The sequence below is a fragment of the Hemibagrus wyckioides genome, linkage group LG23 (genome assembly GCF_019097595.1).
Source record: "Hemibagrus wyckioides isolate EC202008001 linkage group LG23, SWU_Hwy_1.0, whole genome shotgun sequence".
Lineage (NCBI taxonomy): Eukaryota > Metazoa > Chordata > Actinopteri > Siluriformes > Bagridae > Hemibagrus > Hemibagrus wyckioides.
In genome coordinates, this window is record NC_080732.1 from 7,552,876 (window position 1) to 7,679,835 (window position 126,960).

The 126,960-nt window shown below is 38.5% G+C and overlaps 3 protein-coding genes and 1 non-coding gene across 5 annotated transcripts; 1 reads left to right on the forward strand and 3 right to left on the reverse strand.

Moving 5' to 3' along the window:
* Positions 1-62,325: 62,325 nt before the first annotated feature.
* mtrr (5-methyltetrahydrofolate-homocysteine methyltransferase reductase) lies at positions 62,326-100,395 on the reverse strand. 2 transcript variants are annotated; one of them, XM_058376395.1, is made up of 16 exons: positions 100,244-100,374; positions 99,923-100,021; positions 96,889-97,055; positions 96,437-96,590; positions 96,238-96,355; positions 95,112-95,469; positions 93,433-93,546; positions 92,996-93,149; positions 92,800-92,888; positions 91,907-92,087; positions 89,127-89,169; positions 87,273-87,462; positions 86,098-86,216; positions 72,579-72,671; positions 64,358-64,543; positions 62,326-63,154 (listed from the first exon to the last, which is right to left on the reverse strand). In XM_058376395.1, exons 3-16 carry the CDS (start codon positions 97,033-97,035, stop codon positions 63,010-63,012), a joined length of 2,091 nt encoding a protein of 696 aa, XP_058232378.1. In that variant the 5' UTR covers positions 97,036-97,055; positions 99,923-100,021; positions 100,244-100,374; the 3' UTR covers positions 62,326-63,009. The 2 variants fall into 2 exon arrangements, with proteins under 2 accessions (XP_058232378.1, XP_058232377.1); XM_058376394.1 differs by lacking the exon at positions 99,923-100,021 and having other exon boundaries at positions 100,244-100,395.
* Positions 100,396-100,699: 304 nt separating this feature from the next.
* Positions 100,700-107,707, forward strand: cct5 (chaperonin containing TCP1, subunit 5 (epsilon)). Its single transcript, XM_058376398.1, has 11 exons — positions 100,700-100,932; positions 101,576-101,636; positions 101,853-102,017; positions 103,770-103,968; positions 104,646-104,838; positions 105,398-105,547; positions 106,141-106,260; positions 106,377-106,562; positions 106,654-106,791; positions 106,912-107,092; positions 107,475-107,707. Exons 1-11 carry the CDS (start codon positions 100,828-100,830, stop codon positions 107,600-107,602), a joined length of 1,626 nt encoding a protein of 541 aa, XP_058232381.1. The 5' UTR covers positions 100,700-100,827; the 3' UTR covers positions 107,603-107,707.
* Positions 107,708-108,792: 1,085 nt separating this feature from the next.
* Positions 108,793-119,714, reverse strand: cmbl (carboxymethylenebutenolidase homolog (Pseudomonas)). The gene is made up of 6 exons (XM_058376399.1): positions 119,382-119,714; positions 114,099-114,313; positions 113,801-113,908; positions 113,255-113,397; positions 112,558-112,649; positions 108,793-112,463 (listed from the first exon to the last, which is right to left on the reverse strand). The coding sequence occupies exons 2-6, from the start codon at positions 114,311-114,313 to the stop codon at positions 112,284-112,286; spliced, it is 738 nt and encodes a 245-aa protein (XP_058232382.1). The 5' UTR covers positions 119,382-119,714; the 3' UTR covers positions 108,793-112,283.
* A 419-nt stretch (positions 119,715-120,133) lies between these two features.
* Positions 120,134-120,207, reverse strand: trnat-agu (transfer RNA threonine (anticodon AGU)). The gene has a single exon. It is a non-coding gene; the product is annotated as a tRNA-Thr (tRNA).
* Between the last annotated feature and the right edge of the window lie 6,753 nt (positions 120,208-126,960).

The following is a 126,960-nucleotide window of genomic DNA, read 5'->3' on the forward strand; positions in this document are numbered from 1 at the left end:
GAATAAAGGAAACAGGAGAGTATCTGAGCCAGGATGAGGATATTCATCCCCTCTCCAAAACATCTGGCTCTGCAGGTGCAAACCACCCCACAGGATTCAGCTGCAGGAAGTCTGAGCTGTGTGCCAATCTCCAATCAAGTCCTGACACGTTTAATTAGCAGCTGCGCTGTCCATTTTGCTTTCGTTTATTTAGCTCTGAATCAAAACAGTTGTGCTCTGCCTCGTCCAGTGCTTCAGCGCCAGCTCTCCACGTCTAAGACCTCTTTGAGGACTCCGAACTCCTGAAACATTGTCAATGAAAGGGTTGTTATAGAGCTTTCAGCTGCCATTCATAATTAGCACACACTAAACTGCACAAAGGCAGTCAGTGTGAGTGAAGATGATGAAAAGCCTGAATAGAATAAGAAATAGGTTTATTGTTGAAAGTCTTGCTCAAATGAGTTGATCATGACATCTGATAATAATTAGCGCGAATTGTTATTTAAATTGAATTCCAGTGGAACTGTTCTCCACATTTTCTGATAGATGCATCAAAAATTCAGTATAATTTTTCTGTAGCACTTCTAGGAATATTATACATACACGTTGTGTTACTTTCTAGTATAAAATATTATAATATCTATATAAAATACACAGCAACTTAACAACTTGATGGTTTTGCATACAGCATATCAACTTCACATTATCAAAAAGGATCCTATTAAAAGTTGTTTAAGATTATTTAACAGCTATTTCTTTGTTACTGTACAGTATTTGTATTTTCATTTAGCTCTGGTGTTAGCATAGCAGAACTTCTGTGATTTGTTCAAATGCAGTTTTGCAATATCCTTCCAGAGAAGAGACTTTTTCTTAGACAGCCATACTCGTTCAGTTGTTTTCTGATTGCTGTCACAAACATAAACATTTAATGTGCTTACAGAGACCTGTAGGTCATATGCAACTCTTGTTTTCTCTTTATACCTCTGAGCATTAAACGCTCTGACCTTGGACTGAATTTGCTGGGACGCCCACACCTGGGAAGACTGGCAACTGAAGGAAGGCTTTCCATTTGTAAACAATGTTTCTCCCTGAACGGTGAATTTTAAATTGTTTGGAGACGTGTTTATAACACTTCACAGATTGATGAGCAGTCTATAATTGCTTCTCTGAGGTCATGTCTGATGTCCATTCTTCTTGGTATGCAGCTGTAGACACACACCTGAGGGCTCCAGAACAACAAAATGCCAAAAGTTCTGCTTTTACAAAGCTAATCAATTTGATTCAATTTGTTTGTATAGCGCTTTTAACAATGGACATCGTCTCAAAGCAGCTTTACAGAAGTACAGGAACAGAAAAAAATATAAAGCTTAAAGTTAAGTTACTATTTAGTACTATCTAGTAACATTTATCCCTAATGAACAAGCCTGAGGCAACAGGATTTTGAATCCACATGTTGGCTTACTGTGTGGGAAAAATGACTACCGATTTTAATCTGGTGTGGGTTTTTTGTTGCCTGTTTATATAAGTTTGTAAGGAACACATAATTATTATTTATCCATCCATCCATTCTCTACTGGTTTATATGGAACCTGGAGCCTATCCAAGGAGAATCAAAGCACAAAGTAGGATACATACTAATGGACAAGGTAGGGTAAAGATGGAAATCAGCCTACAGTGCATATCTTGGACTGTGGAAGGAAACCAGAGTACCAGGAGGAAAACCTTGAGCCATGGGGAGCACATGTAAACTCCATACATATGGCAGAGGAAGGAATCAAACTCCCAACCCTGGACATGTGAGGCAAACATGCTAACACAAAGACTCTGTGCCCCTATAATGAAATCCAGAGTGAGAAAAATAAATAAAGCTTTACATCACAATAGTCATGTATACATATATGTAAAATATATTAAAATATATAAGAAATATATAAGTCTAATATATTTATATATAAAATATATAAGTCTTCATTTTGCTGATGGTGTAGACTTGAGAAACCCACAGCACCTAATTTACTACTTGGTAGCTAAATACAATGCTGATGCGCTGAATAAATGGCACTGGCACCAGATGGTGTAATCACGGTTGCTGTGGCAGATCCCTGGCACCATGTTTCTGTCAGTCATTGCATTGTGTGCATTAACATTTTCATCATAGAGACCATGCCCCTCTTGTGTCTTCATTAATGGATGCTTCTTCTCTTCTCTGCAACACGGGTCTGTGGAGCGATGTTATTACCAGGAATGTTTCAACGTAAATCCGTTTTTAAAACTGCTTTTTATTTTCCTTGGCTTATCGTAGAACGAACTGTTGAAAAATTCATACTGGTTTATCATTTAGCACAATATCCCTCCTAGCTCTGCTTCTGGCACATCATATTCTGACATTTCATTGAGCAGGGTTGTATTATTTTGTGCATATGTGGTGCTCTGAATTAGCTGTCACATAAGACTGACATCTTATCTGTAGTTTGACATTAACGGCTTATCAACTCCTCAAAAACTGACAAATTGTTCCATCTCAAGTGAAGAAAAATGAGGGATCACAAATTCAGCAGAAGAGACTTGAGTGTGTGCATTCAGATTTATATATATATATATATATATATATATATATATATATATATATATATATATGTATACAGAATATATAGATATATTCAAGTTTTGGTTGAGGCTCAGATTCATGTTCTTGGCTGACTGGTTAAAACACAATTAGGCCTTCTGTTGGTATTGTTTTGCCATTATTCAGTGGCGGGCTGTGCATTTCACACCTAGGCCTTCATTGGTGTCCTTCCTGAATTAATCCACCTCTATACCATCATTATGGCGCCATGGCAATAGATACTAATCAACTGTTAAATAGCAAAGTTTCACACCTCACAAGGAATAGTGAATTTTATTACAGTCCGCCTTGAAAATGCTTTTGTAAGGACGTCTGTGACCAAATCGATTTCTTCTCCTCTGTCAGTCATTGTGAGTTAAAATATATATATTTTATTTAGTTTGTGCGGGTCGCTGCCTCTGACCTCCAATTATCCAATCAAAGAACGGGAAATTGCTGACGTAATCGTGTGCCTGCTAGATGGCCCCAGTGACACCAAGTCGAAATCTGATTGGTTAATGTAACAAATCCATTGTCACTTATTTTAAGCTACAGCCGCCTGCACTATTCATTCTGAAGGCCTTAAGGTAGATTTCTTTCACCCTGGCAACACATGATGTCAGTCACTATCTGGATTATGATTGGATAAATACTCTTATCATAAATATAATAACACTTATCATAACACTACTGGAAGCAGTGCAACCAAGAGAAAAGCTATGAAATGTAGAGAATAGACTATTGGGAATGATTTAATACACATTCATGGAAAAATATATTAAATATGGTAATGTGCAAGTCAGTGATTCAGATCACTGCTGTTTAGGCCAGCAGAGAAGGCCTTGCTGGCCCTGACGGCCCACCACTGCCATTATTTATCTTCATGCACTGGTGAAACACACATCGATCATACACAGAAACACAATTCAACCAGTTAATCTAATCTTTTTTTGCAAAAGTCTTTCTAAACAACTACTAAGCATGGCCTTAGTAAAAGGGTAGCCATTAAAAGCTACCTGTTCACTCTCTAGCCGAAAAAAGCATAAACGCTCATGAACCTATAGTCAGTCCCTACTGCTACATTTGCTTCCACAATGCAGATTAAAGACCATAAAAATAGGTCAAAATTAAAAACAGCAAAGCAAAGCTCACAATGCACATACATTTGCATAATTTGAAGTTGAGCAATTTATACATTTCATGACTGTACAGTAATGCACAGCAATTAATTCTTTTTAAAACATTTATTTTTAAAAAAAAGCTTGGAAATCAAGTTATATTGTTAACAAAGTGCATCAACCTAACTGTGAAGTACATGCTCTGTGTGACTAGTTGTTGCTAAGCCTTGTTATCCTCTCACAGTCTCTCTGGTTTTGAGAGTTCATGTTTTCTTTATTCTAATTTTTATCTTTCCTAGTCTATGTTGTTTGCACAACGCCTTACCATTGCCTGTTTTGTCATGACTTTGTCTTTGCCTCATGTATTGACTCTTGAAAGTTGTTGTGTACCTGTAACTGTGTCCATATCCGCTGTTCAACAAGTTTAAAGGTCTGTACAGTATGAAGATATCTGTATGAACTGGCAGGACATTTAATTAAACATGCTCAGATTTGCAGCTATTTCAGTACCGCAAACTGGTTCCGGCTTGTAACATGTAGTTACCATTTGTTTAAAGACAGCAAATTGAGTAGCAAATAGCAATGCTATCTAGACTCACATAATGGCTTAAATGTATTTGTTTAATTAAAGTCGTTGTGAGATTAACACCCCTTCATTCACAGGAACACCAGTATTCAACCATTCCCTCTTTGGCTTCCGAAAAGAACTAAATGTACTTCTTTAATTACTTGAATTCAAATTCCATTTACAGTGATCAAGCACCACCTTACTAGCCAACCAAGATACCCGACAGCCAAGATTTATTAAAAACTCTTTTGGCTCTATGTATTGATAAATGCTCTTTCTTTTTTTTTTTGGAAGACCTTATTGGAGCAAATTTCCACTCTGAAAATTTCTATACAAAAACAGATTTGTGAAACATTTTTCTTTTCATAACAAGGTGATCCGAGACTTAAAAAGTCTGACGTGATATGGCCCTGCCGTGGTGTAGTTCACTGTCACTGTCACTTTCACTTCATTTACTTGCATAATTGATTACCATCCAAACATGGTGTGATAACACAAATGATACACAGACTGTTTTACTTGGAAGTACAGCAAAAAAAACTTTCCAATCATGGCACTCACAAGCCTGTGAGCCATCAATGAGTTCAAAAAGGATGCAGCTTTTCATTGCAGTCATCAGTCAATGGCAAATGCCAGCTGGGTTTTCTCATCAGTCTCAATGTCATTCCATAGTGGGGGCCAAATTTGAAATTAAACTAACGAGCAAGCTGTCTTAACATGGGTTAGCATCACCCTGATGCTGACCTCTCCATATGAAAGCTGACATAGAAAATCTGGATCACAGCCTTCATCAGTAATTCATTTTATGACTAACCAGATCAAGATCTCTAGAAGAATCCAAACAAACCAGTCATGACATTTACATCAAAGATCAGAAAGAGTGGAGAAAATAATTAATTAATTAATCATTTCTGTATAATAATTTCTCAGGAGGGTTGATGGTACATGTACCTTTGGCACATGAACCAATTTCAGCTTAAAACTGAGCAGTTTAAGCAGGATTAAAGCCTGGAATTTACTTGCTTTTAACTTTGCATATACAAGATACTACTTTATGTATCATGTGGTCATTTAGAGCATTGCTTGGTGCAATACCAACATAACGCTCACTTATGTATGCTTACACCGATCAGGCATAATATTATGACCACCTGCCTAATATTGTGTTGGTTCCCCATTTTCTACCAAAACAGCCCTGACCCATCATGCACTGTGTATTCTGACCCCTTTCTATCAGAACCAGCATTAACTTCTTTAGCAATTTGATCATCAGTAGCTCGCCTGTTGGATCGGATCACACGGGCCAGCCTTTGCTCCCCATGTGCAACAATGAGATTTGGCCGTCCATGACCACTGGTTCACCACTGTTCCTTCCTTGGACCACTTTTGATAGATACTGACCACTGCAGACCGGGAACACCCCACAAGAGCTGCAGTTTTGGAGATGCTCTGATCCAGTTGTCTAGCCATCACAATTTGACCCTTTGTCAAACTCACTCAAATCCTTACACTTGCCCATTTTTCCTACTTCTAACACATCAACTTTGAGGACAAAATGTTCACTTGCTGCCTAATATCCCACCCACTAACAGGTGCCATGATGAGGAGATAATCAGTGTTATTCACGTCACCTGTCATAATGTTATGCCTGATCGGTATGTTCTATTTTACACATTTGTATAAACATTTCTTGTTTTTCTATTGCAGTTAGGGTGTAATTTAAAAACAAAAACTCTAATGAAGCTAATTAATGGGTTTTCTAGATTAATAGGCAATTTTGAATCTGAGGTCATTTTTTTCTATTTTTTATTTTTTTATTTTCAGAAAGCCTGAATGCTTATCAGCCAATCACAATCCAAATGACTCCAAAGTATAATGTGGTTAGATGGCAAGTGGGAAATTCTGCCACATTTGGTAGAAATGATGAAGCTAAAATGAAAGCTTCATGATTTATGCACAAATCCAATCACCTCCACTCACTACATTAGACTAGTAAATTGAATGGAAGGAAATTTGCTCAAATGATGTCAAAGATGATGCCATAATTTGAAACAAGATTGATTTTTCTCAATAGGGTGAAAACCATGCAGTCTTGGTTTCAGTAAGAATTTTATCCTGATCAGGGACACAGAGCCAGATTCTTTCCTAGGAATACTGAGAATAAACTGGGCATGACAATGATCACAGTCACACACACACACACACACAAAGGGGTTCATCCTCCTCTGGGTGACACCAATTAAGTCATTACTCTTCCACAGCTGTATATTATATATATTATTTATTATAGTCATGCAGTGACTCTTGGGTATGGGCGTCAAGGTCATTTTTTTATATCGTATTTTATTAAAGTGCTAACTTAAAGTCTATAATATCAAAGAGAGGTTATTCACTGGTCAATCATTAAGACTTGAGCATGAACTATTTGTAGCCAGTGCCTCCTTTAGGCTATCCAAGTAAGAACATTGCCATCTAATGCTTTACCATGTAATAAAAATCAACAGGAATCTCATTGCAAACTTTAAGCCTAGCCATGTACAGCTATGCTCAGCAGCAGGTGATTCTTCTGTGTAAGAGACTCCAAGCAGAAGTAGAGCATCTGGATGACTCAGGCAATCCCCGAGGGCAGGCGTCTCATCAGGCAACAGGAGTAACATCTTTAGCTTGACAGAGAACGAGAGAGTAAGAGAGGAGGGAGCTTATTAGGTATGCACTTGTCCTGTAATGGCTTAAAAAGAAGTACATCGGGCACAGAGTGCAAGCTGTGACTCTGGCAAGACTAGCTATGACAGCATGAATAAAATAAACAGCCAGAAGGTAACATAGGTTATGTCTGAGTCTCAAGCACTAATTGGAAGGCTACCCTAGTAATATAATCTACATGAGCTTCAAATGAGAGGCTAGAGTTAATAATCACACTTACCCAGTAGTAGGTCATTTACCGCTTGTCTCATTTACCACACTGTCTCAGCAATGGATGTACGAATGAGGCCTAAATCCTGACTGAAAGGTTTTATGAATGTTACACTTAAGCTTAGCTGTTTTGCCAGAACCTATTAAAAAACCTTGGATATAAATGGGAGGTTTCAGAATATGAAATATTTGATAGTTAATACTACAGAAAATCATCATAAAATCAAGTCATTGTTTTTACATGTGGCTGTTTTTTGTGTTTCTAGTTAAATTTGCTACTGTATTATACAAGACTCTAGGATTATTTTTAGTATCTTCTAGTAAATTGGAGAAAAATGCTGACCTAGTAGCACTAAGAGTCTTTCTATAGCTCTCAAGATTCTCCTTCCATGCAATTTGGAGTACTACCAATTTAGCCATTCACATTCTAATTTGCAAGTCATCTGTTTTAAAGTGTACGTGTGGTTGTTATTCCAGATTGCTTGTTTTTTGTGTCTATTTTTGATGTCAAATTGGTGCAATTTCAGAATATGGCTCTAAGGGCTTGTAAATACTATTTAAAGCAAATGACTGTGGAGCCATTTTTTTTGTAGCTATGCATGTTATGGTAGTATAAAGAACATAGCAGTGACAGACTCTGTATCTGACACTCTGTAATTTAATAACACACCAGATATAAATGTTGATATTCCTGAAAGATTGGTCTTGTGTTTTTACAGCCTTTCCCGCTTCATGCTAGCTAGCTAAATCATTAGCTGCTCTTGTTAAAGACAGCAGTAGACTTACCATACAGAAACTCAAAATCAAATTATATCACTGAACTCCAAGAACTAAATGAAAATATTTACTAGAATTTGGTGGTCCAAACAACATTTTATGTTCTAATTCCATCTTCTTATCTTCATACTAAGTGTGTCTCTAACAAATATTAGCTCAAATATCTTAAAAGGAATGTCAACTAGTATTGAGCCAAGGTAATGGGGGGATGTCACAACTATCTTGTAGATATTAACTGATTATGAAATGATGAGACTTATCATGCCCATAATGAAATTAGTTAAACAATAACTATGCTTTCATGCATCGTAATCTGTTATTAACCTGACTAACAACTCAATTAATGGCTAGTACGTTTTTTTGAGATGAACAGCATTCAAAACACAAGCGAGGCTAGCACACTACGCAAATGTCAACTACTATTTTTACGCTAAAACTACTGGTTGTTGTGGAAACCACTCCTTTCCTGCATGTAGATTTGGTATGGATTAGAGGTGTAAACAGAGCTTCAGCAAATGGAGTAAGTCCATTGATATCTTTGTATGTAATGTCGAAGAATTACCATCACTCCTCGGATGATTAGATTAACAAAAAAAAACTATTTGCCTCAAGACATTCTAAGGTTAAGCCAAGGTTTGTGTATTAAGTCTATGTTTGATTAAATACAGCTTTAGCTCAGTAGTTTAGGTATTGTGCCAGTGACAGGAAGGTTAGAAATCCCTCTTGATAACAGATAACAAATCCCTCTTGACTGGGGTATCAGGAATGGGGTTTAATTAGTGTAGCATGTCAATCTCATAATTTCATTTCTGTTGATCCACACATCAGGTAGAAGGTTTTCAGTGTTCTTGACTGTTATGAAGGTGCTAGCGATAGTAGCTTAGCAGTTTAACATTCTGTATTAAAGAGCAGAATGTTTTATACAGGCTGTAAAAGCCCATGATGACCAGCGCACTCTGCACAGCCTTGTCTCAGCTTTAGTTTTAACTTTGGATAAAAGCTACTTGACATGATTAAAAACCTTTGTATCTGAATCTGCTTATGTAGTCCATTCTGTTGAAAGCATCAAAATATGACCACTATAAATTATTTCTTGTTGCACTTGAAAGCACTTTTGAGAAAGGCCATATAATCTGACTGTGTGATGTATTTACTGCAATGCTCTGAATTTAATTGAATTATACATACATAGGGTTCGTTCACATGGCCTTGGGGAAGAGTGTGAATGGCATTCCTGTAGATAGAAAAGTGAATCAGAAAGCTATTGGTGCACAAAACACAATGAAGCAAATAGGAAAGGTATCCCATTTCCAGGCAGAGTTTCGCTGAGCTCATTGTCATTGTGCGCTGATGCCAGTCATTTACTGATTCATTCATAGAGATAATTGGCTCTCTGGAAACTGAGATTTACCTGTCATGAAAACGTTACAGGGTGTTTTGCAGCCGCTGGCATGATCATGTCACAATATCAGTTCGCTCAGTGTGTCAAAGATCCTTTGTCTTTTTTCCAGACATGACTTAATTCAGTGCTGATTTTCATCACCTCAGGCTGTAGGGTATAGAACATACCAGCTCAGTGTGAAACATGAGGTGACATTATGTTGACAATGTGAGGACAACTAAGGCAAAATTGTTGTATATTACATTTTTTCAAACATGATTTGGTCTCCACAAGAATAATTACAAAGCAATGTGTACATTTTATTCAAATCTGTAGGGATGATAATATGATTGTTCTGACTCAAAATCAGATGTTAGTTCTAACAACCTTTTGTTATGACACTCAAACTTGATTATAAGTTAATGAAGTTAATTCGATTTGGAACGTCTTTGTCTAAATAAAGCCCAAAAGCATGGTAGAGTGAAAAAGCCATAGATAAGATAAGCCATGATATCACAGGAATGTTCTGTAAGACATCTAATACAGAAAGCCAAAGATTTCGTTTAGGGCACAAAGAAATGACTACAGTTTTAAGTACATAGTGGATTCCTATTATTTTTAAATGGATGTTCTGAATTATTCCTGTTCATCCTAAAGCTGTCCGCCCATCTAAACTGAGCAAACATGAAAAATGGAAGAAAAATTACCCAGAGAGTAAAGCTGACAGAATCGTAGAGATGAATATAGGAGAACCTGTCAGAAGGACAACCATCAGTGACAATAGTCATACCTCAGTAAAAGGCCAGTATGTGCCCAAAGTGCTCTAAAAGTGCTCTAAGGCCATCCAGATACTAGATGCTTTCGTTTATTTAAAAAAAAAAAAAAAAAAAGTGGCCTAATGAACCAATGAACCAAAGCCTGTTTTTAAGCAGCAGTAACCGGAAGGCTTGTCATGGTTGAGCAAAAGATAAATGGCTCAAAGTACAGAGACATGTCTTTTAGATAAAAACCTGCTCGGAAGCACTCAGGTCCTCAGATGTTGAGGTCCTGATGACTTTTCACATAACAATTACCCAAAACACAGCCAAATGAAAGCAAATTTTTAGGTTCATGTGTAATTGAGTTGAAGTAACCTGGATTTCAGCGCAGTTGAATATGAACCCGATGACAGGAGTACAGCAATCTTCATCAACCGGTGTGACAGATTTCGGTTCTCCATAAAGGAAAGGGTAAAATTTCCTCAATTCCAAGTACACCGAAATAATCTCTGACTTGTTCCATAATGGCAAAAATATGTATGTATATTGCTGTGGTTTTATATCAGCAAACTGGCAAAAAAATATTTCAAAATGGATTTTTTTGATCGCTACAAATATCCAGTATTAAATATATCAAATGAATAAGGAAAGCTTATTTATTTTTAATCTGACCTAGGCTAACCTCATGTTGAGTAAAAAACCCTGTGGTACTGGTATGAGTATGTTTAATGATGCCTTAAACTTTGCTAGCTGCTTTCATCACACAGTGAATATCATGCTTTGATCAAGTACATGTCATGGTGAAATAGACATTAGCGTGCTCAATCAAAGTTTGTTATCAAATACGAGCTGTCCGAATGTCTATGATGGATTGCGGGCAGATAGAGACAAAACACAAACATACTTCAGTTGAGGAAAGTCTGTAGATTTCCAAACTTCGTCTGCTACACAAATTGCAGCAGGAGGATTTAAAGGACTAAAATTTGTCACTTATGCATGATGAAGCCCTTTACTGATGATAAACCTTAAAAAAGAAATATGAAACATATAAAACATATGTGCTCAATTCATGTGCTCAATTTATAGGTTTAAAGACCCCCAGAAGGTTAAAAAATGTTTATTAATGGGTTTGGCACCAACTCCATCACTCTGATCTTGCTGAAAGTCTGTTACACTGTAATGTGTGATACTTCTGTTGTTGTTGTTGTTGTTGTTGTTGTTGTTTAAATCATTTGCAGTCAGCGAGCCTCCTTTACGCTTTGCCTTGATTAATGGTTGCACTCTGAATCTGGACGTATTACAGCAGGGACTGGCACTCACAGAGGAGCTTACCAATAACAGGAGAAAGATGGAGCTTAATGATCCAGCATCTGGCTCAACTCACGCTAGAAACACAATCCAAAAACTCATTATTGTGTAAGGTACATCTTAAAACTTTAATATTAATGCACTTGTTAATTGTTTCTGAGGAGGTTTCCTGTATTTGTTTTTGTTTGTATTTTTTGCAAGCTATCTTACAGCAAGCATACAGACTAAAGGAACAAAGCTGCCACATTACAGATCTATTCATTTTTGCAGATAAGATGATGACTAATAAAACAGACAGAATCAAATGTAAGCACAGAGCTGAGCACTTGAGCGTTAAGGGTCTTACACAAGCACCCAGCCCTGAATACATTTCACAGCATATAAAGCATGGGGCGTGTGATTTGAATTTCTATTTCTATGCGAAAAAGGAAAAAACTATTTTTATAATCAAAATTTCTTCAAGGACAGCTCAAGAATATTTAAATCTAATTTGTCTCAGTTACACGATTCAATCCACCCCAGCTCTAAGAGACATTTCAAACATCTGCCAAAATGTGATCCTTTTCAGGCTCCTTTTTTTTCCCCACTATGTCTTCTTCTTTTTCACTTGCATGTGAATGAAGCATAAACTCCATGGAAATCACACAGCTCCAGGGTCCCAGATTCAATCACGGGCTCGGATGTATCTGTGTATAGTGTCTCAAGTTTCCTCTGGGTTTACTAGTTTCCCCCCACATCCTAAAAACAGGCCAGAAGGTTATTTGACTACTCTAAAATGCTCCAAGGTGCGAATGTGTGTGCACACGTTATCCCGTTATCCTGTGAAACGGCGTTCCATCTAAAGTGTATAGCTGATTTGTCCACCCCAAAATTGATTAGGATAAAATGGTCACTGAGCACAGATTCTAAATTATCGTATATATTGCATCTGTTTCACATCCCTGGTTTACATAACAATGTGGAAATTTAAGGCTACAAAACTCTGACTGTGTGAACTGGTGCATTGTATCTGTGCACTAGGCAAAATCACTTAAAATCAACATTGTACCTTAGAAAAACAGATTAAACGGTGATATATTGTAACAGGAATAGCAGTAATTTCATTGAAACCGCTGTTGCGAACGTGAATAATTACAAAACATTTAGCTCTTGCTGGAAGTTTTGCCTGCTAAAATCAATTCTCATTTTCCACCACTTTCTTTCTGGGTAGATTATAAGATTAATCTAAACCCATATGCAAGACAGGAACTGATATGGATAAACGTTTCCTTTTTAACCTTCCATTATGTCTTTAATGAGATACCAGATGAGCTATTGATCTCCTGCAATCAAATGCTTTACTATAAATCTGCAAAACTAGGAAAGAAAACATCCTGATGTGTTTGGGCTATTTTGCCTATTTTTATCCATTAATCCTCCAACCGTTCGTAAATGAAGGTCAGAAGAATCCCTAGCCACATTGCTAATATTCTCCCATCAAACATCCTGTTTGACAAATGACTTCAATCTGCATTCATTAAAGCGCCATAAGATAGAAAAACTATAGGCTACGGCCTTGATATCATTAAGGGCATTCGAAAGGCCACTAAGCTTCTCTGCGTTCATTAATCATCATCATCATTAAGTGCGGCTTTGTCAACATGGTGGTTGGTGCTGGTAAACACAGTCTAACCTTAGAAAACTTTACAAGACATTTAAGCACACACATCTATCAGTAAGGATGATAATTAGTAGGAAATTGAAGGTCCTAGCTTGAGGCTGTGCAAGGGTGTGTGTGTGTGTGTTGTTAAAACGAACATTCACAGCAAGATTGATACTAATTATAAGCAAAATATGTTTATAGGACAACAATAATAATAATAATAATAATAATAATAATAATAATAATAATAATAATAATAATAATAATTGTTTTCATTTTTTCAGTCTTGGCTTTCTCACACAATTAGCTCTTGATATACTGGAGTATTTCACACATGCCTTATTGCTAAAGAAGTAGAATTCAGATGATGCATGATTGGAGAAGATATCTACCAATATCTACCGGAATAGCAATCTTGTTGCTTTGCCTTAAAAGCCTTGATAAAGCTATATCTTCCAATTACTTCATCAGTGGTTACAAAATGTCTGAGAAATAAAGAAATAAATGCTTTAATTTCAAACTAAACTGGAAGTGATACAGAGATATTAACTGTATATGTATGTTCCTGTGTTTCTATCTATCTCTAAAGATTCAGGTCTCCATCTGTACTCAGATTTAAAACAGAGGTGGATATGCCTCCAGAAACACTTTGGGGGTGGGCGGGGGGGATAGGGCTGCATATAAAATAAAAATAAGCTTTTTTTATTCATAAACTATAACAACAAATAACGATTTGCAGATTTTTTTTTTTCAACTGTATTGTTCCTCAACCTCAGCTCTCACCCAGTTTGCCCTGTTGAACTTTCTGCCAAGGTTTCTGTCTAATGTGACTCAATAAGCTAGGGAACAATCGTTCAAAGTTTCCCAAATCCTGAAAATCCCAGCACTGTCAAGCTGTAATGGATGGGCAAGATCTTTAACCTATAACTCAGCTGTATCCTGCATCAGCAAGATAAGCAAGTGTACTGGGTAATGTGCTATTTTGTAGAATATAAAGACATTCCTGCTATTTACTGTAAATATCTTTTACAGTTTTAATTGTCCATTTAGCAGCATTTTCCTGGTAAACCAAGTTTACCAAGTTTTGGTCAATTCTAAACTCACAACAGTGTACTTCAAACTGCTTTTAAGTTCAGAAAAATTCACTGGAGATTCAGCATGAAGCTGGGACATATTGTTTAAACTGGGGAGTGTTGCTGTGTGTCAAATGGGCTCTTTTAAGGACCATTTCATTCATGATGCCTGTCACTCAAGTGCCGGAATACATAAACCCCGGAACACGCTGCAGGGACCATACAAACATGGCCGCCAAGGACAACAATCTCCAGCACAATGCACAATACAGACTGCCAAAGTCGAATCACACGCCTGTTCCTAAATTTACCCACAACCAATATAAACACATTTAGACCCTTTCCATGTTGTAAAGTAATGCTCAGTGTGCCCTGATATGATGAGATGATAGAAGAGATCTGCTGCCCTGTGCATAAAATAAAATAAATTAAAATAGAATAAGCTAAAATAAAACAATTTCTTTCATCAATTTTAGGCCCGTTTGTATATAAATAAGGTTGTATTTTTCAGCCTAATGTTTATCATAGGCTACTAAAGAAAAACCAGTAATGAATTTTCTCCCTTTAAACAAGAGCCAACCTCACAAGACTTCCTTGTTGTGTCCAATGGGAACCCTTTGAACCTTTCTGGCAGGGTTTGTTAAAAAAAAGTACACAAAAAAGATTAGTGTGCCTCCTATTTCTATCTGTATTGTAGCTGTTTAGAACAAATTATCTGTTCAGTCCAAATGTTTTCAATCCAAATGTTTACATCCCTAGGAGCTATAAAACTACATCACTCGAGTTTATAATTGGTGTCCACTACAGATGTGTGTGGGTTGTTTTAATCTCGCTCATGCAGCTCTTATTTCTGTTTGTACCTGACCGGGCTATATTCAAACCAATTTAATTGGTCTATTTATTAAAATATAAACACATAAAATAAACATATAAATCAGCAGCCTAACTTCAACCACTGCGCTCTTGACTAGGCAGTTGTAATGACCCTGATCTTTCTTTGTTCCATGACTTGCTTATAAGAGGAACGAAAACTCACTCACTTATTTGTTAGACACCCATAGATTCTGATAATAGTGCTCTTTTTCATATCTCTGTTTGTATCTGTTCATATTCATACCTATAACACGGCATATACATCATCATACTTCATCATTTTTACGCCGGTGGAATGGAAATTCACTTTTTCAGTCAGTATAAACAAATAAATTATTTTATCACTGGAAGTCTGATATGAAACCCCTCGTAGGCTAGTTAAAAACAGAAATAGTACAAATTTCCAAGGGTCTACTTTCATTTAAGCCATTAAGCACTAATGTGGGGTGTGGCAATGCAAAGAAATTCAAGGTTGAACATCCTAAAACAGGCGGAAATTCCATTTTTTGGAATAAAAAGAGTTCATGTCTGAATTCATATCATTACTCTTAAATGAACAAGCATTTAAAGTCTCTGTTATTTTACAAAATCATTCCTTCTTTTATTCATTCATCTTCAGTGAGAAGCAGGAATATGCCTTGCGTGTCCAGAACATTCCTTTTACTAATTTAATCAATTAAAAATATGATTATATAACCTAGTTATTATATAGTCATTTTAAGTAACTTTATAAGATTTCGATAAGTACTGAAAATGTTTTTAATTTCTAATTATCTGTGCCAGTCCCATAAGTCAAGCGAAAACCTGAAGCAAGTCTTTTGACACCAAATATTTCCTGACAGATTCACTGAATTAGAACACTGACTATGGTTTATTTTCCATTATTAACCATCCTATTGACACTGATCTTTTTTTCGTTGATGCTTACAAGTTACACTATATTGCCAAAAGTATTCGCTCACCTGCCTTGACGCACATATGAACTTAAGTGACATCCCATTCCTAATCCATAGGGTTCAATATGACGTCGGTCCACCCTTTACAGCTATAACAGCTTCAACTCTTCTGGGAAGGCTGTCCACAAGGGTTAGGAGTGTGTTTATGGAAATTTTTGACCATTCTTCCAGAAGCGCATTTGTGAGGTCACACACTGATGTTGGACGAGAAGGCCTGGCTCTCAGTCTCCGCTCTAATTCATCCCAAAGGTGTTCTATCGGGTTGAGGTCAGGACTCTGTGCAGGCCAGTCAAGTTCATCCACACCAGACTCTGTCATCCATGTCTTTATGGACCTTGCTTTGTGCACTGGTGCACAGTCATGTTGGAAGAGGAAGGGGCCAGCTCCAAACTGTTCCCACAAAGTTGGGAGCATGGAATTGTCCAAAATGTCTTGGTATGCTGAAGCATTCAGAGTTCCTTACCATGATCCCCCCTCCACCAAACTTTACACTTGGCACAATGCAGTCAGACAAGTACCGTTCTCCTGGCAACCGCCAAACCCAGACTCGTCCATCAGATTGCCAGATGGAGAAGTGCGATTCGTCACTCCAGAGAATGCGTCTCCACTGCTCTAGAGTCCAGTGGCGGCGTGCTTTACACCACTGCATCCGACGCTTTGCATTGCACTTGGTGATGTATGGCTTGGATGCAGCTGCTCGGCCATGGAAACCCATTCCATGAGGCTCTCTGCGCACTGTTCTTGAGCTAATCTGAAGGCCACATGAAGTTTGGAGGTCTGTAGCGATTGACTCTGCAGAAAGTTGGCGACCTCTTCGCACTATGCGCCTCAGCATCCGCTGACCCCGCTCCGTCAGTTTACGTGGCCTACCACTTCGTGGCTGAGTTGCTGTCATTCCCAAACACTTCCACGTTCTTATAATACAGCTGACAGTTGACTGTGGAATATTTAGGAGCGAGGAAATTTCACGACTGGATTTGTTGCACAGGTGGCATCCTATCACAGTTCCACGCTGGAATTCACTGAGCTCCTGAGAGCGACCCATTCTTTCACAAATGTTTGTAAAAACAGTCTGCATGCCTAGGTGCTTGATTTTATACACCTGTGGCCATGGAAGTGATTGGAACACCTGATTCTGATTATTTGGATGGGTGAGCAAATACTTTTGGCAATATAGTGTATGAACTAACACCCTTCTGGTGACTAAAGCTAGTTTAACACTGCGTGACTTCAGCAGTCATTTGAGACTTTTACGTCACGCTGTAAGAGATGATCCAAATAAAATCACGGCCTGTTTGATAACCTCTGTTCTTTGTCAGATAAAGGATGATGATTGTCTACTAATAGACCTGCCATTAAACATAATTACTACCTTCTGCTTACATTATAATAAAAAGAAACAAGCCCTTGGTTTAATAGTAGCAATATTATGCCTCGACATTTAAAAAGGCAAAAGAGAAAAGGTTTGAAGATATTCATGGCTGGAAAAATGAGGACCAAACAGGGATCAGGGAAGTATGTAGACTGGAAACTCATGTTAAGCCTTATGAATTTAGTATATTTGTTAATCAAAAATATATTTCATGTTTCACCATGGACATTAATATGTTGTTGTTGTTGTTGTTGTTTTGGCTTGCTCTATGCCATCCTCCTATTGGTGGCTTTTAGTCTTGTGTGATGGCTGGGATTTTAAGATTTTAATCAAGATTTGGCATCTGCTATTTTTTGGCAGGAATGCCACTAAATCAGATGCAGAGAAATAATATAATACATTTCTGATGTTAATGTGTGAATGTAAACCATAACCTTTATTTACACTAGACGAATTTGGTAGAATTGGAATGGATTTAGGGTAATAAAGTGTGTGTTCCCAAATGGTTCAAGAGCGGAGAAATATTCCTTAACAATATATAAAACAGGGGACTCATTTTATTAGAAATTTGATTTAAAAATGGTAGGTAAGTACAAATATATAAAAGAAGCATTTGATAAAATACAGAATGTTTAACATTTTCAAGCCGCTTTATTACAAAAATATTCCTAGTGGGAATGGCAGTGTACTACAATAATGAATGCACATGAGTCCAGAGTGTTTAATAATAAAAGCCACAAAGTAGGGAACAGTGCAAAAAAATTGACAAACAAGGTAAATAGGAACAGGGAACAATCCAGAACTGGCAGGAAATAATTCAGAAAACAAACAAGCAAGAAAAATACAGGGAAAATCAGAGCAGTGATAAGCAATAGGCTTAATTGCTAACGCCACAGTCACAAGGAAACATATATTCCTCAACATGAGGAACTGAAATCAAGGTGCTTATATAGAATGCAAACCAAATAGACATAATCAAACACAGGTGAACATAATCAGCAGATGTGTGTGTGTGTGTGTGTGTGGGTGTGTGGGAGCTCTGGAGGTTGCTGGGAGTTGGAGTACGCCGTGGCGGCCATGCTTGTTGGCCTTGATGAAACAGTCTCAGACATTAGGTGATGTGGCAAAAATTTTACTGTTTTTTATTGTTGGAATACCTTTGTTGCCATAAAATCTATTTATTGTTTGTGTAAAATAAGTATATTGTGAACAGATTATTTAAATAAAAATAGCTTTAATTTTCTTGCTTTTTTTCTTTAGGTCACCCTTCTGCGTATTGGTCCAGTGCACTTAATTTTCAGTTTATTAAGTACGAATTAGGTTGGACCTAAGACCCAGGCATTGTATTGAAAGATAAATAATAGCTGTTTTAGGACCTGGCCAATCGAGCACTATGGGGAAAATGAACCTTTCAGGACCGCACTGATTTTCTAGCTCATGATGATGAACGGCTCAGGAGCCAATATCATCTTCCAGCTTCAATCTTCATTATGCTAAGCCTGGGTAAACAGCTAGCTGAAGTCTGGATAAGAGAACACACTGTTGTTATACTATACCTGGAGTTTCTGGCTACAGGAACATTCCTGCTATTGACCGCACTTCTGTTAAAAGAACATCGATTTCATTGGACTCACTGAAAATTCTCTCCTTTGTTGCCTTCGTTTGTCCTCTGTTGCTGGAAATACTGATATGTGAAGGACAGTCTGAGAGAAGAAACTGGTTCATGAAACTGGATCAAACCATTTCTCAGTAACATGAAAATGTCTTATTTTCAAATTTCATTCCACAGCTGAATACACCTGTCTTTATATATTATTTATACACATATGCTGAGAAGTTTCCCTAAGATCAAATTTAGACAGTAACAGTTACGTCAGGTTGGTATATGGGTCAGAGAGCATGTTTTTGTTTTTTTTTTTTTGTTTTTTGTTTCACTATGAATGTCTGAGATAAATGCATTATTGTGAAACTAAAATGGCATACGGTTAAATTCTTATATGTACACACAGCCAAACCTAAAATTGGCAACATTTTGCTTGACACAAAAGACTGAGAAGAAAATTGTACAGAGAACAGATTGTTAAATATTACTAGACGGAACTAGAAGCAGAATGAAAAGCATAATGTGACACAACTGTTTCGAAAGAAAGAAAGAAAGAAAGAAAGAAAGAAAGAAAGAAAGAAAGAAAGAAAGAAAGAAAGAAAGAAAGAAAGAAAGAAAAGGGTGGAGCATGGGAGAAGTTTAAAAGGAAAAACAATGAGCCTATGAGTGAGAAGAAATCAGTACTGAAAATAAGAGGTAAAATCTGTACATTGCCAATTAATCGTGTTAAACATGACCAATTTTTTTGGTGTAAAACATGTACAGAGCTGACTGCATTACACTTTAATGAGGAGACCTTTTACTTTTACAATTGTAAATTTGCCTAAACAACAATGTACATGTGAATTTTGGACCATTAAGGTCTATTCTAAAGACTGCTGTAATTATAAAGACTGTGCAGTGAACTTCCCAAGAGTCCTAGTCACAATGGGTCATATTGAGAGTTAGGAATAAAGAGTCGAAAAGATACATCAATATTAATGAGGGGAAATTTGTGCTTTTTTTAAGACTTGGGTCAGACAGTACAATTTCTTTACTGATGTCCTCTTCAGCACTGCAAAAATAAATATAAAATTTAAAATATAAAATTTTTATAAGACTATATATAGTATATTATATATAGTTATTAAAGCTAGACCTCATTTTAAGTTTGAAATTGTCCTCTATAGTTCTCTGTGCAGATATCTTTTCTCATTTTAAGCATTTATTTCTAGAAAGAATTCGAAATTGTCTGTCAGTAGAAAATAAAAATCTTAAAATATGCATCTAAAAACAAACATTAAACATTATAGTCTTAATCCACCACACCTACAATATAACCATTAACGAACATCAGAAAAAAACACTAGAGCCACTAAAGTTGTGGCTTTACTCATTAATGCTACCTATTACATTTAACACAAAAGTTTACAAAACAATACCTGACCTTTTAACTCACCTGAGATTTGGTGATTTTTTTTTTTGTTTTTTTAAAGATGAGTACGGTCATACTGAAGAGAAGCAAAAACCCACAAAGGTTGGCTTTTGAGAAATAAATCTACAAATATAACAAATAAAATCAATAAATAAAGAGAAATAAAGGCTGGCTTTGGCCCTGAGGCATCACAAGAATCAATACTGATAAAAAAAAAAGTCTCTGGAGTTACCTTCGAGATATTGTCTACAGCCTCAGATATGTAATGTTCAGCATCTAGATTCTGTCTGGGGAAACTTTTCTCTCGCAAGTTAACGCTAGCTGTAAAGAGTTGTAGCTCAGGGGAGCCATACACAAGAGGATGTAACCCTGTCTGTTCATATTAAATGGTACCTTTAGCCCTGGAGTCTGCATTCAACATTAGTGCAGACCAAGTTATCAAGGGTTCATGGGTAATAAGCTGAGCATTTGAGGGGAATAAAACATATGTCGTGTCATTGTACTTTTTATTTGTTTCCATTTAAAGCTGACTAAAGAGATATTATATATATATATATATATATATATATATATATATATATATATATATATATATATATATATATATACACTATATTGCCAAAAGTATTCGCTCACCCATCCAAATAATCAGAATCAGGTGTTCCAATCACTTCCATGGCCACAGGTGTATAAAATCAAGCACCTAGGCATGCAGACTGTTTTTACAAACATTTGTGAAAGAATGGGTCGCTCTCAGGAGCTCAGTGAATTCCAGCGTGGAACTGTGATAGGATGCCACCTGTGCAACAAATCCAGTCGTGAAATTTCCTCGCTCCTAAATATTCTAATTATAATTATATTATTCTAATAATAACTGTCAGCTGTATTATAAGAACGTGGAAGTGTTTGGGAATGACAGCAACTCAGCCACGAAGTGGTAGGCCACGTAAACTGACGGAGCGGCGTCAGCGGATGCTGAGGCGCATAGTGCGAAGAGGTCACCAACTTTCTACAGAGTCAATCGCTACAGACCTCCAAACTTCATGTGGCCTTCAGATTAGCTCAAGAACAGTGCGCAGAGAGCTTCATGGAATGAGTTTCCATGGCCGAGCAGCTGCATCCAAGCCGCACGTCACCAAGTGCAATGCAAAGCGTCGGATGCAGTGGTGTAAAGCACGCCGCCACTGGACTCTAGAGCAGTGGAGACGCGTTCTCTGGAGTGACGAATCGCACTTCTCCATCTGGCAATCTGATGGACAAGTCTGGGTTTGGTGGTTGCCAGGAGAACGGTACTTGTCTGACTGCATTGTGCCAAGTATAAAGTTTGGTGGAGGGGGGATTATGGTGTGGGGTTGTTTTTCAGGAGCTGGGCTTGGCCCCTTAGTTCCAGTGAAAGGAACTCTGAATGCTTCAGCATACCAAGACATTTTGGACAATTCCATGCTCCCCACTTTCTGGGAACAGTTTGGAACTGGCCCCTTCCTCTTCCAACATGACTGTGCACCAGTGCACAAAGCAAGGTCCATAAAGACATGGATGACAGAGTCTGGTGTGGATGAACTTGACTGGCCTGCACAGAGTCCTGACCTCAACCCGATAGAACACCTTTGGGATGAATTAGAGCGGAGACTGAGAGCCAGGCCTTCTCGTCCAACATCAGTGTGTGACCTCACAAATGCGCTTCTGGAAGAATGGTCAAAAATTCCCATAAACACACTCCTAAACCTTGTGGACAGCCTTCCCAGAAGAGTTGAAGCTGTTATAGCTGCAAAGGGTGGACCGACGTCATATTGAACCCTATGGATTAGGAATGGGATGTCACTTAAGTTCATATGCGAGTCAAGGCAGGTGAGCGAATACTTTTGGCAATATAGTGTATATGTTAGTGGGTTGATCGAGAGAGTTTAAAGTTACTTTTTTTTATCCCTAATGGTCAAGCCTGATATGACAGTGGCTAGAAAAAAACTCCCTGTGATGATATGAGGAAGAAACCTTGAGAGGAACCAGGCTCAGAAGGGAACCTCATCCTTATTTAGCTGACACTGGACTGTAAATAATGTAAATGTTGATAACGTCCTTTCTAAATGAATATTCATCTCTGTAATTTCTATATTAATGAATATTCATCTCTGTAATTTCTTTTCGATATAGAATATTCTGTATCTGTAATTTGTATTTGTTTGGGTACAATCCCTTTTTTTTGGAACACTATTAATTTTAAATAAAAACTATTAAAATTGTTAATTAATGATATCATTAAAATCTCTCTCTCTCTCTTCATTGCTCTATGATCAGTTTTAACAAATTTGATGTGGAACTATTTCTAGCTGACTGCTGTGCAGTGTATATTGATGCAACCTAAGATGCCTAAGGGTGTTTTAAGGGCTTACTGAACACCGAAATAGGAAATGGGGCAGAATATGCATTCAAAGGTGCACTATTTGGGACACATGATTGTTTACAATGGTGGTGAGTTGATACAAGATATCAGACAAGTTTATCATGTGATTGATCCATTCTAGGATTTAAGGACTTAAGTCTAGTCTCAAGATATTTTCTGTATTGACATGGACTTGTCTAAGACTTCTAAGCATTTGTACTTAGACTCGTCTCTGTCTTGAGCAGTGGTCTCGCTAAATAGGACGTTGAGCTCAATCAAAAGTTTGCAAAAATATTAGAAAATATATTTCTTTTTTTTATTTGCTTTTATTTCCTAAAATCTAGACAAATCTTTGGCACAATGCACAAACGAAGGCAAATAGTCAAAATAAAGACATGGCCTTTTTAAAAGGGTTTGATGGTTTTCTCTCTCAATCATTACTCAGTCTTGCTTAGATTAAGACTTGACCTTGACTAGGCCTTTATCCTCTTATGACTCAGTCTTGATGCTATCTTGACTAGTCCTGGTCTTGGAATTGACAATGGTTGACCTGACTACATCGTTATGATTAACTTAGTAACAATGAAAAAATTGAGCATAAAAAATGCAAGGCACCATAAGTATTAAAAACCCTAGAAACAACGTATATATTTTTTATATTTCCAATATATATCCAAGTTATATATTTTCTTTGTTGCTGAAAGTTAAATATGGTGTTGCATGCATTGTAATATCTTACCAAATATATAGTTTAGTGGTCTCATGAGGATTTATGCACATTATACACAAAGTTAAATGTGACATCCTCATGTGAGGGCTGGGTTTATAGTAACTAAATAAATTTAGAATAATTAGAAAGAAATTGGGGTAAAAAAAAAGAAAAAAGTCCAGGTGGCATAGGCAAGGCAGAGCTACAGCAAAAGCTGGAGAAAGCAAGCAGTAGATCGGGAAAGCAACGTCAATTATGAAATGAAATGATTAATTTAAGCAGTGACTTCATCGCACATTCTTGATTCATCAGCATTAGATGTATAGTCATCCATCCTGCTCATTTTTCAGCGCATATTTGTAGTGTAATGGTGAAAGAGCAGCATGCTATGATAAAACACCTTTCAAATAAGTGCATTTTCATAGCTGCTTCTGAAGAAAGCAAGAAAATTACCAGAAGGAATGAATAAGGCTGAGTCTAGCCATGTGTTACCAAATTGGTGGTAGAGGATTTTTTTATTTATTTTTTTTGCATGTAAACAGTGTTTTTTTTTTCCAGTCTCTCTCTTTTAGTTGCTAAATATTTGTCCTCATTTTCTTCACACTTGTCATTTGATACTTGGATGGCACTGAAGGGAAATACATCTTTTACAAAATAAAATGCCACCCAAATGAAAACAGATCGGGAGGCCAAACACGCACCACCTTGGGCCTTCATTACTAGGACGGCCAGCTGAAAACGGAAGATAGATGAGATCATTCATTTTCAATGCTGAACAGCAAACCAGCATAACTGGAGCATGCAGCAAAAAAAAAATAGCATGAATAACAGCACCCAAATAAGCTAGTTCATATGGTGTTTAGGACGTAAAAGAAATTTTAATCATTATGAATAGAGTGATTATGTTTATTAATTTGGCAGAAAGTGTTATCAAAAATACAGGCAGAATATAATTCACAACACACCTGTTAAATGTTCCCTTAACTGGTGGGATAGTTCATTTACTTTACATTTCTGAAGTGGATGAGATTAGCACTGATTCAAGGTGTGCACTAACTTGTCCCTGTCATTCCCTTAGAGCATTTTTATGTTAGAATTTGGACTGGAGAACCTAGGATTGACTGACTGACTTGTAATAAGCACAGGAATCCAGGCCAAATCGAATTCAAATGCATTTAGGCATACAGTATATAGCAGTTATGGGAATAGTCCAAATTTAAGCTGTGACCAATCTTGGAATCTGTATGAAAAATAGCACAAATGCAACCTGTATGGCTTTTTTTTTTAAGTTTTATTTTGTTTTTCTATACCATGAATGAGGTACATCTAATCTAGGTTGAGTTGAGTGTTTTCTAGTATGTTGATCTTGCAGTTTGTGGCCTGGATGAGATGGTAAATGAGGACCAATATTGGTTCATTACTCATGGATTCTGCGGGTAATTGTATAAGCAAATAGATTTACAGGGGCCTGTCATCAGCTGGGAGAACTGACTGAATGTCTGAATGAGTCTTGATCTAAACCTTCGCAACGCACAGGCGGAATGAAACAATCAATAAAAAAAAAAAAACAAGAAGCATCGTCCCAGACAAATTGATCCAAAAACAGCAGACTAGAGTAAGCTATGATGAAATATATGAAGTGGGATTTACAACATATTACATCAATTAACAATAATATTAAAAACACTGAAAGGTAAAGTGATTACCTGTCACTTGTCAATGGATGGGTTATATAAGGCAGCAAGAAAAATATTTAGTTCTCAAAGAATCTGAGCAGCTTTGTCAAACCCAACCTGTGATTATTAGATGACTGGGTCAGAACATCTGTAAAATGGCAGTTCTTATGTGGTTTTCCCAGTATGCAGTGGTTAGTACCCACCAAAAGTGGTGCAAGGAAGAACAATTAGTGAACCGGTGACAGGGTCATGGGCTGCCGAGGCTCAATTATATTTGTAGGGAGAAGGGTAGTCTGTCTGGTCTGATCCCACAGAAGAGCTACTGTACCACAAATTGCTGAAAAAAAGTGGTCTGGTCTCATGAATCACATTTTTTTTACATCATATGGATGGCAGGGTATGTGTGCATCAGGGCAACGGGATACACTATGGCAGGAGTGTCCAAGCTTATCCACAGTGCTGGTGGAGGTGCAAGTATAATCAAGCAGAAGCCACACCTGATTGCAGTGTTTATTCAATTGATTTTGGCTTTCAGTAGACTCAGTTATGGAATGGAAATGGGAACCCACATCTGACCTTTCTGGATAAGATTGGACACTGCTGTACTTGGGGAAGAAGTCAGTGTTGTCCTGGGAAACTTTGGGTCCTGGGATTCATGTGGATGTTACTTCGACATGTACCACCTATCTAAACATTGTTCCAGACCAAGTACACTCTTTCATGGCAACAGTATTCCCTAATTTCCTCCTTAAGCGGGATAATGCGCTCTGCAACACTGCAAAACCTGTTCAGAAACGGTTTGAGGAACACAATAAAATGTTTAAGGTGTTGCATCCAAATTCCCCAAATCTCAATCCAATTGAGCGTCAATTGAGGATGTACTGAACAAACAAGCCTGATCCATGGAGGCTCCAGCTTGCTATTTTACAGGACTGCTGCTATCACCTTTGTGCCAGATACCACAAGACCCCTCCAGAGGTCTTGTGGAGTCCATGCTTTGACAAGACAGAGCTGTTTCCACGGCACAAGCGGAACCTACGCAATACGAAGCAGGTGGTTTTAATATTATCGTAGGTCAGTGGAAGAAATAAGCACAAAGTAGTAATGATTATTAGCTCAGTGTAAATTGCACAGTATCAGGATTCTTATTAAAAACTGTAGATGTGATCAAGATGCACATCATTTGGAACAAATGAATAGAACAATGGAATAGACTAGATGTACAGACCCAAGTGACTTTTTTTTTACTCTAATAGTTAAGATGGATGAGGTGAAACTTGCAGAACAGAACACAAAGTTTCCTGAGAAACAGGATGTTTCAGATGGATGACCTTCATCAGCTGTGCCTTTTTCCTCAGAAGTGCTTTGCTTGCACAGCTAATGAATCATGTCCATCTCAAACCTGATGCTTCTCTGGAAACTTTGTATACTATTCTCTCTTTTTTCATGCATTACATACATTTATTATGGAACAATCTACAGCATTAGATGAATTAAAATAGAAATGTAATGCTAATGATTAAGATGTCTGCATGGTAAATGAACATCTCTTTCTAAAATGTGACCAAAAAACGGCGTATTTAATCCTGATAGCAAATGAGAAATGGCCAAGTGATGACCCACATTTTGCCATGGAATGACAGCAATGAACTCATGCAAATCTGCCAGAAACAGGCACAGTTCAGCCTTGATGGGATCATATGTTAACAGCTGGGCCACTTTCAACCCAAAATTGAAATTACCCACAAACATTTGTTGCATGTGGGCTCTTTTTGGCCACATTTTATAGTTTGTGACACTTAACTTTCATTTAAATAAACATTTTCCTTTCAATGATAGCTCTCACAATTGCTGCACCAGTTGATTATAGATATTACATGTTTTCGAACGTTTTCTTGCGATGTTGTCAGAATAAAAATATGATCACAAGAGAAAGAATTTCACAGAAAAGCTAAGTGTCACACTTTGGTAAGGACAACTTTTGGAGAATTAATATTATCACTCAGTGAAGTGTATTATTTTAAGTCTTTTGTACTACAAGTTACTACTGACAGTAACATCAGTAACAAGAGGCCTGAAATCATTTATTAGCAATGTGGCTCAGCAATCTACAATGGCAGGAGGTGGACTGACTGCTGGCAGCGTGAAGTGGACAAGGGAAGGACTGTGAAAAGGTTTTTGCACATCAGTGAAAAATATTAGAAAACTTTAGTTTGGGTTTTTTTCTTGGTTCTAATCCCAAAGAATATCCAAAGAACAGAGGGTGTGAGGCAGGAGTGCATGCTGCATGGAACACCAGTCCATTACAAGGCAATAAACACACATCTAGGAGTATTTTAGTGTAACTAATAAACCTATCCTCATGTTCTCCAAACTAGAGACCCCAGATGAAACCCATGCAGGTATAGACATTAACTAAAGCTCAGGTTTTGAACCAGGAACCTTGGATCTGTGAAGCAGCACTGGTTGTTTTGAAGCATTTTCTGACACAATGCCCCTCATGTCAAGTCAGGAAGATCTGTAGTCAGAATTGTGTATGGGAGTATGGGAAAATGTCTGATTAATGATGAAGTGGGTGTTTTATGTATATTCTCTCTACTGAACATTTATCACCATCTAAAGTGCTTACTATCAGTAATGTATGTCTTTAAGTCGGATTGTTTTTTTTACATTACATTTTATTTTCAGGTTGGCATAGACCGTGCTGCTTGGCTAAATCAAAAATTAGTATGTAATAGTGGTTAGAAGATTAGCAGCATCATCCTTATGGGTTATGGAGGAAAATTAATCTGAACATTAATTTCTCATCAAGGAAATATGTCTTGTCACTTTGACCACTGCGGCTCACTTAAGACGACACAGCTCTAATTTAAAATGATGTGAATGCACTATCACAATGCTCATGCCAGCTCGATTTGTTGTTACTGTTTTTAAGTTTTCATGCGTGATTCATTGCAGATGCGCTTTGGAAACAGATTGCTGTCAGATTAGATTTTGATAGCTTTAAAAAACCTATTATTCTCCCGATTGTCACGCCGCAGCTGCTTTTAGACGGTGAATATCCATCTCAAAGGCTTACACATTGATTTTTTTTTCCCCCCTCTCGTGAATGGATCGTTTGTGATATAGAGATGGGATGTGTACCCAAGTTTCAAATGACAGTTATGAAGAAAATGGGCCGTATTCAGGGCTGATAAAAAAGTGCACACAGTAAGGAGGTAATACCGAAATATTCTGCATGTTGGTCTCCAGATCTCAGACTTATAACTTTCAGACTTGGGTGCTGCTGGGACAGATTTGTGGGTGATATATTTGTGCAATACTGAGCTTGTTTTTCTCAGCAGGATGTGATTCCAAACAAGCAGTACTAAGTCCAGCACCACTTTCCAACATTTAGCTGTAACCCTGACTTACAACTGAGGACAATATTAAAGAAATACTAAGCTGAGTTCATTATTTTCCAATAACACGTATAATAGTTTGTCATTTGTATAATTATCTGTAAAATTATTATTTTAATTTCATTTCTAAATAACAGCACTTTTAAAATATATATATATATATATATATATATATATATATATATATATGTGTGTGTGTGTGTGTGTGTGTGTGTGTGTTTAAGTATAGGCTTAAATTATGTGGATCATCTAGTATATAACTATACCATACTATAGAACTGATAATTATTATTAGAGTATCATTAATATAAACTTGTGATTTGCCTATTGGACTCAACAGTGCTGTGGTATGATATGAATGAATTAATCACATCACAATCATCCTGTTCAGGCCGTAATGTTTTTTTTTATTTGATGCACTTTGATAGTTGGCATATTAAATAATCAGGGACAAAGTATTATATTATACATTGATTCTTATCATAATTTCAAGTTAAGCACCAGAGAACTCTGACTCTGAATACAGAGAATCTTTCCAATGTAATTTTTTTCCCCCTGATTAAGTCTTAGCCAGTTCCCACCCACCAGCCAGCTCTCCTCTATCATATGACAGGCACCAAGCCGAGAGGGAAAAGGCTAACGTGTGTTTCCTCCTCTTTTCTTTTCTAATTCTAACACCCTTGGAGGAAAATACTATCCGCCCTATTTCTGTAGGTACAGGTTCAGAGAGACACCCATGAATGGCTAGTGTTGCAGTGATTGATTGGGGAGAGACAGTATGCTACACCTCCCACCCAGAGATTGCAGCCAATTTTGCTTTCTTGGACTCCCAGCCATGGTTGACTGTGGCATCAGTGGGATTCAAACATGCAACCTTCGGATTTTTTGTTGCACCACTAATCAATACTGACATGACTTCTGAACTTAAATTGCCGAATTAAGTCTCTAACTCTGAAATGAACTGGGGGGGGGGGGGAATGGAAAGATCCAAAGCTATTAGCAGCACATGGCTGAGTGATGGTTCATTCATTTCTTCTAATCATTTGCTTGCTTTACATCCAAGCAAATGTACCAGAATTTATTCAATTTATCACGTCAAAGCCACTTGTTTTCTAAGCCTCATACATCATTTTTTATCTATTAGCTTTTCCTTTGGAACAATGACAAGACATGCATCACACTGAAATATACTATATAATAAATAACAGAACAGTAACAGTGTTAACTGAGTAACAGTTACTCAGAATAGTAACACAATGACTATATTAATTTGTTATTGCTTAGCCTTTTGACCATAGTATGCCACTCATCAGATGCAGTGCTTACAAACATTGTGGTCAACAGAGGATTTTCTATGTTTATAATCCAGTTTATTCATAATGTTATTCCTTCATCCCTTAACAGCAATAAAACCTTAATTTTATGGATGCTAGTTTAAGCATGTGCACTTTAGCAGCACCAATCAATGGCTCCCATCAATAAAAGAACGAGGCAGCAGACTGAAATAGACGTGCATGATTTATTTACAGCACTGAGGATCTCTGACGCTTGGTTAGGTAAGAGCAGTTGAAAATGGTTCTTGGATTAGCAAGTAAATCTACGTATTAAGTTCTTCATTTTAGCTATTCTCTTACTGTGTTAGCAAAGTGTCAGTAAATAATGCTGTGGAAGAAAGATCATTGAAATAAGGAACTTGCTTGAATATGTATATTTTAACCTGAATATGATCATGTTTGCAGTAATAACAAGGACAACAAGGAACAGCATGATGATACAGAGCATAATTGAATTAATAGGGTGCGTGTGTGTGTGCGGGTGTGTGTGTGTGTGTGTGTGTTATTAATAGTCACTCCGACACCTCCTAATAAACTAATGTAAATGTAAACTCCAGTGGGCCTGCTGTGTTTGTGCCGTAGAGACACTTCAATTAAAGGTTTATTAAAATCGAATAAAAACAAACATGATTTAATTTAGAAACTTTATGTGCAACATAATTATGCACCCTTAACTGGTAGGTTGACCTTGTTTTTGTCTTGTGTCTGACTTTGGTTTTGCCTTGTTCTAGTACAGCTTTTAACACACACTTATCAGTTCCTTTTGGTCGAATCTCCACCATTTGATTAAAAGCTGACCCATCGAGGGTTTATTTTCTCTTTATAGGGTTTTATTTGAGAGATCAAATCAGCATCAATACACAGACTTAAGGGGGAAAAATCTGTTCCAAACAATACTATCAAAATTCCATTGAAGCAGTTTCTACAGCTCTACAGAATTAGTGGTGAAGAGGGCTAAAAAGGTTATGAAAAGTAAATGAATGCATTCTGCTTACTACAATAATAATCAATTATTTAACAGGTTCAGGGATTTATTTTAGGCATGTAGGTTGGCGTCGAACAAAAGACTCTGGAAAAGCTATTTGAATTCCTGCAGGTTGTGTTAGACATATAAGAACAGAGGAAGACAGAGTTTGTGTGACCATGAAACATTAATGAAAGCACTATTTCATCACAGACAATCACGCAAAATGGGATTGTTGAGAGTTGAGAGTTTTCAGAAGAGGTCAGACTCCTTCCCAAGTACTGCATCAGTTAAATGCCCTCTACCGTATACACACACTGGCTGTTCCAAGTGAAACAAATAATGAGCATGTTGTTCATTACATTTTATCGGGCTCCTGTTTGGCTGACGAGCATCCACGGCTAATGTATCGGCAAAGCACCTCCCAAAGGTCACTGATGTAATTCAGGAGCCTAATCAGCCTGCCTTTCTTTCTAATTAGCGCCAGCTAGACTGCTTTCATCGGTCCAGTCAAACTGACCCCAGCTCACATACACCCACTGAGGTTCTACTTAGAGGTTACATGGCTATGTCCTAAAATAAAGAACTAATTTCAACAAATCATAAATGTTTGAGTTTGTGATTTATTAAAAAAATTAATGGTTTTAACCAAGCAACAGAGTTTCAAAATAGTCATTAATTTATGACTTTAATTACCCACAGGAGGCACGGTGGAGTGCGAATGTTCTTCCTGTGCCTCAAGGGTTTCCTCTGGGTACTGCAGTTTCCTCCCTCAGTTTAAACACATGCGTTGTAGGATTGGCATGTCTAAATTGTCTGTAGTGTGTGAATGGATTTGTGTGTGTGATTGTGGCATCGTGTCCACGGTGTACCCTGCCTTGTGCCCAGTGTCTCCTGGGATAAGCTTCATGTTCTCTGAGACCTAGTAGGAAAAGTGCTGTAGAGAATGGATGGATGAATGGATTAACAACTACCCAGTGCAAAATTAGCTGTAATTAAACATCGCAGTGAAAAATGTTGCCTGAATATTTTCGAAAAATATTCCATTTTGATTTATTTCTATCTTTCTAGAAAAATCTATAAACTTCGGTTAACATGTGAAAAGTTATAGCCCATGATTACCTGACTCATGGACATTGACAAGGATATATATATTGACAAGGATATATACAACACAAAGTATTTACCATTAATATAATGTAATACACTTTGCAGTAGTTTGTTACACTACAGCTTGTTATGTAAGGATTAAAACACAACAGGGCATGCTTGTCTATACAACACACACTACCTCAGCTGACTCTTTGCACAGTACTTATGCACTAAAAATCGGTCATTGTATTGTATTTTATACACTGCATTTTTTATATTTATATTTGTTTATAAATTTAAAAAATTAAAAAATTACAAATTTTATGTTATATATATATATATATATATATACACTATATTGCCAAAAATATTCACTCACCCATCCAAATAATCAGAATCAGGTGTTCCAATCACTTCCATGGCCACAGGTGTATAAAATCAAGCACCTAGGCATGCAGACTGTTTTTACAAACATTTGTGAAAGAATGGGTCGCTCTCAGGAGCTCAGTGAATTCCAGCGTGGAACTGTGATAGGATGCCACCTGTGCAACAAATCCAGTCGTGAAATTTCCTCGCTCCTAAATATTCCAGCTTATTCTCAGCTGTATTATAAGAACGTGGAAGTGTTTGGGAACGACAGCAACTCAGCCACGAAGTGGTAGGCCATGTAAACTGACGGAGCGGGGTCAGCGGATGCTGAGGCGCATAGTGCGAAGAGGTCGCCAACTTTCTACAGAGTCAATCGCTACAGACCTCCAAACTTCATGTGGCCTTCAGATTAGCTCAAGAACAGTGCGCAGAGAGCTTCATGGAATGGGTTTCCATGGCCGAGCAGCTGCATCCAAGCCATACATCACCAAGTGCAATGCAAAGCGTCGGATGCAGTGGTGTTAACCACGCCGCCACTGGACTCTAGAGCAGTGGAGATGCGTTCTCTGGAGTGACGAATCGCACTTCTCCATCTGGCAATCTGATGGACGAGTCTGGGTTTGGCAGTTGCCAGGAGAACGGTACTTGTCTGACTGCATTGTGCCAAGTGTAAAGTTTGGTGGAGGGGGGATTATGGTGTGGGGTTGTTTTTCAGGAGCTGGGCTTGGCCTCTTAGGAACTCTGAATGCTTTAGCATACCAAGACATTTTGGACAATTCCATGCTCCCAACTTTGTGGGAACAGTTTGGAGCTGGCCCCTTCCTCTTCCAACATGACTGTGCACCAGTGCACAAAGCAAGGTCCATAAAGACATGGATGTCTTTATGGACATCAGACATAGAGTCTGGTGTGGATGAACTTGACTGGCCTGCACAGAGTCCTGACCTCAACCCGATAGAACACCTTTGGGATGAATTAGAGCGGAGACTGAGAGCCAGGCCTTCTCGTCCAACATCAGTGTGTGACCTCACAAATGCGCTTCTGGAAGAATGGTCAAAAATTCAGCCTTAGGCAGAATACAGCCTTCTCAGAAGAGTTGAAGCTGTTATAGCTGCAAAGGGTGGACCGACGTCATATTGAACCCTATGGATTAGGAATGGGATGTCACTTAAGTTCATATGCGAGTCAAGGCAGGTGAGCGAATACTTTTGGCAATATAGTGTGTATATATATATATATATATATACACACTATATTTATATATATATATATATATAGACACTATATTGCCAAAAGTATTCGCTCATGGATTTATATATATATATATATATATATATATATATATATATATATATATATAAAATGTGTGTGTGTATATATATATATATATATATATATATGTATGTATATATATGTATGTATATATATATATCCACATAAATCCATGTTATCTCTTTTTATCACATTTAATTTTTTAATTTTTATTTTTTTATGTTGTAATTGATCCCTTTAAATCCCTTTTTTGAGCCTATTCTATTTTATTCGCTTTTTATAATACAGACACTTGAAAATAAAACTGTTTCATTACATGTTGTATGCGCTGTGTATATGGCCAATAAAATTTAAGCTTGAATTTAAATGCACAAATAATCCACAATGGCTCATACCACCCTGAAGTGGATTATTATCCAATCTGTCCATTGTATGTTTTTTCAATTTTCTTATAACAGTTATAACACTCATCTGTTTTATTTTACCAATTTATAGCTACATATGATAAGTTAGTTCTTGTAGCTACAATGAAGTCCAGACCTTCTGCATGTCAGTCAGACTCCATAGCAGAATTTATTGACCAAGGACCACCCAAGAGGGCATCTGACTGACATGTAAAGCAGCCAGTCACAGTTTGTTTAATTCAGCATCATGTTTGGGGTCATGAAAATGTAAAGTTGATGTCCCTACAAAAACAAACACCCGTAGATCATTTTTAAAAGCCGTGCAAATTAGTGAGTCTATACCGTAAACTTCATATCATTTGGAGAATCCAGCGTTTAGCTCATCCTCATGAGCGCTCCTTGTCACAGTTATAAACATGACAGCTTCTTTCCTCAATGAGAAAGGTAGAGTGTCAGAACAGCTTTGTTTCCAGGCAGACCATTAAAAAACATGACACACGTCTCCCAGAAATCCTGAAGAATCAGATGACAACTTTAAATCCCCTAAAGCGTTTCCAATTTAGTGTGCCATATGCATCAGACGTTCAGCCAACGGCATGACATCTGAGGCTGTGACTAGTTCTTGTTATCACTTATGCTATATCAGCAATAAAATGTCAATTCCTCATTCCCACTTAATAAGACAAAAAAATTACACTTTGGGGACCTAAACCATATCTTACTAAAATCTATATTCAGATTTAAACCCAAAGTGTGCATTTTTCTGCCCCTCAGACGATGCCAGCATGTTGCTCGAACCACGATTCTCAATGTTTCTTGATTTTAGCAAGACTACTTTAATTTTTATTTATGCAATTATTATTTTTGTTGTGTACATGCCAACAATGTTTGCTAAACAATTATTTGGTTTTATTTCCAACAATATTGTATAAAAATGAGAAATATCTCACAATCTTTGCCCCATGCTGCAGGATTTCAGGTCTGTTACATGTCTCTGGTATCATCAAATGCTCTGTAAACATTTCTAAAAAGATGTTGTTTAATCTGTTTAAAACATGTTACCTGTCAACTCCAAACAGTGCCCAGTACATATAGTATCATAAATTCACTATAAGTTTTAAAGACAAGACAATCTCTAGAGATTTTTCTGTGTTTGATTAGTGAGAGGATTGGGTTATTCTGACTAGTGTACAAGATTTATACAGGAACCCTGTTGCTTTATGTTTCTTCCACTTTTCTTCTCAGAAATCCCCATGATATTAGTTGCCCACAGAGCTACATCTCCACCTTTCATAACCTCTCCTGATGCCCCAGTGTGAACCTAAACCAGAGTTAAAAAGAATAATGACAGAGCCAGCGCTTGAAGGCCAAGTGGCTTCCCCACAGTGCAGATCGATAGAGAATAAACCACAAACATGGGGGAATCTAGTGCAGAGGTGGAGGATTCAGCCCTTTTTGAACCTCACTGCAGTCTGACTCTGATGCTCAGTGTCTTGAACTCCATTTTGCCTCTTTCAAAATAAAAAAACAGTTTAATACCGAGTGTGGGATGTGCGGAAGAATCTACGATTTAGTTCAAATTATAAATGCATGAGAGCGACTTCTTCTTTTAAGCACTTGGCACGTCCTCCTCAGCCATAGATCAATCTCCTCCTCCTCAGCCCACAGATCAATCCCCTGCTCAGCCAAGTCAGCTTGAGCTAAAGTGTGCTTTAGTAGAATCCAGAGGGATTTCCTTTAGCCTCCATGTGTGCTACACAGGTCAATAAAGCTCATCTCTTGTCCATTAAATACCAATTAGCAGGTTTGATTTCTGCTCCTTAAGTAAGCACAGACCCTATGCAGCAGTTACATGAAGAGAGACGTTTCTTTATCCAACTAAATTCATGTCAGATTTGTATGAGGGCTCTCATAGGGCTCAGGCTGTTCTGTGAACCACAAAGTAACAGCTACACTGTTAATTAACTCTTTGCTCCTGGGTTATGATTTAAATGTAAGCTGTAAGTCATATCTTTAAAACGTAGCACTTATTAAAACAAATTCCATATAAGACGTAAGAGCTATGCTAATCTTACTTTGAACTGAGAAACTAGTATATGCTTTCATGTACTCATTGTTGCTAGTTTGCCGCCTAGTTTACTAGCTGTTAACTAGTAGAATAATTACACATCAGAAATTAAACAAATTTTCAATTGTGAAAATGTTAAAAGATGACACGGTTACCACTATACAAAACTTTAGTGTTAAATGTAGCTACCATAGTGGGGATTCATTAGCAAACCTAAGTAGCTACCTTAACCAAAAAATGGAATTTGCACCTGTTTTGGTTGTGCTCATGTTTAGCATTGAATCTCCTTATGTCACACTCCACAGTGGTGGTAAATGGCTCATATGAAAGTAAACACTCACTTACTTACTTAAGCGCTTAAAGAATTTGTAATGTTTCATCTGTATTTCTGTTTTTACCTAGCCTAGGACACCCATTTGTATGAATATATGAATATATTCCAGCAAAAACAGTTCATTTTTCTTCACACAAATGTCCCAAATGAACCCGTTTCAGCTCTCGGGGATGCCCCAAGTGCTTGTTCATAAGCATCTAAAATTTGAAGGTCGTAAATTCAACCACTAAAATCCTGTGTAAGGGTATCCCAACAGAGGGAAAAACATCTCAACAGTGTCCTGACTAAAATTATATCAGAAATGCAGCAATAAAATAATTCATTTGTTTATACTGATAGAAAATGTCTGATAAGTCGATTAAAGCCAGTGTACTGGTAAAAAATGGGTTAACTTAATACATTGATCATTGATAACGTTGCTTCCCTTTAAATGAAGTAGCATGTAATTAAATAAATATTTCTATAAATATAGTAAAGTTTACTTAATATTAAAAAAAAATCGTTTTTAATCTATCGAATCCTGTAGCTGCTCTGTTGGTCGAAAATGACTCTAAGAGCCTGTAAGGAAGAGAATTGAAAAGACTACTGAAGAGAATTGAGAAGAGAAATAAGCAAATAGTCGACAGGGAGCTGCTTTTGATGCTGATCTATTAATAAATAAACAGACAAGTTGACATAAATCATGTTAAGTGAAAATAGTCAACTGTGCCTAGATGTACTTTTTTTTAAATAGTTAATTGGAATAGTCTTTACATCGCAGATTGCTGAAAATGTATATTTTGTTTATTTGTTTTATGATTGAAAAGAGGACAAATAAATACCATTATTGAATTTGGAATTTGGAAGTGTGCTGAACTCCCCGGACTCATTAAGAACTGTATGTCAGTACACCACTTTGAACTGGTGCTGAAATTTCTATTTAAAAAAAATAATAAAATAATAGAAACATGAGCAAGTTGAGTTTTTTGGTGCAGCTGCAGATTTTTGTTCCAAACAAACAGGACACACAACAAATATTTATTGAAAGCCAAAATGAAATGATGAACAGGTATGACACTTCACAGATAAGATTGGCAATTTCACCGCTTTTGGCCATTTAACTGAAGACATTGTGGTTATTATGTTTTAATGTAATTTTGCAAAATTACAAAAAGCAATTTTGGTTAGATTTTTTCCAAAATCATTATGCATTGCAGGAGAATAAAGTAGGAGTATGCTATAGAGAGTTCTCAGACATCTTGTAGACAGGAATCCATTGAATTAGAATATATTCCATAGACCTCATCAGAATAAATTTATTTCAGGAACATTATTTAAAACATGTACAATATATTTTTTTTGGATGCTTCCACCACTAGGAAGAGGCATTTTTAGTGAGCTGTCTGTTCATCGGTCCAGGAAATCTCATTACTGTGATATTTCAAGAACAAGTGGTTGTATGCTTGTCTATGGAATTATCATTGTAACCAGCAGATAAACTGATTAGAACTCACATTTAAACCAAAGAGGGTGAAGGTCACAGTAAAAAGTTAAAAGTCTGAAATAGTTTTTCTTTAAAGGCTTCCTTCCCGTTTGAAATAGACTTTTAATTAAGAACAATATGGACCAGGTTATGCTTATAGAAGTTTCTGCTAATTAAACGCCTAGAGCTTCTTCTGGCACTTTTCACTGCAAGAAAACATTAGGTCATGGTTATCATCTTCTTGTTAAGTTAATGGGTTTTGGATTAAACCTTTTCCATTCAAGTGACAGTCAAACAGACTAAAAAGATATAAACTCAATAATAAATATAATAATGATAATGGTTGGTTGTCAATTCCACCCGTGTACCTAAATAAAAGAAAATGACAGTGCCTATGGCTGTGCTTCACTGAGACTACTCTTTGAGCACCACTGCACTGATATGCATTAGTAAGAATATTTGGTTTATTCCATTAATAATTCCAAAATGAAAGAGTGCTGTATAAATAAAGATTATTAAATTCCTGTCCCACACCTTAACCTTAACCATTCAGAACTTTACACTCCAGTTGGGGCATGCAAATTTAACTTGCTACTTCTTGCTTCTTAAGAAAGAATCATAATTTGAAGGAAGGTTGCTCAAGGTCTCTGACAGCCCACGATGTGCTCCAAATTAATACTGTGTACCGTCTGTATGAAGACCCATCTTGCATAAAATAAAGTTGACATCATGTCAGGAGAGGTTTTTTTTTTTTCTTCAGTAATAATGCCTTTGGGAGATCATTTATTTTAGTGTTGTGTACAATAAGGCCAAGGTCAATTTTTCTATCTTCCTTCTTACTTCAGCGTTAGCTGAGCTTATTACTAAATATATACACTGGGCCTTATTCATTAAACTTGCATACGGTCAAATCTGATTGTAAAATGAGGGTATGCAAATTCCACCGACAGTTTTCTTATTCAGCAATGTAATCTTTGGCATACCTGTGCTATCTGATCAAAGGGCATGTCACTTTGAGAGTAAGAATTTAACAACCTGGAAAACTCTTGATTTTAGGATAATAATAAAATTAGACGTTAACAATAATCATCATAATTTGACACAACTACATGTCTGAGTTACTTAAAAGATGCTTGCATATATCACACATATATTACATAATTCCATAATCACATCTACACAAAAAATGCCGTAGGCTATTTCAGCAACAGAATTAATAAAGCATGATTTAAATGCTAAAAAAAAAATGACTGGAAATGAATTTAAACAGGTTTGCATTTTCCGCCTGTGTTTTTAGCCTCAAACAGTATTATTTAAAAAAATGTAAGAAAACTGCTATAGCTACATATGCATGCAAAAACTTGGGAACATCCGTCCCACACTGATACTCTGTTCAGAATTCATTTTAACCTTTTAATTTTTTCATTTTTAACCTTTTAATTTCTGTGTAGCTTTTATGTCAATTATTTGGCCACTGGTCCATTACCAAAAATACCAACAAATCTTTATTTGCCTAGCTACCTGTTTTTTTGGTCAAAAGAACACTTGAAAACATGAATTAGAGTCCCAGATTTCTTCATCCACCATTTTATGTGCTTTAATCTGTGATTGTTTCTATGCTGCTTTGATGAATAAGGGCCATTATGTTGATTTTCCAACGTTTTATGGATTCAAAATGGCTTTCTGTGGATATGATTACATATTAATGGCCTTTTCTCTTGTGTAATGTTCACTTAACGCCACAGTAATGTGCAGCCCATAGTCGGTGCATGATTGAAGTGCACTGTAAACTTCAGTGACTTTTCCTGACTGCACTCCTCAGTTTTTGCTTCTTTGTGATTCATATGTTTGTCAGATTGTCTTAAGCATCATACAGTGTGATGATTATTACCATCCTGCAATCTGGTACCACTGGTATACATTTGATGATCAGTATGGATTTAAAATCCTGTAAAGTCTGCATTCCAATCCTATTAACTAGTCCTTATTGGCTTTGCCTCAACATCATCACCAATCCCCAGGAACATTAAAGTACTTTAGCAGTTCATGAGATGAGACATTGAGACAATATCACTGAAGATTTGCTCATGTAATGCAGTTCTATACAATTACCTTTTGAAAACTGAAAGCTGTTTATAAATATATGCAATATATGATTACGTTTTTCAAAACTGGCTACTATTAGAAACAACATATTACTGGGTAGGACCCTTCTTTGCTCTCAGAATTTTTATAATAAGGTTATTTTTCTTATTTTTCCATAAGATGTTTTCTTTGAGATTTTGGTCCACACTCCACACACCATTAGTACCCTGAACTGGTGATACAAAGCAGGTTTGGTTCATGGATTCATGCTATTGATGCCAAATTCTGATCCTAGCTTCTCCATCTCACAGCAGAAATCAAGGTTCATCAGGCCAGGTGGTATTTTTCCAATCTTCTCAAACTGCTGAGGTTTAGTGAACCCGTGCCCATTCTAGCCTCCACATTCCTGTGGTTGTCTGACAGCAGTGGGACCCTACGTGGGCTTCTGATGTTGTAGCCCATCGACCTAAAGGTTTGATGCATTCTGTGATGCGTTTCTACTCACTGCGGTCGTAATGAGTGGTTATTTGAGTTACCGTAGCTTTCCTGTCAGCTTGAACCAGTTTGGAGATTCCCCTATGACCTCTCTGATCAAAAGAAGCAAAGCATTTCCGTCCACAAAACTGCTTCTCTATAGAGGTTTCTTGTTTTTGCAGCATTCTGTGTAAAACTTCTGCTTGTGACAAACCCCAGAGAGCATGTTTTTCTGAATTACTCAAACCAGCCAATCTAGCACCATCGACCAAGCCACAATCAAATCACTGAGATCACATTTTGCCCTCATTCTGATGTTTGATGTGAACATTAATTGAAGTTCTTGACATGCATCTACATAATTCTATGCACTTTGCTGCTGCCGGATGATTGACTGAATTTACAGATTTACTTCACTGGCTGACCTGGATATCAGATATAGAAAGGCCTCTCAGATTTACAGGGATGTATATGACAAGTGGACGAAATAAATAAATAAATAAATATGTATTTATTTATTTTATTAATTAGCAATTAAATATAAACCCAGAAATACATTTCAATTTTTTAAAACTACAGAACAAACGTTAAATGTTAGCATATTAAAATAACAGCTCATTAAAAAAAACAGTAGGCATTTAGTTGCATTTTAAAGCTCATAATAAACAAAGCCTGGCATGAAAGGTGGTGTGTTGCACAAGTAATGAGCACGAATTTACAAAATATCATGAATAGAAGGATCCATTTTTAATCAAAATGTTTTGTTGGATTGCATCATTATGTAGAACCCTGGCTGGAGCCATACAGGCTGAAGCTGTTAATGCATAATTGCAGACTTGCTGAAGTGCAGTAAGTTAAAATCTCACACAACGTATGAAAATCGATGTGTGATAATGTTTTGCTTGAACTAAATATCCCTTGCAAATTAAGACCCGAGGCAAAGGAGGTGTGAGATAATCACACTGATTTGTACAACATTGATTTCAACAGCACAGGAGAAGACATGGAAAAGCACCATATGGTCCCAGCTGCAGTTTTCTGAATAATTAGGATTTTTTCTCACTGTTAAGCAAATGCTACACCTGATGTATTCACAGTATTGGATTTCACGTTTAAAGTGTAACATTTCCATCAGTAATAAATGGTTAAGGGAAGTATGGAAAAAAAATGTTAGCCATTGAAGTATTAATTCCATCTCAAAGTCCACAGGTTTAAAGTTGCTTATTGAACAAAGGTGACTGTGTTTCGTCACTCCCGTTGTTGTGAATGTCTCTGATTTCGGAAATCTTGGCCTTCTCAGACATCTTAGAGGGGGCTCTTTCAAACATGTGTCTGCAGTAACAAGGTGTTTTAGGAAGCGTTTTGTCGTGTCCTAGTTTTGCCGCTACAATGATTTGCAGAGACACCAGGAGGGAGAGCGAGACAGAAATAAGTGCAGACATCTGATCCCAAGGAATAACTCATAGATAATGAGCAGTTCCACCAGTATGAAGTCGTAGAAATGTACCAAAAGTTAATAAGCACCGTCCTGAAGCATACTGGTCCACATAAATTAATGCAATTATACAAAACTGAGCTAAAGCGATTATTTCAGAGCTAAGAAACAGAGCATTCAAACATCCTCTAATAATAGACTCCACTTCACATAGGGGCGTTCTTCCTTGCTTTGTCTGTTGTTTTCTTATAACAATTGACTGGGGTGTCATTTGTTATATAAAATCATAATTACACCAACACAAACTGTTTAAAAAAAAGTGACAAACAATTTTGTCACTAATTTATTATCACTTCTTGGTATCACTTTGACTTAATTTACATACATATTTTTCAAGGTATTAACAAATTGATTAAAATTATACAGCTGCTGTCTGTGCTAAATTATGTATAACAATTGTTATGCATTTTACGTTCATGTTAGTGCAACATTTTCCGAAGCCCTTTCATATAAAGCTTATCTGTTTTCTACCATAAGCTTTGACAATATTATGGTCTTTAATTTGTCGGTACTCCCAGCATCTCTAGGTCTCGATGTCTTTATAATTTATTTCATAATCTAATCAATCTTGACCTGCTGTGAGAGTACAAGATGCCTTAATTATATTATCAAAATAACTTAAGTGGATTACATTATACAGCATCTCATTGGAAGTGAATATCATGACCTCGTCCTTGACCTCGTCTGACTTCTGAGGAAACATGATATTAAACAGTAATGAGTATTTAACTCACTGAGCTTAAATAAGCTTAATTCCTCTTCCTTGGTCTACTGCAGATATGTAAATACAAAGACTAGCCATGAATAAGGGCAAATATATATTGTATGAAAGATCACATTATCAAAATGTATTAAGTAGAAAACTTACAGTACAATACAGTGAAGCACACCCCTGCTTGGAGTCAAAGCTAAGGGTCAGTCATGATATGATGCCCACAGAGAAGTGTTGGTTAAAAGGGTCTTACTCAGTGGCCCAGTGGTGGCTTAAACTTCTGACCTTTTGATTGCTAACCACTGAGCCACCACTATATATAGAAACAATATAGGAAAACAGCTTTACTCTTTTGCCAGATGTATGCAATTCAGCTAGCTAGCATCCTGTTTTTTTTTTTATTGTGTTGCTAACTAGCAATGAAATTACCGTTTAGCTTCTAAAGCTATGGTTTACAACAGAATTATTGGCCTACTTCAGGCAAAGGAATAAATAAATGAACACTTTCATTTCCAAAATTCAAAATAACCCAAGTTCAGAGAGGGCGTTTTGCAGTAAAGGCAAGTAAACAAATCCAAATTGTGCGGCAAACATCGTATTCAAAAAACAGTCAAAGATCAGGAAATTCCAAATAGATAAAACAAAAAAAAACAGAGAGAAAGAACAACAACGCCACAGTGTGTGTGTGTGTGTGTGTGAGCAGGTTTGTCTGATTAAAAGGCTGGTGACTGTGAAAGTGACAGAGTTCTTGAGCTTGGGGAAGTGTAGTCCGGGTCATCCATGTTTGTAGGCCGTAGTGTGTTCTCTTTCTGTAAGTCACAAGGGTGATATCATAAGAGGAACTTGATCCAGTTCTCCTCACAGAATATTTTAAGCTCCTTTATATTCTTAGGTTGGTCAATCCAGGGTTTAAATCCAGAGACTGAGATTGGCTCTGAGATTGTCTTTTGTAATATCTGTAATGCCTGTTTTACTTGAGCTTGACTAAACCTCCTGGTAGAGGCAACCAGGTTTTGGGCTAAAATATTGATGCTAATTGATCAATTATCACAACAGCCTCTGAACTAAACAACCCTTTAGCATCAGTTCATTAATTTGCCATTAATTGTTTATGTACTTTAGGTAGTGTTCATGTCATGGACATGCTTATGAGTGACACACACAGATTCTGCATTCTGTATTCATTTAAAATCGCATTTAATATATTTGTGTGAAAATTCTAAAAAATTATATTGATCAAGTGGAAAATTTTAATTATTTTGTGTTTGTTACTGTATATTACATATCGTTCTTGCTTATTTTCTATGAAGGTTGGCCATAATTGGCCATGTACATCTAGACTCATCTCTGTTCTGGCTCCAAGGTGGTACAGTGAAATTCCCCCTAGTCCGACGGTCTTCAAACGACGGCCTAACTCTTCCTGAAACACTTAAACGAGCTCTTATTTTTTCCCTGTTTTTTTGGTCTGTGACCTATTGAACTAGTGTTAATATATTTATTAATATAGACTTTAAATCACTTTTGTACACCGCTCTGGATCAGAGCATCTGCCAAATGCCAGAAATGTAAAGAAAAATTGTATTGTGCTTTAGATAGATCAGGTTAACATCAACCTGTAGAGTTATGCTTTCATACAGTATCCATGTACAGGTTAATGTTCAGACCTTCAGATTTACTGCATCCACAAAGCCATCAGCATTGTGGATGACCCCACACACCCCTCACACACACTGTTTGCCCTCCTGCCGTCTGGAAAAAGGGATCGGGCTGTCACAACCAGATTGTGTAACAGTGTCTTCCCCCAAGCCACCAGACTCCACAAAACCAAAAGACTGAACTGATTCTAATACACACACACACACACAGACACTCATATTCAACTGTACATCTCTGCACTGACACTGCAGTTTTTGCACATCACTTTTTTAATGCTGCTACAATCTGCTGCTGTCATATGTTTACAAGCGTAGCATCTTTATTTGCACCCTACAGAACTGTATACTGGTCTGCACTGTTCTGTGAACACTACTGTATTTTAGTCTTGTGTAGTGTAGTGTAGTGTAGTGTAGTGTAGTGTAGTGTAGTGTAGTGTAGTATAGTGTTGTGTCTTGTAGAGGATTGTACTGTTTGTTTTTCACTGTCTCCTGTTTCGCACTGTATGTAAACTTGCAATTTCAATTTGATGTGAAATTGTGTTAATTCACTTAGTCCAAGTTCTGTCTTGTTTTATCTAGTGCTGCAATTTTTTTTCTTTCTCTAGCACCATATTCCTAGAGGAACGTTGTTTCACTTCACTGTACACTGCACCAGTTATATATGGTTGAAATGACAATAAAAGTTTCTTGACTTGATCTCAAACAGCAAACATAAATTCTCATGTGGCTCATGCAAAACATCTATGCATCCATCGTCTATACCCGCTTTATTCCTAATTAGGGTCATGGGGATCTGCTGGAGCCTATCCCAGCACACATTGGGCAAAAGGCAGGGGTACACCCTGGACAGGTCACCAGTCCATCACAGGGCCACATACAGATAGACAACCACGGGCAATTTAGACTTACCAATCAATCTAATGGACATGTTTTTGGACTGTGGGAGGAAACCAGGATACCTAGAGTAAACCCATGCAGGCACGGAGAGAACATGTGAACTCCAAACAGAAAGGCTCCTGCCTGTTCGAACCCAGGATTCAAACCCAGGACCCAAACCCAGGACCGTCTTGCTGTAAGGCAATAGGGCTAACCACTGAGCCACCATGCTTCCCACATGCAAAACAACAAAATCTAAAAACTAACTAAATTAAAATGTGAAGGGAAATTAATGGCTTGCCAATAAAAGCCACAATGTGACTTGGTAATAATTTAACACATGCTATAATACAATATTTTAATTAAGTTTAATTAATTACTTCATTAATGAATACATCTTTCCTTAGAGGAAACTATATAGCCTAGATACCAAACTTTCCCCTCATCATTACATTCCAAATTGCCTATAGGTTTATTGAAAAGAATTAGGAATTTTATGTATCCTTGTCCAACCACTAACCCCGCTTCTCTCTCTCTATACTAGTAATGATAAACTGACAACCCCACTTTATCTATGATGGCTTGCATTTCATGAATGGTAATAAGAGCCACTGTGAGCTCAGCGATGAGGGAAGTTGTGTACAGTCATTTATACGAGGAATATTTTAAATATAATGTCTTTTGAAACTTAGACAGAGACTCTATAAAAGCCTTTTTTCACGTTGAATGTATTAACCTGCAGGCACATGGAGGCGTTTGAATGCAAAGTTCACTCCTGCGAATTTAGGTCACTGTTTCCACCAGGGAAAAGTGTACAGAATGAAAATTCACATCGTCTCTAATACATATATATATATATATATAAAAAAAAAGAAGCGCTCGATGCGTTATTGTGACATTTGTCCTTTTCACAGGCTTCAATATGAAATAGTTTATGAATTCTTGATAGTTCTTTGGTATAATAAAAAGAGATATCCCCTTTTTTCACGCTAGTAGGGATCCATCTGAATGGCCTCTGATGATTTAATTTGACCTCATGCCTCATGATAAGAGTGTCCTTGCACAAAGTTACGAATACTTTTAGATTGGACTATCCATCTTCTTCAGAGTGAACAGTCACCAATCAATGGGTGTACATTAGATACTGGGAGAAATTACTGGTCTGAGCTCTATCGCTGGCTGTCCAGGGCAGATACGTTGTCATTGCTTATAATTGCTATAAGTGGTTTTCCATCCTTGGGTTTTTTTTTAGATCACTTTCCACACTTCACAGACTTCATATACATAAAGAATGGTAGAACATTTAGCTGTGGGATATTAACTATTTTATATTAAGCAATATGGAACGAACAAATATACTGTAATCTATAGTAAGAGAACCAAAAGCAGCAGACTACTGAAAAATCAGTTTTTTGTAGAAAATCAGGGAGACGTCAAGGAGAAACGATCACTGTAGACAAATATATAATTCATTTTCAAAAAACAGCCTGCAGTTCCAACCAGAAAAAAGAGACAAAACAAATAGAAACACAATTAGTGAACAAGGCACATCGATTGCAGAAATTACCATAAAATCAAGCAAACCCTGCAATATACTGAGGAGCTTGCAATTTTTCAAAAAATACTGCAGATTTTACTCCGAATTGGGCCAAGAGGCATCGTACTGAATGTATAATCTCAACATGCAGTCAGCAAAGGCACTTCTCAGTTCATGTGTCGAACATGAGTATCTTAGAAAGTAGTTACTATCTAAAAGATCTACAATGGGAAGAATTTAAAAGAAGAATCATGTGCTTGCAGTTTTATCAATTCAGCATTTTTCCACGTAATTGAATCACAAATTCAAGCATTTTTCAAGCAGCAAAATCAAGCACAACAATCACAAAAGGAACTGATCATACATTTCAAGATATAAAAACGAAAAATATGGACAACTGCTCTCCTGCACCTGTTAATGTGAATCGTATGAGAACAAATCAACCAGGCGGACATAAGACAAACCAATTTCTAAAAAGATTCTACTTATTAAAAAGCGTATAATTATGGAGGGTTATTTATGTTTCTTGCATATAACGAGATGAGTTTTTGCGACTGCGGCTGCTGCCAGAGAGCAGTTCCTGACTGCACAGCTGATAATATTATTACACACTCCCACAACCTCCTTAAACTCCTGAAATTGCTCTGGAAATGCTCATTTTCCTGGCTTATTTAAGGCTATCAATTTCTGAGTGTAAAACGAAATTATTTCCACAGTCTTTTTAAAATTGTAAATAGCAAGCAGGGAAAAAAAAAAAAATCTATCTCACACTCACCTTCATGGTTTGCAAATGGTTAGAATTTAACATAACATCAGGTTCACTGTAAATAGTTAAAACTAATCTCTTTTTTTGTTGTTGTTGTTGTTGTTGTTGTCGAGGTGTCCTCTATATAATATGCATATTTCTTGATATAAAAGATCTCCTTTCATGCTAGCTTTCACTAACATGTAACCATATGACCTATTTCTTCACCAGTGGCAACAGCTAATTAACTTACTCTCATTAGTCTGTTCCATCTCCACACCAGATCTTAATAAAGCGTCTCTATGGACACCACTGTTTTTCTTGCTTACTTATTACATCTCTTCCAAATAATCAAGCGCACTAACTGCATAGAAAGTGTGTGTTATGCAAAATGGGTCTCTGTAGACATTATTTTCTGGCCTTGAAGATATATGATTAGGGTTGTTTTGTTTTTTTGTTTTTGTCCTAAACTTGCATATATTGATGTAGAAATGTTTGACCACAAGCAAATATAACAGATCCTCAATAGAAAGATGCAAATTCTGTTTCAATTCCCAATGATCTTCTCCAGCATCCATAACACTAACCACAGACTCTCATTACCTAGAATATAAGCATTTCTCTCATTTCTGTGATGTACACTTGGTGACCCAGAGACAAGATTAATAACAATCAGATACTTCCCTTTAAATAACCTGGACATTCATACACACCTTGTGAAGTCTCACTCCAGCACTGAGGATGCCACATTGCCACTTTGCACAATTATTTCTTTTATGACCCTATATGTCTTGACCCAGTGTTTGTCTCTCTTCACCCAGTGTTTTTTAGTATTACCTATTCCTTTTGGTTTTGAGAGCATTTTACTTAATTAAAAAAAATAATAATCTAATCTATTTCCTATTTTTTAAATTTTATCATATGTCTCTTATTCAGTAATATGTACTACAATACCAATCGAATTCAATTCCTACTATAAATAAGGCATAAAACATGCTGTTATAGAAAAATATCAGTAACCTACACAGTCTGTTATAAAATGATGACACTCGAGACTCCAATATCAAATATCAAATGCTAAATAAACATCTCCTAATTAACAAACTTTGCCATATACACAAAACAACATTACTAAAAGTCTTCACCTGGAGTGATAATACAAATGCAGCCTGCCATTTCATTTCACTCTTTTGTATTTACACTATACATGAACATCTAAGGCGGCATGGTGGCTTAGTGGTTAGCCTCACACCTCCAGCATCCTGGGTTCGAGTGTGTGGAGTTTGCATGTTCTCCCCGTGCTTGGTGGGTTTCCTCCCACAGTCCAAAGACATGCTACTAGGCTGATTGAAGTCTCTAAATTGCCTATAATGAGCGTGTGTGTGTGTACCCTGCGATGGGTTGGCACTCTGTCCAGAGTGTATCCTGCCTTGATGCCCGAAGATGCCTGAGATAGGCACAGGCTCCCCGTTACCTGAGGATAGATCGGATAAGCGGTACAGACACTGAAATGAATATCTAAATATCTATTTACATGAATGTCAGGGTTTCTTACTGTCTTTGGTACGTCCCCATTTTGCTTTAATGTCAGGGTTTCTTACTGTCTTTGGTACGTCCCCATTTTGCTTTAATGTCAGGGTTTCTTACTGTCTTTGGTACGTCCCCATTTTGCTTTAATGTCAGGGTTTCTTACTGTCTTTGGTACGTCCCCATTTTGCTTTAATGACAGGGTTTCTTACTGTCTTTGGTACGTCCCCATTTTGCTTTAATGTCAGTGTGCCCTGAAGCTGCCATGGACACCACACATTTGTGTAAAACCTTATTATCCATTTTAGATGGAATCCCTTATCTGAACATGTGCTTCAGTAGAAGAGATTACGAGGGAGAGAAAAATCTGACCTTCTGTACAAAGCAGTTAACATGGTCAATATCTGTCAATATCAAATACACCCTGCTAAACAGCCTGCAATAAGCTACAGGGCAGATTGCTACTTTTATGGACAGTAGGATAGACAAGCTTAGACAAGAAAAAAACAGCTCTCCACATTATTTCCTCAGGATCTCCTCAAAAGTTAAAAGGACATTATTTGAGGGGTCTAGTAAACAGCATGAAGCACAACCTTGCCAACAAATAAGGAATGTTTCAAGAATGTCTTGTAACTTCATATATTATATACCACCAAGCCAGATGTTTTTAGCCAGGTTTGCAGGCCGTAGTGCATGTTGGGAGGTGGAATTTGAGGTTGCAGTAGACATGATAGTTGGTATATTGAATGTATTAATCAGAGATGCATTGTGGGAGGGAAAAAAAATAATCAAAACCTTCCAAACTTACAAGAGGTCCAAGTGTCCCCATAGTGTCACAACTGAAATGTTTATTCCAAGTTTTTTAGCCATTCTCCAACTAAATTTTACTGTGCATTAACCATGGAAACTAGAAAATCACTAATTACTTATTAATCTCTCTCTCCCTCTCTCTCTCTTTATACAGCCAAACATGCTACTCCAGAGATCCCAGTGATCCTGACCCCTTCTGCTCACCAGACCTGCCTGATCTAACCTGGTTGGAGTTCTCATTACTTGGAAACCACTCACAGCTACTGGGGATGAACCACATGGACAGCCTAAAGATACCTGAGATTAATATGAACAATTTTGCTTAAGACTACAATTGCTATGATGGCCACAAACTGTTTTGCACTCAAGTCTCCATTAGTAAACAGTTGATAACTATGTATAACAAATATATTAGATAACAAAATAGACTTTATGTCATAACTAGAGTGAAATTCTTGGTTATTTTTTTGACCATATAGTACACAGTTAGAGAAGGGAAATTCTATATTTTCACACTAACCAGTGTCACTCAGATGAGGATGGATTCCCTTTTGGTTCCTCTCAAGGTTTCTTCCTCATAGCATCTCAGGGAATTTTTTCCCTTGCCATCGTCACCTCTGGCTTGCTTAGTAGGGGTAAGTTTCAATGTCCATTGTTACTGTGCTATACAAATACAAATGAATTACATCCATAGTCTCTGTACCATTCTATATGAAATTAATGGCTTTATGTCTCCCAAAAAAATGATTCAGTATATCAGTCAATGCTATTTATCATCATACTTCAGGACAGATGATGCAGGTATGTAGAATAATGTTGTTCTTTGATGAGCAGGTGTCCAAAAAAAACCATCACCATTCTATATTTATCATCCTTCATTTATTCACACGTTCTTCTTTACTCAGCTCATTTACCCCAGCTCTTCCCTAAATCCAATTAATCATTCATTTGCATAAGCCATTATGGTTGTCAGAGTGCAGGAGATCATAAATCCGGGCCAATTCGCATGCATCATTGAGGATATTTAAACGCTAAACAATTTGCGTGCTGTTTTGCCTCTGGCTAATGAGGACTAAGACAATGACAGCGGCGTTCGCTGAGGCTGCGTTTCAGTTCAGTTCATTATAGTTCAGGCTTTCAAGAGCAGCAGAGAAAATCGTTCTGAGGGAAAAAAATCTTTGCAACAAAAGTGAATAATAATGTCATAATGCATAACAAATAGCTTTTTTTTAAACAATATTTATGCTTGTGGAGAGCATCTGGACATAAAAGTGCTAATTCCAAAAACTCTGTCCTAATGTTATTACATCTTAAACATTAATATTTATAGTTTTTTACAGTTGTTAAAAGAAAAAAAGTTTTCTTATAATAATAATAATAATAATAATAATAATAATAATAATATTCTTTTTTAATTACTTTTAAAACTTGCATGCAGTTGGTACAACAACACTCTCTGTGGTATCGCCTTTAATAAGAGTTGGAACAAAACACAGTATATTTTATGAATACATTTTTATACTTGATTCCCACCTGCAGCAAAACCATGTGTTTTTACAGTTCACTTTGCAAATTCTTTAGACTTTGATATAAGGCTGATTGCTGTCAAAACCAAATAGATATCAATCGCAGGATAATTAGCTAAGGACAAAAAAATCAGAGGGGGAAAAAATACATTAAACTACAATTTAAACTATTATTTGATAATTGACTTTTTAAGACAGCAAAAAAACATCTAATGGGATGCCATAACACAGAAGCCATACAATATACACTTGGTGGCTGTTTTACCAAGAACACATGTTGAAGCTGACAGTGTCTTGGGATTCTCTTGCACAAAATTCTCTGGTTTCTGGGAAACCTCAGACCAGTAAAGAGAGGAGACCTCAGGCTGGTAAACACTCTTTACAGTGGTAGTGGCAGCTCTGTGGTTAGGGCATTTGACTACTGATTGGAAGGTTGTGAGTTCAAATCCCAGGACCCAGGACTAAATGTAAGTTGCTCTGGATAGGAGTGTTTGCCAAATGCAGAAGACCACATAAGGGTTCCACTTCTGACACCCAAAAACTTCAATCTGAGGTGGGACAGACAGTTGACTATATAATTGGAAAACCATCACATGGTCTTTTCTTGGCTACTTGACTGAGAAATCATTTAATTTAAAAAATCCATTTATTGGCATAAGCATTTTTAGACCCTGACCTATTTGTAGTAGTATCTGGATAAGTTTTAAAGGAGACTACAAAGTCATTCTGGATAAGAGCTTCTGCCAAATGCTCTAGAGACAGATAGCCAAAGGGGGAAAAACAAGGGAGAAAGAGAAAAGAGATGTGAGGTTGATTACAGCTTTTTTTTTTAACAATTGCTAACATGCTGGGGTTTTTTTTTTCAGAACTGAACAATAAATGCATTTAACACTGGCCACAAAATGCATTCAGACGAATTGCAGATGTTTTATGAATTTTTCCAATTTTACAGCTCAGGAGTCTAGTGCTTACATACTTTGTATCAAAACTGATAACATTCAAGCTCAGACCTAAATGGATATGGATAACTGTTATTCATATCCATTCATTATAATTAATATCAATTAATTAAGCAACAAATTGTATACATCAATCATGCATAACATTATGAGCACTGATAGGTGAAGTGAATAACACTGATGATCTCCTCATCATGGCACCTGTTAGTGGGTGGGATATATTAGGCAGCAAGTGAACATTTTGTCCTCAAGGTTGATGTGTTAGAAGCAGGAAAAATGGGCAAGTGTAAGGATTTGAGCGAGTTTGACAAGGGCCTACTTGTGATGTCTAGACGACTGGATCAGAGCATTGGAAAATTGGTCCAAGGAAGTGGCGACAGGGTCATGGGTGGCCATCTTGGTGCTAGATACCACAGCACACCTTCAGGGATCTAGTGGAGTCCATGCCTTGACGGGCTGTCAGGGCTGTTCTAATAGCAAAAGGGGAACCAACACAATATTAGGCAGGCTGATTGGTGTTTTTGACATTTGTATGCATGGTTACACTAATTCACTCAAAAATGATCACAGGATCATTTACAAAGGAAATTTGGCATTTGTGAAAATCCAGTTAGCCTGTGATTGTGTAAATCTATGTTTAAGGAGTCAGTAATGTGAACCTCAGTGGACATTCAGATCACATAATTGGCTTGAGTTACTGCAATTTTATATACAGATCACAATCGGTGAGGTTTGTTAAAATTACACAGACAAACTTATCAAGTCATTTCATTCTAATGATTTGAAAGATGGCAAAACAGAAATAAACAAACGCTTGAATTATACAAATAAGGCTATCCATGCAATTATGACATAATAAATTGAGAGTGTTATTGTGTGTCTGTAGCTAATGTGCTTCAGTAGCTGAGCTGCATTACTAGAGCTTTCAGCACACAGCATGGTTAGGAGACACTCGGTCATCGTTTAATTGACATTTCATTGTTTTATGTTTTCCGGGAGCATTGCCTTTTATGGAGTATTGTTGCCATAACAGACCACAAATCAACTCTGCTATGTATGGGATGTGTTTGGTAATTTTGTGGTGGAGTTTATCGAGCCCTCACATGGAGCTCTGCATGCCCTCAGTGTGAATAGGAGCTTTCAGTGCTACAGGACATCCCTATGTCTTGTCATGTGTTTATGTTGCTATGTGTGTTTTGTTTTGGTAAATGTTCTGTCTCCACTCATGACTCATGTATCGCCATTAGTTGACCACATCATGATTTTAATTTGACCCTTGATTAGTTGTGTATTTAATCAATCATGTTGCTTTGTTCGGGGGGAATTATTGAGTGTTACAAGCTTCTCCCTACCAAGCCTTTCTGTTCCTGTGTTTCCAGTTCTGTTAGTTCAGTTCAGTTCTTTACCTGAATTTGCCTGGTTTTCATATTTGGCCCTCATCCAGTTTATTCTGTCTGTGGATCGTCTGACCTAAGCCTGCTTTTTGACCTTGATCTCGTCTGACGTTTTTTGGATTGGTCTGCCTGCTCTGCGAAAGAAACAGCCTCAGCCTGCTTCAACATGACACACCTCATGAAGTACTAAGAAAATCAGCATTGCAGAAACTTTTGAATCTGGCAGGAATTTTTTGATTTGGTCTACAAAAGCATTGACGCAAAGCTTTAAGATAAGAAAGATAGATTCAGTCCACTGTGTGAGGAAAACTAGCACCGGTGGTTTGATAAATGTGTCATGTCTAAAAGGATTATTGCAGTTTGACTGTTTTTTGGACCTGAGACAAACCAAAGTTTCAACCTGTAAAGACTGTGTGAAGAGATGTGAAGAAGTAAACTTGCTAGCAAATAATATTGCTTTCTTTGTTTTGTTGGGGGTTTTTTTAAAGACTGTAGTCTGAGCTGAATATCAGTTTTAATACTGTGAGATTCTGTGGGATTTATAGAACTGATTGTTTAGTGTATCTAGATTTTTACTGTGTTACTGTAACATTCTCCGACCAGCCTGAAAACACATGATGAAGTTTATTTGAGATAAATCTGCAATCTTTTAAATTCTGCAATCACATAATTACTTACATTATATACAATGAACTATTACATACACCTTCGGATAAAGTTAGCTAACTTAGCAAACACTTAATGTTGGTTAGCTAGCTGATGTCTAGTAATGATGAATTAGCTAAACATATTACAGCCTAGGCTTAAGTTTAGTGAAAATACATTTTCTGGCAGGGGTAGTGTTGCAGTATAAGTACAGTATGTGTCAAATTAATTACTCAATTACTGATATCTCCCAGAGGCATTTTTCTACATTTACACTTGTTCACTTGGCAGACATATTTAGCTTAAGTTACTTATGAGTGACAGAACACAGTACAAGCATACAGTGAGCAGTTGAGGTTGAAGTGCCTTGTTAAAATGCTAAATAATCTCTGGCAGAAGTAGAAGACACAAACATCTGGTCGATACCTCAAAACCTATACTCATTTTATATAGTGGCCTTTATACCAGACACTGGCAGAGCAATTTATACAGTTATACAGATATGCACTATATAGTCAAATGCAATCATGGAACCATCAGCTTTTGAGCAACTAATGAGTACGAGCAACAGCGTAATTTCTGCATTTGTTATAGTTTTATCATTTTATAGCTTTTAGTTTTAAATTTCTCCCGGCCAAAGCCATCGAATGTTCAATGACGGATACCTGTGCACAAAACTGACTGCGACAAAGCCACCTCCATGGTCTCTAAGTGGCAATATCCACATCAATCCCATATATCCCCTGGCTGTCCATGTGGGGCTATACCTCAACAGCAGTGAGCACCCTCCAAGTGAGGAGACTCCAACCAGAAGTAAGGCATCACTATGGATCCTCAATACATTCCAAAGAAGCCACACCTATTTTATAGAATATCATCTAGCTGGCTCACATTAATTTGTACATCCGTGATACAGGCGTCTGGTAAAGTTGACATCTCCTCCTCGTTTTCATCTTCAGCTAATGAGATTTCGTATTTTAAGACAGAATTATATTCCTGAGCGTCATTTGCCATGTCCACTGATGATGTTGCTAACACTACTGTAGTAACCATTTTGAACTAAGAAGTAGAATTTTATGTATTGAATACAGAGGAACAGAGTAATACACACAGTAAAATGTCCTTGTCTGGTTCTAGGAAATATAGACACCCTTGGAACACTGCTTGAGCAATTAAATTAGTGGACTGGAAGCAACTTAAAAACTAATAAAAATAAGCATTTACCAGTTAGAGACACTTCATTTATGCAGAGGATTCCAGTCTGTAGCCTACGATAACAGCTGTGGTATTGGTTTTAAATCCAAACTTTGGTCTAACTGTGCGTATAAAAGTGAAAATCATATACACTGATCAGCCATAAGATTGAAAGCACTGACAGGTGGCGTAATAACATTGATTATCTTGTTACAATGGCATCTGTCAAGGGGTGGGATATGTTAGGCAGTCAGTTCTCACTCTGGCACACTGCAAAAATTATTCAGGATTGGTCTGACGAACATGACAAAGAGTTCAAAGTGCCTCTAAATTTCCCAAGTTCAATCCAAACAGGCATCTGTGGGATGTGCTGGACAAACAAGTCTGATCCATGGAGGTCCCACCTCACAACCTACAGGACTTCTGGTAATGTCTTGGTGCCAGATACCACAGCATACCTTCAGAGATCTTTTGGAGTCCATGCCTTCGGGTCAGAGCTGTTTTGGGTGCACATGGGGGATCTACTGTACATTTTAGGCAGGTGGCTTTAATGTTATGACTGATCAATATACAGCATACATATACAGTACAGTAATAATCATACATATAAATAGTCATTTTGTGAAACACAATTTTTGAACCAACATCAACAAATGCATCTGTTGGTACCATTTGCTAATTATTTAAAGGACACAGGGTTTAGCATCCTCGTGTGCATTAAATCAAAGCAGAAATCTAGGCAAAATGAGTTGAACATTTTCCACTTCATCATCTGATGAACAAGCTCCGTCCTCTCATTAGACGCTGTGAGTGCCAAGTGCGTAATGTGTAAATATAATGAAGCCATGTGCTATCTTATCCCTTTTTGATGTATACCAATTAAATGTGATGTGTGATGTGTTTTGTTTACATTGTTATCCATTTTATGCTCCTAAAACACTCCATGTGGCAAACAGGAAGCTGAGCTTTACAGCTCTCACTAACCCAAAGACTGACACGGTGTACAAGCATTAGATGTATTTAGCCTTTTGTGTACCCATATCTTAAATAAAATTTTAAAAGTACTTTAAATATGGCAAATTTTTTGGGCAAGTTGCCATTGTTGTGATTGGCGCTTATGTGAACTGAATATTTTTTTGACCACATAATGATTAAAAGAAGACGAAGCCTTTATTAATGCCACACGTATGTCATGCTGCAGTTCATTTCTTGACATATCCCAGCTTTGGAGGTCGGGGTCAGAGCACAGGGGCAGCTATGATGGAGCATCCCTGGAGCAGAGAAGCATAAGGGCCTTGCCCGTGGACCCAACAGTGGCAGCTTGGCAGTACAGGGGCTTGCATCTCAATCTTCTGATCAACAACCAAGCACCTTAACCACTTGAACAAGCACTGCCCCCAGTAAATATGTTTTTAAAAAAATAGGACAGGATTAATTCAAGCGCAGTGTAGTGTTTGTATGATAGTGTGAAAGCAGTGCATGTATTAATCTCCCACAGAGTACAAAAAAACTTAAATAAATAGTAAATAGTTATATGAAGCTCACTTGCCTGGCTTTATCTGCACTTTGTGTCTCCTTAAACAGTTCGTAGGTGAAGGAGATTGATGGGACAGTTTGCTGATGTTAGGTTCGCAGTGGTCATCTTCTTCTTTCTCAAAACCAAAAGCACTAGAGTACCCCCAAAAACCCATCTGTGCTAGATATTTAGTAGATATTCAGAGCAAGCAAACTTTCTGCAGCACCATTACCTCAGTTCTCATTAAATGGAAAATCAATTAGTTCCATACCAAAGGCTTTTTAGTAATTAGGAGCACTTGGGCACACCCGAGACTGTTTATGTCCTCCAAGTCAGAATAATTGAGCTGGGCTTTGCTATAATGCTTAGAGTGTACTTTAGCTCGTTTGCAAAATAAAGAACTGTTCCTCATTAGGCAATATGTTTGACAAGTGCCTCCTACACAGTATGCATTAGGACCCTTGTGAAGTTGCTGATTCACTGCACATCTAACAGCTGTGTGTCTGTGAATTCTGGACTACCTACGTGTTTTACGTCACTAGGAGGAGTCTATTCTGTGTCTTTTCTGTGGTCTTAAATGATGAGAGTCTTGAACCAAACATACTTTTCAGTAATATTTACTGTGGCTGCAGCCCCGCAAATAAATAATATTAATTTTAATAAATAAATTCATTTCCTATAGGTCAGCCTAACAAAGTTTCTGTATTAAACTTTTAACTTTACCTATAATGTTAGTGACCTCACCAAAATATGCAGTAGACAGCTTAATATGGCAGATGTATTAAGTAGTGCCCTTCAATTAACATATTTGACAATGGCTGCATTTTACTGGTAATTAGGTAAGAGGTTTTGAGAGTTTTTTAGTACAGAATTAGCACTCATGCTAATTTTATGAAGACATTAAGGACATAATGGTGATTTAGTTAAATTTTTTTTAATTGATTTGAGCAGAAATTATTTTCAATATACACCCACCAGCTGTTTTATTAGGCATGCATGCATGCTGCTCATTCATGCCGTTATCCAATATATTACACTGCAGCAGCACAAAATGGGGAAAAATATGATTTTAGTGACTTTGACCATGGCATGGTTGTTGGTGCCAGACGTTTGTTGCTCTCCTGGGATTTTTCACATGCAGCAGTCTCTAGAGTTTACACAAAATGATGTGCAAAACAAAACAAAAAATATATCCAGCAAGCAGATGTTCTGCAGGCAGAAACCGTATGGTAACTAGTGACAACAAAATGTTCTTCTTGACTCACACCACTAAATTAACTTATTGTTGCAGATTTCTCCCCTATAACATAGTAATAAGAAGAATCATCATTTACAGCACAGTGAAATTCTTTCCGTCTTGCATCCCAGCCTCTTAGGAGGTTGGGGTCACCCTTGTTCAAGGGCCCACTATTGGAAGCTTGGAAGTGCTGGAAATTGAACCCCTGACCTTGTGAGCAGTAACCCAGAGCCTTAACCTTTAAGGCACCACTACCTGGATACACCCATTTCTATCCATAGAGGCCACTCATGTACTTATGTAGTCTGCTGTCATATCAAGACTGGGTCTTTTCAGGTCTGCTCAGCACCTCATCCAACTGCAAGTGATTCAAAATGAGGCTACATGACTTGTTTCCAGGCTGCCCAAGTTCTCCCACATTACCCGTCCACTCTGCCTCCTCTACTAGCTTCCTGATTTAAAATACTGATGCTTCCCTACAAATCCAAGACGTGTAATTGCCAACCTACCGTATCACGTTTATCACACCCCACTCTGCATTATGCATTAAGTCTTTAGCACTACTCAATTGGACCCATCAGTGTAAAATGAAGATATGCATCAGGGCTTCTTATGTCACCTAGATGCTGGAATGAATTTTTTTTTTTTAGGTGTGTCAACAGCTCAGTCACTGTCTGTCTTCTTCCAAGTACGTTTTTTTAGACAGATGGTACTGAACTAGCATGAGGAGGCATTTCTGATAGAGACTATAAAGAACTTAAATTTAAAAAATCTAAATTGCTCTGGATAAGGGCATCTACCAAATGCCCTGCAGTTGTTATCTTTAGCATATAGCTAGATAAGCAATCTTGTGTCCTCATACTCATAGTGTTGTTTAGGAAGACTTACAGAATACAAGCTGAATACAAAAATTTACACAGTGTATCCAAAGTATATACAGGTTTCATGCTCATTTTTTCTAAGTGGCTATTAGTTGTTCATTTGGATTCTAAAATATCTTTTATTTCACAAAAATGCCTTTGGTATTCAGCACTTCACACACTGCTGATGAAGCATTTATAGCCTATTTTTTGAGATCCACTATTCCGCTGCAGGATATTAATGAAAAATCAGCTCTTTAATCAATCCTGTAAAAGAGTGAATCTTTCCAATTAAAGTTATGGAGAGACCTTTTCAAATGACTGGATTCAGCATTTGGCAAACTTGATGACTTCATCACCGTACCAGCCCACAGTGATCGTTGTGGGATGGCATATCATTTTTCACATAGAGAAGATACTGATATTGGTCAAGAGAGTCCAGTTTTTAAATGTGAGATAGAGTCAAAGGAACAGGCTAGTCCAGGAGTCTTATCTAATGACACTCATTACTTTCTGCATACATCTTTCTGCTTCATTTAAGCCATCTTGTGCAGGAGAATCTATCATTCTAGCAAGCGCCCTGCTGTAAGCTTGTAGCCTCTGATTTATTCAGATTACCCTTTCGAGTCCTTGCACTATGGCTCTGAAAGCACCTTGAACCTTTTTAATTAAGACCGTGTAATTTGGAACTTAATTTATCCTTAATGTAGGGCATCCATTAGCAGACTCATTCTGGTGCCTCTGCAGCTGTGAGTGGTGTCGGCCTGAACTGAAATGAACGCTCTGTTTTTGGCAGCGATGCAAAAAACACACATAAACACGGCTGTTAGAGGCGCAACACCAACAAAATCGGCCTTGAAAATATAGGCAATGATTTTGTTGTCATCAGCTCGAATGGAGAGAAGACCAGAGTGGTTATGTGAAAGAAATACCATAGAAATCCCTTAGAGCGCTAAATTTCTTGCTATATCTGGAAATGTACAGGAAAGACCAATTTTAACTTTCATAATATAATATAATATAATATAATATAATATAATATAATATAATATAATATAATATAATATAATATAATATAATATAATATAATATAAATAGTATGGAGCAGAGGGTAGAAACAGGTTATGATACAAATTCATGTGATGTTACTATCTTTAGATCTTCTGAAGAAAACTGAAGAAAACCATTACTTAAAAAAGTGCTGAATACTGTAACGTCATATGGGTAGTCATCTTGACAATGTCACAATATCATCAACACAGCATCAACCTACTATCATTCCATTCCCCTCACCACATTGTCAGTCCCTGCTGGTGAAAATCATCCTGACAACTCTGAGGTGGTGATGTCCTGTAGATATAGCTCTTTATGCCTTGACCGAAAAGCTCAGTTTTAGTCTCACCAGAACAGAGAACCTGGTTCCATGTTTCTTAAGTCTTCAATATGTCTTTTGCCAAACCTTTCTCCACTGTTCCATAATGCCCAGATTTGCAATGTGTCCAAACTATAGCTTTCCTGTGAAAACCTTCTTCTATCTGCATCTATGTGTGCATCTCTCCTGCAAGCTTGGCCTCTTAACTGCTTCTCTAACAATTGTACCTCATTTTCTGGGGACCAAGCTTTTGGTGGATGTTCTCGTGAGTCACAGTTGTCCCATATTCTTTACGTTTTCTAATAATGGATTTATTGGAGCTCAACATCATATAAAGTTTCGGTTTTATTTGTACCCTGACTGATTCACCTCTGCCATATATGTGTGGAGTTTGCATGTTCTCCCTTGTGCTTCAGGGGTTTCTTCCGGGTACTCCATTCCATGTTGTAGGCTGATGAACATCTCTAAATTGTCTGTAGTATGTATGATTGTGGCCTGTGATAAACTGGCATCCTGTCCAGAGTCTACCCTGCCTTGTGCCCCGAGTCTCCTGGAATAGGCTCCAGGTTCCCTATGACCCAGTAGGAAAAGCAGTGTGGAGGATAGATGGAAGGATAGATGGATAAAACACTCAAACACACTCTGGGCTCTTCCAGAAACATATTTTCATATTTATAATGACATGATGTGACACTTTAATTGAATTGGCCTACTTCATTCAACTAATTTTATGACTTCTGAAATCATTTCAGGGTTTTATAGTGATGGTGGTGAATGCTTATGCGTCCACATAAATAACTGTACAAATTATACTGTTTTTCTCTGAAACTTCAATATTATTGGCTACTTGGCTACTCAGTTCAATGTTTTTCTCTTTCAGGTTGCAACACTGTACAAAACTTAGAAACATTCAAAGGGAATAGATTTTGCAGGGTTCTGTAGCTGCTGCATTCTCTCTGAAAATGTAGCTAACAAACTGTATAAAAAATTATGTACAACTGTAGTTTTATCTTTATTATGTAAAAAAAAACAAAACAAACCCTAATCAGATCAGTCTGTTGCAGCAGGACAAATTCTGGATTCAGCAGAACTTTATTCATCTTCATAACTTTATTATACTACACTGGACATGATGGACATGGGTTCATCAACTTTGTAACCTTGAGTTGAGCTGCTGGTTCAGCCATGATTAATAACTCTCATTAGCCTTGTGACATGCTGAGCTGTGGAACCAAGTCATTATTTTGAAGTGTCCATGCTGGATCAGGGGTTTATAGCACACTCACGTCGACTCTTCCACATGCAATAACAGTTCTGTCAAGAGGACACCGAATTATGTTGGAGGGAAGGCCAGCAAAAAAAAAAAAAAATGAACATTTCAACTAGAGATGTAAAATGTGCGTGCTTTTTCAAAAGTCTTTTTACAAACGACTGGTTTAACATTCTTCATAGAAGCCTTGAAATGTTTTCATATGGACAATATTTTCACTCTTGACCTGCTGCTGCTGCTGTGCAAACAGTTTCAATGCATCTGCACTAAGGTAAGTGTATAAAGTGTAATACAGTTTCTATGATGCCACCTATACATTTTCACTGACTAAGATTGTGGTGCAGCCATAAGAAATATAGTATAACTTATTTTTGTCAAATATACACTGATAAGATTTTTTTTTTTATTAATGAACACAAAAATGGTCAAGAAATGAATCTTAAATGTGAAATGGTAGAAGGGGGCGGGGCTTCCAAGTGGATCACCTACACAACTGTCAATCATGCCATTTTCACAGGAGGAAAAACGTAGTGTATTTTTGTTTCTTTATGTGATAAACAACATCAATATGGAGCTCATTCACAAAATGTGTGAATTTCAGCAAGTCTGATGTTTACTAAACACAACAGTCTGACTTGTTTCATGACTTTATTCTCCGCAAAAAAGACTCGTCACGTACATTACCAGAAGTGGAAACGTGTACTTTGTAATGGATAAAAAGATCAGTGCAGCATTGAGAGGGATTTTAAAATAGACCAAGAAACCACAGCTGAATCTGAACTACGCATTTGTCTAAAACCAAATTTGGATTAAAAAAAACAACAAAAAAAACAGATGGGAACTGATGGTATTCCCACAATCTGTCCTGTTCAATATTTGTTCTACACATCTGGAATAAATGTGTCAATATCTGTTTTGTTACATCCACGTAGGCTATATTATATATCCTATAAATTCTGAATCAGAAGACGTCACTGTCAGTCGTTAAAATGCTTAAAAGGCACGGGCTGTTCTGTCTGGTCTACAATATAATTTGATATTTAAATAATAAAATATTACCATGGACCTTCAATGCATCAGTGTCCAGCATTTTCTGGAAAGCATTCTGTGGACCTGAGATTAAGGCAGAATTGTACGTGTCGATACACAACAGCAACATGGCAACATCCTAAAACACGACAATGTATAAGGCAGTTGCCGTGATAACAAAAGGCATGTATGTCTGGTTTGGGATAGTCCTTTGAAATGTTAATATACTTAATGTATATATGATTAATCTAGCCACCAACGAGATTCAAAATCAAACCCAGAAACTTTAGCTCCAAATATCCTGCAGGTATCGTTTCTCCTCTCGCAGTTTAGCAATAGTCTTCATAGACTCCAGTTTGTCCAGCTGAAGCTCCTGCCCTATGATCTCCATCAGAGTATCGTTCACGTCTTTTGCCATGTTCTTTGCATCTCTGCAAAATAAAAATTAAAACAAACATCAACATAGTAATGGCAAACGTGTTCTGATCCGTTTTATTTCTCTTTTATTTGAGATTTTATTCTAAGTTTCAATCTGTATATTTTACTGCGGTGTATTATTCTGTGTCTATTTACACGTCTAACAGCAGCATTATGGCTTCCCTGATTAATAAACAAACTGCAATCTGGTTTTAACTGTTAAATATTGGGTTGCAATGTCAGAATAGTATGTTCTTAGTTTCTAAAACTTTCATGAATTAGGACACTATCTCTATCCAAAACAAAAAGTTATCTGTCCTTATGGAACAGTCTTCATCTCCAATCATGCTGCACTCTTTATTTATATCTATTATTCCACGTTCTTATCGTCTTTTTATCCGTTACTATATTACTCATATTGTGCATGTTGAATAATGTATTCATATTGTTTTGCTTAATTCTGATTGGTCAACAACAGCAGCTCTGACAAGTAGTGCCAGCTGCAGGCATAATCTTACAAGCGACAAAATCCAAGAGTAATAATAAATAAATATATAATACTAAGTCTTAATATTAATGTTAATGTTAATCTTAATATTAGGTGATTAATGTTATGTTTTTAACAGTTTGTCAGTAACAGTGGTGGGGTTTTTTCTGTGTTAACATCAATAGAGAGAGAGAGAAAGTGTAACTGGTGAGTTGTATTAAATGATAACTTTAAATTTATGGCATTTAGCAGATGCCCTTATCCAACACGACTTACATTTATCTCATTTGTACAGCTGAGCAGCTGAGGGTTAAGGGCCTTGCTCAAGGGCTCAACAGTGACAGATTGGCAGTGCTTTTTTTCTTTACCCTTCAGATCAGTAGTCCAACATCTGAGCTACCACTACTCTAACGTAAAAAAAAAAAAAAACATAATGAAGGTAACACTCCACAACTATAAATGGATAAAAACTACGGAGTGTCCCTACAATTGTTTTGCAATAAGAGGAAATTTTTGGATTTGCTGTTTATAGACAAATGATAAATATTGTCTTCGTCTTATTGAGCCACTGTACACCATCCCATGATAATTATTTTCCTATAACAGCATACACCCCACCTAATGTTTTATTCCTGACATAACACAGACCTAGACTGGACAACAAGAAAAATAAAACACGCCTAGTATTAATCATGGAAACACAAATCGATAAGAATTCGCCCGGACTCACCCGCAGACGTAGAGAAAGCCGTTTTCTTTGAGCAGAATGCGAGTGACGTACTCGGCATGAAGGGCTAGGTTATGCTGGACATATTTGGGTTTGGGTTCCGAATCGTTTGTGTCCGGCTCAGCTCGAGAGAAACACACTTTCAGATGGTTCAGTGTTCCGTTCTCCACAAACCTCTCCAACTCCTCTCTACAGACAAAGTGTAGAAAGATGTATCTGTATGACAAAAGATCTTGACCAATCATGCATCAGGAGCTTTTTCCAGCAAAAAAACAACAGGAGTACGGTTATACTGAAACATGCTTTTATACAATTCTTCTCTTAACATCTCTAATAACTGACGTTTATTGATACAATATAGAAAACATTTTGTTAATTTTTGCAAAGGAAATTTTTCCCAAAGTAAAGTTGTTGGACAAAGATGTATGTTACCATGCCAACGAACAGACTGACTGACAGCCTGAAGTGTAGTGATCAATGCCATTTAATCATAGTAAGTGAATCAATGTGACTGTTTGTAGAATTGGAATTTTATTTAAGACAAATAGTGAAATGTACAAATTCTATTTTAGTGAATATCAACACTCTTGAAGAGCTGCTTATCCAATCAAATTAGTGGACCAGAATAAACTACCGAATAAAAAATTGAGGAAAATCTTGAAAGTATTGGATGAAATATTACCAAGTTTGGGGTATAAAACTCAAGACTTCGTCACGTTGTGAGGAAGTACATTAAACTTCTTATATACTTTGAAAGGTTGTATGAAAGTTCAGGGTCTGGTGTGATTCTCTCTCAAACTTCAATTTTCAATTCAATTCACTACAAGTGTTTGTGTTTGAGTATCCTTCAGATGATGCATTACTTCAGACCCACCTGTGAGCACACACACACTCTCTCACTGAGTGGATTGAAAAAAAGAAGGTCAGGCTCCAGGTTTCATCTTTTTACAGTCAGTTGCTCTGCTTTTCTCTCAGCTGGTTGCTGTGCACCAGAACTCTGTGATCCGTCTTTACCTTTTGTTTTTCGCTGAAAATACTGACGCATATGAGCCACAAAAAAATACGTTTTCCACAGAAAACTCTCCTCTGCAATGTTAGTGCCTGCATACATAACTCCAAGTTACATAAAATTTGGAGTAACATGGCTGATAACTGTAAAAGCATCACATGCCTTAATAAAGTTTGTGGGGAAATTCCAGCAAATAACACAGTGGCAATTCTGAATACCTCTCAAGAAAAAAAATATTGGGTGTTTCTGCCTGTGACATACTTTGACGCCTCATCTTTAAAATGGTTTTTTTTTAGGTCTGAATCTAAGATGAACACTGCAACCAAACCACGATATGACTCACAATATTTATTTATTTGTTTGTTTTTATTATTCTGGTGCTATTACGCATAGTAAAGAACCTCACCTCTTCTGTGTCCCACAATATTCCATTCACGGTACACGAGTTTGGGAAACTAATGAAGTCTTTGGCTAAAATGCACATGCAGGTTACGTTAATTGCTGAACAAATGTAGATCTGAATACGTACGAGTTGCATTCACAAGGCAACTGAGCTTACACCACCTTCTTACAGGTCCTCTGTGTTATTTATATATATATATATATATATATATATATATATATATATATATATATATATATATATATATATATATATATATATATATATATATATATATATATATACACACTATATTGCCAAAAGTATTCGCTCACCTGCCTTGACTCGCATATGAACTTAAGTGACATCCCATTCCTAATCCATAGGGTTCAATATGACGTCGGTCCACCCTTTGCAGCTATAACAGCTTCAACTCTTCTGGGAAGGCTGTCCACAAGGTTTAGGAGTGTGTTTATGGGAATTTTTGACCATTCTTCCAGAAGCGCATTTGTGAGGTCACACACTGATGTTGGACGAGAAGGCCTGGGTCTCAGTCTCCGCTCTAATTCATCCCAAAGGTGTTCTATCGGGTTGAGGTCAGGACTCTGTGCAGGCCAGTCAAGTTCATCCACACCAGACTCTGTCATCCATGTCTTTATGGACCTTGCTTTGGTCACTGGTGCACAGTCATGTTGGAAGAGGAAGGGGCCAGCTCCAAACTGTTCCCACAAAGTTGGGAGCAAGGAATTGTCCAAAATGTCTTGGTATGCTGAAGCATTCAGAGTTCCTTTCACTGGAACTAAGGGGCCAAGCCCAGCTCCTGAAAAACAACCCCACACCATAATCCACCCTCCACCAAACTTTACACTTGGCACAATGCAGTCAGACAAGTACCGTTCTCCTGGCAACCGCCAAACCCAGACTCGTCCATCAGATTGCCAGATGGAGAAGTGCGATTCGTCACTCCAGAGAACGTGTCTCCACTGCTCTAGAGTCCAGTGGCGGCGTGCTTTACACCACTGCATCCGACGCTTTGCATTGCACTTGGTGATGTATGGCTTGGATGCAGCTGCTCGGCCATGGAAACCCATTCCATGAAGCTCTCTGCGCACTGTTCTTGAGCTAATCTGAAGGCCACATGAAGTTTGGAGGTCTGTAGCGATTGACTCTGCAGAAAGTTGGCGACCTCTTCGCACTATGCGCCTCAGCATCCGCTGACCCCGGCAGTTTACGTGGCCTACCACTTCGTGGCTGAGTTGCTGTCGTTCCCAAACACTTCCACGTTCTTATAATACAGCTGACAGTTGACTGTGGAATATTTAGGAGCGAGGAAATTTCACGACTGGATTTGTTGCACAGGTGGCATCCTACCACAGTTCCACGCTGGAATTCACTGAGCTCCTGAGAGCGACCCATTCTTTCACAAATGTTTGTAAAAACAGTCTGCATGCCTAGGTGCTTGATTTTATACACCTGTGGCCATGGAAGTGATTGGAACACCTGATTCTGATTATTTGGATGGGTGAGCGAATACTTTTAGCAATATAGTGTGTATATATATATATATGTATATATATATATATATATATATATATAAATATATATATATATATATACATATATATATATATATATATATATACACATATATATATATTTTATAATATGCATTCACGAAAACAAGTTGAAATGTTTTCTATTTACTTTTTTTAATCTTGCCTGGGCTATCCTTCTGCAAAGGTCATGTTGGGAAAGGAGCCAGTGTAAGAGATGCATCAGTAATTGCAGTCAGTATACTAAAAGATCTCTGAAACCTGGCTAGTTGTGTGTAATTTACGCACACTTTGATCAGCTTGTTGTATAATGAAGCACCATAGCGAAACAGACATAAGCCTAATCAATTCAGTTTGTAATCAGGTTTTTTAAAAAATTCCAAGCTGCTCCTGCGTTATAGTTTTCTTTATCCATTTTTTTTTTCTACTTTTAGCAGAAACCGGATTTTAAAATGCTACTTGGTCAAAAAAATGTGTTCAGTTCAATTTCAGAGGAGTAGAAAATGTTAAACTTTCATCATTGGTTTTCCCAAACTGCACAAAACACAGTTCATGTCTACTGTATGTCTGAAGAAGTGTTTGTTCTTGTCTAATACTTTTATACTCTTGTCTAAATCTTTTTTTTTTTTTAGATATACTTTTGCACCAATCTGAACTTAATTGATCCGGCATTTGACAGACACCCTTATCTAGAGTCTTACAAGAACTTACTTTTTTTAATCTTATTTTTTATACAACTGAGCAATTGGGGTTAAGGGCCTTGCGAAAAAGGCCCAGCAGTGGTAGCTTGGTGGACATAGGATTCAAACTCACGACCTTCTGATTGTTAGTAATATACCTTAACCACTACACTACCACATACAACCATCCAAACATCTATTTATCCCTCTACCCATCCAACCTACCAACCTACCAGCCAATTTAAAAGCCAAGAAACTACCCTACCAACCAACAAACCATCCCATTAACTACCCTAACAATCACCTAACAATTGCCCAACTAACCAACAAAACTAACCAAAAAGCCTTTGGAAATTTGGAAGCAAATCATATGCAAAAATGCTGCCTATTTAGGCAACCTCTACCTGAATGGGCAGAAATAATCTAAAACCAATATTGGATTTTGTGACTGCCTATGTACAAGTCGATAATCAGCACATGTCTAATCAATACAAAACACCTTAAAGATGTCTGATACCAACTGTGATCAATATGGCAAAACTGCATATGTCTCAGTGGAAGCCTGTCATGTGAAAACGTGCACATACAACCTAGTGGGCAGGACCAAATTAGGACAAAATTAGGATTAACTTAGTTTTTACAAATTTTAAAAACAAAGAAGAAGAAGAGGCATCAAAACATAGGACTGTGTTCTCCACAACACAGGAGTTTTTAAGTAGGATTGTCTATAGGGCTTAACATCTAGAGTATGCATTAGTATGGTCAGATTTTCTCAGGTCCAGATCCTCAGCTGACCTAAAATGCTAAGTGTTTACAGAGAAAACCCACTTAAGCAATCAGCAAGCATGAAAATCTGCTCTTTTAATGTATTGTCTGCCTAAGAAACCCAAGGGAATGCACAGAAGGTCAGACTGACCCCTTTTATACCGTAGTGATTAGGAATTATTGTAGGTTGCTTTTTTCCTTCGGTGAGCTGCAGGGATAAGAATGTGGCTTTGCTTTTAATCTAAGATTAGAGTAGGCATGTGTAGATATTACATTTTCAAATCACACTAATTTAGAAAGCATCCACTAGTGGCCATTAGAGGCTGTCAGCTTTTCATTTTTAATAAATAGCACATTGAATAAAACACATTTACACATTACACCAGGTAGAAGTTTAGTAGTGTACAATGCCATTTATGAGCTGTCCTTGGGAACCATGAACAAAATGCATATGAATATATAATGTTTTGTTTGTTGAATATATGTCAAATAGTGCCAGATGAGCAGGAGATGTCTTTCTTAGACAACTTAGTTTTCTGTTATAACAACATCCTGGTCAGGGTTGTGACGGATCCAGAGCCTCAGGAATGCTAGGCATGACACTTAGATGAGACACCACTCCATCACAGGGCTCATGCACACACAGTCACAAGCAATTTTCAACAATCCACCTCCAGGCACCTTTTTGGAAGGTAGGAGGAAACTGGAGAACCTAAAGCAAACCCACGCAGACACTGAGGTTATTTTCACACTGGGCATGGTTGCTGTGGTCCAAATCCGATTGCTATTGTTTCCAGCACCTCCTGCAGTGTTTGCCTGATTTCAGACTCACTTGGAGAACAAAAAGCAACTCTATATTTTTTCAGTGCTATTAAGTTAAGTTGCATTTATTTGTCACATATACATTACTGCACAGTGAAATTCTTTCTTCACAGATCCCATCTTTGAAGGTTGGGGTCAGAGCACAGGGACAGCCATGATGCATGGGAGGTCAGGGGCCTTGCTCAGGAGCCCAACGGTGGCAGCATGGCAGTTCCCTGATCTTCTGATCAACAATCCAGAGCCTTACCCACATGAGCTACCACCACCCCCGCCTCACCACTTCTGTGATGTGGAAACTAATGATGTCGTCCTGGGCTAAAACACATGTCCAGGTTACTTTACTTCCTGAACAAGTGTGGAGTTGCGTTCACATTCACAAGAATCACCCCACAGTTCCAGTGCAGCTGAACTCACACCACCTCCTGTGGGTAATCTCGGGTTCTGTACCGCAGTGTGTTTCCTGTTCTGCGTAACTATCTGCTTTCACATTATTCATGCAACCCGTGCTCTGTTTCAAACTAAACATCCAGTAGGAAAGTCTCCTGAGAAAACATGGGAATCCATACAGATAGTAGCCCAAGCTTAGGAACCCCGGAGCTGCGAGACTGGATGTTTATCATTTTAAAAAAAAGGAAGACAATCAACTTAATACAGATGAAGTTGATTAATTCAATAGACTGTACCATGTGGGCAAACGTTCAGGGCTGTATTGTGTATGTGTGATGCATTGCTAATAGGGGTTAGACTTGATTAATGCACATTAACTCAGAGAGCAACTCTCCTTCTTCATCATGCTGAGCAGAGGGAGGGAAAGCGACAACATCGATCCATAACACACGTGCACTACACATGTGCCTATAACTGGTTCTTGAACATAGTGATGTACTTGGTGGATACTATTTTATTAGCACAGACGCTTTGAAGTAAGATAACTTTTACTTCAAAGTAGGCAGTATTTTTGGGCAGTGGGTTTACGCCTGAGTCATTTTCCATAGGCACCATAATTACTTATTTTGGACAAATTTGAAGCAGTATTGTGTAGTACTAGGGCATCTCCTAGTGGAACATAATGCATTTGGCATTTAACTGATTATATTTCACATAGTTCTTAAGTAAATTTCTTGAGATAACTTCAGGGGTAATGAGTCATTTCATTAATTTATTTATTTATGAGAAATTCTGTGCTCTTGAATATATTCCATAACACAGTTAGAAACATCTCTTTGTAATGCATGGTCTTGTAGTTTAGGGGTCTGACAAGAAAGTGAGCTCAGTTTATTCATTCATTTTGGGTAACTGCTTTATCCTGGTCACGCTCATACTGAAGCTGAACCCCATCCTGGGAACAGTGGGTGTGAGACGGGAGAGTGATTACACCCTGGATAGGACGCCAGTCCATTGCACTACATTCACACACTCATGCACACATAGGGGCAATTTAGTGGCACCTACTGGCATGTTTTTGGGAGGTGGGAGGAAACATGGAAACATTAAGAAGTCAGGACTGAACCAGACTTCTGAGGAGGCAACGCTGCCTGCTGTGCCACCTTGCTGTGTGGCAAGTGCTAGTGAAATTCTAACTTTTTCTTTTTTTGGGTGTTTGCGCCATTAATAATACAATCCCATTCTCCATGGTGGAGAAAAATAAATTGCTTAATTTTAGTGTCAAAACCAAGCCAGACCGAATGAGCAGTATCATTTTAGTATTTTTTTTTTTAATACAGAATTCCATTGAATAAAAACCTCTGCACATTTACTCACTTTATCAATCTCTAGGATGGGTGGAACATCACACATTGCTTTACTGTGAACTCGGCGATCAGCTATGAAGATCTAGTGCTCTACAGTGAGTTATTCTTTTGGCTTGTATTCACAATAAGTCAAATCCAATCCAAAACACTGAGATTTAAAGGACATTTAAAGAAATTGTGGATTTCCTAAGAAGTCATACATGCCAGTGCATATCCTACTGATAAACTGATTTATAACATATCCCCAAACACAGAGACAATCCCTTTAGAGAATACTTACCATCCAAATACTAAAAAAAAAACCCTTCAAAACACTTTAAGATGGTAGTGCGACTAAACTTGTGTTCCCAGTAATCTTCAACAGATGAGACAAAACCGTCAAAGTCAAGCTTGCAGAAGTGAAATAAGACTTTGTCTAATAATATCTACACTACTGTAGCTGTTCAAGACATGCTACATAGAGATTTACTAACAGAGCCACTGAAACCCTAATTCTACCAGATTCAGTGGCTGAATAATAAATAAAAGCTTAATGGTCCTTAAAGGATCGGGGCTTGACCCCATCACTGCTTATACAAAAAGACATGCGATTAGCACCACATCATGATTGATGATTGGCTGAGGCAGTAGAGCTTTGTATTAGAAAAATGAATGATTTCTCAGTTCCAGTAGCGAGACACTTCAGCAGTGGTCACAAATACATTAGTTATTAGCGCTAGTTGTTCTAGCAGCAGTGAGATGAGGAAACTTAAGGAGAAAGAAATCGTCTACTCAGTTGTAATAGTTCCTGACACATCTGTTAGTTCTGTGCCAGATGTTAGGTTTTCTTCTTCAAATCAAATCTGGCGAAATTCCATTTCAAACTGCTGACTTTGCTGTATGGTGTAGATTGTTGTGCTCTCGAAAGATACACCCGCTGTGGGATTCTGGGTTTTGTAGATAAATTATAAAATTGAGATACATTTACATTTTTCAGGACACAAATCTCGAGATGCAAACTTCTGACTTCAACAACCGTGCAAAACACACACACACAGAGACGTTATGTACACACGTTAACACACAAAGGAAGTAATCTCTGTCTTTAGTGTGTGCGTGTCTGTGTACAGAGCATAAAATTCTCTTTCTTTCTATCCTTATTTTGTCTGTGTGTGTGTGTGTGTGCACGTGTGGTTATGTATCGAGCATAAAAGTCTCTGTCTTCCTGTCCTTATTGTGTCTGTGTGTGTGTGTGTGAAGTGCGAGTGATAAAAAGCACACACCTGAAGATGAAATCTCTGTCTTTATGTCTGCAGCCGAAGAAAAGCCAAGTCTCACCGAAAGCACTGTCCTGATTTCTCTCTCGCTCCTTTTCCCTGTAAAGCAACATCACATCAGCACTAATAACGTTTGCTTTAAAAAAAATAAATAAAAAAAAATGCATGAGTAAGCAAAACTCATTTTTGTACTTTGCGGATTAAAAGCAAAGACCTTATGGGGATTTCGACTTGGTGGAACTTTTATACTACCATCTGCAGCACACATGGACATTAACTTGCATTAACGTGATTAAAGCACAATGTAAGATTAATATAGTAATTTTAAAGTTATGTATGTGCGGATATATTTTTATAACGCATAATTTCAGACTTTCTTAGAAGTCTCGTCTGGTGTCTCGACCAGAACTACAGGACTGCTTTCTCGGACAAAACTGGAACGCTTAGAAAAATTTTTTTTACTGCCTTCTAAATAGGACTGACTTCATCTCGGCAGCAAGACAAAAAAGCTGTCCGAAAACATTACCTTCCTGCTCAGCCTCCCCCGATGAAACATTCTGAAGTGTTATTGAGCGTGTTAAACACTGTGATACCGAATTAAATTGGAATATAATAAGCGTCCCATACTGCCTTTCACTTAATGTCTTCTATGCTTACTCCACCTGGCATACGGCGTTTCATTTCACTCCTATCGCTCTACAGTTTAAGGGCATTTAACCGCTGAACAGAACTGGGAATGAAGTAAGACCAGAAGGCATCTTTAAGAATGATTCCTCCAGAAGGTCTGGCTCCCTTCCCAGAATGCCTGTGACTGAGGTGGCACAAAAGCAGCAGGCACTATCTGCTCACACACCTGCTCATGCCTGATGGCTTTGAGGAGATAAGAGTACCGGTATTGGGTCAAGACATCCAAACACAACACACGACACATCACCATGCATTGATTTTTTTTTTATTCTAGAAACTGATGTTCATGTGTGTGTCAAATTGGGTACTGTGCACAATATAATGTGTATTTGACCGACGAGTTCCTGGAGGTTTGTAGCAGAAATCGAGGTACTAGACAGAAATAATAGACCGCCATATGTGGTAGAGCATGCTATTAAGCCATGCAATTTGTCTCTGTGACGTAACTGCAGTTTTACTCTTATTCTCCTACACAGCAGTAGCTGAGATTAGAAAAGTTTGAAGTTAAAACACAATTAATTTCTTGATTGTATTAATAATCAGGCAGACTTCCCCCAACCTTCTATTATGTTCTTAATATTGCCTGGAACACTTTCCTATTTCTTAGTTAAGGGGAAATATACAAGAAAACTTTTTTTTTTCCTCCACTGGCTGACCTGAGACGAATTCTTTAGATGAGCTATAGACTGCTTCAGGAAGATAATGAAAGACAATCTTAAATCTGTCATCTTAGATGGCTTTGGAATGCAATGTAGCTTGAATTCTGACCTGAGCGGACCTGAGACTTATAGAATTCTCCTTAGATGAGCTATACTGCTTCAGGAGTTCAGCAAGATTACTATAAAGCAACTTTATATTAGTCATTTTAAAAAGCAGTGGAAGTAGTGGTAGCTTGAATTTCCTGTCACAGACAAATTTTGGGGTCCTCCAACCACCCCAAGGTCGGGCATGGGCAGTGGTTGGTCAACAGTTAACGCTTCTGGTTACTGATCAGAAGGTAAGGGGTTCAAGACCCAGCACTGCCACTGTTGGTCTGTTGAGCAAGGCCCATTGTGCTCCAGGGTGCTGTATCATAACCGACCCTGTTCTGACCCTAACTTCCTAACAAGCTGGAATATGTGAAGAAAAGAGTTTCACTGTTCTGTAAAATAAAGGCTTGTTCTTCTTCTAACCCCAGCAAAAAGCGCAGCAACAAATCACTGTGCATCCCTGTGGTGACCGCTCATGTAGTGTGAGCAGCTCAGCGATGCAATTTTCTGTCTGGGAGCTGTTGCAAATGCTCTGCTAAGCATGTTTGAAATTTGGGGTGATGAATCTTAGCAGTAGTGTGAGGATCTGTACGACAAGCAGCAACGAGCAACAGCCAATGAGAGTGTAAAAACAATAATATTGCTTCTGTAAAAAATTATTTGGCAAGTCATAACCAGACAGAAAAAACAGACAGCTGTTTCTTTGCACGATAACTCAGACAATTCTTGCTACCTGCATCTCCCCAATTAATCCTTTCTCCGTACATTTTATCCTATAGTTCTATTTAAGCTATGAAAGCATGCACTAGTTTCATGTAGGGTTACCAAAATACTTATTTCGACTGTTTCCAAGATAAGAACAGATTAATGTGATATGGCCTTTCGAGTTCACACAATCATAGCAAAACTCCATATTACGCTTTTTACCCACAATTCTTTTCAGTCTTTTATGAAACTCTTGTCTTCAGGACAGAATTATGAGACTTCAAACTTAACCCAAAATAACGATGACCTCCATTTGGCTTCGGAACAGCGACAAAATATGAATGTGTCCAGAAAGAAATTACAGATAGATGGTGTAATTGATTAGCAGTCAGTGTCTGTTGCATGCCTCATAGCAATACTAATGCAGGTTGAATTAAACACATTGTTATGATCCAAGCGTCAGCTGCATGCACAGAAGGCTCGGTCTAATTACAATTAGAAAAGTAATGAACCAAATCAGAGCAGGACTGACTGATGGGGGAAAAAAGAGGATTGCTCCTCAAGAAAAAGCAATCTGTGCTGCTTCATTTCATATGCAGTCTTTATTGACCCATTACATCCAGGTCTACATACTAGGGGATTGCTGAGCTGGGCTACACAAAAGTCAGAGTCCAACACTATTACTATTATTTCATCAATGAGCACAAAAAAATTCTTACCGTTCACTATTTACAACAAAACAGTGCCCTTTAGTTGATAATAATAATTGAATAACAAATATAACAGAGTACTGATTTATTCATTCATCTTCAGTAATCGCTTAAGCTGGTCAGGGTCTCAAAGGATCCAGAGTATCCTCTGGGAACACTGGGCCAAGGCGGGAATACAGCTCAGATAAGCCCACTTCAGACCATCAGGAACACATAGCAAGGCAAACTGACCAAGTGCAGAGTCAATCAACCTATTGGCATGTTTTGGGAGGAAACTGGACAACATAGAGAAAGCCCAGATGGACACGTGGAGCACATGTGAAACTCCAAATTGAGTTATTAGTGTTACATAAGATGTTGGATAATGTTAGCCTCCAGTGCAAAAAGATAGAACATGTTTTGGTTGTCTTGGTTTGGATTAACAATATATACTCTGAAAACACAAAAGAAATCCTTGCAGTTCTCGGTGAAGAACATACGCAATCCTGCAAACAACAGATATTTTTGTCCTTAACATGGCATCACTACTCAGGGACTTTTAATTGATTTCTCTGCAAAAAAAAATGGTACAGGTTTGTATCAAAATAAAATAAAAACTGAGCATGATGTCTTGCTGGAGAAGTTATGATATTAGCATTTGATCACAACACAGCTTTCAATAACCCAGCTTTAATGTGGACTCGCACTGTCCACTAGGATCCATACCAATATGGAAAAACCTGAATTCTGTTTTAACAACAAGTAATGCAGACTGGACCTGCCTTATCCGGAATACAAATCAGGTGTTCTGCAACACAGGAGATGGATACCGTGCACCTCTTAGAAAGAAAATCAGACAAACGACACCACTGGAGGTCATGACTGGGATGAGAGCCATCACACCCACGCATTACCTTTTTCTGAGCATCATGATATGTTATCATCCTCCCTCTTTACCTCTGTAGAGGGGTTATGTGCCCTGCATGCTAACACTCCTCTAGCGCCTAGGAGATTGGAGCGCTTGTGCAATTTGATATTCCAACCTTATTTTTATAGGTATAGGCTGATGAGCATAGCTATAACGGCTGGTCACGTGACTCGCCTGGCTTGAAAGCGTAATGCAGGCTTACCCTAATCACTTCCTGTTGTTTCCTACACTGAAAACATCAGCATTATGTAGCACGGAATGACTCGTTTTCTGTAATGGATATTATTTAATGCATGCTTGATTCAATATTCGGTCGCAAGCTCTATGGATGCGTCCTAAATCAAACACTGTTCACTGTATAGAGCATGGAAACAGCCATCACAGCTATGTCCCAAACTACAGACCATATATCTTATAAATGCCAAATAAACACCATCACAAGAGACTGACCATCATCCAGAGAACAGAAATAAATTTGGCTTACTCCATGATTTGTTAAACATTTAATCACATAAACACTATGGATATATTCCAAATCACTCCTGTTTCACTGTCAGGGGTGGGCACATTAATGAGCTAGCCCACCAGGCAAGTACAAGCTCCAGCATCCTGCCCAGTCCCATGCTTTGGTTGCCCAGAAATCTAATTAACAAGACTAAAAAGCAGTAGTGTATAAATTCATGGTGAGGGAACAACTGTGTAATCATAGTCCTTATCTTCTCCTGATAAAGTGTTTGATTAGCACATAGTGTTGGCAAAAATCAGCAAATTGTTGGCAAACACCTCAGATGTGATGTTTGCCCCTCACATAACAAGATTAAATGAATAAACTAATAACATGGACCTGAATTCTGCCTCACCCAGGCTAGCGATTTGGCCACCTCAAACTGTGTAGGCCATTGAAACCCCGTCGCCCTTATCAGTCTACTGTGGCTGTGTCTTCAATCAAATCCCTATTTAGTGTAACAGCCACATAAACAGCATTGCAAAGGTCTTCTCATCATCAGTGAACTGTGTATGTGTCCCAAACGAAACACCCTATTTAATATGTAGGACACATAAAGTCCATTGCAAGCGTTTTCTTGTCATCAGTGCACTATGGATGCGTCCCAAACTACACTCCAATCCAGACACATTAACTTTTGTAACCCTATTTATTTTGTAGATCACAAAAGAACTATTACAACTGTCTTCTCATCATCACTGCACTGTGAATGTGTCACAAACTACACACCCTATTTACTGTGTAGGACAGCTACAGCCCATTGCAAGTGTTTTCCTATCATCGATATACTGTGGACGTGTCACAAACGACACACACTATTTACTATGTAGGACACATACAGACCATTGTGTTTTCCTATCATCGATATACTGTGGACGTGTCACAAACGATACACACTATTTACTGTGTAGGACACATTCAGACCATTGTGTTTTCCTATCATCGATACACTGTGGACGTGTCACAAACGACACACACTATTTACTATGTAGGACACATACAGACCATTGTGTTTTCCTATCATCGATACACTGTGGACGTGTCACAAACAACACACACTATTTACTATGTAGGACACATACAGACCATTGTGTTTTCCTATCATTGATACACTGCGGATGTGTCACAAACTACACACCCTATTTACTGTGTAGGACAGCTACAGCCCATTGCAAGTGTTTTCCTATCATCGATATACTGTGGACGTGTCACAAACTACACACACTATTTACTATGTAGGACACATACAGACCATTCCAAGTGTTTTCCCATCATCAGACCACTATGGACGTGTCCCAAACTACACACCCTACTTATTTTATAGGTCACAAAAGCATCATTACAAGTGTCTTCCATCATCAGCACATTCTGGATGTGTCCCAAACTACACACCCTATTTGCTATCTAGGACACATACAGACCATTACAAGTGTTTTCCCATCATCAGTACACTATGGACGTGTCCCAAACTGTGACTTTTTTCTATACAAATCATATACACACCATCACAAACAGCTCTTCTCGTCAGGCTACTATGGACATTTCCTAAATCACAAACCCTATTTGCTATAAAGTCAATAAAGCACTAATGCAGGTGTCTTCCCATCATCAGACCAGTGTGGCTGCATCCTAAACTACACATTCTATTTACTATAAAGCTTACATGAATACCACCACAATCATCTTTGAAGAATCAGTCCGCTGTGGACGTGTCCCAAACAACACAAACTATTCACTAATCTGGCTACATTTTAAATCTTCATCACTCCACTGCAGGAGTGTCCCAATCCAGACACATTAAATGTTTAGGCAATGTGATATCTTTAGATGTCACAGCAGCACAGTGAATTATGGGTATTTTGTACCTGCTGCGTTGTATTACGGGGTTTCAAGAATAATTGGATATTTTAGTTCAGCTCTTTGCTTTTGTTTCTCTGTTTTAGCTCTGAATCATGACTCGTCTAACACGGCTCCTCGCTGATGCGCCACATAGATTTTGGTGTGTGGTGACCTTTTCAGTTTCTTTCTTTCTTCGCTCTCTCTCGTCCTAAGCTGCACAATGTGTCTCCGATTTCATGCTACCAGCCATCGATTCATGGTGGGGATGATCGAAGGGTCCCATGCTGTTTTACTGTGAAAGAGGGAGCTTTGGGTTTCCTTTTGCCCTGCTGACTGAATGGTATCTTTTATAGACAACAAGCATCAAAGGTGTCTGTGTTCAGGAGAGACCTGAAGCTAATAGCTTTTAAACAAGGCGGAATTCACAGTTTGGCGAGACAACTGAGTGGTGCATGAGGACAGATGGACAGCAGGTGCCTGGCTAAATCGTTGTTCCTGGTTCCTGTTCGCGGAGCATGTTTATAAATGAGAGCTCTAGCACAGCGAGGTGGAACTTGAAATGGTGCTCTGTTGGCTACAACTGTGACAACGGCTCAGCTTTGTATTGTGTTTTTTTTTTTTTTTAAGCTGTGAAAGCAATCTGAAAAATCGTGTATAGATTCCACACCGCTCAGCTATGTAGAGAGGAACAGTACTGGAGAGATGAACACTGTCCAAAAGATACCGCCTCAGTTGGTGTTGTGATGATAGTGGTGGAGAGCATGGTTTTGCTCTAAAATCTTCCAGAAATGTTCAAACTGTCTGTGGCTCAAGTGGTTAAGGCTCTGGGTCGTTGACCGGAAGATCAGGGGTTCAAGCGACACTGTTGGGCTCTTGAGCAGGGCTCTTAACCCTCTGTGCTTCAGGGGCGCTGTATCATGGCTGACCTTGCGCTCTGACCCCACCCTCCAAGGATGGGATATGCAAAGAAAGAATTTCACTGTGCTGTAATGTATATGTGACAATTTCATTTCAAGTCTGATAAACTAAGAAAACCAGAGCCATCATTTTAATCCTCATCAGATTATGCATTGATTTGTGGATGGGGGCAGGGCTATTCTGGGAGAAACCACACCCATTAAAATAACATCATAGGGTTATTGAAGGTGATTAATCAGAAATGATCTGTGACTCTTCCATCTTAGGAACACAAGTCAAACATCGTCTAACCTACATTTTAAGTTATGCATTTGTTCTAACTACAGTAGGGTCCGTAGAAAAAAGAAGTTTAAGAAATGTTTGTAGTTTGTTAACTTATTGACCATTGTTTCTAATAAAAACATCATCAGTCAGAATGCCTGGAAATTTATCTTCAGATACAGAAGAAATATTTCATGCTCTCCAAGAAGACAGGAACAACAATAGCAGCCTGTTTCCTTAGACAGCTGCACCCCAGTTACCTAAATTTAATAGAAAAAAAAGACGCCTTTATTATGGTCACATACACATTATAGCACAGGGAAATACTTTCTTTGCATATCCCAGCTTTGGAGGTTGGGGTCAGGTGCAGAAGGTCGGGCATGATGCAGAGCCCATGGAGCAGAGGGGGTTATATTATATATTATATATATTATATATTATATATTATATATATTATAAATATATTATTAGAAAAGAACATATAAAACACAAAAACAAATTCTGGCTTGATTTTAATTTTTTTTTAAATATAGTAATTATTATGATGCTGTGAAACTTTTCAGTATTTTATTATATAGTATTTTCTTCATGAAAGCAGAATTACTTTAGAAAATTTATTTAGACCTGTAGAACTGTGTATAGTGTCAGTCAGTTTTCAAGTACTTGGGGTTTACGTCTTAAAGTTTATTCACTATTATTACCTTAAACCAACAAAATGATTCACATTAGCAATTAATTACAGAAATGCTAAATCTTTGTGGAACTGATCGCTAACAGGACACTAATCAAATGCCTAATTAAAGGTGCACTTGGAGAGTCAGGACATTAATCCTACAGATAAGTGACTTTAAGACTGCGCTAGTATTAACTGTTAAACCAATATATGGTGTGCAGAAAGTATTAATTAGAGTGATAATGATTGTGGACTTTGCCTGATTAGAGCTAGACTGTAAAATAAAATGATTAACAGTTTTCACATTAATTAACAGATTAACATTAATAATAAGTGTTTCTTGACTTCACTATTCCCTGGGTACATTTTCAGATTTTAGAGTATTTAAATGTATGAGGTAGTATTCTTCCTCCAGTCATGTAATGGATTATTTGTTTGAAGTTTATCTGTGTTTTAGTAGCTGCTAGGGGTCACCCAGTCTTATTACGTCTTATTAAACATCATGCAAAAAAATTGTATTGCGAAACGAATTTTCCCTTAAGAAATAATGTAAATGCAGATAATCCGTTCAAGCCATCCAAAAATACTACCAATACGAAGCGTATGTAAACTGTATGGCTGCTTACACAGAACTGACCCAAGCCAACCATTCCATGTCAAGGGTCCTCACAGGAAGTAGTGCCACCAATCTTGGGCTAAAAAAAACATGTGATTTTTAGAAGTGATAGCTTTTGAACGCATGTCAAAGGCTTTTGCTGACTGAAAAAAATTATGTAAAATTCATAAACTCATTTCGGTTGGCTTCCGCTTCCGCAAACAAGTTTTGAACGGCTCCCAGACGCGCAACTTAGCTAGCATTCAGTTTGGATTGGACACAGCCAGCAAGGCCCTCTCTGCTGGCATAAATAGCAGTGATCTGAATCACTGACTTGCACATTACTATATTTAATATATTTTTCCATGAATGTGTATTAAATTATTCCCAATAGTCTATATTCTATATTTCATAGCTTTTCTCTTGGTTGTGCTGCTTCCAATAGTGTATATTTATGATAAGAGTATTTATCCAAGCATATTTCAGCCAGTGGCTGACATCATGCATTTCCAGGGTGAAAGAAATCTGCCTTAAGGCCTTCAGAATCAATAGTGCATGTGCCCGTAGCTTAAAATAAGTGGCAATGAAATTGTTACATTAACCAATCAGATTTCGAGTTGGCGTCACTGGGGCCATCTAGCAGGCATACAATTACGTCAGCAATTTCCCGTCCTCTGATTGGAGTAGTCAGAGGCAGCAAAATGCCCGTATACCTTGTTTCTATATTCGCTGCGTCTCATTTTGGATGATGCGTCCTCTGGAGATTGTAGTTTGCTGCATACATCATCAAGAATGTCTTTTATGAGAAAAGTAACCGTAATAAAATTGACTATTCCTTGTGAGGTGTGAAATACTGTAGACTAATTTCTTTTTTACTTTGTTATTTAACGGTTGATTAGTATCTATTGCCGTGGCGTCATAATGATGGTATAGAGGTGGATTCATTCAGGAAGGACACCAGTGAAGGCCTAGGTGTGAAATGCAGGTGTGAGATTTCTTGCTTAATTTTAATTCTTAAGGCGAACATTCATGAGGGAGGGCATTCGTATGCCGATATTCCACTGTACATCAATTAATAGTCTCACACACAGGCACAATTTTTTGTTACACTGTTATATAATAAATATGCAAAAATAATGCATTTGCGTATGATGTAGCTGTTCTGCCTAAACCACTTACTCTGAGACAGAGAGCGTGCTGCATGGAAGCTCATATCCATCAACTTACAGTTCAATGGCCAGCGTTCCTTGAATTAAGAATGATATACTGTATTTACAGCAACAACAAAGGTTTAATAACCCAGTAAGTTAAACTACCCTCTGCAAATCCAGCTTCAGCAGCATTTGGAAATGCGTCTGGATAAGGGGTCTCGATGAGCTGGTATGCGCTGCTGATCTGAATCGAAAATAACTGTGTGGGAGTGGACAGTGAAGCACAATCAGCAGCAAGAAATACGCTCTTTCATACAGAACTGGTCAGGACAGAATTCACTATGCCTCAGTGCAAGGATTTTATTTCAAGTGTCTTTAGCGTTAAATGGCAGAAATAACAAAAGAAATAAGCTTTAAATGACAAATAAATAATGGCAGCAGGTGTGAGTAGGAGTTCTATCTTGCACACACATCTATACTTCAGAGTGAGGTCTCGCATTTCATTAAAGCAAAGGCTTTTAAAAAGTGTAGTTTTACATACTGGGCAGATGACTGGAAATATTTTCAGACTAACAGTGTACATTTGCTTTCCTTATCCTCTTTCCCTGTCATGGTCAAGTCGAGTTGACTAATGAATGCATCATTCAACAAGTAAACACAACCTTTAGTAGCTTATTTGCTGTACTATCTATTTAATCATACACAGGGTAACTGGGAACTTGAAGTGCGTGTCAGGAGACTCTAGGCACAAGGCAGGACACTCTGGACATGGTGCTAACTCTTAGCAGGGGAGAATCTGGCACACACTCACGCACATCCATTACAGACATCACTATGGATAATTTCAAGATGCTAGTCAGGCTACAATGTAAGTCTGAACTGGGAGAGGAAACCAGAGCGTCTAAGCACAGGGAGAACATGCAACCTTAATGCACACAGGTTGGACATAAAATCCGAGCCTCCAAACACTAAGCCAGCATAATACTGACAATTATAGATACTATATTATATTTAAAAATTTTAAGTTTGGAGGTGTGAGCCAGTTGAAAAATAATATTTATTTCAAATCTTTGTGTGGGTTCCTAATATAATAAAAATCATGTTTTTACATAAATTATGTAATTAGTAATATCAGTGTTTGTTTAGTTTTTCTGAACTGAAATTTTAAGGTCAAAGTTTTGCAGCACGTTCTGTTTCCAGTGCATTTATGGATAAAATTCAAGTTTCTCTCATTGACTATTTGTGACATAAAAATAGGGGGAAAAATGTATAAAAAATGTACGATTATAATAAATGAATACAGATCGGTGGTGTACACATCGATCGGGCATAACATTTTGAGCACTGACAGGTGAAGTGAATAACACTGATGATCTCCTCATCATGGCACCTGTTAGTGGGTGGGATATATTAGGCAGCAAGTAAACATTTTGTCCTCAATGGTGATGTGTTAGAAGCAGGAAAAATGGGCAAGCATGAGAATTTGGGCGAGTTTGACAAGGGCCAAATTATGATGGCTAGACGACTGGATCAGAGCATCTCAAAAACTGCAGCTCTTATGGGGTGTTCCCAGTCTGCAGTGGTCAGTATCTATCAAAAGTGCCCCAAGGAAGGAACAGTGGTGAACCGGTGACAGGGTCATGAGCGGCCAAGGCTTACTGATGCACGTGAGGACAGAAGACTGGTCCGTGTGATCCGATCCAACAGACAAGCTAATGTTGCTCAAATTACTGAAGAAGTTAATGCTGGTTCTGACAGAAAGGTGTCAGAATACACAGTGCATCGCTGTTTGTTGCATAGCTTTATGTTGTGTGTTCCAGATCCATCACCATTCCCCATTCTTCAGCTTTTATGTTGTTTTCCACAGAGGTGATATCAACAGTCAATCACACACACCTCACATTATCTCTCTCTCTCTCTCTCTCTCTCTCTCTCTCATACACACACACACACACAAAGTGCTTATTTTTAACCCACAAATGCAGTGACAGGTTTGTGACAGGCAGCACAGTGTGTGTGGTTAGAGATTTGCTCTGTTGATCTGCAGTACGTTACATTTGTTTCATCCAGATGACATGGGCAGCTCAGTTTATATAAAATCATAGAGTCACTTCTGAAGCATGACACATAAATCGTCCTTGCAGAGGATATGCAGCTGTCATGAGCACTTTTTCCTTTTCCAGTCTTCTAAGGTCGCTTTTACTTAGCATGCTTGCTGCAACGTGCACCAGACGGTTTTTTTTTAACATTAGCTGTGATTAAGTGAGACAAACAATCTATTAACAATCTGACAGATGATATAATCCTACTGTTATTGTGTAATTACAAATACAAAAAAAAACAAGTTTGCTAGCAAGCCAATGTTAGTCTAATAATTTTTATTAGGTAGTTTAAAAAAAAAAAAAAAAAACAATTCTCAGGGCTTTGCCATGACTAATAATTAGCTGTTTTTAAGGATCTTCATAAATAAGTTTAATAACAAGATTGAATATCGTCGCCACCCTTATGTCTAGTTTAGTCCTAATGAAAAGGACACCTTCGAAAGTTTCTTTTTAGCCAACTTCTAAAGTTTCAGCTTTAATTTATTTCTAAGTGAAGACATCCTGTCCTATATTCCTGTTCACCAGGTGAATGTTCCAGAAAACGTAGCAAATCATGCCAGACTGTCACTCCAACTGAAAAATGATGTGTTGGCATTATCTCATAAATTGTTATAAAGCATAATTATTGTCATGAAAATGTAATAAATTTCATCCCAGCACACATCTTCTGAATCCCTATATTCTTCCAGTGTACATTTTACATGTCTGACTAACATGATGAAATGTTCTATACTTACTCTGCTGATGCTCAGATTAATATGTGGCTTTGACTACTTCCACTAGTGAACGTTCAGAAATGATATTTTCGCTTGTGCTGTCACGGGAGTGACACGGACGCTCATGAATATTAATTTATTCATTTATCTTCAGTAACTGCTCTATCCTGGTCACGCTTGCAGGTGATCCTGAGCCTATCCTGGGGAATCTCTGAGCATAAGGCGACAATAGACCCTGGATGGCTGTATTCAGAGGGCACCACAAACACACACACACTCTCTCACACACACACACACACACATACAGAGTATCTAATCAGTGTCTCATAAGCAGGAAAACTGGCCAGGGACTATTAATGTTAGATGAGGAAAGGATAGTGCTTTCAAGGAGTCAGTTATATTCAGAGAATTTAAGAAACTGACAAGTTATTCCAGATTTATGTGTCAAGTGGCTTATCTGCTAGTAATTTCCTCATTTATTAGTAGCCGGGGTCATTCTAGTTAGCTCAGTTGTTACCGTTTGCTAGAACTCTCTCTCTCTTTAATCACAGCTGTGATTGGCTGCTGGCTATGCGTGCAGTTGGGGAAAGGGAAGCAGAATTCTCCAGTATCACAGTTTTTCGTGTGTCACTGTCCCAAGTGTTTCGTTTTGTTCGGTGTACGCTGTATTTTTATGTTTTTTCTGCAAGCCCTATTATGTCGCCCAAACGCTCTGCACCTTCTAAGGCTTCTGGCAAGGAACATACATACATACATGCATACATACAGTACTCACTATAAATGTGATATTTATACGAATTTACCCAAAATTCATCTCGCTATATGCTTGCAAATGTTTTCTGTGTGTGTTTAAAGAGTGTGGGAGGGTCATTTATGGCATAAACAATAAAAAAAAAAAAGCATTTGGGGGTGGCGTCCGTGTATCATGGATTTTCGTTTATCGCGGGTGGTTTTGGAACGTAATACCCATTACAGGAACAGAGATTAAATATTTGAGAAAGCTCTACCTTTGCTGAAGGAACCCTATAAAGGGTGCAACACCTGACCCTGGTCCTACCATCACCACGGGAACTGTGGGGTCAGAGGGCAAGTGGAAGGTGTTGTTGAGACGAGGACGAATGTGGACCTGAGAGAAGAGAATATATTAATGACTGTGAGTTTTGCTTTATTTTAGAAGACTGCACACTGTAACACAATGCAGCTGAATGATAATTGAATTTGACATTTCTTCACTATCTACATGGACTGGACAGTGTGATGATATAGTGCAGAGACCCAATGGTACACTGAGATGAAGAAATGTGAAAATGTTAAGTAAGGAATAAACTACAGGGTGACATGATGCAGCCACCATGAAACAGATTTACAGGTCCCAAAGTTTTATTCCACTTACACTATTGAACTTTGTCAACACTGAAAGTTTTTTATTCAATATAAAATGACACCACTTACTTTTTATCTGTTTATTGTTACATTTAATGTTGCAATTCCTTCACTGTGTCTTAACAAAATATAAAAATAATAAAACAAAAAAAAAATGCAGCTCGACATGTTTCAGTAACCCGGAAAGTGGATATCCCTCTGCCCTGATGAGTTCCATGTCAGAACATTTACCTCGGACACTGAAGAAAATCTTAAACAAGTAGCATGTGGGGAGCCCAGGGACTAGGGGTATAAGGTGGACACCCTGGGCGGGGTTCCACCACCTTCACAGGGCACAATCATTCAGCCTATATAATATATATATATATATATATATATATATATATATATATATATATATATATATATATAAGATATGCCTTTGGACTGGGAAGGAAACTGGAGTACCCAGAGAAAAACCCAGATACATGGGGAGTACATGCTTAATTGAGGTAGGAATTGAAACTCCATCAACGGAGTTGTGGGGCAAATGTGACATTAATATAGGTTTATTAGGTAGTGGCAAGCTTAGGCAGACGAGTGAGATGATCAATTTTAAGACTGATAAGACCCTGGGATGCCTATCGCTCAACAAATTCAGTACATGCATAGTGTTATGTAAATACTGTGATGTCCTAATATCCAGCAGAATAATCCTACTTTGAATTAAGCGAATCATCCCGTTAGATTTTTGCTCTCCCATTTAAGGATTTGTCACGGTCTCATGCACTATCGAGGTGTTCTGTGCTAGTGCACTAACCTTGGGCAAGGCAGCAAAATCTACACTCTCTCGTGAAGCCTGTTCGGTCCCGTAGGGCTCGATGATGGCCGACACACGATCCGCTAGCCAGCCTGTACACAATCCTGTCCTCTGCTGATGCTCAGCACATGCTGGAAACCCCACAACGCTGAATACAATGCAGACCTTTCCAGGGTGGCACAGACTGGAGCTGCACAATAACACACAAGGTTATAAGGACAGAACCATTAGACCTCTTGTACATTGTACATCATTATCTTTCAGTCTACTTGTGTGGAACCCTGCTGACCAGACATTAATATTTCAGTGGCCTAATGTTGGTGTGGACAGAAAAAAAAAAAAGCTCATAGCAGCATCATTACACTCCATCATAAGCATTAGTGGAGACGTGGAGCCTCTCGGAAAACAAATGAGCACATCAGGCACTTCGGAATGCAGCGTCCTCACCCTCCAATGAGAGGAATGAATGAGTTCAAAGTCGGATTGAAGCCCAAAGAATATCAAACTTTTAAGAATGATTCACATAGCCTTAAATAATAATGTCAAACCTAATATGGGCTTATATTAAAAGAACATTTTAGCCATAAATAAAACCTTGTGTACAACATTGTTCTTTCTCCAAAGTGTCTAGTGGCACCAAGTAAGAAAAGTCTATAGCTACCAGTTTGGCACTGGGCAAACTGGAGGCCTAATTTACTTGCCTTAAACTGCTTTGTGGAGTTATTCAGAATCTAAAACTTTTGCTTATGTCATTTCTGAGACTATATGATGCAAAAATGGACAAACACACTCTAAAGAGACAAACACACACTAATTTCTCAGCCCATAGTTTGGCATCTTTCCATGCAAGAATTGGGTGCGAGATGTGATCCAAGATCTGAAGGCAGAGTTGTAGGTTAGAAGGGGTTTCAGTGGTAATATGTGTGATGGTCTAAAACAAAAAAAGCTCTGGCATGCTGCCGTGGCCAAAATTGGGTTTAATTGCCCGTAACATACTTTGACATCTGAAATTTCAAAAAAACACGAATATTTTTTCATGAATGGAAGTATGTTTCTGCATAATCATGTTGGGTAAGGAGACGGTTATAAAGCTGCCTGCTGGTGTCTAAAACCTTAGCTGTGTGTCATCTACTCACACATAGTTCAGTTTGCGATCAGCGAAACATATTTCGGGAAAATCTGTAGTTTTTAAGAACTATACAGTGTATATTAGAAAATATTAACACTTTGATTAGTATATTCACTTTTTGTGTAACTCAAAACATCATGGATGTTCCAATATAATTTAAAGGCAGTGGCTGTAGGATGCTGTGGACATTTGGCCAAACTGATGCTTTAAATTTACACATTTCGATATTTGTCCATCTTTTACTGAAGGTGAAGAATCATGGAGTTAGAACAATGCTGAAAGAAATGCAAAAATCTAAATTTCAACGTTATTATTGTGATTAATTATTATATATTTTAATGTTTAGAAATCTAAATTAAAATTAAAATCTAAAATGTGAAAAACTAAATTTCACAAAACAGGGCAGGTCTGAAATTCAAAATAAAGAACATGCATAAATGAATTTCTATAAAAGTGTGTCTATCAATTCAGATTTTCTCTTTCAAAATAACATCTGAGTAACTTGCAGGCAAAAAGCAGTTCGAATACAGGAATAAGGACACCTCTGAGGCGGCCACATGATCTTTCAAAAGTGTCCCAAATAAAGAACCCTTTATTATTCCACCCTTTAAAAAGGACAGACTTCATCTCAGACACGTACCTCGGCAGAATATATTTTGGAGCACAAGGCTGGGAATACTGCAGTAAATAATATAGTTGATTGTGGTCACTAGCGTGTTTCTTACCTCGCGGCGGAGTACGCCCGCGGCTGCAGCTTCGGTAAATGCTCTGCAATAAAGCAGAGGACAGGAGGTTACAGATGCTGACATATAGAGATGGAATTAAGGGCATTTCGCATTATTGTAGGCATCATATTCAGGACAGTGCTTTTAAAATCACTTCAAACACAAAATTCTGCTTTCAAGCCTAGAGCCAAGCCTTGGGCCTTGTAGTGAAACCACACTGCTGACTACAAAAGGGATCTAAAGTGTTTCCTCTTGGAGCTTTTGACTCACATTTTTGCATGGTCTCCCAAACAAAGGTTTTTCACAAAAGAGATATATGCCCGAGTCTCACTCTTGTTCAGTACTTTCTCATGAGTACTGCAGACTTTGTTGTTCCTTTAACGTGTAAGCATCCTTTCTATACACTGAGTACTGCTGGACTTTATAAGATACACTTGTAGAAGATGATGTGTACTCCAACTATCTGGAGTCAACCAGGAGATGATGGTTTCCAGTCCTCACATCATCACAAGCTTCTTGCTTGCTCATTAGGGAAGTCAATCCACATGAGATTTCTGTATTTTAATAAATCTATGTATCGAATGTTTTCTAGATAACTGTGTCATTCAATGACAGAAACCACATCATTAAGCATGTTTTAGAGACTAAAATTGATTTAGATGTGCAATTTGGACAATGGCTGTATGTTTCTTGTACTTGTTTGCTATAACAGCCTTGCAGACATTGAAAGGAAAAAACAAAGGGAGAAAAGAAAAAAAGTTTTTGGATTTAAAGAGTATACATTTCATGCAGCTGCTACATATCTGGTCTGTTCTGCTCTGGACTGTGAGCTGAGCCTAATAAAAATAACACAGCTCGTCCTCATGACAGTAAGATCTACACAGACACATCAGCCTACTGGTTGCATTAAAGCTTCGGGCTTCGGATCAGAAGGTCATCAGTTCAATTCCCAGCACTGCCAAGCTGCTACTGTACCACTGAGGCCCTTAGCTTTCTCTGCTGTAGGGATGCTATATCATGACTGACAGTGACTCTGACTCCAGCCTCCTAACAAGCTAGGAAATGTGAAGAAAAGATTTTCACTGTTCTGTGCCACAGCGATACAGCGAGTAGCAATGCTGTCTCACAGCTGCAGGGTTCAAGCTTCCATATTGGTAATTTGTTTGTAGGGGTCAATAAGTGTGTGTACAGTATATAGACTGCTGTCCCATCCAGGGTGTTCTCCCACCAACAAATCCAGTGTTTCTGGTATATCAAAAATGGGTGATAATGTATATAAAAAATAATGCCTATCTATGTATCATTTGTGTTCTCAAGAGAAAAGGATATTTAACTGCAGCAAGGGAGCCAGTTGGATTTCATGTGATTTTACTGCCACCTAGTGACATTTCCAACAAAACCTGCAAGTGTTATGTTTCCTACAAAAAAAACACCATACATGTTTTTCGTTACTTCGAATTGAGTATGCATGTATCTCACTCTCTTCCAGATATCTATACTGGCAAACAACTATACAATCCTCTCCAAATGTATTGGAACAGCAAAGTCAATTCTTTAGTGTTTTTGTTCATCACTGATGCTCTTTTCTAAGCATCAAAATGGCTTGCTTTTCTTCCATAGACAGACAGCTCTCTGGTCTTGATTTTGGTTTATCCACCGGCATCTTCACAGCCAAAACATTCAGAGCTATTGACTGTTCAATCCATCAGTCTAACAGGGTACACCTGACAGTCACATGCTCATTTACCACATTTACATTTATGGCATTGTGCAGATACCCGTATTCATTGTACAACTGAGCAATTTAGGGTTAAGGGCCTTGCTCAGGGGCCCAGCAGTGGCAGCTTGGTTGTCATTGGATTCAAATTCACAACCTTCTGGTTCAGTAATCCAACAACTTAAACACTGAGCCACCACTTCAACACGCTCCAATATTTTTGATCACAAGAAAAAAATGGGTGAAATCAAACAAATTGTGTCATGTTCTAAATTGTCTAGATGTAAAAATCCAGAAAGAAAAACTGAAACTCTGATCCATCATCTTGATTTGATCTCAAAGCCAAAAGTCTTTAGTGTATAGCTAAAACAAAATAATGATCCTTGCTGTGGCGCAACTTTTTTAAGGACAACTTGGAATATTAGGGACATTATTGCTCCAGGGTGCATGCCAATATTCTAATTTATTCCCCTCGTTTCCTTGTTCCTTTTGCTGTGTAACTCTTCCCTCTGAGGACAAGAGGAAAGGATGCAGAGAAAGGAAATAAGGCCAGGAGGAATTGAGGACAAATGTATTTGCTAAACTCCTTACTCACTGAAGCGTCACTGTGAGGTGACTTCACTTTTTAAGGACATATTGCACAGCTCTGAATAGATTATACACAATATAATGTGATTACACACTGAATAACAATTTAACACGGCACATGTTCATCACACACTTAAATGCTGCATTAGTTGTTGTTTTTTTTCCCATTAAGATGCACTAAAGATTAAGATGTCTCATATGCACCTTTATGATCTTTCCAGAAATCTAGATCCTTGGAATGTTAATAACTACAGGCGCATCATGCTGTAGCTGTACAAAAGCAAAATAATGTCCTGTACTTATAAGCTACAGCAGTACAACCTATGAGGAATGTTTTTGACTCAAGAACGTTCATCTTGAACTTGAACAGCCCTGAGATAAGGAGAAACATATTCAATATCACAACATTAGACATCTGAAAAATGACCCTTATGATATCACCCCTGAGATAATCAGTGATGCTGCTTTAACTGACCGATGAGGAGGCTGAGAGGAGGCATGCAGGATGGAAAAACACGCAGAAGGTCCAGTATACACGCGCTGGGGTTTCTCACAAATCTGTCATAATCTGCAGCTCCCTCACGACTACACAACTCCTGCAAACGCCTTTTCTCTCGAGTTTCCTGTGTGTAGTCCACCAGAGATCGCAAAAAAGCCTGGAACACACAAACATACGCACAATAAATAGGCAAAAATAATTTCCCCATTGAAGGAGGCGTGGCATATGCACCTGTAATTCCTAATAAAGGGGGTGTGACCTACCATAACTCAATGCTTCCATTTACAAAAAAAAAAAATGAAGTAAAATATTTTTTAAAAATTCAGCTTGACTATTGAATCATATTTTGTTATATGTATATGAATCATCTGAATTTTATTCCAACATCAGCTGGTAAAAATTTGTTTTGTATTCTTTATCCCAGTGAAGGCCAGTGTTTCTCAGTCCCCATCAAGGGTGTGTGGTCTCCATCTCCTGAAAGCTAATTATTTTTATAAATAATATCAAAAGTACACAATATTCAATTTTAGTGTATTAAAATGACTCTGAATCATCTGATGAATCATTTATTTTAAATGATTAACTGTTTTAAATTTACTATACTTTTAGACAATTTTATATAATATCAATATATTTTATTTATTTATTCATTTATTTATTTATTTTATTAAACTCATACTATTGCTATTACTGAACTATAATGAGTCATAGTGTATCATATCAAAGTGACTCTGCATTAATGAATCATTAATCATAATTTTATTCTTTTTATTCTATCACTGTGTCAACATACAGTATACCGTTTTACGTCACCGCAATTATAGATAAAAATATCAGTAAAGTGTTCTAATATCATTTCTCAATATTACCTTTTTGGGTATACTCCTTATCTCCAAGCACCAGGTCAGAAGATACTGTAGTGTACACTTTTCTGGGATGTAGGCAGGTACTCGTGCTCCTGTGGATGCACATAAATGAAATGCTTCATACAAAAACTTTTAGATGGAATAATAGGTTCTGGCACAATATTTCTACACATAATGTACTCCTTTTAAGTTTCAGTACCCTTCTTTTTAGTGTTTTTCAGCAGCTGCAGGTGAACAGAATGACTCTTTTTGTCATGTAGCCCCAGTCTGTGAAGCAAATCTTCCACTTCCTTGTCTCTGTTTGGACAGAGGAGGTCGAACGCATCGCCCGGCTCGTATGAGATATTCTTATCCTGCGGTGATGATGAGAAATCAGAGCGCGTTTATTTGCATGCTCATGAAGCTGACGATAGAACAAACATGTGGTCGTGTTAAACACTGGATATCATGATAACTCGGTTATAACATTGGTGCAGCTGAATTCTGGCAAACATAAAAGTGAAAAGAAAATAAAAACAGGATTTTGAACGCAAATTGAGTTTTGAACACGCCTTTTGGGGTCAAGGACAGATAAAAGCCAGGAAAAGTTGTTAGCTGTGTTGTGTGTTAATTTCAGACTGAGGAAGGCGAACATACCTTGATATCGAGCTCAAGCAGGATGACCGGTTTCACTGCATCATCTCGAGTTAAACAGAGTGCTCTTGAAATCGGCGCTTCGTGAAAGTCTTGTGCAACAACGTGACCTTCTTCCTACAGGAGAAAAGGGTTTTAGCAAAACAAAGAAATGCAAAATAGTCTTTGGATCAGGTTTTGTCAGACTGCGGCGTTTCTGCTTTAGTGTGTTGCATTTCTATTTTAACAAGTTCTGTTACTGTAGCATTAGCGATACTATTTATTTCGATCAAATGTCGATGTGTTGGATCATTTTCTTGCTAGAAGACTGACTGATGTGTAGAGGTACTGGTTCAGTACTTCTAGATAATCATTCCTCTGAAGTGCTGCATAGCTATGAGAATGTTCATGAGATTCAAAGCCTCACACTTTTTCCTCCAAACATAGTGCTGATCATTACAGAACAAGATGTATATACAGTTATAGTTTCAACTGACCAGACAACACTCCTTCATAAGGCTGGTGACCTCCTGCACACTTCAGTCTGGTTTTTTTTTTTTGGTACCTTCACCCTCACCTGTTCCTTTGTTATCTTTGGAGTTCAGATGAACTTTGCACACCAAAAGTTCATACACCTTTGGGAGTTTATTTGTATCTTGTCTGTAATATGCAGTGTCTGTATGCTCTCAAAACTGTACGGTACCTTCAGTTGTTTTGAAATTGACATCATAAATTTGATTTTTACAAGTTATCAAGTGCAGAAAGGCACTTAAACGTACTGGAATTCAGATACACAATACAGAATTAACGCTGAAATAAATCTGTCTCGAAATGAGTTATTTAAAATGACTACCGATTTGAACAAAGTAGATCATACTAATTGACCTGCAAATAAAAATGTATGATATCTTGAAATGTGTGAGAAACTGAATATTTATTTTTGCATAATTGTTTAAAATATTTATTTGAATATTGGGTCATTTGGCATAAAGCCTTAATATGCTTTAAGTACATCAGCTATTTTAATTTAAAAAAAATAACATTAGAAATAAAAGAATTTTCCCATTGTCTTCTCCAGTTTGGTCACCTTCCAATTCCAACCCACCATCTCTACCCTATCATATAACAGCCACCAGCCTGGGAGGGTAAAGACTAATACATGCTTCCTCCAAGACACTAGCCAACTGGATCTCTTCGAACCGCTGCTCATGCTCACAGGGCAGCGTAACACACTCACTATCCATCTGCATGCACAAGTTCATTCCATTAATTGGCTAGTGCCACTGTGATTGACAGGAGTGATAGAGTATGTAATCCGTCCCAGCCCCAGAACCAATTTTGTCCCCTTGGCTCTCGGACATATTCGGCACTGTCAGGATTTAAACTTGCAATCTTCCAATAACAAGCCAAGGGCTTTTCTGCTCCCTGGTGTTTTCTGGCATCATCTTTTACAGCCTAGGCGATGCACAAGATTATGGGGTATGTGGAATTGTGTCATTATTTATTTCTGAGTGTTTAGTGCAGAGCAAGAATTCTGCCAATTGACCTATAAATCAGGCTATTAGCTAGCTAGTGATTAGACTCCTGAAAAATCTTTTACTACACACTATCAAAAGTGAACTGAATTGAACTACAGTCTTCATATCAGTTTTATCAGTGGCTCTTTGTCCGTCTTCCTGTAACTGACTGCAGAAAAATCTCACCTCTCCAGCAGGCACATCTCCCAAACACAACTCCAGGAAAGATGGAGGAAGTGCAGGGATGCTCAGTGAAGACTGAGAGAGCGGAGCGACGGATCGATTCAAAGACGCCTCCAAAGGATTTTCCGCATCATGGCTCTCGGCTTCGGATTCCGGTTTGGATTTTCCTCCATCTGCATCGCTAATATCCAGCAGTTGGAGGCTTTGTGCAGACGACTCGAGTTTCTCCTGAATGGTTAGTGACTGATGAGTACTGTTTAGAGAATTGTCACTAATGAGATCAGAGTCGGACATTTTGGTAAATATCTTCTTTAGAGCGTCCCAAAGTCCATCAATCCACGGGTCCACCACTACTTCCAGCCTGAAGAGGAACATTAGATTAGAATTTTTGACTAAAAGGCTAAAAAGTACAATGTCTCCAAGTTACAAAAAGCGACTACTAATGCACTTTCTTTTGAATTTTCACCTTTTGCAAAAACATTTGCATCGGCATACGAAGCATTTTCGGCGTACAAACGAACCGAATGCAGGCTAAGTTGCGCGTGTGTCCGGGAGCCGTTCACAATTTGTTTGCATCAGTGGAAAGCCAAGCGAAGCCAACCCGAAGAGAGTTTACGAATTTTGTTTTTCAGTCAGTGAAAGCTGTCTCGAAAAAGCCAACCCACGATACCAACGTCGCATTTGGCATGCATTCAAAAACTATGTGATTTTTTTTGTGCGTTTTTTGTTGACAGATTGATGGCGTGGGTGCTCTGTTCTATTTTTAGCCCAAGCTTGGTGGCACGACTTCCTGTGCGGACCCTTGACATGGAATGCTTGGCTTGGGTCAGTTCTTTGTAAGCAGCCATACAAGTTTACATACGCTTCATATTGGTGATATTTTTGGATAGCTGGAACGAATTATATGCATTTACATTATTTATTATGGGAAAATTCATTTCGCAAAACATATTTTAAGAACTCGCCTCCAGAATGAATTAAGTTTCTTTGCCGAAGTTCCCTGTATTTTCATCTCCTGTGGCTTATGTAATACAACACAGAATTTCACCCTACCGCTGAAGTTCAGTCAGCCAAGAAGCAGAATATAATTATATTTTGTAATAAGTAATTTGACAAAACTAGTACTTACCCTGTACCATCATCAGCAAGACCAGTTGCATAGAAATGATTTGCGCCCAGTTCCTGCAGACGGCGGTCAATGGTTTTTCCACAATTGCAGAAATTTGTATAATTGGTGTCCCCCAAAGCTGCATGACACAAAGAAGACGATTATTCTTACTCTCTGAGAACCGTTGCTCTCCTTTATCATCTGCAATACATCAGTTTACCTAACAGTGCATAGTTCAGATGAGAGAAGTGATCACGGGGCAGAGATTTCTTCTTGATCTTCCTCACGAATTTCAGCGCTGTGTCTGGAGGTTCACCATCTCCAGTCGTGGAAACAACAAAAACCACAGGGCTGTGCACTTTCTCCAAGTTGTACTGCAAATATGAAATGAATTAGTGACATAAATCAATCACCTCTGAGCTATAGAGAAAACCAGTAATGTAATTACGGCTGCATTAGCTTACACTGACATTACTTCCTACTTACATTAATTCATAGTAAATTATTTTATTGTAGTTTAACATTTTTTTTAAATACTACTTTATGTCGATCCCTTGACCGGGAAGTTACAGAATTATGGACTTGTTTTTACACTGTGATTAAGACACACCTAGTTGGATTAATCCTAATGTTTTTAAATTGTCCTATACTGAATTTCGCATCATGTCCTACCTTGTCCTCCTTGCTCAGGCAGCTGACCTCTGCTTCAAAGCCATGCTCGGCGGCCTGATCTGAGAGCTGCTCGGCTATAGACTGTGCTTGACCTTTTTGGGACCCGTACAGTATCAGGAAGCAAGAAGGCGAAACCCCATGGGGCATGATAACATGGACACTGTGGACTGAAAATGAAATGCAGGATACATCTCATGAACCTTGTAATTTACACACAGAGGTTATCCCTCCAGGATGAACCTCTACCCCCAGTAAGTGGCCAATTATTTTGGGCCACACCTACATACAATGTTCAGCTTTGATTTTGCTGCTCTGACTAATGCCCTTCTTACCCGGTCACTGACTTTCAGATAGAAAACCTCCTCTAGTCACAGATGTGCCACATTCTTTATACTGAAAACATGTGACATTGTAATTTCACACAGATTGACTCTAATGAACTAATTACATGACTTCACTCGACTATACCAGAACTAATTTCCAGCAACTGGGCACAGTAAGAGGTCTATTAGAGATCTGTCTGAAATTGGTTTGAAATTGTCAATCACACATGTAAAATAGAAAGGCTACATACACTCACTGGCCACATTCATGCATTGACTCAATCAGCCAATCATGTGGCAGCAGAGCAGAGAAACATTAAACATAATATATTTATGCAGCTAGATAGAAGGCAAGATTTTTAAGGTAATGTTCACATTAAATCTCTTTTGTCAGCCAAGAACAGGAATTTAAGGTGACAGTGGTCACAGGCTGAAAACCAGGCAATGTTTCTCCTACTGTCCAGTTTCATATTCCTTTTCTTGGCTGACAGGAGCAGAAGTCCATGGGAGATTTCGATGAACAGCTAGCAATAGTTTAAGTTATTAAGGCTAATTGACTGGTTACTTAATTCAAAGGGGTCTTAATGTAAACCTTAAAAGCAAATATAAATAATATCAGTCTAAAACGAACTGCAATAGTGTTGCATTATTAGGAAAACCTGTACAATCATGCAATTATCCAATTCGCCAAATAAATAGTCAAATATGTATTCAAAACATAAATGTATAAGATGTTTCCTCCTTGCCCTTCTGCTCTAATTTATAGTGTAATTTAGCTGTGTAGCAGGTTATCATGTCCCATCTGGCTTCAGGAACATCATATCATTATGGATAAGAAGCCATTCTGAAAGTAATGTAATGCTTAACAGGTCAAGCAAACACCTGATTTCATTAATCCTAGGCATTTGCACAATTCCAGATCAAGCCTGATCCGTCTGTGACTCGTACAGTACAGTAGCGAAGGAAATTTCAGCTCTTTTCAGTGAACCAGTGCAGGCAGCTGAGCTCACAAAAAAAAAGTTTCAGCTCTCAAATGATTCATTGCTAGTTTGTGGTGTTTGATTATCAATCATCTAACCTGTACAATTAAATCCCCTGGTGATTTCTGTTCTACACCCGTTTTTTGGAAAAACGTCCCAACAATTACTAAGGTCTTTGTTTTATAGGAGAAGACATATCTAGTTCTTGTCTAGTCTTACTTTATTGTGGACATATTTCAGAATCAGTACTGGCTGGAGATGATTACAGATACAGTGAGCTATTACTCAGAAATGGTTGCAACAGAGTCCTCCAGCGACAGGCCGATGGTTTGAAATTGTCAATCAAATATGTAAGACAGAAAGTCTACATAGACTCACTGGCCACTTTAATAGAAACACTGTACCCCTGCTCATTCATGCAATAATTCAATCAGCCAATTACGTGGCAGCAGTGACTTATTGAAAATGACCAGGCGATATTTCTCCATCTGCACACACTGTAGCCTCAGATTCTTATTCTTGGTTGAAACCATCAGTCTTCTGTTGTTGTAGCACATGCACCTCATGATTTGCAGTGTTGTGCAATCTGAAATGCTTTTCTGCTCACCCTGGTCGTAAAGGTCCAGTTACTGTACACTTCCTGAACCAGACTGCCATCTGAACTCTCTGGTTTCTGCCCACAGGACTGCTCGTCGCTGGGTGTTTTTTTCTTTTTCACAGCATTCTTTGTAAACGCTAAAGACTCTAGAGGTCAAGTCATTACATTTTTTGCTGCTGATACTTTATGTAAACTTATAATGAAGCTTTAATGCAGTGTTTTGCTGCTACACTGACTGACTGGACAATTACATGAATCAGCAAGTGTGTGGGTGTTCCTATTAAAGTGTCTGGTGAATGCATAATAAACACTGTTAGTTTATAATCGAAGCTATAAAAAAAAAAAAAAAAAAGATACATAACTGAAAAGAGTCCAGAGTTACATAAAAATAACCCAAAATCAAAAACATTGAGCCTAATTTTTCAAGCTAGATATGAACGGATTGATTCGCATCCCGTGCTGGAGCATTTACTCAGGAATATGATTTGACCTCATAGCTCTGACCTAAAAGCATTAGAGGAAAGTCTAGGATTAGGCTTATAGCAGAATTCCAGCTCCACTACTGGACTTTAGGTTTTGTAGTGAACTAAAAGTCCTGAAAAGTGAGCCGGCTTCTAATATTCGCCCAAAAGAACAAAAGTATTGTTCAGCGATTTTCGATTTGGTCAGGTTCACACTGTATTCAGAGCCCATAGCTGGCCGAATCAGCAAAACACCCCAGATAGGATCACTGTAGAACACCATGCACAAGCACATGCATGCACTCATTCACACCTATGCAATTTAGCTTAGACAATCTGACCTGCATGTTTTTAGACAATGGGAGGAAACTGCAGGAAATCCACATGAACACAGGGAGAACATGTGAAACTCTGCACAGACAGACACATGAACTCAGGACAGAACCCTAGAACCCCCTACTGAATCCTTTAGCCTAGAGCCTAAAAGAGTCGACTCTCAATATTTATCATAAGAGTCGACTCCCATTGTTTACCAAAAAAGTTTCGGGTCCCAATATGTAACCCAAAGTGTCGGCTCTCAATATTCATCTAAAAGATTAGGCTCTTAATATTTCCAAAAAAAAAGTGTCAGCTCCCAATATACACTTTAAAAAGTCGACTCCCAATAGTCACCTTAAAGAGTCGGCTCCCAATATTCACCTAAAGGAGTCCTGTCCAGCTTCGGATGAAACCTTACACTCGGTGATCATGTGAAGGTTAAACAAAACAAATCTGTATTGCATGATAAAAAAAAATACAACAACAATCGAAACATTTTAAAGTTTGGCATCACGTCTTTATCTTTCATCAAAGTTGAGCTCACTTCAATTCACCTCACACCTGACGTAATCAAAGTTAAGATTATAAATAACGGCTGAAAATCAGAACCGCGGATCTTGTGTATAAAACGCACCATTACAATCGTCATCAGAGACAGGAGATTTGCAAGCTTACCTTTATATTAATAATAACAGCCCCTCTTAGCCTCCTAAAGTGTTTATTCTTGACATATGACAGATTTATACAGGGCTCTCTTCCACAACGGAAATACTACTTAAATGAAACATGACAAAACACGTGTTCTGACCAGTGTACTTTAACGCTTCTCAAATAATACGGAACGCCATCATACCATAGACTGCTTTACATTACAGTCGATCCAGTTGCTATAGTAAAGTGCGGTGGGCGCCGAGAGTGTACGTAAGATATCGCGATAGTAGAACGAACCATTTGCATTAACCGTATAATTAAAGTTTTCAGTAAAGTGTTTAGAATGCATTGTTGAATAACTTTAATTAATGGTTTGAGTGCTTGTTATAATGTTTCAAAAAGAGACTATCTTTATGTATGTCAAAAGTAAAGAAAAATAATACTAATACTAGAGGCCTCTTTGTCTAAACAATTTGGTTTCGTCCGCACCGCCCCGAGATTCTTCCAGAAAGCGCCGGCGAGGTGCACACAGCCTCGGGTGGATATATTCCTCTAAAAAATTTAAATAAAACAGTTTCTTGTTAGCTGTGTGTGTTTCGCCGTTCACAATGTCTACTTTGGGAACGCTTGCCTTCGATGAATATGGACGGCCTTTCATTATCATTAAAGACCAGGAGAAGAAATCTCGTCTGTCTGGCCTTGATGCGCTTAAGGTATCTATACTGAACTCGACGGCCTAATAACAAATGCCTATATAGGGTTCTAGAAGTAGTGCCCTTCTTTGGTGTGCAATAATGGCGGCTGCACCATATGTAGTGCACTTTGTATCTCATTGGGTTTCCAAATGAGATTCAGCCAATGATTGCGCTAACTAGCCGGCTAGCCAGATTAGCCGGACTTCTTTCTTTTTGAGTTCTGTTAGTTTACTAGTCTGTGGCAGACATTTATTATTAAACCTGATAGATTTTGACGGCTAATGTCTAGTTTGACTGAGACCAATGTTACGCGTTTAGAATTATCTGTTGGTTTTGGGCGTTAGCATAGCTTAGCTAGCGGCATGCTGCTCTGCCCATGTGCATGTGCTACCTTTTATTCCCCTGTAATGAAGCCTAGTTAGCTAGCAAATCTCCACTGTACCGATATTCTGATTATTAGCAGATTTTTTATGTAATAAATATAATGCATAAGGCGTGTGTCGCCATGCATGTTGAATAGTTTTAATTATGTGTATTGAATTTTAAAAAATAGTCCTATTTTTAGTTTTTTTTTTTTTTTCCTCAGCCCGTGCATTTATGCAGGGAAATGTGGTGGTTTATGGTTACCTTATATGTGCTTAACTGCATCTCTGTTTTTCAGTCACACATCATGGCCGCGAAAGCAGTTGCCAACACCCTGAAGACCTCACTGGGTCCAAATGGTAGGACATCATCAATATATACATAAATAATCCAGATCTCTCAAAGGGTTCAGTGTCAAATCTGCTAAGTCATTGATATTAACATGTGGATAGTGAATATGATTCTAGAAATATTTAAACAGGTTGCTGTATTTATGGTTGTAAAAGAGCAACCTAAAATCTTTTACAAGATCAGATCGCATCTCCTGAATTATCTCCACGATCCCTTTTTTTCAGGCCTTGATAAGATGATGGTGGACAAGGACGGAGAAGTGACGGTCACCAATGATGGTGCTACCATCCTCAGCATGATGGACGTGGATCACCAGATCGCCAAACTCATGGTTGAGCTCTCAAAGTCTCAGGATGATGAGATTGGAGATGGCACCACTGGGGTTGTAGGTGAGAATCAAGGCAACCTCATAAAACGCATTTAAAAAAATTTTTTTGGATTGACAAGGGCCAAATTGTGATGGTTAGACGACTGGATCAGAGCATCTTCAAAACTGCAGCTCTTGTGGGGTGTTCCCGGTCTGCAGTGGTCAGTATCTATCAAAAGTGGTCCAAGGAAGAATCAATGGTAAACCGGCGACAGGGTCATGGCCGGGCAAGGCTCACTGATGCATGTGGGGAGCAAAGGCTGACCCGTGTGGTCCGATCCAACAGACGAGCTACTGTTGCTCAAATTGCTGAAGAAGTTAATGCTGGTTCTGATAGAAAGGGGTCAGAATACACAATGCATGACGGGTCAGGGATGTTTAGGCAGCAAAAGGGGGACCAACAAAATATTAAGCAGGTGGTCATAATGTTATGCTTGATCATTGTATGTCCAATACCTCTACTTGACATACAAGTTTTTTGTGCTTTGTTAGCTGCTCATTCTGAACTCTGACCATTACTGTATTTTTCCTCTCAGACACCTTCTTGAAAGTTATACTCAGTATCATTAAACTTCACTTTTCAGCCACAGCTTAGCTTATAATTATGTGATTGTTCTCCTGAAAAGACACAGCTTCTGAGTTTTTATCTGAGCATCATTGCATAAAAAGCCTAAGCATAAACAGAAGTGAAAAGAGAAAACATGTCAATAGATGCCCTGGTTTATTAATTAACCAGAAATGGCAAGCCAGAAGTCATGCACAAAAACCTTCAAACAGAATGTGTCCAGTAAAAAAAAAACAACCTGAGAATAAGATGGATAAGTGTTTGTGGATAAGCAAGGTGGATTTCCACCAAAGGGGACATGCTCAAGCATTAGCTCAGGTAAATGTACAAGCCCATAAAGCACAGCTTTTCTGAGCATTCAGTACAGTGAGAACAGCGTGTTGTTCATGGACCGCTTACACACATACTACAATGTAAAAACGACCCTCCTCCAGCAAAGGCTCAGTGGGGTTAAACTCCTAAAGGAACACACTGATGGAAATGTGTCAACTTTGCTTTGATTTGAGGCAGATGAAGCAGAAATTGCAGATGTTTGCTAAGCTGCAGCCTGCAGAGAGCATCAGCTCCACACACTGTCTGTGTAACAGCAGCAGTCTGATCATAAAAGGAAAGAAAACCTACTACTTATTGAAAACAAAATTTGTCATTTGATATGTAGTTCCATTTACACTTAATGTGCATCACACATGATGGACAGAATCAGGAACACAGATTTGTGGAAACACTGAGGAAACCAGGTAATATTTAACCCTCTAGCTATAAGCCACTGTGGATAAGAAAAAGGAAGAGAAAATACTGACACTCTTCATACTCCTGTGTGATGCAAGGACAGGAAGCAGCATTCATTTGTCCTTTACTTTGTCTGCACTTTAGTCAGCTTGTTGTACCTTATTTCTTTACTTTAGCTGCTACTCTGTTGCCTGATTGGTTTCTTGGTTTCTGGGCAGCTAAAATATGAGAGCACTGGTGCGTTTACTTTCTAGGTGGGCTAGCTAATCCACTTATGCTTATTAATAATATTAAATATGTATAATTATTTTATAAATATATTGTGGCATCCCTTTTTTTTACACCTGAAACTTGAGAAATTAAGATTAGGCATCTATCCACATCTAGTACTTGTTTTGCCACTGGATATCTGGCTGTACAGATTAGCCTGGCTTTCAGAGGTAACATCATAATGTGTCAAATCCTTGGTGTTTCTTTTAGTTCTTGCCGGCGCTCTTCTCGAGCAGGCGGAGCAGCTCTTGGACAGAGGGATCCACCCCATCCGCATTGCTGACGGTTACGACCAAGCTGCACGCATCGCCACCGAACACCTGGATAAGATCAGCGACAGCTTCCCTGTGGACACCAACAACACCGAGCCGCTCATTCAGACAGCCATGACCACACTCGGCTCTAAAGTGTGAGCTCACGTTTACTTTTATACGTGCCGGTCAGACTTTAACTTAAAATATAGGAAAATGATGCCGAACATGGATTATGATTGTAATGTACATTCACCATCCAGTTTATTAGGAACACTTGCAAATACATGCAGTTATCTAAACAGCTGATCATCTGGCAGCAGAACAATCCAGAAAATCAGATAGATGCTGGTCAAGAGCTTCAGTAAATGTTTATATCATACATCACAATGATGATGATCTCTGTGATGTTGATGGTAGCAGAAGTGCTGGTGGGAGTATCTCTGAAACTGCTGATTTTCACAAAACAGCCTCTAGAGTTTACACAGTATTGTTAAAAATAAAACGCTGAGTGAGCCTGCAGTTCCGCAATGGAAATGGACAGATCGCTTCTTGCCGGATAAGCACTCTCAAGACATCTCAGAATGCTCAAAACATCATCATCATCATTAAGGTGGATGGGCTTATAACAGCAGGAGACCTCATTAGGTTCAAGGTGTGATGTGTTGTGATGCGTTATGAGATGCTTTTCTGCACACCACTGCTGTAAAGAGTTTAGCAAGCTTATTTGAGTTAATATAATGTAAAAGCCAGATTGACTGACAAATCATGAGGAGGGATTTGTGTGCCAAATCATGCCCCTAGTGTATTATATTAATTCTGCATTATTTTCCAGGATTAACCGATGCCACAGACAGATGGCAGAGATTGCAGTGAATGCCATTCTTACCGTGGCAGACATGGAGAGGAAGGACGTGGACTTTGAGCTCATCAAGATGGAAGGGAAGGTTGGAGGTAAACTCGAGGACACTCAGCTTATCAAAGGTGTCATCTTGGACAAAGAGTTTAGCCATCCTCAAATGCCCAAGGTATTTAAAATAAACCAGATTTTTTGAAAAGACTATGTAAACTAAGCAAAGCCATATTTAGACATTAGTAGTAAGAAAGTAAATAAGAAGCGTCTTCAAGCTGAATGTGTTTTGTTTCCACACTGGATCAGGTTATGGTATACAGACAGGAAATAACACAATTATGAGCCTTATTTTCAGGTTAAACTTCTAAAATAAATGCATCTATCTGAATTAATATACATTATATGACCAAAGATTTTTGGACACCTGACAGTCATACACATTTGTATAGATTGTCTCTGTATGCTCTAGCATCACAGTGTCCTTTTGCTGAAACTAAGGGGCTGTTCAAATATGACACTGGCTCTGTGCGCAAAGTGAGTTCCATGAAGACCTGCAAAAGGGGAACGTCTTGAATAGGATGTTCATCATGCACCTATGGGTGTGATGGTCAGGTGTCCACAAACCAGTGACCATATAGAGTGTCTCAGCTTTGTATGCCTGCTGTAGTGTTCTAAGAAAATTCTGCACCTTTTCTCACACAAAGGCTCTTATATAACATGCAATTTATTCGCAGGTCTTGAAGGACACAAAAATTGCCATCCTGACATGCCCGTTCGAGCCACCCAAGCCTAAAACCAAACACAAGCTGGACGTGACCTCAGTGGAGGACTATAAAGCTCTGCAGAAATACGAGAAGGAGAAATTCCAGGAAATGATTCAGCAGGTCAGTTTGTGGTCTGAGAGCTGGTGAATATATATCTGATCAGTGTTGGTTGTATAATCCTGCAAACAGATCTCTATGTAGTCTGTATCTAAGTTGCTGTGTGTGTGTATGCTGATCGATGGAATGGTGAAGTATTATGTAAGGAGATATTAGTTTGTTTTATTGAAAGAGGTAATTCTGTAACAATGTTCTGTGGTTTCTGCATTTATTTTGCTTAACTTCAAGAAAAGGTGAGGGCATGATGAGAGAAACTAATGTGTTTTATAAACATTGCATAACATTAAAAATGATTACAAGGATATAAGCATTATTTACTTAATGTATAATAGTTGGCAAATTGCTATAGAGTAAGAGGAATTGCACCAGGGTAACTGCATTGCATCACCCAGTCATTAAGGATTCATGATTATATTACATGGGGCAGTAGTGTGGCTAGTAGAACAATTACAAAACCATGGCAACTGATTTGACTTGCAATATAGAGACGGCTTGCTTAGATAACAAGAATGATGTTTTAAGATATACTTAGAATAAACAATAACTAGTAAATAAATTGATGTTACTAGTTATTAATTTTTTTTCACTGCCACCAGGTCAAGGAGAACGGTGCTAATCTTGCCATTTGCCAGTGGGGCTTTGATGATGAAGCGAATCACCTGCTGCTGCAGAACAAGCTGCCCGCTGTGCGCTGGGTCGGAGGACCCGAGATTGAGGTAAGTCAAATTCTGAACACGTATCCACAATGTAATTATACAGATACTGATTACAAAGCTGATGGAAGTTCTTGTGCCTACAATTCTCATTTGAAAAACTCATTTTTCCGAATCAGCTGATCGCCATCGCCACCGGCGGCCGCATCGTCCCCAGATTCTGCGAGCTGACTCCAGAGAAATTGGGCGCCGCTGGCCTGGTGCGGGAAATCTGCTTTGGCACTACTAAAGACCACATGCTTATCATCGAAGAGTGCAAGAACTCCAGAGCTGTTACCATCTTCATCCGTGGAGGAAACAAAATGGTAAGTATTAGAAATGTGTTTATCGAAATACTTTCAGCAGTGTTTTATTATTGTTTAAATCTCACCAATGTTTGTGGTATGACGTCCTCAGATTATCGAGGAGGCTAAGAGAGCGCTCCATGATGCCTTGTGTGTCATCCGTAACCTGGTCAAAGATAGCCGCATTGTTTATGGTGGCGGTGCATCTGAGATTTCCTGCGCTCTTGCGGTCAATGAAGCTGCTGATAAGGTACAGTTCAATCATACGGTCTCGGCTGTGTCCCGTTATTACAGAAATTCACCTGTGTTTTAAGTCACGATACCACCTAGTATTCATAACTGGGAACTTTTTTGAAATACTGTTCAACAGTGCCCGTCTCTGGAGCAGTACGCCATGCGGGCATTTGCTGACTCTCTCGAAGTCATTCCCATGGCATTAGCAGAGAACAGCGGGTTGAACCCCATCCAGACCATGACTGAGGTCCGAGCTCGGCAAGTCAAAGAAGCCAACCCTGCACTGGGAATCGATTGTCTGCGTCTGTCCACTAACGGTACGCTCAATAAGAGGATCTCTTCTCTGATCATATTAATACTACACTTTTTTTTTTTTTTCTCCCCCGAGCCATCTTTATCTAAGCAGTGCTGCCAAAGATGACAAATAGGGCATTAATTCCAGCACTATTCAGAAATACAGTTTAAATCCTGAAACAAATTTGGAACTGAATTTTTTTTTTTATATATATATATATATATATATATATAAAATGTCTATAAATGATCTGAAACTTTCAGTACCTATGATCCCTTTAGAGCTAGCTGTGAAGGCTTTTGTAATTCATGTATATATTTTGCCTACATATAATTAGCTATACTAAGACTCAATCATGGACAACCTATGCTTCTTGTGCATTAACTTCTTTTTATTCTGTACAGACATGAAGCAGCAACATGTGATCGAGACCCTTATTGGAAAGAAACAGCAGATTTCTCTCGCAACTCAAGTGGTGAAGATGATCCTGAAGATCGATGACATCAGAAACCATGGCGAATCTGAAGACTAATCACATATGGAGCACTATGACAGCGATGCCATTGTTTAGTGTTATTTATCATTTCATACAGCACTGTGTAGAGCAGAAACAACCATTAAAATGTTCAGAATTGAATGTTTCTTTTGTTTTGTTAATTGTCATGTTTAATGAAAAATGAATGGCATGCACCGATTTGGAATTGATTCAATCCGAGTCAAGGTCAGAGCAACATCGGATATCTATAATGGCTTTTCTTCCAAAGCTTCCCTACTGTCTAAAGAAGGACGTCATCCCTCTCAATACAGTTTGTTTTACTTGTTTGTTCTAGATAAAGAGAGGATACAAAGAGAACATTCTATATTTTACTTTACAGTGATGGTTACTTGGTTCTAATTTTAACAACTTTTACTCAAGGTTCGTGGTCAGCTATAGCATTTCATCAATTTCATAAATTCATTCACCAGATATCAGAACCTGGGCCTATTATACATGGTAAAATTAACCATTTAAGTCACAGTTAATCCAAAAAAAATGTAGATGAGCTATTGGATTTTACTGAATTGAACAGAGGGAACAAAAGTTGAGGACTTAAACCACCCTTAGGTATGCTAACTTTACCACTGTGATACAAGCTCAAATGTAACATTATCTAGAATGTACACCGATCAGGCATAACATTATGAGCGAGTTTGTCAAGGGCCAAATTGTGATGGCTAGTCGACTGGATCAGAGCATCTCCAAAACTGCAGCTCTTGTGGGGTGTTCCCGGTCTGCAGTGGTCAGTATCTTTTAAAAGTGATCCAAGGAAGGAACAGTGGTGAACCGGCGACAGGGTCATGAGCGGCGAACGCTCATTGATGCACATGCGGCGCGATGGCTGGCCCGTGTGATCCAATCCAACCAGCTAATGCTAGTTAATGCTGGCCTTGATAGAAAGGGGTCAGAATACACACTGCATGATGGGTCAGGAGCTGTTTTGGCAGTAAAAGGGGGATCGACACAATATTAGGCAGGTGGTCGTAATGTGATGCCTGATCAGTGCATAAAGTATAGGTGTAGGGTTCATTTTTGGCCCATTTTTGCCATCACAATATCTGTTTATTGCAATACATGCACACTCTGGTTATAGTTTCAGAAATTTGAAAGGTTTTACTGTAAACTCTTAATACCGGTGTCACCATCTCCTGTCCTTATGGGTAATAAACCAGATGTCATGGTAATAAAATTATATGATTTATTTAAAAAATAATTAATGAACAGTCAGTTATCAAAGTTTTCAACTATTACTCAGGTCCACAAAAGCATTTCATTTAACAAATTTCTCAGTGATATGATTCGAGTTTCTGATTGACACAATTCTCCCATATTTGCATTTCTGCCATCTGGAATCCAATAACAGTATTATGAAACAAAATAATGCAAAAAAACCCAAAAAAAAACATACAAAGCATTCATAATACTAACGACTAACCCTGATCTATAAGCTATAGAAAGCCTACAAAGGATATAATGCAATGAAGTGTCAGGATAGCAACATTCTCTAGGAAAATCATTTTTCATGTCTTAGTACTAACTAGGTTCCTTAATACAGTCACGCAGTGGATTATTATTACATATCATCTACCATACCTATAACTAATCTAACTAAGCATAGTAATACACTATGGCCAAAGGTTTCTGGACACATGACTGGATTCTGGAACATGACCTGGGGCCCGTTAGCATTCCAGTTCATTCCAAAAGTCTTCCCAACAGAGGCTCTGTGCAGGCCACTAATGTTCTTCCATTCCAACCTTAACAAACCAGGCCTTCATGGATATCGTTCATGTTCCAGTGAAGGGAAACTGTAAAACCAAGACAACCTACACAAGTGTGCGGTTCCAATTTTAGGGTAACTGTTTGAGAAAGGTCCAAATATCGGTGCTGATGGTCACATGTCCACATACTTCTGGGCATATAGTGTATATCGATGGGTAGAATGCATAGTATAAAGGATTCTTGCTCTAAGTTGAAGCACTAATTCTAAAAGTAAAATATGATCAGCACATCATCTCCTGAACATGATCCCAGAGTCCTACAAAGTCAGTCTCTGTCGATTTCAGTGAGCTGTACTGAGTGACCCCACCCTAAACCTCACCCTCAGCTACTAAGCTGAATGACATAAGAATAAAGTAATGTCCAAGACACTTTCTCATATACTAAAGTGTTCTCTGGCTCTTCGTTGTTTCACCCTTTATCCATATGGTATAGTTCAAGAACATCTATGCTGCATCACTGACTCGAGGTCAGTCCAGACAGAAGCACTCAGGAATCATTTAACAGTGGAAGGAATTTTTAATCGCAATATATCTGTTTGTTCTGAAAGCTGCAGGAAAGCATCCTGTATATCTGAACCAGGTACAGGACGACGTATAGCCTTAGGCCCTGTCCACATGAACGCGGGTATTTTTAAAACTGTAGCTTTTTTTATGCGGTTTGGCCGTTCCTCCACACGCAAACGCAGCATCGGGTCACTGAAATCGAACATTTTCGAAAACTCCTGCCAGGTTTCAGTGTTATGTAAACAGCGAAACCGGAGATTTCTGGCTTGTGAACAGGGTTGCCAAATTAGACTGAAGATTTCCTGCCCAACTACAGCTTAAAACCCACCCATTTAAAACAAAAAATACCAGCCCAATATGCATACTGTTATAACTAATACAATAACAAACAGTTATAACAGTTAATAACTCTGTGATATCGGCTTAACGAGTAGAACGATTACAACAACCAGCTAATCAAGGCTGAAGTCTGACTGGACAGGAGTCTCCTGAACCTTATTGGCTAAACTGAACCATATAATTAAAATGTCAGCATTACATATTACACTTTATTTAATCGTTTGAATAGAAAATAAAATATGTTTATAGTCAAAAATAAAAACCCGGCAGTTGCATAAAAAACCAGCCCAGATTTTAATCAACCCACCGAATGCACTTTTCCCAGTGAGACGTGACCAAAGAAGCCTGACTGGGCGCCCAATCTGGCAACACTGCTTGTGAAGTCGGCGTCTCAGGCTTCTGGTTGGCCAACATGGCTTTACGGTTGAGATTATATTGCCACTTGTTGGTTTTGCATTCTCTTGACTACGTTTTTGCGTTTTCATGTGGACAAGATTTTTTAAAATAAAAACGAAGGAGGAAAAACTCTGTTTTTAAAGATACCCGTGTACGTGTGGACTAGGCCTTAGTTATATCAGGGGTCAAAAATTGTGACATTGACAAGTCAGGGCAATTATAAACTGATTTTAAAAAGATTTTTTTTTATTTAACGAAAGAAAGAACATTTAACTGGTTAAGCTTTCTGTCTGGGAATATTCATTCAACGTTCAAGAAAGGAATCGCCAGCGTCCATTTGTAACAGTAATTTTTTTACACCATGGTAAATTCTAGTTTCTAAGAAATACGTCAAACTACATTTTCTGTCCTAACCATCAAAAGAGGGTGGGGAAAAAAAAGAGGACAGAGAGGGGTGATTGTTTATAGCCTGTTTATAACTAGCTTGCTGACATTCCACAGCATTATATGGAACTAAACGATTGAAAAGCACGTTTCGTCTTTGGCAAATCGCTGTGGTAAAAGATGAACAAAAACCCTTTGGGACATGCTGTTTTCTGAGAATAAACTTCAGTATGGTCATCTCAATCATTAAGATCTTCCATTTCTTTGCCTTAAAAAAAAAAAAAAATCTTGGGCTGCTTTTGAAGACCACTTTGGGTCACTGTTTGTCCATCTGCACTGTGAAGCACTGTCCAGTGAGTTTAAAAGTATTTGGCTGAATCTGATAATGCAGCCCTATACGATTAAATTCATCCTGCCGGTTTGGTCAGCAGTCGCATCGATGAATAGAAAGGAACCAGTTCCAGTGGCAGCCACACACACCCACACCACAACCCCTACCATGAGGTGATACGATTCAGATCATTAGCAGTTCGTTTCCTTCTCTTTGTTCGCCTCTTCCTTGGAATCTGGCAAAGTAGGTACTTCTTCCGTCTGTTCACAGGATGTCGTTTCGGAATTTCCAGACTTTTTCGCACTGTTTTTGCTATTTTTTAATTTTTGCTTAGTCTTCCTCTCTTTGAAGGTTACGGTGGACCAATTGTATTTACTCTGGTGAAGTCTTCGCTTGATTGTTGACTCCGACACAGATACACCTACCTCCTGGAGGGTGTTCTTGATCTGACCAACTGTTGTGAAGGGGTTTTTCTTCACCAGGGAAAGAATTCTTCTGTCTTCCCCTTCGGTCGTTTTCCGTGGTCTTCCGGACCTATGGTTGTTCATGAGGTCACCGGTGTGTTCTGCCTTTTTAAGAATGGACCAAATGGTCGATTTGGCTACACCTAAAGTTTTTGCTATCTCTCTAATGGATTTGTTTTCATTTTTCAGCTTGACGATGGACTGCTTAACGGGCAGCGAGAGCTCTTTGGACTTCATATTGAAAGTTAACAGAAAGTGATTCCAAAAGCAAATGGCACAATTTAAGTCAACTTTTGACCTTTTATCTGCTTACACCTAAAGGAGTCAGATAATGTCCTCACGTGTGATTTAGTTATGCGTTATGAGGCACTACAGTAACCTCACGAATGCAGAGTGAACTTTAGACACAGAACATCAACAACATTTGGGGTAAGGATGCAATTACTTTAAATCTGATAATTTGAACCTAATTAATTTTACATATACTTATTTAACCAGTTAACCATGTCCTCCCGGGCCTCCTGAATGTGCGGCCTGTCCGTCGGATTGATGTCTTCTCGTTTACGGTGCACAAATCCGTGAGTCTGATCCGGGAAAACCTTTACTTTGAAGTCAACAGTGCACTTGTCCTTCAGTTTTGCCTCTAGTGTTGTCACCTTGGTTTAAAAAAAAAAAAGGGAAATTATATCGAACATACATCATGCCAGTTTTTAATTCCTGTTGTCGACAACCTCAAGTTGTGCGTGTTACCTGGTCAAGTGGTATGACCGGGTCTTTCTCACCAAAGATGAAGAGAGTCGGACTTTTGAGCTCGTAACGATCCTCTCGCTCTTTAACAATCCCTGCAAACATATTACTTGGGTCAGTGGGTTGATAATAACATGGATAATTTACCCCAAGATAAGCTTTTACATACTGTACACAAGCATGGTCCACTCTACTGCCACATTATTTCTCATTGCTTGCACTGGTGAGCATTTCTATGGGTTTGGTCATCTCTGGGGTACCACTGAACCAGCAAGCATTTTATTATATATTGGAAACTGAATTCAATAAATAAATTTGTTTCTGCTTTAAACAACACTGTAGCTGTACAAGTAATGATTCCCTGTGACATTAGTGTAGGAGGCATTTATTAAAAGGTGCAAATATACCTCAACTTTGCCATGCATTCATGTGCACACAGCTGCTATGCTTTTGCCATTGATTACCAATTGCGTGCGTATCTTATGTACAGCTGGAGAATTTAAAGATTTATCCACTAGATGGCAGGTCAGAGCCAAAACATTTCCTGTCCACCTAGTTCCCCAAGGCAGCAACTTTCTGCTGTCAGCCTGACTGATATCCTGATCTGCAGTGATTGCTGTATTGGGGAAGTTGTGTATTTTTTACCAAAATGTATAAATTTATATATAAAAATAAATAAAACAGAGTGCACGCAAGTTACCGTAGACTGACACTCCAGCCTTGACCTCAGGATATTGAAGAGCTATGTAGTGTGTGGCCACTCCACCCCAACAGAACCCCACCACTCCAATCCTTTTAGCTCCGCTTTGGTCCTTGAGGTATTTCAAAACCACGTCCACTTCCCTGAATAAAAATGCATAATTCATTAATAAGCTCAAAAATAAAATGGTGGTTCAATGGTTAGAAAAGGTTCGTGTTCAATTCCCAACACCACTGAGGTGTCGCAGCTTCAATAAATAAAGACGTCAGCTACATGTGTATACTATACAGTCTATATGGCCACAGGTATGTGGATACATGGTCATCGGAGCCATATGTAGGCCTTCCTAAACCTTTTCCCACAAATTTAGAAGCACAGAATTGTCTAGGTTGTCTATGTATGCTGTAGCACTAAGATATCCTTTCGATAACAGCAAAACACTGACCAGATCTAGAACAGGATGTTCAACCAGCACATACTTTTCACCATCTAGTGTATAAATGTAAGGCATGCCAAAAAGAGTGAGGATTATGGTTAATGAGTAACTTGTTGATGTCGGTGGGTTTTTTGTCCTCAAGCCACTCCTGAAACGTTGACCAGTCACTCGAAGGACTCCATGGTTCCTTTCCAAGAAAGAAGTCTGGGCAAACAGCACTGTAATCAGGAGAGACGGGGGTGAGAGAGAAAGGGAGGGGAGAAGAGGAGAAGATCCAGGTAAGCTCATAAGTTGCATGTGATCATTTGTGGCCAAATTAATTAACTTTTTCGTGCACTTATTTCAGAAGTGCTCATTTTGCCACATGATTTCAATATTAAATTTGGCATAAAGAAATAAATGCATTACATATATCCATTTGAAGCGAGCATGTCAGCCATGTATCGTGTATTGGGGAGCTGCCATCCATAAATGTCCTGAATTACAATGACCGCTTTGTCTGTTGGTGCTTTAGGTTTCACCACGTAAGCTTTAACGTGCTCAATCTGAACGTCTTCGCCAAGACTGCCATATTCCATCCTGTCCCCAATGTCACACGGGCATGGCCTGGCTTCATTTGCCATCTAAAAATTGAAATATGTGTTTTATATGGTATGTTACAAAATGCCTGTTGTACTGCATTTAAAGTAAGTAAATACATTTGATTGACATAGCCTGATTAGAGAATATGAAAATCTGATCTCCACGGAGAAGCATGTGTGTTGAGAAGCCTTTTATTCCATGCACACTCACCTCCATAGTAAATAAAATATACACTATATGTTTGTGGACACCTGACCATCACAGCCACATGTAAACCTTTCTCAAACTGGTTGAGTTGCACAGAATTTTATAGAATGCATCTCTAAGCTGTAGGCTTACGATTTCCCTTTACTGGAACTAAGGAGGCCAACCCTGTTCCAGCATGACGATTCCCTGTGCACAAAAGGAGCTCCATAAAGATGGAATACCACCTGCGTGACAGAGCTCCTCATTCAGCCTCAGTGCATGACCTCGCTTAAGCTCTTGTGGCTGAATGAGCACAAATCCCCATAGCCACGCTCCAAGGTCTAGTGCAAAGCCTTCCCAGAAGAGTGGAGGTTATTATAACCACAAAGGGGAGACTATATCTGGAACGGCATGTTCAACAATACACATGGGTGCAACTGGTCAGGTGTTCAGGTGAATGGAACTGAATGCAAACGTTTCAATTTTCTAATAAATATTATGCAAGTTATACATATATATATATATTATAAAAATCAAGGCTGTTAACACATGACATAGCTATGATCTCAAACCTAGCATGTTTAAAAAAATGCAAAAGACCAACAGGATTTGCCATAAAAATGGAAAACTCAGGCATAACATTATGACCACCTGCCTAATATTGTTTTGTCCCACCTCTTGTTGCCAGAACAGCCATGCACTGTGTATTCTGACACCTTTCTATCACCACCAGCATTAACTTCTTCAGCAATTTGAGCAACATTAGCTTGTCTGTTGGATCGGATCACACGGACCAGCCTGTGTTCCCCACGTGCATCAGTGAACCTTGGCCGCCCGTGACCCTGTTGCCAGTTCACCACTGTTCCTTCCTTGGACCACTTTTGATAGATACTGACCACTGCAGACCGGGAACACCCCACAAGAGCTGCAGTTTTGGAGAAGCTCTGATCCAGCCGTCTAGCCATCACAATTTGGCCCTTTGTCAAACTCGCTCAAATCCTTACACTTGTCCATTTTTCCTGTTTCTAACTTCAACTTTGAGGACAAAATGTTCACTTGCTGCCTAATATATCCCACCCGCTAACAGGTGCCATGATGAGATCATCAGTGTTATTCACTTCATCTCTCAGTGCTCATAATGTTATGCCTGATCAGTGTACGTTCAAATTTGTGCCATTAAAATCATGCATGTTGTACACTTCTGCTACAGCAGAGTCAGGTTGCTGTGCTGGTGCTTTAGTGTGGATAAGCTTCTGACTTGGCTCTTGGTTGTGACTGCTCTGTACTCCTTCTGAAGGCTACAACCTCATTAGGGGTCAATAGTAACAGACAGACATAAAGCTTCTGTTTGACTGTCACCCAAACACAGACACTAAACAACCCTGACCAGGATAACGTTAGTTAGTTATTAGTATGAACAAACAAACGTTTGCTTTAAGGCTGTTACCTCAGTGAACCTACTTTAAAGTTCACCGGCTGAAACACTACTTTCTTTCATTCTTTCAGACATAATAAAATCTATATATGACATCCCAAAACAAGAACATTCATTGTCTAGTGGAAATGGATTGGAGTTAGTACGACTCGTGTTTTAAGTTTAGAAATGCTTAAAGAAGAGCTGAGAGAGCAAAACAGGTATGGTTGTAGGCACTGGGTTACAAAACACGTTACATAACATGGACACTACATCATGCCAAAACTGAGGGACAGCAGGGCACTCGAAAATAACGAAGAAAAGTACCAGGTATCTTCGTCTAAAAAACACTTTACTTAAGGGATCATTTATGACTGCTTGAGTGAGTGGGCACATGACAGTCATGAGACGTCGTGTGCTTTCAGCTCTGACCTACACCGCAAGTAAAAGTACAAGGAGGAACCTGGCATATTCATGATTTCTGACCAACATAACCACCCCAAATAAAGTGAAATGGGAAAATGAGTGTATTACAGCTCATTTCTAATTTCCATTTATAACACGAGAGATAATGTGTCTAAATACAATGGACTTGGTGGTTAGTTATATGAACGAGGTTTCCCGAGAGGCACTATATTTTCTACCAAGCACGTCTTTTCTCTGAACAGTAGATTCAGACGTTCTTTAGACATGGACCTTTCTCAATCCAAATAACTTTAGAAACTTCAGAGTTTAAGTAACTGAATGGAACAGAAACAGGAAGTATAGACAGATAATTTGCAGACTACTCTATATTTTGATAACTGAGACATGGGCCTGCAGATTTCAGATAATTATGTTTTAAAGCGTGATTTACTGAGAGGACATTTTCTATTTCTGCTATCAGATATTGGAGGAAGGAAGGAAGCGAAACCTCTGCAGATTCTTCTTACAGATGGACAAAAGGCGATGTGTAAATTGTGTGAGATTTTTCTTTTAAAAGATAAACTAAAACATCAGTATAAGAAGGATAAAGTATGAGCATTACAAAGACAATTTGGTAAAACTTTGTAGACTAAGAAATGGTACAAGAGAATGAGCAAACAATCCAGTACAGAGCAGATATCCATGATAAGAAGTTCCAAACACTGGACATACAGAGAAGTAAGTTTGGCCAGTTAGGATAATAGGAATAAAAAAAAATCTAAATCGTATGAATAAAACCTTCTCCAACCCCCCTGCCTCCCAAAAGGCTTTCACAACCCTTTTATTTTATTGTTTACTAAGGCTTTAATTAAATGCATGTTACCTAAACTTATTACTGCTAATCTTTATTTAATTAAATCTCTGGACACAATCAGTAGACAAGTAGCCAGAAATGGCTTTTTGTTTTGCATAAGCAAAATAAAGAATAAAAAATAAAAATAATGCGAGTTTGTTCAGACATTGTCCTTCTTTAAAAGTAGAAAAACCATGGCTGGATTAATATCCCTGAAGAAGTCAGAATAAATCATTTCAAAAAAGGCTCAATTGTTTCAAGATGATATACACTATACTGCCAAACGTTTTGGGGCGTTAGCCTTTACATGCACATGAACTTTAATATGACGCCCATTCTTAATCCGTAGGGTTCAATATGGAGTTGTCCCGCCCTTTGCAGCTATAACAACTTCAACTCTTCTGGGAAGGCTTTCCACAAGGTTTAGGAGTGTGTTTATGGGAAGTTTTTGACCATTCCTGTAGATGCACATCTGTAAGGTCAGGCACTGATCTTAGACAGAGAAAGCCTGGCTTGCAGTCTCCGCTCTAATTCATCCCAAAGGTGTTATAACAGGTTGAGGGCACTCAAGTTCCTCCACACCAAACTCGCTCATCCATGTCTTTATGGACCTTGCTTCGTGGACTGGTGTGCAGTCATGTTGAAACAGGAAGGGGCCATCCCCAAACTGTTCGACAAAGCTGTCCTGGTATGCTGAAGCATTAAGAGTTCCTTTCACTGGAACTAAGGGGCCAAGCCCTTATACTGATAAGAAAAACACCACCACACCATAACCCCCCCTCCACCAAACTTTACACTGCAGTCAGACAGGTAACATTCTACTGGTCAAACCCAGACTCGTCTATCGGATTGCCAGGCAGAGAAGCGTGATTCATTCGGAGTCCAGTGGCGGCGTGCTTTACACCACTGCATGCGACTCTTTGCGTTTCACTTGGTGATGTAAGGCTTGGATGAAGCTGCTCGACCATGAAAACCCATTCCCATACACACTGATCTTAAGATAATCTGAAGGCCACAGGACGTTTTTGGAGGTCTGTAGCTATGGACTCTGCAGAAAGTTGGCGACTTCTGTGCACTGTCCGTCTCAGCATGCGCTGACCCCGCTCTGTGATTTTACATGGAATACCACTTCGTGGCTTTGTTATAATACCACTAACAGATGACCGTGGAATATTTAGTAGTGAGGAAATTTCACGGATGGACGCTTGACTTCACTGAGCTCCTGAGAGAGACCCATTCTTTCACAAATGTTTGTAGAAGCAGTCTGCATGCCTAGGGGATTGATTTGAAGGGAAGGAAAACCTGAATCAATGATTTGGAGGGGTGTCCCAAAACTTTTGGCAATATAGTGTATTATTCGGGAAGAACGCTGTCCATGCTAGCTGCTTTAGCTCTCTGGATGTAAACAGTTACTTTTTTTCATGAAACTGGATTATTGACTAAAATTACTCATTACACATTGATTTTTACAGGTTCGTTTAAAAGTGCTTGAAGCAAATATTTATTTATTTGGGATCAGGAGTAACGTAACCTTCTGCAGTTTTAATAGCAGTCTGCAAAACGCTCACTAGCTCTGATTACTAAGAAGATGACGAAGCCTGCACCTTAAAAATAATAATGTTTATTTTATATCACAGATTTTATTATTATTATTATTGTGTTTATTGTTCTGAGAAATTTTGCTAATTGAAAAGTCTGTTTGTCATCGAAATCTAGTCGTGCACGTGCCTCTTTACAAATCATTTATAACATACAATAACACGCTCGAGACTTCCAGCGTTACATGCAATAACACGCACCAAGTTCTGTTACGAATTAAGGACACTTAGTTTCTGGGTTGAAATGCGTTTATATGGGCTTTATAGGGGGGGGGAGCTGGTGAACTTTGCAACTCTGCTGTGTAAGAAGTAAAAGTGCAAGTTGACTGGAAACAGTACTGAAACGTGACCCATTTCTGAGGACGTGCACAAGCACGAATCCAAACAGGATTGGCGCGGCGGCCATCTTGTGTACGCGTAAACGTGATGAACACACAGTACAGATTCAGCCTTTATAGCCTGCACTTCGTCCGGACTCGATCATGCAACAGATTTAGGTTAACGATACAGCAAACTAATTATCCAGTCGATGCTTAAAAAAAAACCCTACGATAACATCAAGCCTGCTTCTTCGCAAATACGTCCTTCTTGTTCGCGTTCATAAATGCTCTTTAGCCACAACGGTTTCCCTGATCCGTTTGCATTTTACTTACCTTGTTATTTTTTTTAAGCAACCAAAACGATTGTAGCGATAAAGGAACAGTCTCTCAAACCGGAGAGGTCGAAGAGGAAAACACTCATTTATCAGAGCATGGCCCCTTTAGAAACGCCCTCAGAGAACTGTTGGATTTTTCCACCAAGAGCCAGATCCAAATGGGCGGGGCCTAGCTCCCACTATAGGCTACCTATGATTTATAGTTACGGTGAAGAAAGATAGCACGTTAGAATCGTCCGCAATTCGAGACGTGCTATCAAATGTTAGCATGCAAGCGCATTTTGAACTAGAGCCACATATTTGGATCCGAACCACGAATTCGGAGTCGGCTCCGGCTGCAGAGATACACGTCTCTTCGATTTTCTGCACACCACTATAGCAGAATACAACTGCAATACTGTGTGCACACGCTAGATGGCGACAGTCTCCAATGATTAGGCGTGAATAGCTTATAGTTATAGGTAGAAGTTAATAGGCAGCACTGGCGTGTAATTGAGTGTGCTCTACACATTGTGATATCCATTTCCGTCATAAAACATCGTGACTTAAGTGGAAATATTACTCTTAACTATGTTATAATTTCTAAATGCACTTATATATATATATATATATATATATATATATAGAATTGGAAGTCAGTTTAGGTTTGGCTTGATAAAGTTTATGTATTTATTCATAAATGTGTAAAGAAAACATGTAAACAAATAAGTAGTAGATATATGAGAGATATGATTACAATGACCGCAGAAAAGGCACCGCTGGGATTCGAACCCAGGATCTCCTGTTTACTAGACAGGCGCTTTAACCAACTAAGCCACGGCGCCACGACGACCGATTGGACGACATTCCAAAAGTGAATATGCATAAATGAACTTCCTTAACACCGAGTTATGTTTGTCAGAATGCTAATATGGCTCCAGAAAAAAGTATGTAGTAGAAGGAAATACTACAAGATGATCACAATTTAAAGAAAGCTAATCAAAAATATCGATTAGCCAAAGCACATAAAAATAAAGCACTATGGCTGATTAGCTTTATCGAGAGTGTGATTTAAACAGATTAGCTAGCCTTCAGTGTTTGAAGCCTTCTGTACCATCTTCTCCAGAAACAAACTTTATGCACGTTTTGGGGCTCAGAATGTTAATGAATTCGTTTAAAACTTGACAAAGATGAGAGAACATTTTCCCCAGAAGAACTTTAACAGTGTGTATTTTTGTTGAAAAGTACACTAATTAAAACTTCACTACACATAAACATTTACACTCATGAAAAATATACTACACTAAACATTACCAGTTACACAAATCGTCCATTTTATCACATCCCAAAGGTGTTGTATTGGATTAGATTGAGATCCGGTAATTGTGAAGGCCAGTGAAGAGCACTGAACTTGTTATCATGTTCATGAAACCAATTTGAGACGACATTTTTGCATCGTGAGATGGTCCATTATCTGGCTGGAAGTAGTCATTAGAAGATGGTAAATTGTGGCCATGAAGAGATGCACATGGTCAGCAACAATAGTCGGTGACATTCAAGTGATGACTGATTCGTACTAACAGCCCCAAAGTGTGCCATGAAAACATTCCCTCACACGATTACACCACCTCCGGCAGCCTGGGCTGTTGACACAGCGCAGGTTGGGTCCATGGTTTTATGTCTTCCGTCAAAGCTCTTATTATTCTTCGCACTGCACCTCGTTCCCTCCAATCCACTAGCACTGCTCGACTGGTCCCACCATCTCTCAGGGTAAGAGGTAGGTATACATCTACACTCTTCTCTGTTCTGGCACCAAGGTGGTGGAATGACCTTCCCATATATCTCCAAACAGACAAGTATGTATAAATATAAAACCTAACACAGTTTTTAGGCTGACGGTATCCTGTATCTGTGACCTACTGAACCAGTGTTAATGTATTCATCGATAGAGACTTCAAAGCACATTTGTACATCGCTCTGTAAATAGAAATGTTGTTGACATCAAATTCTGACCATACCATCTGTGTATGTCAGCAGTAAGTGAGATTCATCAGACCAAGATACATTTTTCAGTCTTCACCTGTCCAGTTTTGGTGAGTCTGTGCCCACTGCAGTGTCAGCTTTAAGTTCTTGGCAGACAGAAGTGGAATTGATGTGGTCTTCTGCTGTTGTAGCCCATCAGCCTCAAGGTTTCACACCTTGTGCATTCTGAAATGCTCAGCACAAAAGTACAGAGGAAAAAGGAAACAGGATCATCTGTCAGCTTGAAACAGTCTGGCCATTCCATTTAATTTCTCTCATCAAGGCATTTATGTCCACAGAACTGCTGTTTACTAGATGTTTCTTCTTTATTGCACCATTCTGAGTAAATCCCAGGAGATCAGCAGTTATAGAAATACTCGAACTAGTCCATCTGGCACCAACATCATACCACTGTCACAATCACTGAGATCACAGTTTTTCCCTATTCTGATGATTTTATTTAATGCACTGCTGTCACAAGATTGATAATTGCATGAAAGTGGAGGTGTACAGGTGTTTCTAATAATGTGCTCCATTAATCTATAGTCAGGTCCTTAAATATTTGGACTGTGACACTGCAACCAACGGCGACTCTATTGACTTGGAGGAGTATACGGCCTCAGTGACTGGCTACATCGGGAAGTGCATCGATGACGTGACCGTCTCCAAGACCATCACCACACGCTCCAAGCAGAAGCCGTGGATGACCTACTCTCCTGAGGTCAAGAGACTCCGCCTTCAGAGCAGGGGACAGGGCGGCCTTAAAAACAGCGAGGGCCAAAGTGTCCCGAGCCATCAGAGAAGCAAAGCGCGCACACGCCCAGAGAATCCATGGCCACTTCCAGGACAGCGGAGACTCCCGGTGCATGTGGCAGGGCATTCAGGCCCCCAGGCATTCAGATCACGAACTACAGGACAACTTCACCTGCCTGTGACAGTGATGCCTCCCTCCCAGACACGCTGAACGACTTCTACGCTCGGTTTGAGGCACAGAACAACACAACAGCGAGGAAGACCATTCTTCCTCCTAAGGACCAGGTGCTCTGTCATTCCACAGAGAACTCTATGCAGAGTTAACCCACGGAAGTCTGCTGGACCAAACAACATTCCTGGCAGAGTGCTCAGGGAGTGTGCAGAGCAGCTAGCAGATGTCTTCACAGACATCTTCAACATCTCGCCTGAGCAGCTCCATCATCCCTACGTGCCTCAAGACAACGAGCATCGTCTCTGTGCCAAAGAAGTCTACGGTTTCCTGCCTCAGTGACTACCGTCCCGTCGCACTCATACCAATCGTGATGAAATGCTTCGAGAGGCTCGTCATGAGGCACATCAAAACACAACTACCACCCTCACTGGACCCCTTGCAGTTTGCGTATCGTCCTAACCGATCCACGGACGATGCCATCACCACAACCCTCCATCTTGCCCTTACACACCTGGACTGTAAGAACTCCTATGTTCAAATGCTGTTCAACACAATCATCCCTCAGCAGCTGATTGAGAAGCTGAGTCTCCTGGGCCTGAACACCTCTCTCTGCAACTGGATCCTGACTGGGAGACCCCAGTCAGTTCGGATCAGGAACAGCATCTCCAGCACCACCACACTGAGCACTGGAGCTCCTCAGGGCTGTGTGCTCAGTCCACTGCTGTTCACCTTGCTGACTCACGACTGTGCAGCAATGCACAGATCCAACCACATCGTCAAGTTTGCCGATGACACGTCGACAAGACTAAAGAGATGGTTGTTGACTTCAGGAGAGCACAGAGTGACCATTCTCCACCGTTCATCGAGGGATCCTCTGTGGAGATCGTCAAAAGCACCAAATTCCTTGGTGTTCATCTGGCAGAGAACTTCACCTGGTCACGCAACACCAGCTCCATCACCAAGAAAGCCCAGCAGCGCCTCTACTTCCTGAGGAGGCTGAGGAAGGCTCATCTCCCTCCCCCCATCCTGACTGTGTTCTACAGAGGGACCATCGAGAGAGTCCTGAGCAGCTGCATCACTGCCTGGTTTGGGAACTGCACCATCTTGGATTGCAAGACCCTTCAGCGGATAGTGAAGACAGCTGAGAAGATCATCAGAGTCTCTCTCCCCTCTATCACGGACAATTACACTACACGCTGCATCCGCAAAGCCAAAAGCATTGTGGATGACCTCACACACACTCTTCACCATTGTGCCATCTGGAAAGAGATACCGGAGCATTCGAGCCCTCACAACCAGACTGTGTAACAGGTTCTTTCCTCGATCCATCAGGCTCCTCAACACCCAGGACTGAACTGTACAAAACTATCTGTCTCTCACACACACATACACACACACACTCTCTCTCCCTCACCTGTGTGGACACACACACATAACTTATATTTTTCAATACTTATTGCACTCCCTCAACCCTTGTGTTTATTACATCTGCTGCTATATTTATATTTATGTTTATTTCTATTTTGCACTACCTCAACTGCTGCTATTGTATTTTTGCACAATACATGTCGTCAGGTCTCAAAGTTGTACATCCTCTCATTTTATTTCATTTCATTTCCATTTCATTGCACGTTCGTTTTCTTTTTTCGGCGCTAAGTGTCCTGTTTTTTTGTGTTGTCTTTTTGTACTTATTTTGCACCGTCTTGTCGTTGCTTTGTTTGCACCTAGCTGCACACTTTGCACTTTATGTGGCTTGGACAAACTTCGGTCCTAGCTCTGTGTTGTTTTTTGTGTTTGAACTATATGTTGTATATTTCTGTAGCACCAGGTCCTGGAGAAACGTTGTTTCATTTCACTATGTACTGCGTCAGCTATATGTGGTTGAAATGACAATAAAGCTTCTTGAATCTTGAATCTTTTTGAATTTGTACACCGCCACATTCAATATGAAATTAAGCAATCAAGATGTGATTGTAGACTTTCAGTTTAAATTCAATTGAATTTCATTGAAGTGGTCTGGTTACAAACTTAATGCTCCCTTGTACACTCACTGGCATGTGGTAGGTACATGCTCAATAAGGGGAGGCCTGTAGGGGTTCAGATCAGTTTTCATGGATGCATGAAGCTGGAAATGTCTGGCTTCCCCACAGCACCAACAAACCTGCCCAGGCTTTTGCCCAGTTCTGTTGGGCATGTGAGGTTTCCTCTGTGTGGAGAGAGAGGAAAAGAGGGATGGGAGGAAAATTAAAGAGAAAACCAGTTCAATTTTTGGCCTCTTTGTTATAGCAATCCAACTAATGTAGTAGTCTGCCTATGAGCAGCACCTCAACACAGAAGCAGTAGTTGCCCACTGGTTGGCTAGACAGTAAGAAATGAGCAAGATTGAGCAGAACTGAGAACGTGAATTAACACGGCGCAATTACGTAGTAGAGAGCATTCAATACTTTAGCTGTGCTAAGAAAAAGGCCCGCTAGTGCAGGGGCTGGTGGACTGAAACAAAAATATTGAAATATTAAAAAGTCTTCATTCAGTGGAGATACAGGCACATGCATGGAAACCCAATTCTGGTCCACATATGCATGGTTGCAGTCTCAGGTTTGAAGACTGTGGTTTGGCATTGCATTTAGCCTGGAAAAGAAGAATGGAAAAAACACAGATCACCTTGGGAAATGTGCAAGAAAGTAAGATTTAAGTGTCATACTGAGCGACAGAATAGCTCATAGCTGACAGCATGGAATTAATGGATAAAGCAAAATAATGACGGAACCCAATTCATGGTTCGGAATGGTATAAAAAGTAGAAAATACACTCCGCTGTGAAGATAATAAAGATGATAGGATTCTGATGTGTCTCAAGAAGATCGATGGGAAATGAAGGACATATCACAATGGTAGTTGTATATGATGTAACACAGTCTATGTGATTATTACACAAGTCTCGTCATGTGTGTGTACAAACACAATCTGGTATCCATGTGATACTTTCCAACCCTTGGCAGTTCGGCTGATTGATTACTAAAGAAATAAAAATCAGCTGTATTACAAAAAGCTATAGATACAGTGATAAGCTAAAATACAGTGCCTTGCAAAAGTATTCACCCCCCTTGGCATTTTTCATGTTTTGTTACATCATAACCTGTAATTTAAATGTTTTTTTAATCTGAATTTTATGTGATGGATCTGCACAAAATAGTCTAAGTTGGTGAAGTGAAATGATATAAAAAAGAATTTTTAAAAATTAAAAATCTGAAAATTGGCATGTGCATATGTATTCACAAGCTTTTCTATGAAGCCCCTCAAAAGTTCTAGTGCAACCAATTACCTTCAGAAGTCACATAATTAGTGAAATTAGTCACATGATCTGTCAGTATAAACACACTTTTTCTGAAAGGCCCCAGACGCTGCAACACCACTAAGCAAGAGGCATCACACCATGAAGACCAAGGAGCTCTCCAAACAAGTCAGGGACAAAGTTGTTACGAAGTCAGGGTTGGGTTATAAAAAAATATCCAAATGTTTGATGATCCCCCGGAGCACCATCAAATCCATCATCTTCAAATGGAAAGAACATGGTACCACAACAAACCTGCCAAGAGAGGGCCGCCCACCAAAACTCACAGACCGGGCAAGGAGGGCATTAATCAGAAAGGCAGCACAGAGACCAAAGGTAACCTTGAAGGAGCTGCAGAGTTCCACAGCAGAGACTGGTGTATCTGTGCATGGAATCACAATAAGCTGTACACTCCATAGAGCTGGGCTTTATTGAAGAGTGGCCAGAAAAAAAAAGTGGCTGTTTTGAGTTTGGCAAAAGACATGTGGGCGACTCCCCAAATGTATGGAGGAAGGTGCTCTGGTCAGATGAAACTAAAATTGAACTTTTCGGCCACCAAGGAAAACGCTATGTCTGGCGCAAACCCAACACATCCCATCACCCCAAGAACACCATCCCCACAGTGAAACATGGTGGTGGCAGCATCATGCTGTGGGGATGTTTTTCATCAGCAGGGACTGGGAAACTGATCCGAGTCGAGGGAAAGATGGATGGTGCTAAATACAGGGATATTCTTGAGCAAAACCTGTTTCAGTCTGCCTGTGATTTGAGACTGGGACGTCTCCAGCAGGACAATGACCCGAAGCATACTGCTAAAGCAACACTCGAGTGGTTTGAGGGGAAACATTTAAATATGTTGGAATGGCCTAGTCAAAGCCCAGACCTCAATGCAATTGAGAATCTGTGGTCAGACTTGAAGATTGCTGTTCACAAGCAGAAACCATCCAACATGAAGGAACTGGAGCAGTTTTGCCTTGAGGAATGGGCAAAAATCCCAGTGGCAAGATGTGGCAAGCTCATAGAGACTTATCCAAAGCTGTAATTGCCACAAAAGGTGGCTCTACAAAGTACTGACTTTAGGGTGGTGAATAGTTATGCATGCTGAAGTTTTGTTATTTTGTCCTATTTGTTGTTTGCTTCACAATAAAAAAAAAATCACATCTTCAAAGTCGTAAGCATGTTCTGTAAATGAAATGATGCAAACCTTTTTCACACAATCCATTTTACTTCCAGGTCGTGAGGCAACAAAACGAAAAATGCCAAGGGGGGGGTGAATACTTTTGCAAGGCACTGTACATCAGTATAGTGTGATGTCATACAT

What these genes read in the sequence shown, in the direction of transcription:
- mtrr (XM_058376394.1), bottom strand. Translation starts at nt 97,035, where the DNA reads ATGCCCCATGGGGTTTCGCCTTCTTGCTTCCTGATACTGTACGGGTCC. An exon ending in TGCTTGAGCTCGATATCAAG is followed by an intron (nt 93,150 to 93,432) that starts GTATGTTCGCCT and finishes TCATCACCGCAG; the next exon opens with GATAAGAATATCTCATACGA. An exon ending in ATAGGGTTCCTTCAGCAAAG is followed by an intron (nt 72,672 to 86,097) that starts GTAGAGCTTTCT and finishes GTTGCTTTACAG; the next exon opens with GGAAAAGGAGCGAGAGAGAA.
- cct5 (XM_058376398.1), top strand. Translation starts at nt 100,828, where the DNA reads ATGTCTACTTTGGGAACGCTTGCCTTCGATGAATATGGACGGCCTTTC. An exon ending in ACCACACTCGGCTCTAAAGT is followed by an intron (nt 103,969 to 104,645) that starts GTGAGCTCACGT and finishes ATTATTTTCCAG; the next exon opens with GATTAACCGATGCCACAGAC. An exon ending in GCCATCCTCAAATGCCCAAG is followed by an intron (nt 104,839 to 105,397) that starts GTATTTAAAATA and finishes ATTTATTCGCAG; the next exon opens with GTCTTGAAGGACACAAAAAT.
- cmbl (XM_058376399.1), bottom strand. Translation starts at nt 114,313, where the DNA reads ATGGCAAATGAAGCCAGGCCATGCCCGTGTGACATTGGGGACAGGATG. An exon ending in GGCTGGAGTGTCAGTCTACG is followed by an intron (nt 112,650 to 113,254) that starts GTAACTTGCGTG and finishes ATATGTTTGCAG; the next exon opens with GGATTGTTAAAGAGCGAGAG. An exon ending in CGGTCATACCACTTGACCAG is followed by an intron (nt 112,464 to 112,557) that starts GTAACACGCACA and finishes TTTTAAACCAAG; the next exon opens with GTGACAACACTAGAGGCAAA.